The following is a 144,179-nucleotide window of genomic DNA, read 5'->3' on the forward strand; positions in this document are numbered from 1 at the left end:
ATTTTGAACTTGGGAGGGCCCTCTTCTAAAATGGCTCTAGCTTCTGAGCCCCCAAACCCACTGCACTCATCTCTTCATCAAGCAAGCAGACAGAATTTGATCCCAGAGCATGGTCTGAAGGCACATGAGGCAGTCACCTTGCTGACGCTAAGCAGGTTTGGGTCTGGTCAGTTCTTGGAGGGGAGACCACCTGGGAATCACATGTAGCCACCTTGAGTTCCATGATGGAAAATGGTGGATAGAAATGTAATGAATGAATGAATGAATGAATGAATACAGTAGACATCTGCATGCACCCTGCTTCATTGTATCGATAAGGAGCTGTGACTAGGCTGGAGGCTTTCATACTACACTGCAGTGCCATTAGAAAAGAACTAAAATGGCCCATCTCTCCTAAGCCCAGCCAGACAGGGCACAAACCAGGAGCAGGGAAGTTGCTGTGGCTGCCAGGGTTGTAGCTGAGCCCACAGAGTCCCAAAGCAGCTCTGATTCTGAGGAGGAGATACAATTTATGGTTGAGGAACTCTCTCAGACTTCAGAGGAGCAGCTGGAAGGGGAGCCCCCCCCCACTCACATCCCTGGGAGCAACAGTGAACCAGGTGCGGAAAGAGAGGTACAACCTGAGCTTTTAGACGCGAGGCAAAGACGCAGGCACAAGCAAGAGATTGCAAGGGCTGAGCTTCGGCGCTCAGCCTGATTGGCTCGATGTCAACAGCTGGGCCCAGAAGCATCATGGGAGAGGGGGAGACCTTCCCCTCCCACCCCTTAAGTTCAGAAAGTTGCCGCGTTTTCCCCTAACGGAGATCAACTGACGTCCTAACCCTTAGAAACCCCTAGATGGCTGTTCCTTTGTAGTTCCTCTGAGTCTCAAGCAATTAGCATCTGTATGCCTCATTAGGATAAATGGAATCAAAGCAGCCCTTTTGTCTGAGTGTTGATTCTGGCTATTGGAGAAGTCAGTGGGCAACAGGGGCATCCTGACAGTGGCTTAGGGACGGGTGAGAGTTTAGTTTCAGTTCAGTTTTGATCAGCCTTTACCAAAATAAATGAAGTTCTTCATATTTGGGATAAAAAGAACTTGAGATTTTAAAAAACTGAGCATTGGACTGACAGATTCATTCTTCCAAGGCTTTGGGTGCTTTGCTCTCAGCAGTCTGGATTTTAATCCCTGTGTATTCAAGCATGTCAGCACCTAATTTAGGCTGCCACCCTTTTTGTCTGACAGGTTTCCCATATTTAGCAGCAGGTACATCATGGTCCTCTCTAGGGATGGTGCAGGAACCCAAAGACGGAGTGGAGTCCAATGGACTCCCCTTTGTCCAGCCTCCTGGGTAGGGATGGCGGAGAATTTTGCCACAGATTCCAGGGAGGCCGAATGCCAGTGCATTTGCCCCCCCCCGAATCCGTGGCGGAGCGAAACCCCCCACCCCCACCCCGCGAAATGGCGTTTGCCAGTGCTTTGTGAATGGCGGTTGCATCTGTGGCCGCCATTCGCCTCCCCACGAATGCCATGATAGGCTACGCAAGTATTTACGTAGCCTATCACGGCTAACGCAGGGATGCCATTTGCATCCCTGCAGAGGCCGTGATAGGCTACGCAAATACTTACGTAGCCTTAGGGATGTACGGAAGTCACTTACCTTTTCGAAGGGGGTGATTCGCGGAGGGGAGGAGGCACTCCATCTCTCCCCCCGAAATTCTGGCCGGGGGGGAGGCACTCTGTCCCTCCCCCCAAAAATTCTGGCCGGGGGGGAGGCACTCCATCCCCCCCCCCAATTCTGGCCAGGGGGGGAGGCACTCCATCCCTTCCCCCCTGAATCCTGGCCGGCCGGGTCTGCAAATGGCGGCGGCCGTAGCCACCGCCGTTTGCGTCCCTGCAGTCAGCCATGATAGGCTACGTAAATGTTTACGTAGCCTATCACGGCTGATTTAAAAGAAAAAAACAACAACGCGCGTACACAAATGGCGGCGCCCACGGGCGCCGCCATTTGTGTTCCTTATTTTGACACATCTTAGTCTACGTAAACATTTACGTAGACTAAGACGGCGAAAATAAGGGGAACGCAAAAGCGTAGATGCTATGCTATTTGCGTTCCCCTTATTTTCGCCGTTTCAGTCTACGTAAATGTTTACGTAGACTAAGAGGTGTCAAAATAAGGAATGCAAATGGTGGCGCCCATGGGCACCGCCATTTGCGTACGCACAGTGTTGTTTTTTTCTTTTAAATCAGCCGTGATAGGCTACGTAAACATTTACGTAGCCTATCACGGTATTTTTTAAAAATCTAGCTGTGATAGGTTACGTAAATCTTTACGTAGCCTATCACTTTTTTTTTTTTTTACTGGAAATGGCGGTGGCGGCGGCTGGTCGGAAGACTGGCCGCCGCCACCGCACGGCCGCCGCACGGCCGCCGCACGGCCGCCGCACGGCCGCCGCACGGCCGCCGCACGGCCGCCGCACGGCCGCCGCACGGCCGCCGCCAGGAAGATTCGCCCAAGGTAAGTCCCGTCCCTGAGGGTGCAGGGGGGCAGACCGTTTCGCCACCGATTTTGGTGGGCTGAATGCGCTGGCATTCGGCCTCCCCGAGATTCGTGGCGAAATTCTCTGACATCCCTACGTAGCCTTTCACAGCAAAAGGCAGGAACGCAAATGGCGGCCGCTATGCCATTTGCATCCCTGCCTTTTGCCGTGATAGGCTACTGCCTTTTGCCGTGATAGGCTACGTAAGTATTTATGTAGCCTATCATGGCAAAAGGCAGGGACACGAATGGCAGCAGCTACGGCGGCCGCCATTTGCATCCCTGCGCAGCCCAGCAGCGGCTGGATGTTGCTGCGGGTGGCCCTAGCCGGCAGCTCTGTGGAGTCGCCGCGAGCAGAGCTGGCCAGTGAGGATTTCGTTGGGAGGGACGAAGCACCTCCCCCCCACCGTGGATGCCATGAAACGAAACAGTAAGTGACATTCATACATCCCTACTCCTGGGCCCAGCTCACTGAGCCATGGGGCACTGACGGACCCAGCTGCCGACTGAGCTGGAGCTCCGTGAGAGGCTGGGAGCACTGCTGAGGAGGATTTGTCCTGCCTCTGCCAGCTGTCAAGGAAGTCCTTGAAAATTGGCACAGGCAGGAAGGGCCTCAGCGGCACCCCAGCGCTCTCACCCTGGTCTCCTCCCAAGGAGGCCAGGGCTAGAGTGCTGGGGGGGGTGTGCACTGTGCTGGGGACTCTGTCAGTCAAACCCTTGTGCGCATAAAGCACAAGGGCTTGACTGCTGGAGTCCATGGTGCGAGCGGGAGGGGTGGCTTGTGCAGCTTGGTGGGTGGGGTGAGCAGGGAGGCTCGCTGAGTGGGTCTGGGCCATATGAGCAGGAGGGCAGCTCATCGAGCACCCCTTTTGGTCAGAATTTACAAAATCTATCTATCTATCTATCTATCTATCTATCTATCATCTATCTATCTATCGCAAAGTTCTTCATATACGGCAGAGAAATAACTTGAGATGTTTTTAAAAAAAACAAAACGACTGTGGGAAAAAGCAGAACTGAGAGATTTGCCCATTACTGCTCTAGCTAGAAGCTCCTGAATGTTTCCTGCTGCCTGGAAGCTTCCGTCGTTACCAGAGCAGCTTTGGAGGCTGCAACATGAAACTTCTGCATCAACAAAATCTCTGGCTTTGTCTGCTGCAGGATTCTCTCCCATCCTGGAACTTTGTGCCACCACATCCAGGGTTGCTTGGGCCAGAGTTCAAGACTCACTGTCCCAACTGTGCCACTTCAGAAAGCATGTACATTTCTAGATAAAGAGGGCGAATTATTCTGTGATGTCTCATCACCCTGCCCCCCCATTTAATGTGAATTCTTCATTTTTCATTCATTGTGGTCAGTAAGAACTCAATGAAAGTTAATAGGGGCAAATAACACACTATTGTTTTATTTATTTATTTTTAGCATTTTTACCCCACTTTTGGGCCAAAGAAAGGCTCTCAGAGCATCTTGCAAGGATTAACATTAGGGCAGTTCCTGCCTTCAGGCATACAATCCAAAAGACACAGCACAAAAGGGAAAGGGATTGGGAGGGAGGAGGAAAAAAGCAAATACATCTCTGGCTGATGTTTAAGGTAGGGATGTAGGAAGCCCCTACCTGCCAGTGTGTGTGTGGGGGTCTGCCGGGGGTGAGGCAATCCGTTCCTGCCCCCGGAATCCTCTTTGGCTGGCTCCACTCCACGGCGATTCCGCAGCACCATCGGCCAGCTCCGAAGTGCCAGCGATACGGCTGCCATGATGTATCACTGGCTGAAGGGGACTACAGACGTGATACTGAAGGGGACGTCCCTGCTTTTACATGATAGACTACGCAAATATTTGCATAGCCTATTGCGTTAATGAAAAGCACGGACACAAATGACATCCAGGACGCCATTTGCAGCCATAAAGGCCTTAGTTTAAGGTAAATGCAGCCATTCACGACTGCATTTACCTTAAACTAAGGCCTTTACAGCCACAAATGGCATCCCGGATGCCATTTGCATCCGCAGTCAGTCCCCTTCAGCCAGCGATATGGCATGGCGGCCATATCGCTGGCAATCTGGAGCCAGAGGATCCAGCCAAAGAGGATTCCGCGCGGAGGCAGGGGTAAGTCTTCCGTTCTGCCACGGACTCGGGAGGGGGGCGGATTCTTTAGAATCCAGCCTCATTGGGGTCCGTGGCAGAATTCTCCCCCATCCCTAGTTTAAGGTACTGGTGTGTGGGCGTGTATCTAAACATGGTCATTCAACAATACAATAGCTGCTGTGTTAATGCCACAGTTAAAATAAGGTGTTCACCACTCAGTATTGTTTTTTTAATTCTTACTGCCAGGAGGCTTTGAATCGAAGGAAAAACAAGTACCATCAGAGTTAACTTAGCAGGAGCAGTCGCTACAGACCCCAGATCCCATCCCTATACAAGTGTGCCCCATTAGTACAAGCAATGATCCTCAAGACATTTTTAAATTGCAGTCATAACATTAACCCCTTTGATCTTTTTTTGTTCGTTAAAATCCTATGCCTTAATTCGCCTCTATCTGACCCCAATGCCAGATTATGAATGCATTTTCAAGGGTATTAAGCCCTTGAAAATGGGCTTAATGCCCTTGAACATGAATCCCACTGAATTCAATGGATGTAACTGGCTTATGAAGTCTGTATGGTGGCCTAAGCTTAGAGACAGGCAACCGTTTTTAAGAGAACTGGAAGCAATACACACTTACAAACATTTATTTTCTCCCAGGGTCACCTCTGTTGGTAAGTTTCTCTTGTTTCTGCTGATGACTCAATATCTTTTGTGATTTGTGTTGACAAGTGAGACCAGTAGGAAAATGTTGCAGTGTGAAGTGCAACATCCTGTGCATTGGTCCAGCCAACCAGCCGTGCCTTTTTTCAGAATACTCCATTTGAATCCCTCTTCTCACCTCATTTTTCCATTTCTCTGCCCCCCCCCCCAAAGAGGTACTCAACATTCTGTGGTCTCAGTGAGCTGTTTTGGGTTGTTGTTTGTTTTTGTCCCCTTAGGTTGTTGTCCTAAACATTTTTTTCTACTCTTGCTAACTGTCAGGGTTTCCTGAACACACTAATACCTCCTTCCTGTTTTCAGTAGCCCGTTTTGGCTACATAGCCATTACATCTCAACACCTGAGTTAGCTTTTTGGTATAGACAATTGGATTTTGATAATTTTACCCTGACCATAGTTTAATTTTTGAATCTTTTAAAATTCAACATATGGATCTTCTGCTTAAATAGATATAACACCAGCTGCACTGATTTAATAACATTCATTGTTCAATAATAATTTACTGCAGATATTCATGTGTGAAATATATGTAGTGTGGGCTGAAGGATTCCAATGTGCCCTCCGTGGGTTTTGAAAGATGAGCATGCCACTTCACAATGAGATCTGATACGACGGCTGTAGCATTTGGCATCGGATGTTCCCCTCTGTCACATGTTTCTCGCAGTGCCGCACTGAAGAATTGCTATGATGTCATGCAATATCTCTCATTTAGGAAGTATTGGAGAGTGTAACACAACTCCTGCACCACTTGTGTGACCCACCAGGCCAAACACAGCCCACCAGCCATGAGTGGTGCCCAAACAGGGGCTTGATAAACCTCCGGTGTTTGCCAGGAACTGTAAAAACAGGATGATGACGATGATTAATTACATTTCTATACTGCCCAATAGCCGGAGCTGTCTGGGCGGTTTACAAAGATTAAAAACATTAAAAATACAATATACAGAGATTAAAAACCATTTACATAAAAAACACACGAACAGACAATATACAGAAAAGAAACGTATATCTAAAACAACTTCAAACAAACAATCTCAAAAACAACCATAACCATAAGACATTCGAGGATCGATTAAACACTTATTGTATACTGCTGAATGCCTGGGAGAAGAGAAAGGTCTTAACCTGGCACCAAAAAGATAACAACGTAGGCCCAGGCAGGCCTCGTAGGGGAGATCAATCCAGAATTTGGGGGCCACCACCGAAAATGCCTTCTCCCTTGTTGCCATCTTCTGAGCTTCCCTCGGTGTAGGCAGCAGGAGGAGGGCCTTAGATATTGAGTGTAGTATACGGGTAGGTTCGTGTTGGGAGAGGTGCTCTGTCAGGTATTGTGGTCCCAAGCCGTGTAAGGCTTTATAGGTTAAAACCAGCACCTTGAATCAGGCTCAGAAACATACAGACAGCAGGGCAAGCGGGCCAGAGTTGGTCTTATATGTTCGGACCTTCTGGTCCCTGTTAGCAATCTGGCCGCTGCATTTTGCACAAGCTGCAGTTTCCGAAACCAGCTTGTTTCAGCCTGTTGGCAGGTCACAATGTATAGCCAGTGGGATGCAGTCAGCTTGATGGGCCACAAGACTTGCAGGTGTTATCAAAGGTTGATGCCATCTTAAAGCACAGTAATAACTTAATGCCTGTCCACCTCCTTCATGCCTAATATTTGTTCCCTATCATAAAGGAGGGGGACTATGGAGGATGCAGTGGTGCAGCTCAGTAATTTTGGACCCTGGACTTCATGATCTTATGGGAACTCCCTTTAGATGGCTATGTCCATTGCATCAGTTGTGAAGCACACAGCTAACATTTCTTTTTGCTCCAACCGCTGATCTATGCTTCACAGCTGCTTCTACATTCCCAATATGTTCGAGCAACAGCAGCAGCGGCAAAACTGTTTGCCTGCCAACCCTGATATCAAAATATATATGCTTTGAGCATGTGCAGTTTTGCATTTCATACTCACTTAAGTCATAGCACCCTCACGACTACAGGAATAAATGTTTCTGCTGCCCTTCTGCCTTTGTCACTTGCCACTCTCTGGGTGGTCATTTCTGTGTGCATGTCGTAAGGATGCTGGAGAAATTCAAGACAAATCAAAATGAGCTTGGATTTCTAAGAATTTGACCAGCAGAATCCACTGTGGAGTGACCCCATCAGGCTGTGCAGAGTCTGTGGACTTTCGGATGATTTTTTAAACTTTCCCGAAATTTACGCATATAAATTTGTAGGAAAATATGTAAGTTTTTGCTGAGGAAACGTTGAATGGAATGGGGGACAATACGCTAAATGTTACGTACTAAGGTAAATTATGTAAATACTTAGGTAAATACTTGCATAATTATTTGTGTATTTTTCTGCGTGACAAAAAAAAAATATTCGCATCCACCTGTGGGCGGACAATGGAACAAAAGGCACCTGACAATCTGTGAAACACAGATGGAGTGGATTTTACACAGTTCTTACATCTCTAGTGAGTGTGTGTGTGTGTGGGGGGGGGGGCTGGGCTGTGGGCCCCTGGATGTTAGCTCCAAAGTCCAGCCCCAGATGCAGCACTGGGAGAATGTAGGGTGGTTTATCTCAATCTTCAAATTTCCAGTGTACTCCAAGTTCTAAAGTTTCAAGGCTATAAGTCTTTGTTTTGATCAGTCCCAAAATTAAACCAACAAAAGCATTATTTTCTAGCAATTACGATCCCTTAGGGTGGGGTTGCCCTAGAGAAGATCTACATAGCATAAGGCCATATCTCCTACCTTGACTATTTATAACTCCCTGGAGAATTTTAAACATCTATTGTTTGTGGCTGGTTTCCATCTCTTTGGAAAACGATTCAAGCCCCACACAGGCCCGTCAACAGTGGGAGATGGGAAAATGTCTGCTTTATGTTCAGAGCTGCTGTTTCTCTCCCTGAATTCAGAGGCACGTGGTAGAGTTGGCACTAGTTTTTCTGGCCTGTTGCAGTCACCTAGACATGAATCTGTAGCCTGCCTCTGAGACTCCCTCAAGGTGAATGTACATGTCACTTGATGAATTTCCCACCAACAGTAGTTCCATCCTAACAGGACTGAGCTTCAAAGGGTGGGGGGTAGGAGAAAATGACCTAAAATTAGAACACCGAGTTAAAAATGTGAAAAAAAATGCTTTTCCTCAGTTGACATGGCAGTGCAGTCCTCTTGAGTCAATACACATATAAAAGTGGCCATCGAGGTGATACATGTTGTTCACTCTTGCCCCAGAAGTAGCGAAGAGACTGATCTGGAACATTCATTCCAGTTGCTCAAAAACCAGTCTAGATTGTTCTAGACTGTATCTAGAACAATCCCCAATACTCTTCTGCTCATGAACTGGAGAGCAGTGCTTGTCACAATAGTGCAGCGGGGTGTGTGTGTGTGTGTTGCAAATTGGGGAGATAAGCAGAAGGCAGAGGAGCACCAGTTCCTAACAATTCAGGTTTCCATCATACTCAGAGTGTGACAGCCCTGAGCATGACCAAATCCTGGAATATTGAGAGCTGGCTGTATTGTATACAGAAAGAAGTGGGACCTATGACAAAATCTTGCATTCTATCCCCATCTCCTAGAAAGAGTGCTGTTGTCCATCTAGGCAACCAGCCATGCCCTCTTCTAGGATACTATAACGCTGGAATGTCAAACCTCTTTCAGCCCAAGGGTTAAATTCAATATTGGGGAAGCTCTCAGGGGCCACGTTACAGGGGCTGAAGGCATAAGAACATATGAAAAACCATGCTGGATCAGACCAAGGGTCCATCCTGTTCACACAGTGGCCAACCAGCTGGGGACCCACAAGCAGCAAGCACAACAGCGCCCTCCCACCCATGTTTCCCACTAGTGTACATAGGCATACTGCCTCTGATACTGGAGGTAGCACATAGCTATCAGGACTAAGGCTTCTCCTCCAGGAATTCATCTAACCCCCTTTTAAAGCCATCCAAATTGGTGGCCATCACTATGCCTTGTGGTAGCACATGCCATAGTTTAACGATGTGCTGTGTGAAGAAGTCCTTCCTTGTATCTGTCCTGAATCTCCCACCAATCAGCTTCATGGCTGAACCCAGAACCCCGGGTTCTTGTATTTTGAGAGAGGGAGAAAAATGTCTCCCTATCCACATTCTCTACACCATGCATAATTTTGTAGACCTCTATCATGTCTCCCCTTACCCTCCTTTTTTCCAAACTAAACAATCCCAGCTGTTGTAACCTTCTCTCATAGGGGAGATGCTCCAGCCCCGTGATCATTTTAGTTTCCCCTTTCTGCACTTTTTCCAGCTCTACAATATTGTTTGAGGTGTGGTGACCAGAACTGTACACAGTATTCCAAGTGTGGTCACACCATAGTTTTGTATAGGGGCAGTATGATATTGGCATTGACCTTGCAGCTCAGTGGAGAGGCACCAGACCCTATAAAACCCTCCCTTCTTTAGATGGCCAGCCCAGTAGCAACCCAGACCCTCTCACCTTGCCTTGCCTCACACCACCAGCCCTGCTTCAACTCCTCTATCCAGTCCAGTATTTGACTTGCAGCCTGTCTATAACTACATCTCTAACCCTCAGTTAATTTTGGCACGATCCAGTATCTGACCCCCGCCCCCGCCCATTCACAGCCACATTTCTTGGTTCTGCCCATGGGCTCAGCACCCCGGGTCACAAACTATGCCCCAGGCCTGACACAAACCCTACTGCAGCCGTTTTACATAATGAACCCTTGCATCAGAGGGAGGGGCTGTCCCTGCTGAGTGCATTCAGCCACTATTGCCAGCAACAGAAAAGGGACCACCCTTTATTTTGAATTATTTATCACATTACCATCCATCTTCATCTTCATATGATGTGTGATTGCACCATAGATTTGTATAAGGACAGTATGAAATTGGCAGTTTTATTCTCAATTCCCTTCCTAATTATGCCTAACATGGAGTTTGCCTTGTGGCCGCACACTGGGTCAAAATTTTCATCAAGCTGTCCACCACCTCAAGATCTCTTTCCTGTTCGGTCACCAGTAGCTCAGATCCCTTCAGGTTATTCTTAAAGTTGGGAATTTCCCCCCCCCCCAATGTGCATCACTTTACACTTGCTTACATTGAACTGCACTTGCCATTTCGATGCCCATTCGCCCAGCTTAGAGAGATCCTTTTGGAGCGCCTCACAATCCATTTTTGTTTTCACAACCCTAAATAATTTGGTGACATCGGCAAACTGGGTGACTTCACTACTCACTCCTAATTCCAGATCATTTATGAACAAGTTAAAAAGCATTGGTCTTAATACAGATCACTGTGGGACCCCAATGTTGACATCTCTCCATTCGGAGAATTTACCATCTATTCCTACTCCCTGCTTTCTGTTCTTTAACCAAAAAGGGGTGGGGCCCACAATTCCTCAAATGCCAGAAAACTTTAGCTTAAAGCTCTTTCTGCCTCTAACTACACTGTAGGAGAGGCATCTCGATATTTTGGAATAGGGAAAACAGCAAAAGCTGTGAAACCATCAAACAATCAGCAGTCATGGGGAGAGGCCAGGGGAAGGGGACGTGACTATCGGGGGAACCCTGGAGGGCCAAATTTGTCCCCCAGGTGGGCCAGATTTGGCCCACAGGCCTGAGGTTTAACAACGCTGTTGTAAGCTGTAAGGATCTCAAGCTGGCTGTTCCACACTTCCACCTTTTCTCATGTTCTTTTCCAATGGACACCCAAAATTCTGTGGCTACTGAGCATGCTCATTGAGCTGTTTTGGGGGGTTGTTTTGCTCCCTTAGAAAGTATTTTTGTATTTCTGCAAACTCCACAATTTCCAGGGGAATGCTGATAATTGTGGTCTTGTTTCTCTGAGGCCCTGGTTTCATTTGTCGGCCCTCACCACCTTACCGTTGACTCAAATGAGCAATTGCTGAGCCCATTTGGGAATCCTTTTTGCAATTTTCTCCCCTCCCCTCCCCCCACATTTACACCAACTAGGAAATCCCACCGACATGACACAAACTGGCACACTCATTACCAATGAAATGCAAAGACTCTGGCCTAGTTTTCAGTGAAGTGGTTAACTGCATCTGGGCTATAGCACATCAGGTGGGATTTCACATGACTGAATGCTCCTCGAAGGGCTTCTCACTATCATACTAGTATGCTATCTGTAGATAATTTTTCTTGTTTGGGAGCAGCATTCAATTATGTGAGCTTACATGCAATTCGAAGTGATCCATCCCAGTTACAGGTGAACCACCTCAGTGACAACTCAATCTCTCTGGATATATGCATTGCACTGCAGCCTTTCATTAGCAATATTGTTTGATATTCTTTCATTTTCCTCCTTAAAATCTTCCGTACAACTTAAACATGTCTTGTGTTCTGCACGTAACATATGCATATATATTGCAGTAAACAGCCCACTAAGGCAGTTCCTTTTATCAAGCCACAAGGTGAACTGTGGTTGCAAGCAACAAGATACTGATAACCTTATCAGCACATTATTTAAAGATGTATGGAAGCATTCAAGTACATTTACTTGTACTGATGGCAAAAACAGAGCTGAGGAAAAATTGGCACCCATCTATTCAAATGGAAGAACTTAAAGTAAATTCCTTCCACACCATTATTTACATGTTGAAGAGCTATTTTAGGGGCACCAAGGGGGTTGGGCATGTCCTGTGGGATTTGGGGCATTTTCCCTTTGAATGGCAGTCTCACCCCCCTGTCCCCCATTGCCATATTAGAAAAAGTTGCTCTATTTTCAAAAGTGTCTTACCATGTGGCATGGAAGGCTATTGTTTGAGAAATAAAAGCCCAGATCCCCCTTGGATCCATGGAATGAGTTGTCCTGTTCCTTGGATGCTTGCCATGGCTTTCTTTTTCAGAGATACCATGGACCCATTCATGCCATTGTGAGATCAATCACAGCAGTTCGGACTCACCACCTCTGAAACTGGACATCTACTCTGGTGCCTAAATATGGCTCAAGGTGTTTATCTGTGGATTGACGCACACTTAACCCCAAGATCAGTCTCGTAACAGATCTATTTCCCAGCATCAGAAGGTTCCATTCATTCAGAGATTTCCCCTATCAAGGTTTCTGTAAAGAAGGAAGCATTTTGCTTCCAAGAAGAAGCTTGGAATGTGTGGGACACATAGCGATGGGTGATCGCCCATTGACAGGAGCAGTGAATGACAAAGATGTTGGAGTAGTCAAACGTGCCAGTGATCAAAAGCAGAACACCATTTCTCCTAAAAAGGAAATAAAATAAAATAAAATAATCTACACTACTAAGAAGGAGGCAAAGAAGATTCCTAACCCTCTGATAATACCAGGCAAAGAGGAAACCCAACCTCTGACCATTTTCACATGTCATTAGTTGTTGTTTTTGTTTTTTCTAGGGCTGAGCAAAAATTCTCCACATCCTATTTGTGTGTGTGAAAATTGGGAGAGGGGAATGTCACCAAATATTTTGGGGTGAAATTCAACAGTTTTGGAGGATGGGTGAAAAGATAATACCTGAAACGCTTTTCTAAGAAATTTTGGCTCAGTTAATACTGAAATAACCATACTGTTAACTGGTTTACCATATTGTTAGTACATACTGGTGTTGGGGGCAAAATGTTGGACTTAGAATGGACTTACTTAAGCCATGGTGGGTTGCAGTGCATGGTGGTGGCTATTTTGAACACTCAAGCTGCAGCAGGCGGGCGCTGTGGCTTATCATGTTGTGCGCACCCGGAGAAGGTGTCTTATGCAAGGGTTAAACAACCCTCTCATAACCCTAAAAGAGCCCATGACGATAGATAGATAGATAGATAGATAGATAGATAGATAAGCTGCAGTGCATAACTGCATAAATAAGCCACAGTGGGCTGTGGTGATTGTGCAAACCCGATCGCTCTCAGCCTAGCCTTCTTCCCATCCAACTACTGACCAGGGCCAACCCCACTTAACTTCCGAGATCAGACAAGCGCGCACAGGAAAACAGCAGGAAAATAGCACAGCGCTTGAGTGTGAACTGCATAGTGTGAAAGGCGGGTGGTGAAACCTCATTGGAAGCAAAAAAAGGTGGTAAGTGTAGATCCAGCTGGAGTTGTGAGGCCACCACACATTCCAGCACCTTGCCCCAGAATGGCAAGTTTGACACAGGGCAGTAGCTATCCCAAACCATAGGATCTAAATTGGGTTTCTTCAACAAGGGCATCACCACAGCTTCTTTCAAAGTTGCAGAGACCTCACCGTCCCTCAAGGAGGCAGTGACCACCTTGGTGGTCCAGCTACCCAGCCCATCTCTGGCACATTTCACTAGCCAGGATGCTCAAGGATCTAAGAGCAAGTTGTAGGCCTCAGTCCTCCAAGCAGTTTGTCTAGGGATGTACGAAACTCACTTACCTTTTCGCAGATGTGATTTGTGGGGGGGGGGAGGCGCTCCATCCCTCCCCCCAGAATCCTCCCTGGCCGGCTCCGCTCCGCGGCAGCTCCACGGAGCCGCCAGCCAGGGCCATCCACAGCCAGAGTTCCGGCCACAGACAGGCTGCTGCGGCCGCCATTTGTGTCCTGCGAAGCTGCTGTGATAGGCTACGTAAGTATTTACGTAGCCTATCATGGCAAGCCAAAAAACCCCAACAGCGTACGCAAATGGCAGCAGCTACGGCGGCTGCCATTTGCGTTCCCTATTTTTAGCCGTTTTAGCCTACGTAAATATTTACGTAGGCTATTCCGGTAAAAAAAAAGGGGAACGCAAATAGCATAGTGGGCGTCATTTGTGTGACCCCCCCCCCCGTTTTAGCCTATGTAAATATTTATGTAGGCTATTATGGCAAAAAAAAAAAAGGAACGCAAATAGCACCCACTACGCTATTTGCGTTCCCCTTTTTTTCGCTGTAATAGCCTACATAAATATTTATGTAGGCTAAAACGGCTAAAAATAGGGAACGCAAATGGTGGCCGCCGTAGCTGCCACCATTTGCGTACGCTGTTTTTTTTGGCTTGCCGTGATAGGCTACGTAAATACTTACGTAGCCTATCACGGCTATGATGAGGAAGCAAATGGCGGCCGCAGATGCGGCCGCCATTCACAAAGCAGCGTGAACAGCACCAGGTAAGTGCTCTGTTTCGCATGCCTTTCATGGGTTGGGGGGCGGGGGCTTCATTCCGCCACAGATTTCGGGGGGCTGAATGCACTGGCATTCAGCCTGACTGAGATCCGTGGCGGAATTCTCTGACATCCCTAGTTTGTCCACATCCTCAGGTTGCACAAGCTGAAAGATATCCATAACATGACTAGATGTTTCACTAGCCCCATCCATCTCAGACTCTGTCATAAGAATGGCATCCACGTCGGCACGAATACGAGCAACTTTTTCTTCAAAATGTCTAGCAAATTGCTTACAGAAGGCTTTTGAGGGCTTGAGCTGTTGTATTCTAGAACCTACATCCAGGAGGCTTTTAATCACCTGAAATAGCTCCGCTGGACAACACTGAGCAGATGCAATGGTGTCAGACAAGTAAGATTTGTTTGCCGCTGCCACCGTCACAGAGTCGGATCATAAATGAATTCTTACATGTGTTCGATCATATTCATTATGAGTCTTTTGCCATTTGTGCTGTAATCATTAGGGGTGTATGAAATACTTACCTTCAGGTTCTGGGGGGCGTCCGTGGTGGTGGGGAGGTGATCCCTCCCTCCCCCTGGGATCCTCCCCAGCCGGATCTGCTCCGTGGTGAGTCCATGGAGCCGCTGGCTGGGCCTGTCCGCAGCCGGACTTCCGTCTGCTGCCAGGATGCAGCCACAAGTGGCATCCAGCTTAGGGGATGCCATTTGCATCCCTGCTTTAGCTGTGATAGTCTACGTAAACATTTACGTAGCCTATCATGAAAAGAGTAGCGACGCAAATGGCATGGTGGACGCCATTTGCGTCTCTCCTCTTTGCTGTGATATTTATGTAGTGTATCACGGCTAAAGCAGGGACGCAAATGACGTTCACTACGCTGGACGCCATTTGCGGCCGCAGAGTGGAGCAGCAGATGGCAGTGGACAGACCGGACTGGCCGGCGGCGGGTAGGGTCCATCCAGGGGGGATTTTGGGGGTGGCGGGGGGGTAGTCCGTTCTGTCATGGACTCTGGGGGGCCAGATTCTAAAGAATCCGGCCTCATTGGAGTCCGTGGCGGATTTCTTCGCCATCCCTAGTAATCATCTACACAGTCTTTTTATTCCCCTCAGCTCCTCAGAATACCAAGGAGCTGACACAGTTCTATGATTTAAATCTAGGACTCTCTAGCACAGGGACTCTCAAGCCCTAATTTCAGGTAGACCTCAGTCTAATTTCAAAACCCCTCTGCAAGTAATCAGTTCAGACCTGTTGCAAGAGTGATCTAGTGTCCCTCCCCCAGCAGCCTGTTGAGTAGGAAGAGAGAGGAAGAGGGTGTCAGAGAGTGAGAGAGACAGAGAGAGAGACAGAGAGAGAGAGAGAGAGAGAGAGAGAGAAGTGGGTGGCAGAAAGCGACAGAGGAACAGGGTGGCTGCACCACCTTTTGCCTTTGGTTTCAAGCCCTCTCAACAATAGCATGTGGTCCCCAACAGATACCTCCTGAGAGAATGTGTCCATCGACAGAAAAAAAGGTTCCCACCACTGCTCTAGCCATTAAATCATGATGGCTCTTAGTGTAGTTTGTTCTGTTTATGTGGCTCAGAGGAGTTGTTTATTTTATGGTAGAATAGAATAGGGAAGTACACTGAAGATAGGCTAGGGGTTCTCTGAGTGTGGTAATTGTTGCATTTCCATTGATTGGTTGTGCTTCACATGTGCTATTTGTGTCACATGTGAACTTGGTTATGATAGGTGATACAATGCAGAAGAAAAAGCAAAGGTGTGTTTTACAACTTAATTACAGATCCATTTTAAATACAGAACAGTTCAAGCTTCTCATGTGAGGATGCCCTATGCATTTCAGCTTTGTACAGTAGGCAGTACACTCACCATAAAAATATAGTGGCTCATTTCAAGGGTTGTGCACTCATGCAAAATATTGCTGCTTATGCCGGTCTAACTTAACGTCTTTTGCTAATTTCATGCTCTTCAGTGTGGTGCTAATTTCATGCTCTTCAGCGTGGTGCCAGAAATATCATTTGTCGGAGCTTGCCCTGATGTCATTAAATTACGTAAGTTTGTACAGCACTTGGACTCTGTCCACTCTACTATGAACCATGTATCAATTCAGGACACTGTTTCCACATTCTCCAGGTTGTGACTGGGTAGCGACCCAAGGTCAGGTCTGCAAGAGCCTCTGAGTTTATGGCTGAATATGAGGTGCTTGATCCTAAAGTGTGTGTGTGTGTGTGCGTGTGTGTTGACGTGCTTAGATTCCTTTAAGGCTGGGAAGCAAGAAACCTTCACTCCTTTGCTTTTGCTATCAAATGATAAGATGACGCACTTAACATGGAAAGCCACCCACCTACACAAGGGTATTCTTGGCTGCATGGCATATTTGGCAGTCATTTGACAATATTTGACCGGCTAATTGACTGGCATCCCGAGCTTAGTATAGACATGTGCTGCATTAAGAAACATCTCCCATGTGGGTGATGTCTGACTTGCATTTTCATAAATGGACCTGTTTGCGCACCCAGCTTCTATAGATAATGATGGCATTCCAGTGCATATCACTTCTGATTCTGTTACAGCTCTGGGTTTTTTTTTTTTTAAGGGATTGGCTTGCAGTTATTAGGGAACCAAGATAAGGAACTGAACAGGACATGTTGTTTCAAATGCTGTGTTTAAAATAAAAAATGGCAATACAGCAGATCACAATAGTCAGCTAAATATAGTCATGGATTAGAAAGCTATTGTTTCCAATCCTGCTATATAAAACTTAGACTCTCCAAATGGAATGCCACTTGACCTTTCATGTTCCATCAGCCAAGGCTTGTACTATTTAACTGAAGCCGGGACAACAGATTGCCCCTTGGAGGTGTCCAGTGTTGACATGACAGGCCCTCGTTTTTTGTCCCGGCCATGTTCAGGAGACATAAGCCCAGCACTTCGGACCACAAGAGAGACCTTGCCGTCCATGGATCTGCATTGTCGGCGCCCCATAATGACATAAGAACTTTCTTCAACTTGTCCCAGCTTGTACTCTCCGCAGGCCATCTGAGACCACCGCCAGTCTTAAGACATTCAAAAATCACTTACTTTGAAGTGGAGATTCTTGATGCCCAAAGCAAAAAGCAGATCTGTGTAGTGGACAAGGTATGTGTCTGTGTGTCTGTGATTATTTTTGTAGCACCCTGTCGAACATAGGATCTAACTGCATGGCTCAGAACCTAGCTTTGTTGTCTGTAAATATATAACTTTAACGAAAAGATCTGCAGTATCTTTTTTTCATGCAATGTATTTGCAGTGGTTTAATGCATTGCCCCCCCCCCCCCATTGTAAATACTTCTGACTAATCCTGCTGGTTGATGGGCAGAATCAAATTGTGCCACTGCATGTGTTTGGGTGTATGAGTATACAGTGTATGTTTAATTTTGTTAGATAAGGCAGATTAACATGGCATTGATGAAAAGTCCACTTTACTGTGGCACTGTGACTTTTAGATAGAGCTGAGTCTCAAACAGACCTGAGCACACAACTGTGCTTTTGCAGATGGAATGTATTTTTGCTGTATGTACCCCATTCCACCTAACCCTCAGAAGGAAGGCTCTTATATTAATGTGGATTATGCACTAGATTTTCACAGCATCTGGCTTCCGCTTACTGACAGTTATAGGATCATTTGCAGAACTGTATCTCTTGGTGCTTAAAGGAGGTGGAACAAACTTGCACCCCATTAAGTCGTCCACTGCCAACATTGATGTTAAATCTCTGCTGAATATTCCAGGCAAATGTTTGAGATCTGATGCTTAACATCTGATATTAAGGTAGCAATTGATATTTGAAAGACGAAAGCATTTTATATTTGACTTGCAGGATGTGACCGACTATCAGTACAATACAATCCTAGGTATGTTTATGCAGACGGGAAGTCATTGTGTTCTATGGGACTTCCTCTGCTTTAATTATTGCTAGTTGGGCATTCACTTTCCATAATTGGTAGTCTGTACTTGTCATTGTTTAAAACCAGTGCTATATGGATGTGCTCACCACATTCCCTGAACGATGGCCTGCAAATCTTGAGGTAGAAGGTTAATATGACATTTGCATTGCACTTTAGAATGTTCCAAAAGGCTTCACATACACCTGTAAAGCAGCTCGGAATTATTAGCCCCATGTAGCAGGCGTTGTCACAATGGCTTGCCTGAGGTTACCTTGTGAATTCATGAAAGAAGTGAAACTTGAACTTCCCAATTCATAGCTTAAGGCACAACCCTATGCATGTTTTGACAGAAAAAAAAGTCCTACAACTCCCAGCATACCCCAGCCAGCATAGCTATGCTGGGGTATGCTGGGAGTTGTAGGACTTTTTTTCTGTCTAAATATACATAGTGTTGCATCCTCAGTCTCTCAGCCACTCTAAGACACTGGCTCATAGGATCACAGGGATTGGGTTTAAGCACACACACATGTACATGGGTATGTTTACATCATATAAATGGACCTGCCCCTCTGTCGTGTGTATTCTGTTTTTAGATGGGTGAGTATATCATAGAATCATAGAATAGTAGGGTTGGAAGGGGCCTATAAGACCATCGAGTCCAACCCCCTGTCAGTAAAGACCAATATGAATTGGTCTTCATTGACAGGGCTGTGTGTATGCCCCAATTCCACAGGAATGCAGAATTAAAATGTCCTTAGGGAACAATCCTATCGTCGCTCGTCAGCAGCTAGATGGCCAAAGGATACGTCGGTTTCTGGGAACCGATCTTGGAGCCCTCACCCTGATGTCAGTTCCCTGAGAACCAACCTTCTCCGCTCCAGCGGTGCCTCATAGGCAGCGTGGAATGGCCCTGCGCTCCATGCTTGGAAGAGGAGCACAGAGCAGCAAAAGCGGGGCATTCTGGGGAGTGTTCTGGGGCAGGGAAGGCGGAAATGCCAGTACGGCACATCCAATGTGTTGTCCAGCCGCTGCTTCCCCCACTCCGCCTTCCTCCAGCTAGACAGCCGAAATTGGCTGTCTAGCCACAAATGCAGGGCAGCTGAAGCGCGGCGGGGACGATCCCGGGTGGTTGCCTCCGAGTTTGGATGCAGCCTCCGATCCTGGTAGGATTGCTCCCTTAGAATCTCAGTTTTCATTTAAAATAAAAAGCAAGGCTGCATCCTTTAATGATTGCAGTGACATGCCTGAAAGGTTGTGGGCAAGGCCTGCTGACATTTAAAAAGCTAGAGAGATGATAGTTGAGATGATGAGAAACATTGTATATTGCTTTTACGTGTTCAGAGCCCTTCACACGTCTTATCTAGTTGTAACCATTACAAGGTAAGTCAGTATGATTATCCCCCATTTTGCAGAGGTGAAATTAGAACCAGGGACTTCTTGATTCATCATCACTGAGATGCTTAGGCACTATACTGTATCAGCAACCTCAATCAGATTTCTGGTAGGTGTTCTCCGTGTCTCTCTGTGTGTGTGTGTATTATTCAATATTATTGTGTTGTGTGTGTGTGTGTGTGTGTGTGGTATTATTCAGTATTCCGTGTATCTCATGAGTTCAGGGCTCCACCCATTTGTATGGGGGTGAGCAAAAGATGTTGCAGGGGAAACTGCATGGGGGGGGGGGAGGCTATGCCCTGCCCTTGCACTACCTTTTACCTGACCCCATACAACTTAGTGAGCAGCTCCCCTCCATTAATTTATGTAGAGGCAAATAGAAAGAGGCTCCTCCTCCCTCAGAGATGGGGACAGAGGTTTGTAATTTTCTGGGACTTCTGATTGACTCAGGAAAATTACCCAAGTTCTTCTGGTGCGTGTGCCATGTGTGTGTGTGTGTAAACTGGTGGGAGGGGCAAAGCACCATAATAATCAGGGACAGTGTGTGTGAAGTCATCTATTTATTTGTTTATTTACAATCCTTATATACCGCTCCACATCAAAAGATTTTGGAGTAGTGAGCAGAAAAGATAAAAGAATAAAACACCGTGTTAAAACAATTTAAACATTTTTTTTTAAAAAACAAGTTCTGAAACAAGCTAATTATTTCCATGTTAATCTGAGGGGAGCTTTGTAAAGCTCACCCAACTCTATAGCTAAGAAACCTCCATATTCAGAAGCAGTGTACCTTAGAATACCAGTTACTGGGGGGGGGGAACGGTGAAGGAAGGTGTGGCCTTCCTAGAGGCATCTGGTTGGCTACTGTGGGAAACAGAAAGCTGGACTAGAAGCACCCTTGATCTGATCCAAAATGCCTTACTCATATTCTGAACAACTTCTGCTGGTGTAGACATTTCAAATCTCTTGAGTTTGTTTTTGACATGCTGAATGAACTTGCAGAAATATAGAGAGCAGACTTGGTTAAAAATGTAAACATATCCAGATAGCTAAACACAAAAGGTAATTTTATATTGAACACACAAACTTTGGTTTGGGGGGATTGTGTTTTTATATTTCGCCATTGTGAATGGCAGGAATAAAAGTTAGAAACATGTAACATGTCCATGGAGTTTTCCACTTTTCTGCCCTATCAGCTCCAATATCCATGGAAACTTGGGGTCTAACGACATGTGATGCTAACAATGTGCCAACAATCTTAAAAAAAAAAAAAAATTAAATGCCAGGCCATTACCCAGGGGGCAGGCGGGCACCATAGCTGGGGGCGGAGGGGAGAAGGAGGTTTAAGCATTCCCTCCCCAGTTGTGATCTTGGTAAATATGGCATCTACCCTGTGCGATAACATTAGGGAAAAACTTCCTGTTGGTGTGGAAGTTTATTCTAATACTGAGTGGCATGCAGGGGTGATTTTACTGAGATTGTGGCTGGAAAGCGAACGCTTAGACCTCCCCTTCCTGTGTGCTGCCATGTAAATAACTATCAGCCCTCCCCTGGCACTGTTATTTAATTTTCAAAAACCACCATGACTGTGAATCACATCGTTAGCATCACATACGTTAGGCTCTCTTTTTACTCTCTTGAGTATCCCTGCTGTTTGGAACTCCAGGCATAAAATTAGACATGCGTTCAAATGTGAATGCTGCCCATTGCTTTCAAAGGGATGTGCCTCCTCATTCTTCATGAGTGTATGCACGGGTCTGCACATTTAATCCTTGGCAATTCCACCCACCACCGCATGGAAAATAAATGGGATAGATATAAGGAGATTTTTGGAATAATTGTCCATACCATCAGAGCTACAATAAATGTGTCAGAAATCAAACTTGCCAGATTTTTGCAGCATCCTTAATTAAAAAATAATAATAAAATAAAATAACAACAACAACAATAATAATGAATAAAAATTAAAAAGGGGAAGGGTTCAATTAAAATTGAATCTAGATATACATTGTATAGTGCTGTTTAATTTATCATTAATTGATGGATGCATTGAGCCTCAGTATATATCAGTGCATAAGAATGTGCCTGCTGTTAATAATAATAATAATAATAATAATAATAATAATAATAATAAATCAAGGGCACAATCTTATGCACGTTTAGACAGAAAAAAAAGTCCTACAACACCCAGCATTCTTCAGCCAGCTACGCTTGTAGGAGTTTTTCTGACCAAACATACATAGGATTGTGCTCTAAATCAAATAATTATTCTTTGTGATTGAAAACATTTATTAAAATCTGCTCATCCTGCTTTATATAACAAAAAGGAATGTGTAAGTACAGTCTAATGGTATTTTTTATACCATTCATCTTGCATTGCCAATCTATGCATCAATCTTAGGGACAAGATATAAGTTAGAAAGTCCATGTTAAGAACATCAGAAGAGCAGTGCTGGATCAGGCCAAAGGCCTTTCTAATGTCCAGCATTCTGTTCCACAATGGCCAAACAGATACCCCTGGGAAACCCATAAGTAGGACATGAGGGCAGCAGCATCCCCTCCCCCCAACACACGTGTTGGCCTGGCAACTGGTGTTCATATATTGGAGGTAGTCTGTAGCCACCATGACTAGTAGCCTTATCCTCCATGTTCCTTAGGAAGACTTGAGTGTCCCCCATGCTCCAAATTCCCTTTTTGTCCTTGTGAGAACTGCATTTCAGTTTTTATATTTTCACTCTTGGGGCTATATAGCTGTGCATCCAAACCACTATATACATACCCGAGTACTCTGGAGTATAAGAGCGACCTAGAAAACTCAACTTCTGTGAATAAACGTAGAAACGGCAAGGATCTATGACTTTCGTTTCTCCTGGAGGGGCATGATATCAGCATACATGTGTTGAACTCCACCTAAGCTTGTAAAAACACACTTTATTAATCAGATCTTAGGGTCACATTGTACGAGTTTATTCATAGCTGAAAAACAAGATGAGTTTGAGAAAGCCTCCGACTTAATGTAACAAAGATTTAAGTATTAAGGCTTATTGTTTATGGTAGAAGATTCAATTAAACAGGGATGTTACTTGGGTCCCGCAGGACCCTGAGTGTTAGTACTCATGGGATCTCACAGACTGCACCACCTTGATCATACATTTTCCCCTTCAACTCAAAATCTTCTGGAAGTACAAACAAATTATTGAAGGTAAATACCTCTTAATCTTAACTGCCTCATCAACATAAAATAGGCATTGTGGTGTCAAATAAAAGTTTTCACCAGGTTGGCGTTGTTTGGATTCCCTAATACCTTGGCCATGATGTTGTTCTATTTCACCCCATTCCCTATAATTGGAGCCTTGACTGCCATTCTAATGAAACTGTGAAAGTGATTCAACATATACAAGTGCAGTGGAGTGAGTTGGAGGTTGAAATACTACGAAATAACAGACCTCTTCATTCTAAACTAATACATGGGGTCAATCCAACCAAGTTTATGTGCATTTAATTCTACTGATTATAATTTAAATGTTTTATTCTTAAGTATCTCCCACTGAAAGGAATGGGACTACAAAGTGCTAAACTTTGTCTCAATTGTGCCTAGGCTCAGGTTGAGAGGGAAAAGTTTTTCAATTTTTTATACTCCTTTGAGGACAGAAAAAACCTCACAAGCACAGCAGAGCTGAACGGGTGCAAATTGCTTTTCTTTCTTCCCCTCCCCTTTTCAGATACCACCGTCATCAACGCTTCTCGATGTAAAGCATAAGTTTCACAAAGTATGTAAGTATCTGGCAGCTTTTAGTGGGGGGCGGGGGAGGGGGGGAGCTAGCTCCAGTCATCCGAAGTGCAAAACAAGCTGTGTGGAAGGAATACTGGCATATTGTGTGAGTGCTTTAGACATAGGGTGTAAATATCAGGACATAAGGCCATATTATTGATCCGTTCTTACAACACTCATCAGTGGTGATGAGCTTGCATCAACATAATCCAATGATGACATTTTATTAAGAAGCTAAAAAGCGGGTTAATCAGCAATATGCAATGTTGAAAATAAAGGGCCTTCTTTAATATTGACTTTCTCATTCGCTTTTGCAGTAAGACACCAAAGTCAAAATAGCCTCAATACATAAACAGGTGTGTCTTTGAGTCTCAGCCCCAACAAGTAAAATTGGCCCCTGCCAATTAATCAGCTACAACTTTAGTTGATTAATCTACCAATTAAAACAGTTTAAGTTTGCAGCCTCAGCTGTTTTGCCACTTAATACTAATATACCTCAATGAATCTATAGTTTTCCATGCAGTGTTGCCTGATCATTCCCCAAAAGGGAAAGAAGGTGTGATTTTGCACTCATGGTCAAAACAGACATTACTTTAAATGTGTGTCTAGTAGCAGCTATGCCTTTTTTATTTTTATGCAGGCCCCTGATCAGGATTGGAACCCTAGTGTGGCAGGTAGGGGGTCTTTAAGATCTGGATCAGGCCCTCCACACCTACTCCAGAGAAAAAAATGAAAAAAGGAGACAGCTGCTAGACAGTAGACACACATTTAAAGTAATGCCTGTTTTGGTCCTCACGTGTGAGCATATGAACTCACTGGTCTCATGCTCATGTAAGCTATTTCCTCTTCTTTTATCATCTTTTGTGAATGACTCTCAGTCTGTTTTACTTCTATGAGAGTGTCTGAGCAAAACAAATCTGAATGGGCCCAATCCAGCCAAAGTGAAGTACATCTTTCTCCCACTGATTTCAATGGGAGATTAGGTGCATGTAGAACTCCCCCCATGGAAATCAATGGGACTTAAAACATGAATCATTTTGGTTGGGTCATGCTTTCTCTATTTTTTTTTCTTTTCTGAAGAAAAAACATGCAGATGGTGTGTAGGTCTTTTTCAGGAACATCTTCCAATCTGTGGGGCAATGAAATGCAGGGTTGTCAAAATGATATCATTATCTCGCTTGCAGTTACTCAGAAGTGTTCTTGAGAATCCTCAGACACTCGATTCCCATCCACCTTAAATGACATGTGTAATGACCTTTGCTATTTAAGGGCTTCATAACCGAGACATGAAACTTCTTGATGTAGTGCACTCTCACAGAACGTGTCTGCCGTGTTTGATAGGAAAGACAAAAAATAGGTGATTTCTGATCTTTTTTCTCTTTAAGCCAGCTTCTGTTCTGGGGGTTCTGCTGAGGTTTCTACATCTCTCCATCTTTACACTGTGCTCTCTCTCTCTCCCTCTTTTTTTTTTTTTTGAGATGGTGCAAAATAGAAGTTCCTTCTGGAACAACGTTCTTTGGGTAAATCATATTCTTAAACAGCACAATTCTAGCCATAACCATCCATCCCTCCATTGAAAAGTTGTCTCCCATAGTGGCTCACAACAATTACAGCAAAATACAAGTCACAATTAAAATGCAATACACCGTGCTGCTGTGGGGCAGGGGGCTGCAAACAAATCAAAATAAGATGCTTGCCCAGTCCTCAGGCTTTACAATCTTAAAAGCAACGTTTAGAGGAGATGAGCCAGACTGACAATGCTCTGACAAAGAAGCATCCACCAGCATTTTTACATCCATTGGGGAACAGGCTGATCCTCCCTTGAATGTGTTCTTCTTGCTGGCATGGAAGTGGCGCAGCTCCTCAACAGCCCTTGATTCTCTGGATCGGCCTTCCCCAACCTGGTGCCCTCCAGTTGTTTTGGACTACACCTGCCAGCATTCCTGACCATGGGCCACGCTGGCTGGCCTGATGGGCAAAAAAAGGTGTCCCCAACCAGTCGTGTCTGACTCTAGAGTGCGGTGCTCATCCCCGTTTCTAAGCCGAAGAGCCAGCGCTGTCCGAAGACACTTCCGTGGTCATGTGGCCGGCATGACTGAACACCGAGGTGCACGGAACACTGTTACCTTTCCCGCCGAGGCGGTACCTATTTATCTACTTGCAATTTCTTGCTTTCGAACTGCTAGGTTGGCAGAAGCTGGGACTGAAGACGGGAGCTCACTCCGTCACGCAGCACTCGGGTCTCAAACTGCTGACCTGCCGACCTTCCAGTCTGCAGTTCAGCGTCTTAACCACTAAGCCACCGCGGCCCCTGGCCTGATGGGCACTGAGGTTCAAAACATCTGGGGAAGGCTGTCCTGGATAATGGCCCTACCGCTCCCCTCTGCAATCACAGGACGACTGGCAGTTCCAGGGGTGTTCTTGTCGAAAGGGGCGGGGGCAAGCTCTCTGCAGCTGATCAGCCTGCTTTGTTGCTGGGGCCAGTGTTCATTCTAGGGAGGGAGGACATGCAGACCCGCAGTGGCCCTTGGTTACCTGGCCAGTGACAGATGCCAGAGTGACTCTCCCTCACTGGATTACAGTTGAACCAAACTTCTTTTTCATTCCAGAATTTGAATTCCAGACATTTGAATTCCAGAATTCGAGACTGGAATTCAAGTTTGGTACAAAATCCGGGAGAATTCTTTGAGTCAGCATGTTTTGACACAAGATGTTTGGACTGACCTCTTCAGGCATTTCTGTGGAGATGCAATTACTTTGATTAAGGAAACTGGCTAAATGTGGGGGGTGAGAAGTTTGGTCATCAGCTCCACAGGTCATCAGTGTTTTCCTAAAGCAAATAACAGTGTAAATGTGGTATTAGATCAAAAGATTTAGAACTATTAAATACATTGGCTCATTTCAGATAATTTACAGTACAACGATTGTGGTCTCTCATGTATGACTTACACCTCTGTTTCTTGTTTAGCACTAATGACTGTTTGCCATGACATCCACATCTGTAAATTTAACTTGCTCTCCAAACCAGAACCCAATGCAAAATATGTATTCATAATTTACTGAATCTTCAAATGTTATGCCAAAGTATAGTTAGCACTAATTGGGAAGGGAAGCTATAGTGTGAGGAGGGAGCCCATAAGCCCATGACTCATTTCCGATTCACCAGATGATGATTTGGGGTTTGGTCTGAATTAAGCCAAGGTAAGTTGTATGTTTGGGTAAGTCCTGAGCTGCTCAGTCTTGGATACTAATGGCAAAATTAAAAACGCTTGTTTGGATCCAGTCATACTTAGCGTAGACCCATTGACATCAGTGGAATTTGTATTAGTCCCAATGATTTTAATGGGCCTACTGTAAGTATGACTAGGCTAGATCTATAGTACTGCTTTATAGCAGTATTGAAGTGCACTGATAATATTTGGGGTACATTACTCATTCTATATAGTGCTGTGCCGAATATTTTTCTCCCCCATTTTTTTCAGCCATTCTCATTCCATTTGATAGAAAATAATGCTTTTGAAAAGAAATTCAAAGGAGGAGATATTTTAGAGAAATTCTCATGGGTTGGGTTTGGGTTTCTTGTGCTTATCTTACTTGTGAGGAGTGTGCATGAGTGTCCTATTGGTCATTGTACAGTAATCTCTGTGACAGCCTGTAGCCTTCTCAGCTTTCCACACTTCAATAAAAGCCATCATGGGGAAGATGTCATGAGGCAATTCCTCCCATGGAGCTTTTTCAGTTCAGGAAGTGCAGGTGGCCTGGGAGGCTGCAGAGCAATGGAAATATGGGCAATAGAGAGAGGAAACGCACACAGCACCCTCAGCCACCTCGCAGTGATTGGGTAAGCTCAAAAACCAAAAGAAATTCAAAATTCTTCCTCAGAAAAGGGGAAGCCTCAACATAGTTGATGCTCTTGCGACTTACAGAAGCAGTGCAATAAACCAAAAATGCTTAGGAAAAACAAAAGAACCTGTGCTACAACCCCTGCCAACAGTGAGCCCTATCTGTGAGAAACTGTTGGAGAACTTCTCCTCCCCTAGGGAGAAATTTAGTGAAATTGTCCCCCCAATTTCTCTGCCCACAAATAGGCTGGAGAATTTTGAGAGGCCATTTGCGCACAGCTCTAATTCTATATACCACTATTGTAGCATTATTTCCTGCTTTTTATTCCACGTTATTGCAACAAATGACATTGTGTGTCCTATGAGGTATAAATGTGCAAGAGGGATATAGCGTCACCATGATGGGATCATAATGATATGACATAAGGTGTAGATCTGGACTAAGCCTGGATCTGATCCTGTATTTTTAATTTAGCCATCAGTATCCAAGAGCATCTCTAAACCAGCCTAAAATCCTGCATTTAAAACAGGGCTTTCTGCTTCCATTTTAAATGCAGGATCACGATGGACTTCCTTGACATGTGCTTCCTTCCCCAACTTTCCCCCCTCCTTTTCCCCCTTATCTGAGCCTTCCATATGTTTCATTATACAGCTGCTAGATGGTGGTGTGATCTAGCTTCTCTTATTGTGCGTTTCCTCTTTTCATGGAGGGAACTCAAGTGCGGTGATTTGATAGCTCATTATCTCAGATCTATTTAAAAATGGAATAAAGGTCATTTAGCGTGGGAGACGCCCTGGAGGTTGACGACATCATCTAAAGGACCCACAAACTTCCAGAAGTAACCAATCTCAATAGCAGGATAAAAGCTCCTTGTGAAGAAGCTCCAGGATTCAACAGCCCAGGACTTACCCACCATGCTACAACTTACCTTGTAAGTCTGGATCAAACCCAGTGACCTGGTTCACACAATCACTGCAGCCCACCACAATGAGCTGTGGTGCCCATGGGCACCAGGTTTCCTATTCAAGCTCGAACTGCCAATTTGTCATGTTGTCTGAACCCAGGTGGCAGGGGTTGTTTGTGGGTTAAACCCTCAAATAAACTACGCTCAAATAAAGGGTTGCTTGGGTTTGGACAACACTACAAACCATGGTAATTCCCGCCAGGAGCTGAATATTCAAAATGACCGCCAGCACACACAGCAACCCAATATGGCTTAAATAAGCCACGGTGGGCTGCAGGGGTTGTGCGAACTGGCCCACTGTTTCCTGTATGATGATTAATCCTCAGGCAGGACTTTGTAATATATAAAGCAGACTTCAGACTGACATGGCATACTGTGCTAAAATAAGAGGGTGTTATGCTGTTTCCCCTTTAAAAATGCCTGGGAGTAAAATGTATATATTTTTCAATTATTTGGGAGCAGGTCCCCAGTGGTATCCGTCTCGAGTAGGACTGCGACTAGAACGCCGTAAGTATTCATTTTCCTGCCATTATATTCTAAAGTTTAGTTCTTTGAAAGGAAAGAATGGATTCCCACATGAGAGTCAAATTTCCATAGACTCCTGTGCATGTATTTTCTATATAAGCCTCTAAATTCATACATACATAGTTTCCAGTATTGACCATGCCAGTGTATATCCCCCCCTTGCAATATTTTCATCAAGAAGCAAAGGTGAGAATCACCTTTCTCATATGCATTTTGCCCTGATCAATAATTAGTTTGCCAGAACATTGCTGAAATGTGAAGGGGTGTGATAGCAAAGCACCAACATCCATATGTCAAAATGGCTTCCTGAGAAGACCTATTCCCATGGTTGCTGTTCATTCAGAGCCTTAATTTGCCTGCATGGTTGACAAGTGCAAGGCCAGATGGCCAAGTCTGAGGTCTAGGTTTGGCTCAGAGGCCCCCTGTTGCCAACCCTCCAGTGTGCTATGTTCTCTTATAAAAAGGTAGTGAAGGAAGTGGGCTTTATTCATCAATATCATTTATTCAACATCAAGGCCAACAGTAAATAATTCTTTAAATATATCAGAAGCAGGGAACCAGCTATGGAGGCAGTTGGACTATTGGATGACAAAGGAGTTAAAGGAGTACTAAAGGAGGATAAGGAAATTGCAGAGAAACTAAATGATTTCTTTTCATCTGTCTTCACTGAAGAAGATATAGGACAGATACCTGTGCCTGAACCGATGTATTCAGGAGGGGAGTCTGAGGAACTGGGGCAAATAGTGGTGACAAAAGATTAAATTCTTGAACTTATTGACAAACTGAAAACCAAGAAATTACCGGGCCCACATGGTATCCATCCTAGAGTTTGTAAAGAACTCAAATGTGAAAATGCTGATATTCTAACAAAAATATGTAATATCCCTAAGACCAGCCTTTGTACCAGAGGACTGGAGAATGGCCAATGTAATGCCATTTTTTTAAAAAGGGATCCAGGAAAATTACAGGCTGGTTAGGTTAACATCTGTTCCATGTAAATTGGTTGAACGTATTAAACATAAAATTAGTAAGCATATAGAAAGACAAGCCCTGCTGAAAAAGAATTTACACAGCTTCCACAACAGTAATTCCTGTCTCACTATCCTCTTAGAGTTCTTTCAGAGTGTCAATAAACATATGGGAAACGTGTGATCCAGTTGACAGGGGTGTTCCAGTAGACATTGTTTACTTGGACTTCCAAAAGTCCCTCACCTGAGCAAACTTAGCAGTCATGTAAAAAAAGGAGAGGTCCTCTTATGGATCAGTAACTGGTTAAAGAACAGAAAGCAGAGAGGAGGAATAAACGGTAAATTCTCCCAATGGAAGGATGTAAACAGTGGGGTCCCACAGGGGTCTGTAATGGGACCAATGCTTTTCAACTTGTTCATAAATTATCTGGAACTAGGAGTGAGCAGAGAGGTGGTGAAATTTGCTGATGACACCAAATTATTTATGGCGGTGAAAACAAAACAGGATTGCAAAGTGCTCCAAAAGGATCTCTCCAAACTGGGGGAATGAGCAACAGAGTAGCAAATGCGGTTCAATGCAAGCAAGTGTAAAGTGATACACGTTGGGGCAAAAAATCTAGGGATGTATGAAAGTGACTTACCTTTCTGTGGATTATGTTGATGCTGGGGGGGAGGCGTTCCGTCCCTCCCCCCGGAATCCTGGCTGGGGGGGGAGGTGCTCCGTTCCTCCCCCCCGGAATCCTGGCCGGCCGGCTCCGCTCCGCAGGGATTCTGCGGAGCTGCTGGCCGGCTCCGCCAGCAGCCGGACATCCGGCCGCTGGCTAGCAGGGACGCAAATGGCAGCAGCTGTAGCCACCGCCGTTTGCGTCCCTGCAGTTAGCCGTGATAGGCTACGTAAATGTTTACGTAGCCTATCACGGCTGATTAAAAAACAAAAACAATAACGCGCGTTTGCAAATGGCGGCGGCCATGGGCGCCGCCATTTGCGTTCTTTATTTTGGCACATCTTAGTCTACGTAAACATTTACGTAGACTAAGACGGCGAAAATAAGGGGAATGCAAATAGTGTAGCGTCTACGCTATTTGCGTTCCCCTTATTTTCGCCGTCTTAGTCTACGTAAATGTTTACGTAGACTAAGACGTGCCAAAATAAGGAATACAAATGGCGACGGCCATGGCCGCCGCCATTTGCATACGCGCGTTGTTGTTGTTGTTGTTGTTTTAAGTCAGCCATGATAGGCTACATAAACATTTACGTAGCCTATCACGGTGTTTTTTTAAAATCTAGCCGTGATAGGCTACGTAAATCTTTACGTAGCCTATCACGTTTTTTTTTTTAACTGGAAATGGTGGCGGCGGCAGCCGGTCGGAATACCGGCTGCCACTGCCGCACCACTGCCGGAGCCGCCGCCGGAGCCGCCGCTGCCAGGAAGATCCGCCCAAGGTAAGTCCCGTCCCAGGGGGCAGTGGCGGGGGGGGTGGCGGGCTGTTCCGCCACCGATTTCGGGGGGCCGAATGCGCTGGCATTCGGCCTCCCCTAGATCCGTGGCAGAACTTCCGTACATCCCTAAAAAAATCCCAACTTCACATGTAAGCTAATGGGATCCGAGCTAGTGGTTTTCTGACCATGAAAAAGATCTTGGGGTTGTGATGGTGGACAGTTTGATGTAGATGTTGACCTAGTGTGCTGCTGCTGTGAAAAAGGCAAATTCCATCCTAGGCATAATTAGGAAAAGAATAAAAAATAAAACTGCCAATATTATACTGCCTTTATAAAAATCTATGGTGCAACCACACTTAGAATACTGTATACCGTTCTGGTCACTGCGCCTAAAAAAAAGATATTGTCGAGTTGGAAAAAGTGCAGAAAAGAACTGCTACAATGATCAAGGGGCTGGAGCAACTCCCCTATGAGGAAAAGTTCCAACATGTGGGATTGTTTAGGTTGGAAAAAAGGAGGGTAAGGGGAGACATGATAGAGGTGTACAAAATTATGCATGGTGTGGAGAATGTAGATAGGGGGACATTTTTCTCCCTCTCTCAAAATACTAGAACCCGGTATCATCCCATGAAGCTGATAGGTGGGAGATTCAGGAGAGATAAAAGGGAAGTTCTTTACATAGTGCATAGTTAAACTATGAAATTCACCATCACAAGATGTAGTGATGGCCACCAATTTGGATGGCTTTAAAAGGGAATTGGACAAATTCATGGAGGAGAAGGCTATCAATGCCTACTAGTCCTGATGGCTGTAGGTTACTTCCAGTATCAGAGGCAGTATGCCTATGTACACCAGTTGCTGGGGAACATGGACGGGAGGGTGCTGTTACACTCATGTCCTACTTGTGGGTTTCCTGTGGGCAGCTGATTGGCCACTGTGGGAACAGATTGCTGGATCAGATGGACCTTGGTCTGATCCAGCAAGTCTATGTTCTTATGTTATGTTCATAAGAGCTGGTTCCCAGAGATCCAAACACATGTACAACTTAATGCCCAGTGGCATAGCTTTACATGTGTGCTCTGCCCATGCAATCTGTCAAGTGCATCTCAGAGTGGATAGATTGCATGTATTAGCTGTGTCATATGTGAAGTTGTGTTTCTGATGGTAGTGATGGGTGGTGTGTGAGCCTGAGATTTGCTTCTGCAGTTTATTCGGTGTAGAGCCCATGTACTGCCCTAGTCCTTTAGAAACATTGGCGAGAAGCTGCTTTTGAGTGACAGAACCATGCAAAGTCAGAATCAGTTAAAATGAGTTAAACGTAGCGATGGACAGACAAATCTAAGTCTGTTGGGCCCATTTCTGCATGTGCTCGAAAGAGACTCTGTCCTGTCCCTTTCTGTGCAGATTTTTTAAAGGCAAAATTGTTAAAAAGTTGCACCACTTCATCAAAATTGGGGGGAAAATAGTAAAGGTTTTTTTTTTTAATGAAGTATTTACAAAATGGTCCAAAGGCTGGCATTTTGCTTGCTTGCTTGCTTGCTTGCTTGCTTTCTTTCTTTCTTCTCAAGTTAAAGCCGCATGGGTTGGAAATGCTGGTAAAAATGCTTCAGGAGCAGTTGTGCATATTACATGTTGTCCCTTCCTGGATTATTGTAAAGAAAAAAGATATGGCTCACCCCATATACCCAGTTGTTTGTTTTGTTTAGTTATTAACATTATGGGAATTCCTTATTAATGTAACATCTGTTTTAATGTTCATTTCTTCCCTAATTGTTGACAAGGGCTCATATAACACCAAATAACTGCCTCTGCATCTTTTACCCTGCACTTAGCAGGGGGTTGGACTCGATGGCCTTGTAGGCCCCTTCCAACCCTACTATTATGATTCTATGATTCTATACCCGAGTGTAGGGAGGGATGGTGCATCAGAAGGCTGCTTAACTCGAAAAAAAATTGAGCCTGTGCAATTAGTATAAGAATACTTTATAATAATAATACTTGGCATTCTACTGGAGCCTCAACATCCCTTTTTGAAAGAACACTTGAAGGGGCCCAGTTTTGTTAATGCTGCCCAGTGAGGAGGAGAAACACCTATTTTCCTCACTGACCAGAATGAACACAGAGTGTGTGGATAGCACCATCTGTTCATTCTCAGCGTGCTCCATTCATGCTGGCTACAAGGAGGGTGATCATTAAGTGGTGTGTTGAAAATTTCGATTCTTCCATTTTCGGGATTTCATGGTGGTCATGGGGGAAATGAAAACTCTGGCCAAAGAGGCTTGGAGAGGTGAGTATTTTGGAGAGTTTTCTCCTTGGGAAGCGGGATTGGGTTTCTACATACCTTTAAAGCGTAGGCGATTCTTGAGGGGTCTTCTTTTTATTTTTCATTTTGTTTAAAACACTCCCTGCACTTGCAGGAGCACAGGACTCTTCTCCAGCCCAGCAGTTCTTTCTGAACTCCCAGGAGACCATGTGACTTTGCCCTCTCCAATAGGCATTCAGGAAGAACTCCTGGCTGGAGAAGAGTTCCGAGCGGCTGCAAGTGCTGGGATGTTTAAAAAACAAAACAAAACAGAAAGAAGACCCCTCAAGAATCGCCTGCACTTAAAAAAAAAAGTATGTGGAAACCCTGTACCCCTCCCCAAGGAGAAAAGTCTCAAATTCTCCCCCTCCTTGTGAAAGAGGCAGAAAAAACAATGCCTCCTTTGCAGGCAGAGAAAACGTTCCCCCAGATAGGGGGCAGGATTCAGCACAGCATTAGTGCTTATCCTTTTTATTGGCTAGAATGATCCCTGTTTATGCTGACTGGTCTGAAATGTGCTTTTGCTTCTAGCCAGGCAACATAAACATGGAGTACTGTGGCTAAGAAAGTACAGTCCTATCCCTGTCAGCAAGCTCCATGGTTGTGCTGGCTGGCCAACAGAGAAACAGAGAATGAAGTGGTAGTGGTGGCGAAGTGCAGTCAGTATCGGGATAGGCAGGTCTGCGCTTCTCACTTCAGTTCTCCTCTAGGTGTTTGTTAATACAAGAGTCCTACACGATTTCTCGTGGCATCCCTAATTGAAACTCTGCCTGTGCCAGGGCATGAGAATGGAACCATTGACCTAGGGAGGTGGTGGGCTCTCCCACACTGGAGGCCTTCAAGACGAGGTTGGACGGCCATCTGTTGGGGATGCTCTGAGTCTGACTTGGATTCCTGCACTGAGCAGGGGGTTGGACTCGATGGCCTTGTAGGCCCCTTCCAACCCTACTATTCTATGATTCTATGACCCTTACACACTCAGTGAATATGTGAACTGGCCTTCTGAGGTACAGTATGTGTAACACTAAAAAGCATGTTGTGGACACGCTCACACTAGGAAAACATTGAGGTAGCATGCAGCAGGGAGCATGGGACCACCTGGAGCTGATATAACTCATAATGGATGAGATCTGCACGGAAGACTGAATCAGAAAGGTAAACCACTCACACTTCTGCTGGTCCCCTATTTGGCCAATATACAGTACTGTGCAAAAGTCTTAGGCCACCATTAGATTTGTTGTTTTAGCAATGGTATAATGACCATATATAATTATTTATCAGTCTCTTCATTAGAATACAACCAGAAAATACAGGAAATTTGTATGCTGTATTCAACAATAGAAAAAAAATCAGAAAAAACAGCTTCCATAGGCTAAAGTGGCAAGTATTAATGTGACCTCCCCTTACACTAGAGTAACAGCAGGCGCCTGGCCAGGAATGGTCTTCATGGAAAGGTAGCAGCCAAGAAACCACTTTTGCAGAAGGGAAACAGGGTGAAAATGTATACGCTAAAGCTCACAAAGATTGGAATGAGGATCAGTGGAAAAGAGTATTATGGAGTGATGAATCCAAATTTGAAATTTTGGGGTCCAGTTGTCGACAATATGTGAGAAGAAGAGTTGGAGAGAGATGGATGAATGAGTGCTTGCGGCCTTCAGTGAAACATGGTGGAGGGTCTGTCCTGGTTTGGGGCTGCATTTCTGCCAGTGGTGTTGGCGATCTTGTCTGTATTGATGGGATCATGAATGCTGAAAAGTACAGACAGGTTTTAATTCATCATGCCATTCCTTCTGGAAAGTGCCTGATTGGGAATGATTTCATTTTTCAGCATGATAACGATCCCAAGCACACTGCTAATGCAGTGAAATCATATTTAGTGAGGAAAACAGCTGATAAAACACTGACAGTCATGGACTGGCTTCCACAGAGTCCAGACCTGAATATTGTAGAGGTAGTATGGGATCACCTGGACAGAGAAAGAAATAAAAGACAATCTACACCTAAAGACTTCAGCAAAGGAGATCGTTACCTTGTCATGGTGCTGGAGCTTGAGCACCTCAATGACGTCATGAGCTAAACTGTGAAGGGACACCCAAGACGGGAAGGTCATGGCAGAGAGGTCAGACTAAATACGATCCCTGGGGAAGGAAATGGCAACCCACCACAGTATTCTTGCCGTGAAAACTAAATGGATCAGTACAACCAGAGATATGTTGGTATACCATCGGAAGATGGGACTCCCAGGTCAGAAGATGGTCAAAATGCTACTGGGGAGGAACAGAGGATAAGTCCAACTAGCCCCAGATGTGATGACGCAGCTAGCTCAAAGCCGAAAGGATGGCTAGCAGCCGATGGTGCTGGTGGTGAATGACGAATCCGATGTTCTAAAGATCAACGCACCATAGGAACCTGGAATGTAAGATCTATGAGCCAGGGTAATTTGGATGTGGTTATTGGGGAGATGTCAAGATTAAATATAGACATTTTGGGTGTCAGTGAACTGAAATGGACTGGAACGGGCCACTTCACATCAGATGGCCACCAGATCTACTACTGTGGACAAGAGGACCACAGAAGAAATGGAGTAGCCTTCATAATTAATAATAAAGTGGCTAAAACAGTGCTTGGATACAATCCAAAAACTGACAGAATGATCTCAATTCGAATTCAGAGTAAGCCATTTAACATCACAGTGATCCAAATATACACCCCAACCACAGATGCTGAAGAAGCAGAAGTAGATCAGTTCTATGATCAGTTCTGGATAGCACACCAAAAAAAGATGTTATTTTCATTACAGCAGACTGGAATGCTAAGGTGGGTAGTCAAACGACACGTGGAATTACAGGCAAGCATGGTCTGGGAGAACAAAATGAAGCAGGACATAGGCTGATAGAATTTTGCTAAGACAACTCACTGTGCATAACAAACACTCTCTTCCAACAACCTAAGAGACGACTTTATACATGGACTCCACCAGACGGTCGACACCGAAATCAGATTGACTACATCCTTTGTAGCCAAAGGTGGTGGACATCTATGCAGTTTAGGGATGTACGAAAGTCACTTACCTTTTCGCTGATTCTGTTCATGGGGGGGGAGGCGCTCCATCCCTCCCCCCGGAATCCTGGACGGGGGGGGAGGCGCTCCGTTCCTCCCCCCCTGGAATCCTCGACGGCCGGCTGTGCTCTGCAGGGATTCTGCGGAGCCGCTGGCCGGCTCAGCCAGCAGCCGGAAATCTGGCCGCTAGCTAGCAGGGACGCAAATGGCGGTGGCCGTAGCCGCTGCCGTTTGCATCCCTGCAGTCAGCCGTGATAGGCTACGTAAATGTTTACGTAGCCTATCACGGCTGACTTAAAACAACAACAACAACAACGCACATATGCAAATGGTGGTGGCCATGGCCGCCGGCATTTACGTACCTTATTTTGGCACGTCTTAGTCTACATCAAGATTTACGTAGACTAAGACGGCGAAAATAAGGGGAACACAAATAGCGTAGCGTCCGCTACGCTATTAGCGTTCCCCTTATTTTCGCCGTCTTAGTCTACGTAAATCTTGACATAGACTAAGACGTGCCAAAATAAGGAACGCAAATGGCGGCGGCCATGGCCGCTGCCATTTGTGTACGCGCGTTGTTGTTGTTGTTTTTTAAGTTAGCCGTGATAGGCTACGTAAACATTTACGTAGCCTATCACGTTTTTTTTTTTAAACCTAGCCGTGATAGGCTACGTAAATCTTTACGTAGCCTATCACGTCTTTTTCTTTTTTTTTTAAACTGGAAATAGTGGCAGCGGCAGCCGGTCGGATGTCCGGCTGCTGCCGCCGCTGAACCGCCGCCAGAGCTGCCGCCGGAGCCGCCGCTGGAGCCGCCGCTGCTGCTGGAGCTGCCGCCGCCACCAGGAAGATCCGCCCCAGGTAAGTCTCGTCCTGGGGGGGGCAGACTGTTCCGCCACCGATTTCGGGGGGCCGAATGCACTGGCATTTGGCCTCCCCGAGATCCGTGGTGGAATTCTCTGACATCCCTAATGCAGTTGGTAAAAACAAGACCTGGAGCTGATTGTAGTTCAGATCACGAACCTCTTATTGCACAATTTAGAATCAGACTAAAGAGAATAGGGAAGACCAACAGATCACTTAGATATGAGCTCACTAATATTCCTCATGAATATGCAGTGGAGGTGAAGAATAGATTTAAGGGACTAGATTTAGTAGATAGAGTCCCGGAAGAACTATGGGCAGAAGTTCGCAACATTGTTCAGGAGGCAGCAACAAAAAACGTCCCAAAGAAAAAGAAAACCAAGAAGGCAAGATGGCTGTCTGCTGAGACACTGGAAGCAGCCCAAGAAAGAAGGAAAGCAAAAGGCAACAGTGATAGGGGGAGATATGCCCAATTAAATGCAAAATTCCAGAGGTTAGCCAGAAGGGATAAGGGATTATTTTTAAGCAAGCAATGCGTGGAAGTGGAAGAAGATAATAGAATAGGAAGGACAAGAGACCTCTTCCAGAAAATTAGAAACATTGGAGATAAATTCCAGGCAAAAATGGGTATGATCAAAAACAAAGATGGCAAGGACCTAACAGAAGCAGAAGAGAACAATAAAAGGTGGCAAGAATATACAGAAGATCTGTGTAGGAAGGATAATAATATCGGGGATAGATTTGATGGTGTGGTCAGTGAGCTAGAGCCAGACATCCTGAAGAGTGAGGTTGAATGGGCCTTAAGAAGCATTGCTAATAACAAGGCAGCAGGAGATGACGGTATCCCAGCTGAACTGTTTAAAATCTTGCAAGATGACGCCGTCAAGGTGATGCATGCCATATGCCAGCAAATTTGGAAAACACAAGAATGGCCAACAGATTGGAAAAGATCAACCTATATCCCCATCCCAAAAAGGGAAGCACCAAAGAATGTTGAAACTATCGAACAGTGGCACTTATTTCACATGCCACTAAGGTAATGCTCAAGATCTTGCAAGGTAGACTCCAGCAATTCATGGAATGAGAATTGCCAGGTGTACAAGCTGTGTTTAGAAAAGGCAGAGGAACTAGAGACCAAATTGCCAATATCCGCTGGATAATGGAGAAAGCCAGGGAGTTTCAGAAAAACATCTATTTCTGTTTTATTGACTATTCTAAAGCCTTTGACTGTGTGGATCATCACAAATTGTGGCAAGTTCTTGGTGGGATGGGGATACCAAGTCATCTTGTCTGCCTCCTGAGGAATCTGTATAATTACCAAGTAGCAATGGTAAGAACAGACCATGGAACAACGGACTGGTTTAAGATTGGGAAAGGAGTACGGCAAGGTTGTATACTCTCACCCTACCTATTCAACCTGTACGCAGAACACATCATGCGACGTGCTGGGCTTGATGAAGCCGAGGCTGGAGTTAAAATCGCTGGAAGAAACATTAACAATCTCCGATATGCAGATGATACCACTTTGATGGCTGAAAGCGAGGAGGAGCTGAGGAACCTCATGACAAAGGTGAAAGAAGAAAGTGCAAAAGCTGGGTTGCAGTTAAACCTCAAAAAAACCAAGATTATGGCAACCAGCTTGATTGATAACTGGCAAATAGAGGGAGGAAACGTGGAGGCAGTGACAGACTTTATCTTTCTAGGCGCAAAGATTACTGCAGACGCTGACTGCAGCCAGGAAATCAGAAGACGTTTACTTCTTGGGAAGACAGCAATGACAAATCTTGATAAAATAGTTAAGAGCAGAGACATCACACTGACAACAAAGGTCCACATAGTTAAAGCAATTGTATTCCCCATAGTAACCTATGGCTGCGCGAGCTGGACCATAAGGAAGGCTGAGCGAAGGAAGATAGATGCTTTTGAACTGTGGTGCTGGAGGAAAATTCTGAGAGTGCCTTGGACTGAAAGAAGATCAAACCAGTCCATACTCCAGGAAATAAAGCCAGACTGCTCACTTGAGGGAAGGATATTAAAGGCAAAACTGAAGTACTTTGGCCACATAATGAGAAGGCAGGATACCCTGGAGAAGATGCTGATTCTAGGGAAAGTGGAAGGCAAAAGGAAGAGGGGCCAACCAAGGGCAAGATGGATGGATGATATTCTGGAGGTGACAGACTCGACCTTGGGGGAGCTGGGGGTGGCGATGGCCGACAGGAAGCTCTGGTGTGGGCTGGTCCATGAAGTCACGAAGAGTTGGAAGCGACTGACCGAATAAACAACAAACACACCTAAAGAAGAACTCTGGGAAGTGCTGAAACAAGACTGGTATAATAACATACCAGAAGATTACTTCAGAAAACTTCAGGACAGTCTCCCCAAAAGAGTTCAAGATGTGCTTAGAGCCAAGGGAGGTCACACTAAATACTGACTTTTGCCTGTACGTATTTCCTATATTTTCTGTTTGTATCTTAATACAGAGACCGAAAAATAATTATGGATGGTCATTAAAACTTTGCTAAAACAACAAAGCTGGTGGTGGCCTAAGACTTTTGCACAGTACTGTGTATTTATTTATTACATTTCTCTATCACTCAATAGCCAAAGCTCTCTGGGTGGTTCACAAAAATTGTGTGTGTGTGTGTGTGAGAGAGAGATGCACACACACTGACATACACATACACACATCACATCACCTCAACACACACACACACACACATGACCTGGACCAATATTCACAGGTTGTACCCCTGGACCAATACCAAGTGAGTTCTCCATGAAGGAGAGTAGCTTTTTATTTAGACCAAACACCATCCATTAAGGTGTGGCCATTATGGTGCACACACTGTGGTGCTCCCAGGTCAGTAGCCCATGCTCCTTCCAGGCTTGCTATATATCCTTGTGCTTACATTTAGGGGAAGTTTGTGAACTCCTTGCAGAGATGTAATGTAAAACACAACTGTTTTAATAGTATCATATATTTGGAATAGTAAATTTGGCATTTTAGTGGCTATGTGATAGGGCAAGGAATTAATAGCTGCTTTCTCTCTGCCAAGCATGTAACAGAAGTACTGTTTGAGCTGAGATTACATGTCAGCTGTTTTTGCATCTTTGTTATTTCAGATGGGCCCTATTTGAAAGACTCTGTCAACATAAAGAGCCTCGCAGCTTCTTCTATCATTACACTATATTTCACAGACATGGGTCAGCAGGTCACTTGGACAACAGTAAGTATGATGTTTGTAGAACACACACACAGAGTAGAGTTACAGAGTAGCTTGGGGTGGTTCTTGTTTCATTGGTCTTTCTTTCTCCATCCTTTTCTACTTAAATTTCCATGCACAAGAGAGATTCTGGTTTAGAAGAAAGTCTGAACTAGTCCAGCATTCTCTTCCCACAGTGGTCAACTAGATGCCTATGGGAAGCCCACAAGCAGGACATGAGTGCAACAGAACCCTCCTGCTCATGTTTCCAAACAATGGGTATTCAGAGGCATACTGCCTCTGATACTGGAGGTAATATACAACCATTGTGTCCAGTACCATTGACAGTAGTATCCTGCATGCTAGGCCTCCTTGTACTTGCTGGAGCTCATACGGACTGAACTGAAAATCCATTCCAGATTTTGCAGCCTACAATTGCCATGGAGATTTCCCAAGTTTTGAGGCTGTGGTGGGAAAGTTGTTAGCTTGAATGTTTTTTGGGAAATGTTTCTGACCTGCTGAGTCGAAATCTGACCGTACCTAAGTGATACACTTTAGCTTCAGCTCTAAAATAAAGTGTGGCAGCCAAGATGGCTGATGCAAATCCCATACCACATAAACCTGCCTTAGTTTGGAGCCACACTAAGTAATTTTGTTAAAATGTTGAGGGCAAGCTAATATTAGGATGAGGGTGGCTACTTATGTATCACCCAAAAAGAGGACAAAAGAGGGCAGAGGCTTGCATAAAATTTGCATATGTTACAAATGTAGAAATCAGTATTATCATTTCAATAAAAATACAATACATCCCAACATAGTGGGGGAAGACTGACACCAGGTGACCTGTGTGTCTGCTTAGACTGCTCTCCTGGTGCAAGTTGTTGATTTTATTTATTTATTTCATTTCTATACTGCCCAATGGCCAAAGCTCTCTTGGTGGTTCACAAAAATTAAAACCAAAAAGCGCAGGATAAAACAATATAAAATATGAAAGCATTAAAACCACAATATAACATGACAACCAGAATAAAACCTAACAGTAATGCAGAGATTTAAAACACATATTTAAAACACCAAAGCTAAAAGTCCAGGAAGCTAAAATGCTAACATACTGGGAGAATAAAAAAGTCTTCACCTGGAGTTGAAGGAGTACAATGTAGGTGCCAGGCGAACCTCTCTAGGGAGCTCATTCCACAGCTGGGGTGCCACAGCAGAAAAGGCCCTCTCCTGGTAGTCATCCGCTTCACTTCCTTTGGCAGAGGCTCACAGAGAAGGATCACTGAGGGTAATCTTGGGGTCCAGGCAGGCACATATGGGAGGAGGCAATCCTACCTTCCTGATGGTAACTTCAAGACCTTTACTCTCTCTTATTATGGTCTTGATCTTTAACCTGGATTAGGACTGGGCAGCCCTTCAAACAGAGGACTGTCCTCTGTAAAGTAGGATACAAGACCACTCTAATTAGGCTTAATATTTATCCCAAAGGATTTTAGAAGCCTAAGCTGAAAAATTACAAAATGGTGGTAAGGAGCACCCTCAAGCTATGTACCCAGTCCTTCAAGGGGAAGGCAACTCCAGGATTGGTTTCGCTCCTCAGTCCAGATCAGCCAACTGCCCAACCCACAAAATCTCTGTGTTATCTGGATTAAGTTTCAGCTTGTTCCCCCTTATCCATCCCAATATTGCATCCAGGCACCTGTTCCAGGGTTCCACAGCTTCCTGGGGATTTATAGATGGAAAATAGAGGCTTACTATTTCTACTGAAGGTATAATAGAGGCCATGGGGGTTGCCATCTTTTTTCCATGAATCCTCTGTGGGTACTGGTAGCCTTATTTTGGAAGGGTGTGGCGGCTGGGCTGCAGAGGAACTTCACATGTAAAAACATTAAAACAGCCCTTGGACCTCTTTGTCTATTGTAAGTAAACAACCTCCCACCCAAAAGTCATTTCACATTTGTTCCCCTCCCCTTAAAGTCCCCCTAACCTCTGCAGGGGATAACCTAACCTCTGCAGAAGCTCTGGGTAAGGTAGGAGCGGGAGCATTTAAATCAGCTCTAATTTGTCTCAACATCTTGAAATCTTGCTCAGGGAGGCTCCATGATGAGAGCTATGAGATGGCCAAATTTTTAAAAGTTTGGCTAAGCAATGACTGAAATACAGTATTTACATTTTTTTCCTCTTGAAATGTAGTTTTTATTAGTTATGTTCATATTTTGCACACTATCAACATATACCTCTGGTTTTTCCTTTTGCCGGTTTAGACTGTATCAGAATGTTAGGAAAATAAAACCATTGTTTGACATCTCTAAAATAGTCAAGGTGTCCTATTTTCTGATGTGTATTTTTTCAAATAGAAAGGTAAGGGAACTTTTTCAAAGCGTTTTCAGGAATCTATTGCTGACGTTAGCTCTTACCCTTGATTTTACAGGTTCCAATACAGCAGGGGTGGGCGACTTGTGGCCCTCCAGATGTTTTGGCCTACAACTAGGGATGGTGCGGGAAAAGGGATTCCCCGATTCTGACTGGGAATCTGGCAGAACTCCCCTGCCCGTGCCCCCAAGCCATGCAAGGTGAACCCCTGCCCCCCTTGCCTGTGCTTGGTAAGCTGTCCACACTCACCCCGGTGGCCTTGGTGAGCTTCGTGGTCACCATTTTTTGAAAAATGAAATGGCAATTGCAAAAATGTGCATATTTGTGTATGTGAAAATGCACATTTTGGCAAATGCACATACATGTGAAAATGCTCAGTTTGCGCATATGCAAATATGCGCATTTGCAAAATGCACATTATCATGCATACGCAAATATGCGCATTTTGTGATCGCCATTTTATTTTTCAAAAAATGGTGACCGTAGAGCTCGCTGAGGTCACAGGGTTGAGTGTGGGCAGCTCGCCAAGCGCAGGAGGGGCTCAAGCGTGGTCTAGGGCCTGGTAAGCAGGGGCAAGGGCTGGGTGGGCACCTGGAGACCCCGGATGGGCGTGGATTTGCACATCCCTAGCTACAACTCCCATCATCCCTCACCATCGCTGGCTATGCTGGCTTGAGCTGATGAGAGCTGAAGGCCAAAACATCTGGAGGGTCACCAGTTGCCCAGCCCTGTGGTACAGCATTCTGTCCACTAGTGACTTCAGACAATGTGCTAGAGTGCTGGTGTATGACTATGCAATGCTGATATCATCTTAGGTTCAGTAGTGCTGCCCTCACATGGAAGGTGCTCAAAAAATATTTCCACATGGTAATGCTTCAAGTGGTAGGTGACTTGGAATTCTCCATACTGACATGTCAACACAGTGCTAGCCACTGCCCGGGATGTATGGGGGAGTTACTGTACACAATTGTTGCATGCCACAGACACAGTAAGTGGCTTTCAAACCATGCTGAAAAGTGCATTTTCTTGATCTGCATCCACAGCTGTCATTTTTCAATTGAGCAATAAAGAAAGCTGCCATTAGCCTTGCTAATGTTCATGGAAATTAGCCCATGAAAATTTCTACAAGACTGTCTGTCTCACATGCCTATGTGGTATGACAGCCTAGAAGAAAATGAAGTCAAAAATCAACTTTTCCAGTTTACATAGGTTTCCTACTCACCTGGAGGTGATTTTTACTCATCACACTTAATCAAGTTTAACGTTAGGTTGTCATCACCAACAGTAGCATCAAGTAACATTGTGGTAGCCCAAGAGAACAAAATTAATGAGAGATGAAGAATGGGCCATTATGAATGACTTAACCAGAACCCTTCTGACAACTCACAACTCAAGGATATGTCTTTAATATAACCAGAAATGCTGAGTCACTACCATCAATGTAAGGTGAGTCCTTCAAACTACTAATGATCTAGGCAGATGATACTTGTAGTCTGAAGATTATCTCTGGTATTCATGGAATTGGGAATGAAGAGAAACATTCACCCCTTCTCTCTTTCTGCCATATATAAATAGATGACATACAGAAGCATACTAGGCATTCAGTACATTTTGTATCAGTTAGGACTGGACTCCTTTGTGAATACCCATCATGCTCCAATTTTATCGGTCAGGAAACTAAATCCAGAGCTTTAGATAATATATGCTGCAGCTGTTTTTCTCATTGTTGGTACTCATTTTTTTCAGCGTATTCCTTCCCTCCCCTAACAAATGTCAGGAAGCAATTTTTTTTCTTCTGCTCTTGCCACCATAGTAACTTGGTTGTAGCTAACTGTTGTTGTTGTTGTTGTTGTTATAATATTACATTTCTACACCACCCCATAGTCAAAGCTGTCTAAGCCGTTTACAGAGGTTAAAACATTAAAATACAATATACAAAGTTTAAAAGCCATTTACATAAAACACACAGACAATATACACAAAGACAACATATAATTAAAAACAACAGTTAGTCATAACCAAAGACAGATCCAGGACCGATTAAAAACTCATCATTTGCTGCCAAATACCTGAGAGAAGAGGAAGGTCTTAACCTGGTGCCGAAAAGAGAACAATGTGGGCGCCAAGTGGGCCTCATTGGGGAGATCATTTCACAGGTGTGTGTGTGTGTGGGGGGGCACCACTGAGAAGGCCCTCTCCCTCATTGCTGCCTTCTGAGCTTCCCTCGGAGGAGACATCTGGAGGACTGCAGATTTTGAACTTAATGCCAAAGTTTCCCAGTGTCTTTGCTAAATTTTGCTATGTATTTCACTCCAAAATGAATATTAATGTGCCTAAACTAACCTGTTAACTTCACAGCTTTGTTTGCAGCCCCCACAATGGCCAAGAAGCTCACCCATTGTGCTCTCTGTCCAAAATTGTCCTCCCCAATTTACTTTCAGATGAAGTATTCTGTGGTTGTTCTCAGCCATGATGATCACCATCATATTTCATATTGTTCTTCCAGTGCCGTACTGAATATTGTGAGAGTGGCCTGGTGACCTAAGAAACATGGGGATGCTTCCCTTTCTTCTGGCGCTGCGCGCTCATTCCTGCATTGCCTTTGCAACTTAGCATCTCTCCTGATCTTCTTGCAAAATGGTTGTGAGCAGCCACAGGAGAAATTAATCTGATGGAAGCTTGAGGGAGAGGATTTTGCATACCACAACTCCACCTCCAATTTGCCCCCCAATTTTCTTCTGGGTCTTCCTCTCAGCCCTAATAAAACAAAAGCACAAAGGGCAGAGTCCTCGCAGTGGTGATGCTGTTGCTCTGGAAACTCCTTCCCCAGTGAAGGCCACCTCTTTTAAGGAAATGGCAAAACTGTTGCTTTCTTTTTTTTTTCTAATTGTTTTGACAAGTGTTTGGAGGAAGGACGAGGGAGACAGACCTGGACATCTCCCTCCTGTCAGCCATTCAAAGTAGTTCTTGGCCAAAACTGGTTGCCGACTGGGGCTCTAATATAGAGTTTAATAATGCTTAGCATCATTCATTCATTCATTCATTATAGAATTTATAAATGGCCCCACATCAAAAGATATCTGAGTGGTGTACAACACATTAAAATGCAAAATAACAAGAACAGCAAAAACAGTGGCTGGAATTTAGCCATTAGTCAGGAAATGCTTGCGTCAAAAGAAAGGTTTTCAGCAAACACCAAAAACAAAGTAACATAGATGCATGCCTGATTTCACTTGGAAGGGCATTCTATAGCATTTATTTAGCACAATCTGTTTGACATATATTATCAGTAAGCCTTAGAACAGTAGGTTTCATTTATTGTACATATATATTCGTACAATCTTTACACCATAAGTCTCTGTTATTTGAGTATTGGTTTATTGCACTTCATTCTAGCTTGTGATGAAAGGACTCCGACAATTTTAAGGTTGCCCAGGAATGTAACTATTACTCTCGTGATCCCAAATCTGGGGGGTGGGGGAGCCAGAATCCACAGTTTGGTAATTTGTTTATTAGAACCAACCAAAATGCCACAAAAGATTTTGTACGCTCTGGCTTACATTTTGAACTTTTCTGTTTCTTCCCCCATCGCCTGCCTTTTACATCACTAGTCTGATAAAGAGTTCTTGAGAATTTGAAAGCTCGCTCAATCTTTTATGGCATTTTGATTGGTCCTAATAAAGGTATTACCTAACTGTGGACTTTGGATCCCCTGCCCCTGCCCTCACTTCTGGATTTTTGATTTTTTAAAAACTCATGGACAAAGGTGGCTCTCTTTGTTTTTTTAATCCATTGATCCAATTATAGATACTTTTTTCTTCTTCTTCCAGGTTTTCTTAACCGAATATACTGGCCCTCTTCTAATCTATCTGCTCTTTTACCTTCGTCTATCAAGTATTTATGATGCAAAGGAGAGCGCAAGAAATTTACGCCATCCTGTAGTTCAGTGAGTAAGAATACTAGTCTGCACTCAAGGATAATGCTAGATGATGCTCTCTTAGAGAGAAGCCAGAGATAAATTAATTTTATGTTTAATGTAGGTGGTCTGAACATATCTTCACTGCCCTGAAAACACAGCCTGCATTCTTCTGTCCTGAAGTGAGCTCTTATTAAAAACCCAGGTTCTTTCCATGGTTGGCACCTATTGGCTATTGCCTGTGATATCACCAATATACTTCCCCAACCAAATGTAGTTTTGCAACTATTAAAAGCATGGTGTGTGTGTGTGTGTGTGTGTAATGAATGATGGGCATCTAAACATACATGTGTCACTTCATTTAAAAAAAAAGGTCAGAGAGGCCACCAGAAGCATGAGGAGAGGGGCAAGATTGGGTGTTTGACTTGCAAGACTTTTGTACATGAAAGGCAAGTTGTAAAGTTGGGATCTTCACAACAGAGGTAAAAAACCTGTGGTGACCTGTTATCTTTATTAAGAATGTCAACCTTTTCACCTGGTATTTCTCATTTGCCTTAACCCCTAAAGAAGAAAGTTCTCTGCAGAGAGTAAAATAATAATAATTGTAAAACATTGACAGCTCCATTATCACTTCAATCACTTGCTAAAGCAAGGAGCATCAGTCAATTTATCCTGGTGCTCTGGTAGATTATGTCATCACTGCAGCTCTGAGAAAGTCCTGGAGCTGTACTATCCTTCCTTTCCGCTCCATTACACCACTGAGAAAGCAAGGGGTTAAGAAGACATATAAATACCTTGCTGCTCTTCCAGTCCAGTTTGCCTCTCCAAAGTGCCTTTTCCTGCATAAAGAGCACCATCATTATTACATGTTTGAGATGTCACTGAATTGAAAATTAGTTTCCTGCTTCCCCAAACATCTCTGGAATTTTGAGCTTCGATAAGACCAGCAACGTTTCTCAAGTGACTTGCATGCTCTCTTTGTGAGTCCTGATCTGAGTTCATGCTGGATCAACTGGGCACAATGCTGAATGCTTACTACTTGCCCACATATATTCGTGTCTCACTACATGGATTTAATGGTGGCCCATTAAGCAGTGCATGGAGTTGCTAGGCTTGTTGCCATTCTGCCATGCTATTTGTAAGAACCAGCACCTTTATAGAGGTCCTACACCAGGGGTATTGAATCGCTTTCAGCCTGAGGGCCAAATTGTGTTTTGGAGAAGCTCTCAGGGGCCACATTCCAGTGGTGGGATGAGCCAAGGGCAAAAGGAGCAGGGCCAAGAAATGCAGCAAATTTTAGTGTGACGCTCTTACTGACAGTAAGTAACTGAGCCTTGGGAGGGGCATTTCAACCTTTTAGAATGGGGGGAAAAACTGCACAAAAGCCAGGAAACCACCAAACAAGTGGCTGGGGGGGCATGGAAAGGAGGCGTGGCCATCTGGGGAACCCTGGAGGGGTGGATTGGGACCCCAGGTGGGCTGGATTTGACCCCCCCATATCACAGGGTCTCAGTGAAGTCCACAGTGCTGAGTAAAGTTGTGACGTTCTGTATTCTAGCTGCTAAAATTGTGCAAATCTCAACAGCTGCGTGAACTAGCACATTTTTGACCTATTTTTGAACATTCGTTGGGTGGAGGGGCGAAAAGAAACTGAGAGAATTCTCAGGGTGCAGGGCTCCAGTGCTTCCCTTACTGTAAAGAGGTGGCAGAGGGGAGTGGGGGTGCTCTTTCTTTTACCACCCCCACACCCCGCTGAAAAGCCCCCTCCAGGAACTTTTCTTGGAAAGCTCCTGGAGGATTTAGCCAGGACTCCCTCCCTTGATGCTTCCCAGTGCTGCTGCCTGCTGAGTGCCTGAAAGCTGAGAGAGGACTCCTTCTTCTTCTTCTTCTTCTTCTTCTTCTTCTTCTTCTTCTTCTTCTTCTTCTTCTTCTCCTTCTTGTTGTTGAAAGGAATTTTAATAACAATAAAGCAAAATTTAAAAATGCCCCCTTGGCTTTCAGGCACTTAGTAGGCGGCAGCAGCGCAGGGCAGGTGGGGTTTCGGCACAGCACTCTTGTGAACAGGCCTCATATGGAGATGATCATTCTTGCATGTGCTCCCAGTCCAGAGGCAAAGGTGTCCGTGGGCCACGAGAAACCCTGGACTTGGTCGTAATGTTGTGTGAAGGATGTAAATGGGCATGTTAGTGGTAAGAGTTGTGCCTTTTGCATCCAGGTGTATGCTAGTTTTACTTAAAATATTTTCCTATTTTAAATTTCTCAGAGCAAGAACCAAGCAAGAACCTCTAAATCACAGTAGCTATGTAAACAAGTGTAACACAGAGGCACCATCAGTCAGGGGCCTTGCCAGGCCTGGGCGCATAGGGTCCTGGTCCCAAATCTATTTCACAGTGCCTCAAATCTCTTCCAGAGTCCCGAGTATCCACTGGTGCCAGTGGAAAGGGTTTTTTTTCTTTGCTTAATTGTCAGATATGTCTCTCTCTCCCCCCCCCCCACATGCTGCAGTACCCCTTTAAAAAATCTTCCCTTGCATGGCACTTAAAAGAATTTTCCTGTTGGTTTGGGATGATCTGGGACAGGATTTATTTTATTTATTTATAATATAATAGAATGCAAATTAAATGAAGAATTTATTTTATTTGAGATTATTTGGATAAGAAATTAATTGGCTGGCTTTGACGCCTGTGAAATTTAAATAAATCCTCAGTATTTCTAAATTTGTATATATAGATATAAGTTAGCATATGCAGATTTTATGCAGATTTGTGTCCTTTGGGCCTGGGGCCCAAATCTGTTATGTGCCTAGCAACACTTCTGCCACCAGTTCTCATATATGGTATCTCACGCAAATGCTGCTGTTACATCTGAATTGGGCCAAAGATTCTTGTGCACTCTGATCCTGCAAGATGGGGTCAAGATCAAATTTGGTCAGCAGATACTTTAGGAATTATGGGAGATGCCATTTTTTCCTAGTGATCTCATGTCTTTTGAAGCCTATTTTCCTATTTTTCTAGTGATCTGTTTATGTCATTTTGGCAACTCAGTGGTTTAGGGCACAATGCTGTGCATGTTTAGACAGAGAAAAGCCTAGAACTTCCAGCATGCCTCAGCCAGCCATGCTGGCTGGGGCATGATGGGAGTTGTAGGCCTTTTCTCTGTCTAAACATGCATAGATTGTGCCATTAATATATCTTCCCCACATTTTTACTGAGAGGGGAAATGAATTTGGCTGTCTATTATTGATTAATTAATTAAATTACCTAATTTCTAGTGCTTGCATTGCTTGAAAATTGTTTCATCTTGAAGTTGTATATCTTGTATGTGGGCCAAAGCATTGACTGAAATGCAACACAGAATAATTTTTTTTCATTCAGGTCTTATAATCAGCCTCTAGTGAGACAAAGCATAGCTGGTAAATATAGTCACAATAAAAGGCCATCATGACTCATGCTTGACATTTCTTTTTAATTCAGCCTTCATGAGCTAAAAGCCTACAGAGCCAATCATAAGAGATAGCTCTCAAAACTCTCCAGAGCCATGCCCCAATGTACTTTTCTGCATTTATCTATGCTGCCTATAGTCCTGCCTATATAACCTAAGCTGCCCACAGATCTTTTGCTCTCTTAATCAACTCTGCCCATTTTTCAGCCTTAGTTAGTATGCAAAGGGTGGGGGGGTTACAGGTACATATGAGTAGGGATGTACGAAAGGGACTTACCTTGTCCCGCAGCTTGCTTCACGGTGGGGGGGAGGCGCTTCACTTCTCCCCCTGAAGTTCAGGCGAGGGGGGGAGGCGCCCCGCCTTGCCTGGCCGAAATTCAGGCCGGGGAGAAGCGCCCCGTCTCCCCGGCCGTGAAAGAAAAAGTGAAAAAAAACAAAACCCCCATGATAGGCTACGTAACGATTAACATAGCCTATCATGGCTAGATTTCCAAAGTCAGCCATGATAGGCTACGTTAATCGTCACGTAGCCTATCACGGGTGACTTTGGGAAAAAAAAAAGCGCGTACGCAAATGGTGGCAGCCCATGGGCGCCGCCATTTACGTTCCTTATTTTGGCACGTCTAGTCTACGTAAAGATTTACGTAGACTACGGCGAAAATAAGGGAACGCTATTTGCGTTGCCCTTATTTTCGCCGTAGTCTATGTAAATCTTTACGTAGACTAGACGTGCCAAAATAAGGAATGCAAATGGCGGCGCCCATGGGCCGCCGCCATTTGCGTAGGCGCTTTTTTTTTTCAAAGTCACCCGTGATAAGCTACATGACGATTTACGTAGCCTATCACAGCTGACTTTGGAAATCTAGCCGTGATAGGCTACATAAATCGTCATGTAGCCTATCACGGGTGTGTGTGTGTGTTTTTTACTTTTTTATTTTGTAATGGTGGTGGCGGCAGCCGGTCAGGAGACCGGCCGCCACCCCCGCCCCCACCGAACTGCCGCCAAACCGCCGCTGGGACCCGCAGCCGAGAGGGACATTCGCTGAAGGTAAGTCCCATCTCGGGGGGGGCGGGGGGCCGGAGAATTTCCCCAACACTTTCGGGGGGCCGAATGCCTCGGCGCTCGGCCTCCCGAAGATTCGTGGAGAAATTCTCCGCCACGAGTGCGGTAAAGTGCATGACATCAAACTAAAGGGAATGAGCAGTGAATAGCTGTAGGAGGTACATCAGCTTCATAGAGGCAGTCTGGGAAGAACTTGGGTTGTGTTAGATGTGTGTTGTTGAAGATACCTTACTGCAGTTAGAGCCTCTAGACCACAATTGTATTTCGAGTTATTCTTTAGACCAGCCTTCCCCAGCTTGGTTCCCTCCAGTTGTTTTGGATTTCAACTCCCATCAGCCCCAACCAGCATGGTGAATGGTTAGGAATGTTGGGGCTGATACATCTGGAGGGCACCAGGTTGGGAAAGGCTGCCTTAGACACTGTGTTTATTATTAGAGGAGTCTCCATTACAACGGTGAGAGATGTGGTATGTCATGGACACTGATGGTGCTTTATAAATAAGAAATAATGGCTCTTATCCAAAGGAAATTAGTCCAATGCATTCCATGGCAGGGCCCCCAAATGTTTTTGGGCTGATGGTGGGCACATTTGGGAGTTTGAGAAACTGTTATGGGCAGCATCACAAAATGGTTCCCACAGAGGATGTGGCTAGTCACATAATGGCTGCCACGGGGGTCTGGCTAGTAAAAAAAAATGAGCTAAAGAGGTGGTATCGGGAGTGGGGGAGAAAAATAGTGAGGTAAGAGACTGGGAGTGGGGGAGAAACAGCAAGGTAAAGAGGTGGGGAGAGAAATAGTGAAGCTAGAGGCTGGGAGGCAGGGGGAAAGCAAAGCATAGGGGGAGAGAAAGAGCAAGCCTAGAGGCTAAGAGGAGGAGAAACAGTGAATGAAAGAGGCGGAGAGTAACGGTGAGGCTAGAGGCTGGGAGAGAGGGGGAAATCGTAAGGCAGAGGAGTAGAGAAAGAGCAAGGCTAGAGGCTAAGAGCATTTCTACAAGAGGCTTTTATTGCATGCTGCTGATTGGTCACTCACAGAAGTTTGCAGGTACTTTTCATGACATCATCAACCTCCAGGGCGTCTCCTGTAAGGATGGACGAAAGTCCCTTACCTGGTCCCACAGCTTGCTTTGCGGTGGGGGGGGGGCGCTCTGGTTCTCCCCCCGAAATTCAGGCCGGGGGGGAGGCACCCCGCCCCTCCTGGCCGAAATTCAGGCCGGAGGGGAGGCGCCCCATCCCTCGCCGCCGAAATTCAGGCCGGGGAGGAGCGCCCCGTCTCCCCGGCCACGAAATAAAAAAGTAAATTTAAAACACACACACACACACACGTGATAGGCTACATAACTATTTACGTAGCCTATCACGGCTAGATTTTCAGTCAGCCGTGATAGGCTACGTAAATCTTTACGTAGCCTATCACGGCTGACTTTGAAAAAAAAAAAGTGTGTACACAAATGGCGGCGCCCATGGGCGCCGCCATTTGTGTTCCTTGTTTGGGCACGGGTAGTCTATGTAAAGATTTATGTAGACTATGGCGAAAATAAGGGCAACGCAAATAGCGTTGCCCTTATTTTCGCCATAGTCTACGTAAATCTTTACGTAGACTACCCCTGCCCAAACAAGGAACGCAAATGGCGGCGCCCATGGGTGCCACCATTTGCGTATGCGCTTTTTTTTTTCCTTTTCAAAGTCAGCCGTGATAGGCTACATAAAGATTCACGTAGCCTATCATGGCTGACTTTGAAAATCTAGCCGTGATAGGCTCCATAAATCGTTACGTAGCCTATCACGTGTGTGTGTGTGTGTGTGTGTGTTTTTACTTTACTTTGTAATGGTGGTGGTGGCAGCCAGTCAGAAGACCGGCTGCCGCCCCCGCCGAAACGCTGCCGAAACGCCGCCGGGACACGCCGCCGGGACACGCCGCCGAGAGGGACATTCGAAGGAGGTAAGTCCCATCCCGGGGGGAGTGGCGGGGGGGGTGGCGGAGAATTTCACCACCAATTTTGGGGGGCTGAATGCGTTGGCATTCAGCCTCCCGGAGTTTCGTGGAGAAATTCTCCGCCATCCCTAGTCTCCTGCGCTTTCTGACCTTTATCCTGCTTTTTAAAAGATCAGAGATAGTCTGATAAGGAACGTTAATCCAATACATCAGCTGTGTATAATTACGAAGTTCTGCTATAACCACAATGCCATCTAGCGGCTGTAAAAGGAAACATATAGAACTTGCTGAGAAAAGAATTCCCTGATTCAAAGGCCATGTCTGCCCATGTAAAGGAGCTGATCTTAATCCCGCAAAGAATCTGGAAGCAGAAGCCCCAGTAAGGATGCGGGATGTTAGCCTCGTGTGGTGAAATTCTAAGAGGAGGAGAAACAGCGAGCTAAATTAGTGGTGGTGGGATTGAAAGGGAGAGAAAGAAGACTGCCCGAACATTTTCCAAGGTTTTTATTAAAAAACACTTTTTTGAAGGGTGCAGGGAGAGGAAAGCTTGGTGGGCACCCTTGGAGGTGTTCGCGGGCACGATAGCGTTGCAGACCCCTGTTCTTCAGCATCTTAGTGTAAATTGGAAGAAAAGAGCCATAGCCCTCAGAGCAAGGTTGATTGTTTACTAGTCATCCCACCCCCCAAGCACTGTGGTTGCGTGAGGGAGTCCCAGGGATCACAACAGAGTTCTCAGCATCCTCTTCTCAGTACAGCTTTTGGGATTTGGGGAGTGGGAAACCATGACAGCTAAAATGGCATAAACAGTCTGTTGCTGGTGGGCATATAGTTCCTCAGTGTTCCCAAGCTATATTCTGCCTTTTGTGAAATTCTCATACACCTTCGCTTCACAGCTTACACAAAAAGTGGCCTTTCAATTATAACTGCATTATCATTCTGCAATGTAAGCACAAGGAGTGGATTGTTCCCTTTGGCAGCAGGGCAGCCTCACTCTCCTTTCCCTGACATATTTTCATCTGCTACATCTATATGCCCTTGCATGAGTTAATGTCCTCACATTTTTCTCATAATTTCAATTCCATTTGTATTCCAAATACAGCATAGAGTTCATAAATAAATCTGGAGGTGTGGGAGGTGATGTCTGAGGCCATTAAACACTTCAACACACGTTAATGGCCACTGTGCTCTTTTTCCTTGTCCCATGAAAAAAAGAAAAGAGTCTTTAATAATTAAAATAAATCGGTGGCAAGACATGTATCACCCCATTCCAGACCCTTTAGGGAAGTTATGGAAAATACTTCCCTCGACAGTTTTCTACCTGCACTCATGAAAACAGTCATCTTTCATAACTAGGGCTATTGTGTGTAAGTTTTGGTTACAACTGTGGCCATACCTATGATCACACATTAAAAACACACGCATTTAACATACCCTGCTGTGGTAAGGTGATGTCTCATCCTGGCTTACTATGCTAATAAGAAGTGATCAGTGTGACAGTACATCAGTGGGGCGGTTGTTACACCTCATGTTAAGCATGTATGTGCTGGCCCACTGAGTTTTGGGACTGTTGCTGAATCTACACATAGCGGTTATACCATTATCATACTGCAGTGATAACTATTGGTGCCCATTGGTGGGTGTCATGTGTGACAATAGTTATCATTGCAGTATGATAATGTTAAAACTGTGATGTGTAGATTCAGCCTAGTACTAGTAGCTCTCCTTGTCAAATAGAAGGATCTTAAGATGAACCCTGGCCGAATTATTCCATTTGGCTTTGGATAAAGTTGCTTCATTTAGTACTTAGCATTTACATATTGCTTTAGAGTGTTCAAAGTATTTCATATACATTATCTTAGTCATTCTTACAACAATCCTAGCAGTATTATAGTAATCCCCAGGGCCAGTCCATGACATTTTGCTGTGTGAGTCGACGGACAAGATGGCGCCCCTTCCCATTCCATGTACAGAAGCCAGCTGGACTAGCAGCTGAATCTTACTTCAGTATTGGTTATGGATAGGGATGGGTGAATCTGTTGGTTTACCTTCTCCCACATTTGAATTTTTTACATCTCAAGTTATTTCCCAAATATGAAGAACTTTGAGAATGTTGTTAAATGTTTATCAAAAATGAACGGAAACAAATCTTTCACCCATCCCTAGCTATGGGATAGTATCCTCCACTACACCTGAGGCAGCAGGCTAGTTGGGGTGGGTGGGTGGGCAGGACAGCTCTGTCCTCCAACAGAAGGGAACAGCCAGGGAGTCCAGGACGAACAGCCAGGAAACTGCCATTGCTGCCACCCAGCATCTGCCGCCTGAAGCAGTCGCCTCACTCTGCCTAAAGGTAGGGCTGGTCCTGATAATATCCACATTGCAGACTGAGGATGGCTTGTGTAAGGCCAACTGAGTTCATGGGTGAGGGAAGCCCTTAGCAACTATGCTTAGGGATGTTGGAGAAATTCGAGATGGACTAAAATGAGCTCAGATTTCTAAGAATCTGACCTGTGGAATCTGCTGTGGAGCGACCCCCTCAGGCTGCGCTGAGTCCATGGACTTTCAGATTTTTTTTTTTTTACTTTCCTGAAATGTACACATGTAGGAAAATACGTAAGTTTTTGCTGAGGAAATGTTAAATGGAATGGGGACAATATGCTAAATGTTCTTAGGTAAATTATGTAAATACTTATGTAATTATTTGTGTATTTTTCTGCATGACAAAAAAAAAATTTGCATCCATCTGTGAGTGGACGATGGAACAAAAGGCACCTGACAGTCTGTGAAACACAGACCGAGAGGATCTTACACAGTCCATACATCCCTAACTATGTTACAGTAGCTGAGATTTAAACATGGCTGCATCAAAAGCTGCAGTGTTGTTGTCATCTTCTTTATTTCCTTTTCTTTGTCATTTCTACAGTTTGGCCTGCATCTGTCATTGTTTGCACTATATCAGACATCTTCTGGAGACACTGTTTGTGCATAAGATTTCGGCAGGGCATACACCCCTGAAAAATATGATCAAGGTGATTTTCATATGTGAATATTACACTGCAGAACTGAATGAGCAAAAAAGAAGGAATATATTATTTGTGTATATATTGCTTTTACACCCTGACCTTCCAAGTTGCTTAGTCCGCTCATTTTATCCTCACAACAACCCTGTGAGGCAGGTTAGACTGAGAGAGAGTGACTGGCCCAAAGTAATCCACTGAGCTTCATGATTAGGTGGGACTATATCATGAGTTACCCTAAGAACTTTGTTATAGAATGGCTTACAAATACGGCACTGGATCTGGGATCTGCCTTTGGTGAATGGAAGGGCTCTGCTCACAGAAGATGTCTCTGCCCACCTTTCCCCTCCACCACAGCTCACCCCATTCACCAGGGTTCCCTAACTGTCTGTGTAGCATTTTTAGGAGGCTAATGGGGGGTGCTATGGTGAGGAGGGGGAGCAGAAGTCTGCTTCTGCCACCCCAGCTGCACACATCTAAATTTGGATCCAACCCACTCTAAATCAATACATGCGAATCTGGGTCTCCTTAATCCTAGTCTAACCTCCTAACCACTGCACCATACTTTCTTGGTTTTTTGAAGACTCCTCGGTTCAAAACGTCATACAGCATGCTGAAGGCACATAATGCTTCAGTCTCAGGGGAGGTAAATAAATACAGTTCCAACTGCTTGACAGAACTACTATACAGGTTACTCTTGCCGATGATTTGACATAGAAGTACAGCCTCTTCTAAAAGTCAGTGTGAGTGGCCTCCATTACATGGCTAGCAAGTGATGTTAAATAACAAGTGAAGCAAATGTCATGAGTATAGCTGATGAATCTTCGTTGTATTAGGTTAAGCTGAAGCCACCAGATATATCGCATTTGTTTTTTGGTTTTAGCAGTGACCTTTAAAACCAAGGAAAGGCTAGAAGGTTGAGGAGGGAAGCAGGGGAGTCAGGGACAGTGATGCTATTGGGCAGCCTTGGACAGCTGCCCAGAGCAATGTAGGGATGTACGAAACAGCCTTACCTTCAGTCCGTTGGGGGTCAGCAGGGGGGGAGGCAATCCGTCCCTCCCCCCCCGGAATCCTTGCTGGCCAGCTCCACTCCGCGGCGAGTCCGCAGAGCTGTCAGCCAGCTCCGGCCACTGGCGGACTTCCGGCCGCTGGGATGCAAATGGCATCTGCTACGCCATTTGCGTCCCTGCTCTTTGCCATGATAGGCTATGTAAACATTTACGTAAACATTTACATAGCCTATTACTGCAAAAACAGGGACACAAATGGCGTAGTGGATGCCTTTTACGTCCCTATGGATGTACGAAACACCTACCTGGCTCCACGCCAGGCAATCTGCGGTGGGGGGAAGGCGCTCCGTCCCTCCCCCCGGAATCCTGCCCAGCCAGCTCCGCTCCGCAGCCAAGCCGCAGAGCCGCCAGCCAGCTCCGGCTGCCAGCAGCCGGACATCTGGCCGCTGGGCAGCCCTCCGGGGACGCAAATGGCGGCTGTCGTAGCTGCCGCCATTTGCGTCCTTGTATTGAGCCATGATAGGCTACGTAAATTTTTACGTAGCCTATCATGGCAGGGGGAAAACCCCCAGCGTATGCAAATGGCGGTAGCTGCCGCCATTTGCGTATGCTGGGTTTTTCCCCCCCCTGCTGTGATAGGCTACGTAAATACTTACGTAGCCTATCACGGCAGGGGGAAAAAACCCCAGCGTACGCAAATGGTAGTAGATGCCGCCATTTGTGTACGCTGGGTTCCCCCCCCCCCCCGCCGTGATAGGCTACATAAATACTTATGTAGCCTATCACGGCCTCCGCAGGGATGCAAATGGCGTCCCTGCATTAGCCGTGATAGGCTACGTAAGTATTTACGTAGCCTATCACAGCTATGAAGAGGAGGAAGTGAATGGCAGCCACAGGACGGCCGCCATTCGCAAAGCAGCATGGACGGGAGCAGGTAAGTGCTCCGTTTCGCGTGCCTTTCGTGGGTTGGGGGGGCGGGGGCTTCGTTCTGCGATGATTTTGGGGGGCTGAATGCACTGGCATTCGGCCTCACTGAGATCTGTCACGGAATTCTCTGACATCCCTATGCGTCCCTGCTCTTTGCCATGATAGGCTACATAAATATTTATGTAGGCTATCACAGCTAAAGCAGTGACGCAAATGGCATCCGCTATGCTGGACACCATTTGCAGCGGAGCAGCGGATGGTGGCAGAGGATGGACCCCACCAGCCGGTGGCAGGTAGGTTCTGTCCCAGGGGGATTTCAGGGGGGTGGCGGGGGGGTAGTCCCTTCCGCCATGGACTCCGGGGGGAATCCGACCTCATTGGAGTCCGTGGCGGACTAAAGAATCCGGCCTCATTGGAGTCCGTGGCAGATTTCTCCGCCATCCCTAGAGCAATGTTCTGTATAAGCTAGTGCTGTGCCGAAAATTTCTCCCACATCTTTTTTGTCCATTCTCATTCCATTTGATAGAAATGAAATTGCTTTCTAAAAGAAATTCAATGGTGAAGAAATTTCGGAGAAATTCTCATGAGTTGGATTTGGGTTTCTTGGGCTTACCTGACTTAGAAGGTTGCTGAGGGGTGAGTGCAAATGTCCTGTTTTACATTGTACCATCATCTCTTTGGCAACCTTGTAGCCTCCTCAGCTTCCTGCACTTCCATGAAAGCCCAGGGGAAGACATCATAAGGTAATTCCTCCCACAGGGCCTTTCCAAATCAGGAGGTGCAGGAGGCCTGGGAGGCTAGCTGTGATTAGGGAAGCTCAAAAACACCACCAAAAGATATTCAACATAAATTATAGACTGTCCTGAGAATGACGCAGAAGAATGGAAGCCCCTTTCATGGAGGAAGAAAACTTTCTGGAAATTGGAGGACAGATTTTGGCAAAGCACTAACTCCACCTCATCCCTGGAACTGGACACAACACTGCTCCCCCCCACACACCTGCATTTTGGTGGATGCAAAATGGAAGCCAGCCTGCCAACACAGTTGGTGCTGTTGCAGCACGAAAAACCCAAACCCCCTTCTGAAAAAAGAACGAAACTGTGCTACAATCCCTGCCAATGGACAGCCCTCCCTGTGAGAAACTGTGGATAATTTCTCCTCCCCCTGGAGAAATTCATTGAAATTGTCTCTCAGATTTCTCTGCCCACAAATAAGGTAGAGAATTTTGAGAGACCATTTGCACACAGCTCTAGTATAAGCAGACTATGGTGTTTAGAATAATCATAGCTAAACGTTAATAGCTAATCGACAATCATCATTGTTGTTATTTGCCAACCATCCGTTATTTTTACTACTCTGACTGGTGAAACCACATTCTGGCCCAAAACATCAAAGTCAGCCCAACAAATATGTATGTATGTATGTATGTATTATTAATTTATATCCCACCTTTGCTACACGGAGTTCAAGGCATTGTACTTAGGAAGCTGGCAATCCTAGCAGTAGATGCTGTGGAAGGCAATATGTTTTGATAAAGATAAGTGACTTCCAGTTGCTATTATCATCATCTTAATGTACACAATGTTTTGTTCTATTTAGGAAGAACAGTGTATGAAACGATGGGAGGTGGGGCTGATGCCCTAGGGGAGAGGTAATTAAGACCAATGAGCTTGGGGGCCAAAATACCCACCAAAGAGATGCCCATGGGCTGCAACCATGATTTTTCACCCAAAATGTTTCAATTCTACTTCCATTTGATGGTCATCATTCCCGCAAACGCCTCTTCCCACTGTCCACCATGCACTTCTCAGAATATTGTAAATCTCAAGCAGGGAAACAGTATAAGGGTAAGGAAGAAAGATTGTTTTGAAAGTAGATGCGCTGTCAGCCCACTGCCTGACTCACCTACCCAACGTGAGAAACGCTGGCTTGATGCAAGCTTGCCTCAAATATATAAAGTGATTAAAATTACAAACTGGAGCCATTTCACCCGTGGATCTACTTGTGCATAAGTACATTATTGCAGAAGAACCAAGCTGCAAGTGCCCTCCTATTCAAACAGCAAGGGCCAAATGAATGTTGAGTGCTGCTCTTCTTCAGGGGCATATCTGATATAATTTTTTAATATTCTAGGCGCCTGGTTACATGTCACATGAAAAGCGGCTCTGAATTCTGGAGTTTTTTTAGAGATTGGCACGTGCAGAGCTGCTGATCACCTCTTTCCATTCATCTTACCTCTCCTTGGCAAGTAATTTCCCAGGCTCCTCCCCCTCCCAATCCTTATGGGGAAATTAACTACTAAAGGAGAGGCAAGGATGAAAAAGAATGGATCAGAGAAACATTGCCAGTGGTTCTACCATACCTACCCTCTTTCTCTGCTGGACTCTGAGGAAGCCCTCAGAATTCTCAGCAGTCAGAGCCTGGCTGACATGTGGCTGCTTTTCATATGGTGAGTGTAATGTGTAGCCAGGCTCTAACTGTGGCAGTGTCCTGGATCAAATCTTGGAGTGGCTTCTCCCAAATGCATTTTATATATATATATATATATATATATATATATATATATATATATGTGTGTGTGTGTGTGTGTGTGTGTGTGTATACACACACACACATGCACGCACACACGCACACACACACACACACGCGCTTTCCTAGCTAAAAGTTATGGAGCTAGCTCAATGGTATGGGGCACTTGCAGGTGCCAGCAAGGTGCCCGCCTTCATACGTCTCCCTGATCCTGTTTGATAAAGGAAAGATGTGATGTCATGCTTAGCGTTCCCTTGCGCCCTGTAAGACACAGTCAAAAACTGGAACGAGGGCAAGGCAATGCTGAACATGGTGACATTGCTACTCATTTCTTTTACCAAATGTTACCACAGAGACATGAGGCAAGGGAAGGGAGGAGGATTGTAGCTCAGTGGCAGCCATTCGTCCCCCATAACATGTAGTTAGACACTGGGACTATTGGGCTCTGAGGGCTTTATGAGCAGGAAGGGCTTATGTAGTGCGTGCTAACAGTCTGCATGTGTTTCAAGCAGAGGGGGTTGTGGAGGGTTAGGCCCTTCTCACTCTTAGCTTCAGCGTTGAGAAGCCCAGCTCACCACTGTGGCTTTATGGGGTGGGGAGAATCTCCTTCGGGGAGATCTTCAGTAGCCCTCGGAGCTTCCTCATCAAGGGACAGCAGTGCAGTGTTGTTGTTTTTTTAAATCTAATTTTATTTTTACAAATAAAATAAACACTACCAACAATATAATCAAAATCTTCAGTCTCCAACATTACAGTGTTCTAAAAAGAAGAAGAAAGGGAGGATAGCAAAAGAAGGAAGAGGGAAAAAAAAGAAAAAAAACAGAATTATATTAAACTTCAATAAGAACAAACCAAATAGAAGCAAACAATCCATTTCCGTTAGCCATAAATTACTATTCAGTTAACACATATTAATAAATATTAAAGGTTTAGCCAGCAAGGAACAGCAACAACAATAATCCTATAGTGATATTAATAGTAATAATAATATAGTGATATTAATAGTAATAATATTTATTATTAATACTAATAAAAAGGGGAAAAAAGAGAAGTTTAAGAGAAAGACAAAAACAGGAACACATCATTTGTATATTTTAAGTAATATCATATCTAAAAATAGATTTATATGTGTACTCACACATACACAGACAAATATGTACTTTATTACATTATAACATAAAAAAGAGGAGATAGAAGAAAAAAAATGCAAACATTTATCTTTGGCCTACTGCCTGACCACTTATCAGCTAAAACCCAAACAACATTCCAAAAGAACAGTAAAAATGGCCAAGTTCCAACTCCAGAAGCTGAGAGAGTTGGTTCCCTGAATTTAATTTTAATACCAATTAAAAAAATTTCTGCAGCGTCACGATCCAAGAATCTCTTCATCTGATCTTCAAAAAGAACACAAAATGTAACCGTGTATTTAATATGATATTGCAGGTTAATTTGCTTTGCCAAACTTCTTGCCTTGGCAAATTGCCTTCTTCTGTCAGCAATTTCTTTAGTATAATCTAGGGATGGCAGAGAATTCCGCCACGGATTCCAGTGAGGCCGGATTCTAAAGAATCCGTGGCAGAATGGCCTCCTGTCCCCCACCCCCCCTGCGGAATCCCCCGGGATAGAACTTACCTGGGGCGGATGCGGCGGATTTGGGGGTGGCAGTTCCGGCGGCGGATTCGGTGGCGGCGGCAGCTGGTCTCCTGGCTGGCTGCGGCCGGGCTGCTGGGGCTACTATTGCCGTCCTTGCAGCTGTGATAGCCTACGTAAGAATTTACGTAGCCTATCACAGCATGCCCCCCCCAAAAACGCCGTACGCAAATGGCGGCAGCTACGGCGGCTGCCATTTGCATTCCCTATTTTTCGCCGTTCTAGCCTACATAAATATTTACGTAGACAATTACGGGGAAAAAAGGGGAACCGCAAATAGCGCCCACTACGCTATTTGCGGTTCCCTTTTTTTTGGCCGTAATTTCCTACGTAAATATTTACGTAGGCTAGAATGGCGAAAAATAGGGAATGCAAATGGCGGCCGCCGTAGCCGCTGCCATTTGCGTACACCGTTTTTTGGGAGGGGGGCATGCCGTGATAGGCTACATAAATTCTTATGTAGCCTATCACGGCAGCGTGGAAGGACACAAATGGCAGCTGCTATGGTGGCCGCCATTTGCATCTGCAGCAGCCCGTCCGTGGCCGGAAGTCTGGCTGCAGACGGCCCTGGCCGGCTGCTCCGCGTAGCCGCAGCGGAGCAGAGCCGGCAGGGCAGGATTCTGGGAAGGGAGGACCGGATCGCCTCCCCCCCCATTGAGGATTCTGGGGGGAGGGATGTAGCACCTCCCTCCCACCAGCGGATGCCCCGACCGGAACAGGTAAGGAATTCGTACATCCCTAGTATAATCATGAAAGAGCATAATCTTGTCATTTGCTGGTCCCCACCAGAGCTCACCCCTTTCTCTTGCCAGACGCATAAGGTAATTTTTTTGTGGAGACTCATGAAAATTGAACAATAACAGTCCCAGAAGCCCCTTTAGTGCCAAGCCTTGAACCAGGAACATCATAAGCATGCTCAATATCAAGTAAGAAATCAGATGGTAAAGCAAATAGCTCATGCAAAAATTTATCCATAAATTCCGCCAAGCCTATATCAGTAGCCATGTCTTTAATACCAAGGATACATAGATTCGCTCTGCATGTGAAGGCATCCAGTTGAGAGATTTGAGCAGACAAAACATTATAAGACACTTTCATGGCCATTTCCTGCGCAACAATCCGATCTTCAAGATCATTAACCTTCACTTCCATGGCACTTGTGAGCCATGGGGACGAGCAGGCATACCCCAATTCCCCTCCCCCTGGGTTCCTGTGGTGCCCTCCCTATACCACGCAGCCAGGGAGAAAGAACTGGAGGACCTGCAGAGGGGAGAGCTTGATTCAGGATGTGGGGAGTCTCTCAGCGGAACTCCACATGCCTGATGCTTGAGAAGCTGGCTGAGCAACAGAGAGCCTTGCATGAGGTAGCCAAGGTCAGGGACTGTGGTGTCAGCCACCCACTGAACAGGTAACAGTTAGACCCCATCTTCCAGTTAGCTGTGGTTCTCAAGCCATTCTTGGAAGCCACAGAGACCCTGAGCACCTCTACTAACACAGTCAACAAGGAGAAAAGAAATCAGTGAACTTACTGAAACACTTTCTGATATGTCTTTCTACTCCCTCATCCCTCCCAAAACCACTGTGATTGGAAGTAAAAAACAGAGCCTGGTGAAGCCCTTCCCTGATTGGAAGCTAAAGTCATCTGTTAGAACACTACAACCACTTCTCTGCCTACCCTCTTTTCCTGACATTGTGCATTTATAAAGAGCTTGCAGAGCTTAGGGGAGGCTCAAAAAATAATCATATTGGGACACAAAAAAGCCCTCTGAACTGGGTGTGAAGTCTCAGGACCAGTCCACTTCACTTCAGGCTGTTTTGGACCCATGTCATCTGAGATTCAGAGGTGTTCTAAATATCTCAGAAATGGAGATATTTGGTTCGGATTTGTGCCTCATCCAAGGCATTTGCATATCCGTAGTATTTTAGAAAAAATATTTTTCCTGTTGTGCCAAATACTATGGAGGCAGTAATTTATTTTGTTATTATATCCAGTCTATGTGTATTTTCATTATAGGGTTGTACTTTTTATTGGGGATTCACTTCTTGGATCGCTTACTACATCAATCACCCACAGTACACTCCTCCATGTAAGTAGAACATCCGTCTGTGCTGAAATTTCAGATGAAAACGTTTTGGCACATGAACAGTGGTGGTGATGGGTACAAAAAGGGAGGGGGAAAAGAAGCCTACAAACCTAGGTGGGCTGGCAACATTTTAAAACTTTCAGGGTTTTGTAGAAATATGCAGCAGAGTTGTCTTTTTTCCCCATTTTAAAACAGTTTTGTTTTATTTTTTTGGCTGCTGTGCAAAAGCAGCATCTGTGCTTCTATGATCCGGAGCCATGTCACCCTGCAATTTATCTGAAGAAGGATGCTATGGCACAATGTAACATTCTTCCAGATGCATTGCTGGGGGGAAAAACATGGCTGCCCCCACTGACCTGATCCAATTTGGATTGTAATTAATTTTCTGGGTGTCCACCAGACTTCTAATAAATTAATCTGGTTACTCCGGATTAGTATTTCTGAAATGGGCTTGTAGAATCTGCTTTGGGAAACTTGTGGCAATATGCTAACCCTGTCTGTAAGCATTCTTAGTAATGGAGTTCTCCTGTGTTGAAATTTTGTGAAGTTAAACATGTAGAAATGAACTAGCTTCATGTCTGTTTGAGGCCCAGCTCTTCATAGCTCCTGAGGTAGAGACCCATATAGAAAGCTCCAAAGCTGTCTGAGGCTTCCAACCAGAACAAGGCCCATGCATTATATAACCAAAAGAAAGACCCAAGCAGATTTCAGATCATACATAACACTAATGTATGATTTCATTGTGTTTTCTAGCATTTGGGAACAAGCAAGTTTCTTTTGCTGCCCTTGTGTTTCTGGTATGTATGGACAGGGAGGTGGGAGAATAATAAATATGATTATGGAAATATATGGTGCATATAATTTTGCATATACTCTACCAAGAGGGTAAGTAAAAGTATACCTGAATGATGGACATCTTGGGAGAGGTTGTGCAAAATTCTAGGCTCTTGTAAGAAGTCATGAGGTGGATGGAACAGTCAAATTCTCCCAGTGTGGTGTAGTAGTGAGAGTGTCGGACTGGGAGCCGGGAGATCCGGGTTCTAGTCCCCACTCGGCCATGGAAGCTCACTGGGTGACTCTGGGCCAGTCACAGACTGTCAGCCTAACCTACCTCACAGGGCTGTTGTTGTGAGGATAAAATGAAGAGGAGGAGGATTATGTCTGCCACTTTGGGTTCCTTATGGAGGAGAAAAGGTGGGATATAAATGCAATACATACATACATACATAAAATTCTCCATAGAGCGTGAACATTGCAAGGCCTGGTGGTGACTTCTGTGTGTTGTATATTGAGCCTAATAAACACGCCTCTTCAGTTGGGGCGGTTTTTGTAAGCATCCCGTCTGAATTTCTCCTGGAGTTCAGTTTCTACGTCACTGGAACTTGTTTTGGGATTGGGATTGACACTGATACATTAGCAATAAGCTGCATTTTGCTATGATAACGGTGACACCAAAAACTATACTTGTTAATCACATAACCTGCAATCATACCAAAAACATTCCTCTGCATTGCAAAGCCTTCATGTTAAATTAAAATGCAATGTTTTGACGTTGAGCTTCCCTACACTTGGACAGCTAAACTCGGGGACTGCAGAGCTGCTTTGACCCTCAGGCCTGGGTGTTTCTCTGAGCTTAACCGTGGTTCCCTGGAGCCTTAAAAACCCATTGTTGAGTGCTTTTACAAAGCACCGTCTGAGCTGTGATTGGTGCCCAGGACTTGGACAAACAATAGAGGAGCTAACAAAGGAGGGCACTTTCTATTTCTGTGCACTATGCTTAGATGTTCAAATGAAAGATTCTCCTTCACTGAACATACTTTTGCACTTGCATCTACAAAGCTGGCCGGACACAGCCATGTAAATGGCACACATACAGAATCTCCTTTTGCATTCTGGCCCCGAGAAGAACTTTTGGGGGAAGTAATGCCTGATTCGGAACACATCCAAGCATATCTAACAACAAAGCAAAAAACAAGTGGCAAGCCTGTTTGTACCTTCACTCTTAAAATATAACTTCCATAATTTCATCCCTATACCCTAGAGCAGGCTTATACAACCTATGACCTACACATTCATTCATTCATTTATTTATTGCATTTATATCCCACCTTTTTTCCTCTTGCAAGGAACCCAAGGTAGCTTACATTATCCTCCTCCTCTCCCTTTTATCATCATAACAACAACCCTGCGAGGTGAGTTGGTATGAGAGTCTGTGACTGGCCCAAAGTCACCCAGTGAGCTTCCATGGCCGAGTGGGGACTAGAACCCGGATCTCCCTGCTCCCAGTCCGACACTCTCACCACTACACCACACTGGCTCCACAAAGCCAAACAGAGCCCAGCAGATAGAGGTGGTAGCACTGCAGGGGCTTCATAAATCTCTTGGCTTTGCTGTGTGTCTGGGGCTGTAAAGATTCATGTGGTGTGTGTGCGTGTGTGTCTCAAGCATGTGGCCAGGAATTATACTTGGCTTGTATTTGCCTTGGTGAGTCACCGGTTGTGTAGTCCTAAACTTTGTAGGCCCAGTCTTAATTTTTGAATCCTAAACACACTTACTGGAAATCAGTGCTACTGAAATCAAAGGCAGTGGTGTCAAACCTCAGGCCGGCGGGCCAAATATGGCCTGCTTGATGTCTCAGTCTAGCTCTTCAGGGTTCCCCAGCTGGCCATGCTCCCTTCAAAGGCCCCACGTTCTCCCAACTGCTGTTCATTTGGTGATCTCCTGGCTTTTGCACAGCTTTGTTTTCCATTCCAAACGCTTGAAATGCCTCTCCTAAGGCTTCCTCAGTGGCATTAAGAGCTTTAAACTAAAATGTGCTGGCATTTTTGGCATTTTGGCCCCTGTTTTTGTCCCTACTCCCTTTGCCTTGGGCCCCGCCTGCCATTAGAATGCAACCCCCAAGAATCCAGCTGAAATTGGGGTGAAAGAGGTTCAACAGCCCTGATCTAAAGGATATGCTTTGAAGTACATATTCTGAACATTGAGACATAGATTCAAGAAATAGACCAGGTAATTTGCATACATCATTCTCGTTGATATGAGCAGGGAGAGCAATATCTTTTCCATTCTTCAGATCCATGTTTTTGTACAGTGTGAATACTTGGTTGGGGATGCCCTGTCCTTATCTATGGGTGTGGATAGCAAATTTGCTGTGATTTTCCTTGGCTTCTCCACCACACTGGGGCCCACCAGCTAAATATATAATTGTATTATTATATCCTGAAAATCTAAGAAAAAATATTTGAAATGTTTTGCAGGTGTGTGAAGCTGGGAATCATTTTATCAATGTGGCTTTAGTCCATCAAAATCAATCAGGTTTGTAGTTCATTTTTCACCTATCGCATTTTTCTTAACATTTTGCCTGGCACAATTTGTGACATTGCACAACATGATCACTAATCCAAGGGCACATCTGTTAAGACATTACTTAGCCTTCAGTTTCCTGGCTTTGTGGAGCTTGAGCCAATGTGAGATAGCCGTAACTAGGGATGTTGCAGGTGTCTGGCTGGGGCTCAAGACCCAGCGAAAACCCACTGGCTTGGCCACCCCGGGCACCAGTCCACAGATCCCCGCGCTTGCCTGACTCAGCACGCACCAAGTCAGGTAAGCGCAGGGATCCCCGATCACTTGCTGAGCTGCAAAATGGTGGCTCAGCCTGTAATCTTGTGTAAATGGCTGCTTTATGGCTGCCATTTGCTTAAAATTGGCCTTTACAAAAAAGGCCAAGCCGCTTTTTTTTTTTTTTTTTTGCGAAATGGCAGCTCAGCGAGGGATCGGGCAGCCAGACACTGGGTTCTTGCAGACCACTTGGTGACTCACTGCACCTGGTGAGCAGGGGCAGGCAGCAGTGGGGGTCTGGCGAGCAGCATGCGACCTGGACTGTGGAGAGTTCGCCTATCCCTACCCTTAACTCTGGTCTGAAACTGGCAGGTTTTTTGATCACTGAAATTTCTTGGTTCCATTATATAAAGTGGGGAATGTTGGGTTGGTGGGCCTTTTGTTCATCTTGGGCACCCAGCAAATGCCCAAACTCACCTCTCCCTAGAATAGGGGCGGGAGAACCATTTTTGGTCCTGGGGCTGAATTGGCCCTGGGCCGGGACATTGGGGCCACATGCCAGCAGTAGGTGGGGCCATGACCCAATATAGGTGGAGCCATCCCGGCATGCTCCCACCACATTTTCTCTCTCCCACATAGATACATTCACACACACAGACACACCCCATTCTCTCTCTCTCTCTCTCTCTCTCTCACACACACACACACACACACACAGACACTCACTCCATTCATACACACACAGAGACATGCACACTGCCCTTGCAAATCAGCTGAGGGGAGCATTTTCCCTGCGCAGTACTGAGAGAGGCTCTCTTTCTCAATGCTGAGAATGGAAAAAGGCAGATTGGAGTATAAGCCCCTCTCTCAGTGTTGGAGCCTGGCAGAAGGAGTGGGGCCTGGGGAAGACTGGCGGGCCAAATGTGAAACCCATGTGGGCCGTCTTTGGCCTGTGGCCCAGGTCTCCTCTGGAGCCATACCTTGATACAAGGGCAGACTGCAGAACAACTGTGTGTTCTAAAGCTCTATGATTCCATGTGCGGTCAGGCCTAGAGCATGCTGAGAATGTGTCCCAGTACTGGGAAAAAGGTGAGGTATAAGTAAATATAATAATAATAATAATAATGCCACAACCCCTTCCCTTCTAAACCCAGTAAGGCAGGGTAATGATTCAGGAAGGGTTCTGACTGAAGTGGAACCCTGAAATCCTGACTGGAGGTGGTACCTTGTCTTTAGACTGATGTCCAACTCCAGCATTTCTGTGTGCTGGATTAAGTAAGGTCTCCCAACAGTTCCACTTTGTCCTCTCTGGAAAATAAGATAAGCCACCAATGCTAGAATTATTTCTCTGCCAGTTTCCAATGGTGGTGTTAGTATGCACTGTAGTGTTACTTCACATCCACACTACACAAATTAAAGCACTTTGCAACTGGTTTAACATTTTTTCTCCCATAGAATCCTGATAACTGTAGCACTGGGAAAGTGAGGAGAATCCTTTGTTAGTCCCTCCATAGAACCTGTTCCTAGAAATTCTTGGTTGGGAACCATGACAGTTAAAATGAATTTGAAGCTGGTTTTACATTTGTAGTGTGAACACTTCCTGACCACACATGGTTTTATACAGGGGATAGTTTCTGCAATAATGATAACAAAAATTCATAGGATGGAATAAACCTCTTCTAATTCCGGAACCTGTTATAATGAAATGTTGGCTTTTTCTCTTTTCTTGAAGGAAATAAAACCTCTTTTCCAAGTCCATCAATCAACCCTTTCACATGGCTGTTTACATTGGTTTCCTGCCCAAATTACACATATGAGGTATTCTTTTTTCTTCTCACCCTATCAGCAAACTAAGCAAATGATGCCAAGGTGCTATATTCTTGCAAAGTCTTGTTAGATCTGAGCTCTCTAGAACTTCCAATTTTAGTATTACAGAGATTTTGCAAGGAGCTTTGCTTTGATCTAGGATCTCACTCCTGGCTTCCAGCATTTGAAAAGGTATTTGAATGAGTTTATACAAAAGGGGGCTTAGCTTAGTGGTAATACACATTTTGCTCGTGTGAGGCCTTGGTTAATTCATGATCCTCAGCGAAAAATGCCAAATGGAACCACAGTCTGGCTTCTTGGGTGAAGCATTGAGCCTTCCCTTTTCATATATCAGATGCTTTAACTTCCTAGCACTAACCCCTTTAACACTTGGTTTCAGAGGTTTCTGCTTCAGCTCTTTTCTGAGTCTCCTTCCATTTCTGTATTCAGGTGAGCAGTTTGGCCTAGTCACCTGCTACTGCATTGCTGCTTTGGGAAGTGAATGCTTATGCACACTGAATGGTAGGTCTGTCACTGCTAGGAGAAGCATCTGATGTGACCTCCTGGAGAGGACTATTGCTTTGGAGTCCAGCTACCAGTCGCAGCTTGATCAGTCTAAACGGGGTAGTCTAAAGCAGCTAAGTATTTATATTTAAGTGTGATGATTGGGTTTTTTCTTTCTTTGCAACAGATTGGCTCTTGGGTGAGTTTTACAGTGATGACGCAAACTCTGCCAGGTAAGAGCAAGCCATTAAATAGGTATGCAAATTATTGCTATAGCTGAGAACTTTGAATAAGCTGGCTCCATCTCTCTTCCCCCCTCCCCCCAAAACCCCCCCTGCTTGAGGAATATGGTCAGCATGGTTTAGAATTAACTTCTGCCAGTTTCTGAAAGCAATAAGATTATTCAAATATTTTAGTGGCTCAATTGCTAATTGCCAGTTAATCAGTTGACTGAGTTAAGCTATGTTTGCATATTACCAAAACATCCATCTAGGGTAAAGACAGACAGACTTTTTAAATGTGATGGAAATGTTGTGAGCATACATTGGCTGCATTCCAAGACGTTTGTTTCCAGGGCAGGGGATATACAGAGCCACCAGCTTCCATTGCTTAAGCCATCAATTAGCTCATGACAACCACAGAAGGCAACTGCTACAAACATTTTGAAGTCAGTTCAAAATGTAGGAACTTCTAGTGTGTTTATTCTACATCAACCTGGACACAATTTATACATGCGATAATTTCTAGAGCAGGTCTGCAACCCACCGAAAAGCAGCAGGTCCTCAGCCAACTCCAAAAAACACTGTTGCACCCCTTTGGAAGCTGAAGTTCACATACAGATTCTGGTCTGGGGCAAAACTCCGTCCCAACCCCAAAATAAATATGTTATGCTGTGTTTCATGTTGTCTTAATTACATAGGGCAGGGGTGGGGAATGTCCAGCTGTTCAGATGTTGTTGGACTCCAGCTTCCATCAGCCTCCATGGCCATTAGTCAGGGATGATGGAAGTTGTTGTCCAGGAACATCAGGAGGGCCACAGTTTCCTCCCCCCTATTGCAGAGGGTGTGGGGAGAATAGCTGTTGTGGCATGTTGCAGTACAGTTGATACCCAGAGACCAGCAATCTTTTCCCCCCTCTCCAGCTGGCGTTTTTGCATTACTGATGGCAATCCAGATGGCACAGTGGGCCCGAAAGAAGCACCAACTCTACCTGAAGAGGTGTACTACATATAGGTGGAGAAAAGCAGCTATGATTCCACTTGTAGTATAAATGCAAACAGAGGTCTGCTGGCGGCTATCATAGTTGAAAGCTGGAAGCAAGGTGATTGGAGGCATTCCCTGTGTGTGAGAGAGAGAACAGAACAGGCCATTGCTTTCAAACACACCCACATTTAGGCAGGCGCTTTTATTTTTAATGGGAATACCATGATCCAAAGAACTACTGCAGGTAAGCTGTAGCTGAGAGGCTATAGCTGAGTGGGAGACCACATCTTTACACACACATGGCCATAGTTTCAATCCTTGGCATTTCCAGCTCAAAAGAGTCTTTTGTAGCAGGGGCTGGGAAATACTATTTACTGCCTGGCACCTTGGAGAGAAACTACAAGTCAAAGTGTACAATACTGGCAAAGCTCCATGTCACATTGCTAACTGCTACTTTCAGGTTGAATTAACCAACAAAGGCTGGAATCTGACACACACTTACTTGACCCCACTGAAGTCAAGGGAATTTATTCCTGATTTGTGCATTGGGTCAGGCTGCATGTAGCTTTAACTCACATTAAATAGTAATTACTGAGCTTCAGAACTGCAAAGACATAAATTGCCATGTCCTAAAAATTACAAGGGGTTCATACAATTATTTTGTTTACTGTCCACCAGAAACAAGCTATGGTTGTTTACTGTAATGAAACATTTGAAGTAAAGGTCTTCCTTGAATGGATTATGGATTTCGTATTATTTTTTTTGGGTGGAATTAATTGCCTCTTCTGATTAGATAACCTTTCAATTAATGAGTAGGTACAAAGATTATTGTCTGAATTAGTAATGAAATGTTAATTAAGATTGAATACGCTTTTGTTGCTAAGTTATTGTATAATTATATACTTACTGTATATGAATTCAGTCCATAGATTTCCTATGGTCTAAGTAAATCTTTTTATTATCAAAATTGTTTTGAGGATTGATTTAACATAGAGCAACCAATAACATTCAGCCATATTCATCACTTTCTTTCTTATAACAGCTATTATTTGAATCGTATGGATGTTGTTTTAAATAAAAATACTATTTTTGGAGAACAGCATGCATTGCACATTCTTAAACATACGGTGTTTTCTTTATTGCGAGTTTGCCTGATAACATACAGAGGTGCACCAATTCATCAAGGGAGATATGTGCGTGTGTGTAAGCAGCCTTCTTCATATGCCCATAGCCAATGCACAGGCAAGTGAATAACTGGATGCACATCTGTATCTACACTGCAATGTTCACTCAGGTCTCATTGATGTGCATGGTGGTGCACATCCCTCTCCATACCCCCTCCCCCAGCTGTTTAAGTATTACCAGTTGTTAAAGTGATTTCGTCTGGGTTGAGGTCAAGGAGTTCACTTGTGGAAAAACGTTGATCCCTGGTTATTCAGTCAAAGGGTGGCCCCTCGACTGGATAACGGAGGAACCAGCTGTAGTTATGGAAAGATGCATCTGGAAAGCAGCGGCCAATGGTTCTTGGTGAACAGAACAATAGATTGTTTGTCTCTTAGATTAATTTGCTGAAGGTGGCCAAGAAATCACACCCATTTCCTGAAAGTCTGGCCTGAACGCTTCAATTTTTATGGAAACTTAGGAAACATCCGTACTATATACTTGAGATGATAACAGTCATTCCACGACTTGGGGGCTAGGATTCCGAGGGAGGAAGATAGGAATATGTGACAGACATGGCTAGCAGACTGATGCTGAGTAGACAATGTTGGTGGAAAGGATTGCTGCCATCACTGCCCTGTAATAGGCTCTAAAACAGCAGTTACAAACCTCAGGGCTCGGGGCCAAATTCAGCCTGCCTGGGGACCCAGCCTGGCCCCTCAGGGTTCCTCGGAAACTCACACCCCTTTCTCTGACCCCTCCCTCTTTCTCTCAACAACCAATAATTTGGTGGTTTCCCAGCTGTTGTGCAGTTTGTTTCCCCATTCTAAAAAGGCTGAAGTGCCTCTCCTAAGGCTGAGTTACTGGCAGTTTTACACCAAAGCGTGATGGTAGTTTGACCCCTCCCTTTTTTTGCTTTTTCTCCCCTCCCCACCCCTTTGCCTTCAGTGGCACCATCCACTGGGATATGACCCTCAAGAGCTTCTCTAAAATGGAATTTGCCCTCAGGCTGAAAGAGGTTCTGCAGCCTTGCTCTGAAATAGCCTCTAGCCTGTGTTTGGCCAAATTTTTCACACATTTGCTTTGACTATTGGTCACCTGTGATTTCGTTGCCCCCAGCTCCCAGAAACCCAGGGTGCCGACGCAGCTCTAACTAGTAGAACTGACTGTTTAGGAGTGATTGGGTTGACCCCCATAGGCCATTTCTCCATTCCATAGATTGGTGAAGGGTCCAGTAGAATTGCCAGTCCTAGTGACAGGACAATCACGTGGAGCTTGTCAGGAATGTATCAGTTTCCAAAGGTGCTCCATCCTCCTAGGTCATAAGAACATAAGAAGAGCCATGCTGGATCAGACCAAGGGTCCATCTACTCCAGCATTCTGTTCACACAGTGGCCAACGAGCTGCCCACAGGAAACCCACAAGCAGAACATGAGTGCAACAGCACCCTCCCATCCATGTTCCCCAGCAACCGGTGTACATAGGCTCACTACCTCTGGTACTGGAGGTAGCACATTGCCATCAGGACTAGTAGCCGTTGATAGCCTTTTCCTCTAGGAATTTGTCTAACCCGCTTTTAAAACCATCCAAATTGGTGGGCAGCACTACATCTTGTTGTAGTGAATTCCACAGTTTAACTATGTGCTGTGAGAAGAAGCACTTCCTTTTATCTGTCCTGAATCTCCCACCAAGCAGCTTCATGGGATGACTCTGGGTTCTAGTATTTTGAGAGAGGGAGAAAAATGTCCCCGACATCTGACCTTTTATTTTCCCAGGCCTTCTTAGAATTAGAAATTATGCTACTGTCTAATGTTAATCTTCTGCTATTTTAGTATAGTTTGCTTTTTTTTTTAAAGGAAAGGCAGGACAAGATATTTATTTATTTTAGGTTTTCAAATAACTTCAGTAGTTGGTGAAACCGTGAAACAAAAGTAAGTCAACAGTACCCTCTAGTGTCTGAAATATACCAAATCCTACAATGGGTATATACTTCTATTTGATTTTATATCAATATCTAGAAAATACACACACATAAAAGGCTGTTAAAAATAAATTTCTTCACAATCCTGTGTGCAATGTGTATTCCAGTGTAAAAGGGCCAATTTTTCTACAACATTCAAACACATCCAGTTCTCTGGTGTAGTTTATTAGTTACTTTCCACAATGGATACAAGATTTGAATAACCATGCTTTGCCCTCAGAAAGAGTAGAGTTTTTCTATTAGTGGGTCCAAACACTCTTTCTGTTAATAAGTTCTTTAGAAGTTTTACTAAGGATGGATATTGTCTATTACATCAAACTCCACAGCAATATAGGAGTGAAATTCAAGAAGGGCTGGCAAAAGTATATAGACTTTATAAAAAAAGATTTGAATAGAACAACCTTGGTAGAAGCTTATAGAGATCTGTGGGACTCATGAAAAGAAGACAATAATAAAGGAATGAAACAGGATGAATTCATATATTATAGAAATAGAATAGAAATAGAAAATAAAGGAGGGAAGGAGAAGAATCCCTGAACTGTTCGAGCTGGAGGAGGGATTGGAGAGGGATTTTGAATCATTATTAATGTGCTTTTGAAATTTCTTTTGAATAATAATAATAATAGGAGTGAAATTCAAATTATGACTGATTAGTACAGAAATTGTTCTTACTGCTTGAGTAGCTTCACCACACAAGTGGATGGGCGGAGGCGGCAGCAGCAGAAGACATCTGAGTTAATCTCACTGGGGTCAAGTACTGGCAAAGCAGAATCTTTCTTTGTGGTCCTTTTAAATCCAGACTCAAGGAGGAATTCTTAACAAATAATAACCTTTTATTCCATTTTTACTCCAACAACATTTCAAGAGACTTTTCAAGATTCCTTTCTTGCAAACTCCTAAATGCTTGCCTGCTACTGCTCAAATTTATTAACAATGCATATCCAAGGTACTTATTTCTGGTTTTATTCAGTGCAAAAGATTCCCCGTGATGATATTTCCTAAGCCTTGTGGGCCAAGCTTAAAGGCCCTTTGCTCAAGGCACCGGAACCATGGTGGGATCCACTGTGCAGACTGCTGTTACATCTGCTGTCCAGCTATGAACTTTCCTTCTGAGACAACTTCAGTAAACTTAGAGAAGTCAGGAGATTCTCAGCTTGAATAATCACTTAACTGCCATGCAGAGTATTTCTATTTGTGGTAGTGATGGCAGCTGTGTGTGTGTGTGTGTGTGTGTGTGTGAGAGAGAGAGAGAGAGAGAGAGAGAGCTCTGACACTGGAGGATCTGAAAAATCCAACACCCTGCAAGGGTCATGCCAGCAGCTCAAAAGGGAAAGAGAAGCAGCAGATGTTGGGGGTTTCTTACTTTTCCCTCCTGCTGGACTGTGTAGGCCAGCTGCAGGACTGGTGTGCATCCCCTCGCCCATGTTGGGACATCTGTAGATGGGGAGGGCTCCTGGTCCATCCATGGCATTTCCCAAGTCTGTCTTCCTTTTGCCTCTACTGATTTCAGAGCTCTGATCTCTCTCTCCACACTTGGAGTGGGGATGTACATCCCCCCCCCCCAATCTTGGGACATGTCTAGGGACTAAGGATGTACAGAATTTGTTTAATCCATTCCATGTGTGTTTCATGGATTGTCAGGTGTCTTTCATTCCATCATCTGCTCATAGACATGATCAGATTCCCCCCCCCTTTGGAAAAGTACACAAAAACGTCTGACACAAGTTACGTAACTTTGGCTGGTGCGCAATATTTTGCTGAAAACAGATCAGGGATGTATAAAACGTTGTTGCTGTTTAAATAGCATATAAATTCACATATTTTCCAGTAACTTCCATACTTTCGTACAACTAAATTTCTGTACCATTCCAAGCAGTAAAAAAAGTGGTCTGCAAGTTTGCAGAATCTGTTCAACCTGGAAAATGCCAGTCTGCTGCGGAATCCATGGGTCAAATTCATAGAAATCTAAAGTAATTTGAATTCATTTGGGATTTCAGCAACATCCCTAGTGGGGACTGGGAGGGCTCAGGACATGTCCCAAATTTGCCCTTCCACCCCCTTTTGGCTCTACTAATGTCAGAGCTCTGATCTCTCTTTCTGCACCCAGAGGGCGGGGGTGGGGGATCTTAACTAGGCTATGGCCCCTGGGATGCTCTCCCAGGGACCATAGAATTTAATTTCACATGTCTTATTATAAGAGGCCAAGGGAGATAACTTACCCAAAAACTTCAACAGTTATATTTTCTTTATATTTTTAATTCATGATGAGATTCAATTGTTAGAGCTTATATGTGCCTTTTCTAAAAACAAGCAAACAACCCCCCTCCCGTAACCCCTACATCAAGCCATGGGTTGCGGGGTAATTTGGAAACCACCCCTTGCCACACACCTCACCGGGTCCGGATGATATGGCAACCCACACCATGGCAAAGGTAATTAGGGAAATATTGGCCATGTGAATGGCATGGGCAGGGCGAGGAAAATAAACCATGGTGGCTTCTTTTCCCTATGGATAGTCTGAACCTGGCCATGTTTCCCTGGGAATGTAACCACCTGGATTTTATTTATTTTCATTTATTCTTCAGTACAAAGTTTCTAGTAGTGGCAGGTGGATATTCCAAGAGTCCTGAGGCATTTTGCTTGCTCACCCACAACTTCCATGAGCACCATACAAGTTCTGAACACTTTTTGTTTGAACAGCGTTACCTATACAAGTTGTAATGGACAATGGCCCTCCATATAGAGATAACAAAACATCATGAAACAAAATAAGATCAAGCATATGACATCTGCACCACATTTATTCATATATTTAAAGCATTTTTCTCTTCAGCTAAAAAGATTCCTAGAGTTGCTTACAGGGATCGATAATAAAGCTGATCCTGCCCTCAGGCTTTCAATCTAAAGACATAACACAAAAAGAAAAGGGATGGGCAAGGAGGAAGAAAAGAAGCAAATTCAGGAACTAGTTCTTAGTTACCGATTTGGTTAGCTCTCAACAGTGGAAACATCTTCTCAGAAGTTGCAGCAATATGGCCAGATGTTGACCTTATGGGTTGAGGCCTCAGTCCTCTTGGGCCTAGCAGAAATATGCTGCCATTTTAGTCCCTCCATGGAATGAAAGGCTGAGGAGGGGGCCAGAAGACCATCCCGCCAGAGCAGATAGACCTGCTGCTGCGCGTTGTTCACAGTTTAGGGATGTACGAAACTCACTTACCTTTGCTCCGTCCTTCCCCATGGAATCCTCGACGGGGGGGAAGTGATCTGGTCCACCCCCCCGGAATCCTCAACGGCCGGCTCCGCTCCGTGGCCAGGCTGCGGAGCAGCCAGTCAGCACCATCCGCAGCCGGATTTCCGGCCGCAGATGGCCTGGTGCGGACGCAAATGGTGGCCACCATAGCGGCCGCCATTTGCGTCCAGCCAGACAACCGTGATAGGCTACGTAAGAATTTACATAGCCTATCACAGCTAACCTTAAAAAACAAAACAAAAACGCAGCGTACGCAAATGGCGGTGGCTACGGCGGCCGCCATTTGCATTCCCTATTTTTCGCCGATTTATCTTACGTAAATATTTACATAAGATAAAACGGCAAAATAAAAGGGAAATGCAAATAGCGTCCGCTACGCTATTTGCGTTCCCCCTTTTTTTCACTGTTCTAGCCTCCGTAAATATTTACGTAGGCTAGTACGGCGAAAAATAAAGGAACGCAAATAGCATCCGCTACGCTATTTGCGGTCCCCCTTTTTTTCGCCGTTTTATCTTACGTAAATATTTACGTAAGATAAATGGGCGAAAAATAGGGAACGCAAATGGCGGCCGCCGTAGCTGCCATTTGCATACGCTGCGTTTTTTTGGTTTTTTTTTAGGTTAGCCGTGATAGGCTACGTAAATTCTTACATAGCCTATCATGATCGAAGGATGGCAATGGTGGCGGCAGCAGCCCTGCCGGGGCCGGCCAGGAGACCAGCTGCCGCCACCAGAGCCGCCACCACCGCCGAATCTGCCCAAGGTAAGTGCTGTCCTGGGGGGATTCCACGGGGGGGGGGCAGGAGGCTGTTTCGCCATGGATTCCGGGGGGCCAGATTCTAAAGATTCTAAAGAATCTGGCCTCACTGGAATCCGTGGCGGAATTCTCAGCCATCCCTATCACAGTTCAAATACAGAACTTGGGATGCTGAGCTAAGTAATAGCTCAGCATTCCAAGCATCCTGGAACTGGTGGTAATGCAGCTAGAAGGTGTTGGCCTTATAAGGTGGCGAGCATCTCATCTCTCCTGCCAATGCAAGGAGTGTTCATATCGCAAACAGCTTCATTGAGTTATTTATCTGAAGCATGAAACATACTCTGAGACCAGCAGAAGAGTCGTCAGGATCATTATCCATTTAACTTGCAAGCTTTCTGTTGACATATAGAAATGCTAAACATGCGGCAACCAACCAAAAGCACTTGTTCTTGGAGCACAACCTCAGGTCTTGATTAGGTTGGCTAAAACCTTCACCAGCATATGCAAGTTGTTAATAAGTACAAGTAAAGCATTGTGACCACTTTGCACTGAAGGAAAAAGAACGAGCAGCCATTTGAGTGCCAAATGGCACTTGATGAGGGAGTGGACATCCGTGTGCTTGCCCAGCTCGGTGCACAACAAGGTGGGCAGGTACTGGAGGCTGTGGACTGGTGTTTAGGGGGGCCGAGCTGGCAATTTCTCACCAGGCTTCAAGCCCCAACTGGGTGCCCATGCCATCACTACCAACAGGACAAGTTGGTCTTGTTTCAACATAAAGAGGAAACAAAAAATGGATTCCACTTCTAGTAAAGCCTCAAAGGGAACACATTCTTATAAACGTTCACCCTTCGTGTAGCCTGACATTGCCACATTGAGCAGATACATAAAACACCCTCCTTGCAAAATTATTCAAAATTATTTCTGACTGGCAGATTTGAGCGGTGTGAACTGGTGGATCTGGGAACAGCATGCTCATTCCAGTATGCCCACTTCAGCTGAGGGAGAGGCAGATATTTTAATGGACTTGGGAGGTCCTTAGATGTTCCCACAAAAATGTAGGAAAAGGTAGGGATGTACGGACTGTATAAAATCCACTCTGTCTGTATTTCGTGGATTGCAGATGCCTTTTGTTCTGTCATCAACCCACAGACATATGTGATTGTTTTCATCATGCAGAAAAATACGCAAATAATTACGTAAGTATTTATTTAAGTATTTACATAATTCACCTTAGTATGCAATATTTAGTGTATTGTCCCTCATTCCATTCAATGTTTCCTCAGCAGAAACGTAGGTATTTTCCTACGAATTTATATGTGTAAATTTCAGGAAAGTAAAAAAAAAATCTGAAAGACTCTGCACGGCCTGAGGGGTTCGCTCCACAGTGGATTCTGCAGGTCAGATTCTTGGAAATCCGAGCTCATTTTAGGTCATCTCGAATTTCTCCAGCATCCCTAGGAAAGGTCACCGTAATAGGCATTTGGAATTCCCAGGCAAACAGAAGAAACCAGGTGATAGGAAAGGAGCTGCAATCAGCCCGCAGGCCTTATGTTGTGGAGGCCTAGAATAGAACATGGAGTTTAGAGCCAAAGATAAACAATGGATCCTCTTTGCATCCATCTCAATCTGGTTCCATTTCAATCTCAGTTTAGGCCTGCTTTTGGCATAGGAACCACCTTGATGACCAGACAATGACCCATGCTGGCAGAAGGAGAGAGGGGAGTGCGACCTTGATAACTCTCCTGGAATTCTTGGAAGCTTTTGGATACCATCAACCATGATATCCTTCTGGATAGGCTTTCTGGGTTGAAGACTGGGGGAAGATACAGTGTTTCAGTGGTTCATTCCTACAGAAGGTCATGCTATAGAGGGCTGCAGGGTCCATCTCATCCCATATGATTTTTAACATCTACATGAAACTGCTGAGTAAAATAATCGAGTGAGTGGTTGGTAGTACACTGAACTCCCCCCCCCCCCGCCCCACATCTCCCTTACATCTGATTCAGGTGAGCTGGTGGAAGTTTTAACTCCGTGTCTGGAATCAGCAATGGACTGGATAACGGCCAATAAACTGAAGTGCATTCCTGACAAGATGGAGTCACTGTCTGCTCAGGGAGGTGGTGTTCAATGTGTTCTGGATGGGAGGGTCATTCATAGACCCAGCTTCGGAGTCCCTCCTCTGGATGCCCCCACCATCTGTTGCGAGATAGCGGCAACGGGAATTCCTTGGCTATGAAGCCCCATTTATGGAATACTTTCCCCAGGGGGGCTTCCCTGGCACCCACGCATGCCCTTTCAGAACCAGGTGTAGGCCTTTTTATTTCCCTAGGCTTTTTGTTCCTTTAACACCTCTAATGTTATCTGCTGTTTTGTATTGTTTAACGTTTGCTTTTTTATTCTAATTCTTTTTAATTGCTCTGGAAAAAAAGATGCATTGACCAGTGGGGAATAAATGTTAAAATGCCCTGTAAAGGTAAAATTAAATAAAGCTGCACTCCTACACACCAGACCTGTCCCACCTGGTGCCCTTCAGATGTTCCGGGCTTGAGCTCCCATCTGCCCTCGTCAGCATGGCTAATGGTCAGGAGTCCTGGAAGTTGTCATCCAAAACATCTGGAGGGCACCAGATTGGGGAAAGCTGCTCTACACATTCACCTGGAAAGAAAATTGACTGAAGTCAATGGAATTTCTTCAGAGTAGATAAGCACAGGATTACACCAGGGTGGGCAATTTGTGGCTCTCCAGTTGTTTTGGTTGAGAACTCCCATCAGCCTTAGCCAGCAAAACCAATGGTGAGGGATGATGGGAGTTGTAGGCCAAAACATCTGGAGGGCCACAAGTTGCCCACTGTCAGATTACAGTGGAAAGGGGAGGATCAAGGTGCTATCTCTCTGGTGAGTCCAAAGGAACTCTGCCTGTTTTCAGGGGATGTATAATATTAATGATAACACACACTTGGTAGGTTAGTTTAAAAGGCAAAATGAAGAATTAACATGGACACAATCCTATGCATTAGGGTTGTGCAGGGATCTCCCGATCTGACTTGGAAGCTGCTTTGTGGCTTCAGAGGTGGGCCCGATTCCGCTTGGGCTGATTCCCCCCCCCCCCCCCCGCGACCTGACTCGGTCCTGAAGCCAAAGTGGGATTCGGATGGCCAAACCCTGCTTGGGGTCCCCCCGATGCTCCCGCGCAACCCCCTCAGCTCCTTACCTTGCCGCCTCCTCCTCCTCCTCCATCGCCGCCTCCTCCTCCTCTGCTGCTGCCTTCTCCTCCTCCCCCTTCTCCACCGCCACTTCCACTGCTGCTGCTGCCTTCTCCTCGCCACTGCCCCCTTCGCCACTGCTACTGCCTTCTCTGCCGCTGCCTTCTCTGCCGCTGCCTTCTCTGCTGCTGCCACCTTCTCCCCCCTCCTCCTCCTCCTCCACCGCCATCATCACTGCTGCCAACTTCCAAGGTCCCATTTTAAAAATGGCGGCTCCCTGAAGTAAGAGACGGTGCGTGTCCAGACCTCAGGAGCTGGCGGTGGCGATGACGGTGGTGGAGGAGGAGAAGGTGGTGGAAAAGGCGGCGGCAGGGCCATAGGTGGCAGCGACAGTGATGACAGTGGTGGAGGTGGCAGCGACAGCGAAGCAATGGCAGTGGAGGTGGTGGCGAAGGCAGTAGAGTTGGGCTGCTCGGGTAAGGACCTGGAGATGCTGGCATGGATGGGCCGGGGGTGCCGAAGCTCCGAAGTGCATTGAGTGCTTCGGAGAGCTCCCGGCCTGCTCTGGGTCACTTAGTCCCCCTCTGCTTCACCTCGGAAGGGGCTCAAAGTGACCCGGAGCAGCCTGCTTCGACTCGGGCTTTGGGCTGAAGCAGTGCATAGCCCTACTATGCATATTTAGACAGAAAAACTATAACTCCCAGTTAGGGATGTACAGACTGTGTAAAGTCCACTCTGTCTGTGTTTTGTGGATTGTCAGGCACTGTTCGTTCCATCGTCCACTCACAGACGGATGCAAATTATTATTTTTTTGTAATGCAGAAAAATACGCAAATAATTCCGTAAGAGGATTCCTAACACTTCACATAATTTACCTCAGTATGTAACATTTAGCGTATTGTCCCCCATTCCATTCAACATTTCCTCAGTGGAAACTTGCATATTTTCCTACGAATAAATATGTGTAAAATATGGAGAAGTAAAAAAAAAATCCCGAAGTCCATGGACTCCACACAAACTGAGAGGGTCACTCTGCAATGGATTCCACAGGTTGGATACATAGAAATCTGAGCTCATTTTAGGCCATCTTGAATTTCTCCAGCATCCCTACTCCCATTATTCCCCAGCCAGCATGGGGGATTTTTCTGTCTAAACATGCATGGGATTGCACCCTATGGGACTCAATAAATAAGATCTGTCTTCAGTCTTATAGAAACTAGTAGCCACCGGGTGTCACTGTTTGAACATAAATTGCTTCAGTGCATAGAATACTAGAAAATTTAGCTAGTGGGGGTGGGGGGGAGAACCTGATTACATTCTTGGAAAAGTTTTCCCCTGGAAATACTGAACTGTAGATCAATAAGATGCTTTGCATTAACATAATAAGTATGAATTCAAAATGTTTTGGGGGCAGGGCAGATTGATAACACATATATTATTAGAAGCAGATAACATCTTCTGGAATGTATTTAAGTTGCAGGCAGGTTTTAAGAGGCCATGGGTCTCTTAAACCTTTGTCTGAATTTTCTGGAAAATTAATTTTGTATTTATGGTATATTGGGACCTTCCTGGATTTTTCCTTGCACTACTGTAACCCGTGCTTCTGTTGTTGCTCCCAACATTGTTAAAAGAATGGTAAATCTAGCAGGCCTGTGTTTGCTGGCACTAGGTGGGGTTATTACCCTGCCTGCCTTCTTTCTAGTAGAACCAGCTATTGGAGCATACTCAGTAAGTACTCTTCTGGTTGGGCTGGCTTCTTTGAGAAGATTCCAGCAGTCCAGGCTTGCTCAAGAAGAGAAAGCTGCTCCAGAGGGAAGGCCCTTCGACTCTTACGTTATTCACAGGCCTGCTTTGCTTGTTTTTAGGATACAAGCAACTAAGAATGAAGATTTAGATTTCTGCACAAGAAAACTGCAACAACTATAAAAGGACTGTGAGCTCATTGTGTCTTCTCCTCCTCCTCCTCCTCCTCCTCCTCCTCCTCCTCCTCCTCCTCCTCCTCCTTCTTCTTCTTCTTCTTCTTCTTCTTCTTCTTCTTCTTCTTCTGTGCACCCTGTTAATAGCTGGAGGAAACTTGTGACTTCTTTGCTGCTATGGAGCAATAGCAACCAGACTGTCAATAATATCAAGATATTACTGTCATTTGACTGTGTATTGCTGTTCTGTGTACCAATGAGAATTATTTCTTTTATTTCAATATACATTTAAATTTGATATCTGATGTTCTTTTCTTTGTTATTGCAAATATGGATGGGAATCACACCGCCAGAAAAGACTGAACCTGCCCACTTCTCCTATCTAATGCAGAGATATTGTGGGTTACACTACAACAAGGTGAAATCAGTTTATTAATAATATTGAACCTCAGAGCTCTATAACATCTACCATGAAGGTTTGCTCTCCATGCATGGACTGAAAAGGGGTCTGGAGTAGAGATGTATATGTTTGCAAATTCCCCGATTTGTGATGGTGTTTGCAAAATGCATTAAAAAAATCATAGTTTTTTAAAAAAATGCATTTTCACAATTTAGTCAATGGGGAGAAAGTGCAGACTTTTGAAAAATCACACATAAATGTTCACTTTTCCCATTGGAAATGAACATTTCCTCCATTCAAACAAGCTGAAAAACAAGTTATCTAGTTATCTCTCCATCTATTTCCCATTAACAATTTCTTTACCAAGCCAAAACTACACCACATATTTCAAAGTCCAAGGGAAATTGGATTGAACAACATGATGACAGCAGTAAACCTTCAAGATATGTTGTACAAGTGAGATGTCTGGTTAAGTTGGTGAAGGAACCAGACATGTCTTTGTGAGCTCCCTACCCTACCCGCATTTCAAGCAGCATTTTAGATACAAATTTTGATTTCAATTTCGATTTGAGGTATAGATTTGGCTTGGCAAAGAAATCGTTCCTGGAAAATAGATGGACAGATAGGTGGGTAAACATATCTGTTTTAAGGGAAATGCAGTATTTGTTGAAATTGCAGAACTGCCATTCTTTTAAAGTCCTATTCTTCTTCCTGGATTAGTTATGTATTTATGTAGCCAATTAGAAGTTATGAACGGATAAACAGTGGTGTAGTGGGAAATGTTGAAGTGCAGGAACTCATCGTGACAGTTTCCATGGCCCTCAGGGAGAGTCCAAAGATGGAGGCAGCTACGGTGATCCCTATCAACAAACCAGTTCGAGTATTTTATATCTCCATGAAGAGTAGGTCCTTTGTAAAGCGAATGAGTCTTAATTGGGGCCATGCACCACTTCAGCTCCGGATCCAAATTCCAAGCTGAAGCAGGCAGATTCAGACCACCTCGGTCCAAATCTGGAGCAGGTTGGGATCAGTCCATAGTGGGTAGGATCGATCCAAAGCGCTTCAGAGAGCTTCGGGCCAATCCGGACAGCCTCCCGCCCAGCTATGAGAGCCCCCTGCTCCTTATCTGGACCCATGGGGAGCACCTGCATCTGTCGCCCTCTTCAAGGGGGTTGCCATTTTCTTTTAAAACAGCGGCTCACCTTTTCCAGAAATCAAATCGTATGCAAATGATGGCCCAGAAATGGGCCATTTATGGGGCTCATGCAGTGTGTGTGTGTGGGGGGAGGAATTTGGGCATCCAAACCTCACTTTGGATCCAGAGTCTGAAGCAGTTTGGACCGGGTCTGAGTGGGGCCGAGGTGGGTCAGGGCCGGTTCGGAATCTCCAAAACGGGTTGGGGGATCCCTGCACAGCCCTAGTCTTAATTGTCCATTCGAGACCAAGTCACCCCAAGATACTTTGCATTTCAACAGGGAACATATATTGTTGCTGGGAAAATTCTCCCCCCACCCCTAGCTACTGTGAGAGCTGCAGCTATGCTTAGAGTGAACAGGGAAACCTGAGGGGAGTAGCAGGTGATCTTAAGAGTCCCTGCTAATAAAGAAGTGCTGGTCTTGCATCCCTGTGAGCCCTTGTTAAGCTTGTTAAGAGCAACAGCAAGAGAGAGCTCTTCATGAAAATGAAGAAGTGAAGGTTTTTGCAGGTTTGCCAAACAATCATTGAAATAGTGGGCTTTTTTTAAAGGCAGCCCCAAAGGTTCTTGCACCATAGTGAGGACACCCAGCTTAGCTTTAGCTCCTTTTCTCTGGTCTTATACAACTTTGTTGGCATAATCCCTCCCATTGCCATGTCTGATCTTCCTTTTAAATCTATTTGTTGATTTCCAGAACTGCAGCCCCAGACGTTGCATCCTGAAGAGCAGAAGTTTGAATTTGAATCCTATATGCTACCTGCTGCGCTTAGCACATCTCCAGACTTAATGATGGCTATTTTTGCTCAATTGCTTTTTGCTTGTGTACTTTGTGGAAATAGTTGCAAAGTGATTTTTAAATATTTAAAGAATCAGAATAACAGCATGTTCCTCTCAACAAAATTACTGTGTCTGCTGGAACAGCTACAATTTCATTACACAGGAAACTCTGCAGATATTGGAGAATCCCATGTTCATTCTTTATTTTTTTTATTCTTTAAAAAAAAAAACAGCATCTGGGAAACTTACATTTTCAATATCATTAATGATTTTTCTTTTTAAAACCCCCAGAAGATTAGAAGCAATATATTACTGGAAGTTGCTGTAGGCTGTGAGAATTTTTTAAAGGTTAGTTTAAAAACTTGAAGCCCTAAATGGTTTGGGATGAAGCTATCTGAAGGACCTGCTGCTTTTCCCCACAACCCACAAACTACAGTCACCAGGATCCCTGCTATGTGCATTGTGAGATGCAGAAGACAGAGACGTGGGATGGAGCCTTCTTTGTAGCACACCTAGCCTGTGGAAGGATTGTTGCAACAAGCAGGGATTGTTTAGCTTGGAAAAAAGGAGGGTAAGGGGAGACGTGATAGAGGTCTCCAAAATCATGCATGGTGTGGAGAATGTGGATAGGGAGACATTTTTCTCCCTCTCTCAAAATACTAGAACCCGGGGTCATCCCATGAAGCTGATGGGTGGGAGATTCAAGACAGATAAAAGGAAGGACTTCTTGACACAGCGCATTGGTTAAACTATGGAATTCTCTACCACAAGATGTAGTGGCGCCCACCAACTTGGAAGGCTTTAAAAGGGGGTTGGACAAATTCCTGGAGGAAATGGCTATCAATGGTGACTAGTCTTGATGGCTATGTGCTACCTCCAGAATCAGAGGCAGTGAGCCTGTGCACACCAGTTGCTGGGGAACATGGATGGGAAGGTGCTATTGCCCTCATGTCTTGCTTGTGGTTCCCGGTTGACAGCTGGTTGGCCACTGTGTGAACAGAATGCTGGACGAGATGGACCCTTGGTCTGATCCAGCAGGGTCTTCTTATGTTCTGATGTTCTTAAGGAACTGCCACAGTCCAGAAAGCTCCCTCACTACACATTTGGATAGCAAGTTAAAATGGTTTTCCTTAGGCACACTTTCTCGAGTATTGTTTTTGGCCTCTTTATATTCTTTGCTTTTCGTGGTTTTGCTATTTTAAGATTTCTGTGTGGCATTGGTCCTGGGCTCAGAAGCAAATAGGAACCAATGCAGCTGATATACGTGTTATATCTTGGGGGGCGGGCCTCCATGATCCAGGGGCAAATTCCCCACCCACCCACCGGGGGCTGGTCCCCTCCCTGTTGCCAACATTGCTGCTGCACGGCCAAATTTGCTACAAATTCAGCAATGATGCAGTGGCAAAAAGGGGACAATTTCTCATTAAAACATCGCATGTGGGGAGGCTTCTGGGGGTGTGATTTTGCCTTAAAACAAAGCACCTACTCTCCTTGCACCTTGTTTTAAAGAAAAATTGCAGCTGTTTTACTTCTGCACCCCTAAATTGGTGGCAAATCTGGCGGCACAGCCGTGGGGGCTGCAAAAAAACACCAGGGGTGTATATGGCACGTAGGGGGTGTATATGGCATGTATATGGCATGTGTATATGGCATGTAGGCCACAAGTTTCCCACCTGGTGTAATAGTTTCAAAAGGTCAGGCTCCTATCAACTGAGGGTGAAACTTCACATTCTACTAATTATGTTGGTGGAGTTTAGCCTGTTGTTTTTCTTTAGTGGTCCCAATGCCCATTCCCCCTCCCCCGACAAAAAATTCCACCCCCTATGGTGGCAGTGGTGGTGGTTAAAAAAGGCTTCTTTGAAACCAATGCAGTGTCTTCCCCTCCTTTTTACCCCTCCCCCCCCCACTGCAGCTGTTGCGCCAGGGCACGTGTGGAATTTTTTTGGGGAGGCGGGGAAATGGGTTGGAGGGGAAAAATTAAACCCTGCTCTCCCACAGACCCATGGTGATCCCAATCCAGACTGGGTCCACATGCGCTTACACAAAACTAAAGAGAAATAGCATGCTCAGCTACCCCAACACAATTAGTAGAGCATGTAGTTTGGCCCTGAAGCTTCTATGCACTGTTCAAGGGCAGCCCTACATAGAGAGCATTACAGTAATCTAATCTACATGTGACCAAGATGTGTAACTGTGTTGAGATTTAGCTTTCTATAGAAAAGGCCGTACCTGATGCATCAGATGAAAGTGGGCAAAAGCACCCTTGGCCACAGCTGTCACTGTCTATCCAGGAACAGCTGTCTTGTCTATTCAGGAAGCAAGCTGGGTTGTGGTTAGGGATGTATGGACTGTGTGAAATCTGCTCTGTCTGTGTTTCATGGATTGTCAGGTGCCTTTTGTTCCATTGTCCGCCCACAGATGGATGTGAATATTTTTTTTTTTGTCATGCAGAAAAATACGCAAATAATTGCATAAATATTGACGTATTTACATACGTTACCTTAGTACGTAATATTTACCGTATTGTCCTCCATTCCATTCAGTGTTTCCTCTGCAGAAACGTACATATTTTCCTACGAATTTATATGTGTAAATTTTGGGAAAATAAAAAAATCATCCGGAAGTCCACAGACTCCACGCTGCCTGAGGGGTTCACTCTGCAGCGGATACCACAGGATTCTTAGAAATCTGAGCTCATTTTAGTCCATCTCGAATTTATCCAGCATCCCTAGTTGTGGTACACTCCCAAACTGTGTACCTGTTCCTTCACGGGGAATACAAGCCTGTCCAGAACAGGTTGGACATGTCTTTTGAGGTCTGCTTTCCCTCTTACCATCAGTAATTCAGTCTTGTCTAGATTAACCTTCATTTTGTCCTCACCAGACAGATTGATAAATCTGGACTGGCTTGGATTATGTACATCAGAAGCATTTCTTACAGGGTTTTTAAAGACAGCTTTTTAACATTTGAGGTTATAACAAAGTCACACCCAATGTCCGTAGTGTTGCTGCATCATACATTATCTGTCCCAACATGCAATGGCTGGAGAGCTGGGCCTCTCCTTTATTATATCTTACTAACTTCCAGAAGTCAACTTGAGTTGCCAATTGCCATTTGACAATGACAGCAATGTGCATGGGAAGGAATTCTGGTCTCTTATCTGTGGTGAGGCAGAAAAAAACTTGACAGGTTTTAGTGCCAAAGAGATCTGTGTCAATATGAACAATATAAATATAGGAATCTATACTGCACTCCTGGTATTGCCTGGAGAAGAGACATTTCTGGAAAGAAATCAAGGCCTATTCCAAAAATAACCCAAAGCCTCCAGCATAATGAGAGGTGTTGTCATCTTTTCTGTGGCAGGTGAGATGAGAACTAAGCAAGGACTGGATGTGTTCTTTTGCTTTTTACACATCAGAATTTTTTTTTTACTGTATTGCAGAACACATAACATCATAATACCTAATCATACCAGATACTGTTCACAATAATCAAATTCTAACAAGAATAATCACAAATTAGAAAGCAATATTAACTATTGCAACACACATTTTCAATACCTGTCCCGCTGATGTTAAATCATCCCCAGTACAGGAAATAGGTTTTAATGTTTCCTGAGTGTTTTCATTCCAATAAGTAATAAAAAGACCCCACTTTACTATAAATCAATCTTCTGTTGCTCTCCCATCTCAAACTGTTATCACATTAGTCAGCTTAACCATAAGGGCCACATCCCAGACCCTGAGGGACCAGTCATTGATTGAAGGTGGGTTAACCTTCCAACTAAAACTGATTGCCATTTGGGTCCCTGCTAAGAGGTGGATTACCATTTCAATATCCTCACATGCAACGATACCCCCCAAGATATCCAAAAAGAACTACTAATGGGTCATTAGGGAATACACATCCCAAAATTAAACTAAGCTCATCCAACACTGAAGACCAAAATGAGGCAGAATGGAGAAATTCATTAGTCACCTAGGATGTTCTCATCTAGGTCTCCGGCATGGTGTTTGCATTAGTGCTGGTTTCAGGCTTCTTTTGGTATTTGTGGGAGGGGGTGGGAAATAGCCCCTGAAGATTATAATTATCTACTGCAGGGGTAGGCAACCATTTTCGGCAGTGGGCATGCTTGGCAATTTGAAAAACTGTCCTGGGCACCACCACAACATGGCTGCCATGGTAGGCATGGTAAAGGACAAGTAACCTGTCCCAAAGGCTGAATTCAAGACAGAGGTGGGGTCTGAGTCTCAACACACTAAATAACAGCACCAACAAAAACTTATTTCACAGCAATCTCAGCTGCTGGTAAGAAAGTGTGTGTGTTTGAAGTGGGATGGGTAGGGCACCTTGAGGGTGCCAGGAAAGGAGTCTGGGGGAACATGTTGCCTACCCTTGATTTATTATAATAATCTATTGTAATAATCATTGCGGGTGGGGCAAATTCTTGCCATTTTTGAGGGGGTGTGTGGTTTACCATTCCAAATGTGGTAGTTGAGGAATTCTCTCTTTCTCTCTCTCTCCTGGCACTGGCATTCCATTCTAGGTCCAAAATACCTGAATGGGAATGACACTATATGATGATATAGTGTTGTTCTCAGAAGCATTGTTTGGCATCACCACCACCACCACCACCACCACCATCTGACCTCCCCCTTTGTGGCTGGTGGTAGATTGGTCAACAGAACAGTAAGTATTTTATGCTTACTGCACTTCCTGCAGGGATGGTGTCAGGAAGGCTAAAGCTGAGAACGAGCTGAGGTTAGCGAGGGATGCTTAAAACAACAAAAGCTTTCTTCAGCTACGTGCATAGTAAAAGGCAGAGGAAAGAAATGGTTGTTCACCTATTAAATAAGGAAGGCAAAATGATAACAGATGACAAAGAAAAGGCAGAGGTGCTCAATTCCTCCTTTGGCTCAGGCTTCTCCCAAAAGAGGGTTTATGACCCCCCTGGCAAAGGCGAAGTACAGGCTGAAGGGGGAGGATTGCACCTTGAGATCGATAGGCATATGGTCAAGGAACACCTAATTACTTTGAATGAGTTCAAATCTCCAGGGCCAGATGGACTGCATCCTAGAGTAATACAGGAACTGGCAGAAGAACTCTCAGAACCGCTGTCTATTCTCTTTGAGAAATCATGGCAGACGGGGGAAGTGCCAGATGACTGGAGGAAGGCGAATGTTGTCCCTATCTTCAAAAAGGGTAAAAAGGAGGAACCTGGGAACTACAGACCCGTCAGTCTGACATCAATCCCTGGGAAAATTCTAGGGATGAATGAAAGTCACTTACCTTTTCACAGCTTGGATTCGCAGTGGGGGGGATGCACTCTGTCCCTCCCCCCGGAATCCTCCCTGGGCCGGCTCTGCTCTGTGGCAGCTCTGTGGAGCCGCTGGCCAGGGCCGTCCGCAGCCGGAGTTCCGGCCACGGCTGGCTGCTGCGGATGCAAATGGCGGCCACTGTAGCGGCCGCCATTTGTGTCCAGCCAGGCTGCCGTAATAGGCTACGTAAGTATTTACGTAGCCTATCACGGCAAAGAGCAGGGGCGCAAACGGCCGCTACGCCATTTGCGCCGGTGCTCTTTCCATGATAGGCTATGTAAGTATTTACGTACCCTATCACGGCAAAGGCAGCTATGCAAATGGCGTGGTCGCTGCCATTTGCATGGCTGCCTTTGCCATGATAGGCTACATAAATACTTACGTAGCCAATCACAGAAAGAGCAGCGGCGCAAATGGCGTAGCGTAAGATAAATACTTATGTAGCCTATCATGGCAGCCTGGCCGGAGCAGCTGGCTGAGAGACCAGCTGCTGCCGCCGGAGCTGCCGCTGCTGGAACATCCACCCCAGGTAAGCTTTGTTCCAGGGGGGATTCCGCAGGGGGCGGGGGGTGGGAGGCCGTTCTGCCACAGGTTTCGGGGGGCCGAACGCCAGTGCATTTGGCCTCACTGAAATCCGTGGCGGAATTCTCTGCCATCCCTAGAAAATTCTGGAGCAGATGATAAAGCAATCCATCTGTAAGCACCTTGAAAACAATGCAGTGATTACTTGAAGCCAACATGGATTTGTCAAGAACAAGTCCTGCCAGATGAATCTGATCTCATTTTTTGATCAAGTAACCTCCCTTGTGGACCGTCGGAATGGTGTAGACATCTTAGGGATGGCAGAGAATTTCTCCCCGAACAAGTTTCGGGGAGAAATTCTCCCCCCCCGCCCCCCGCACCCCCCTGGGACGGGACTTACCTTTGGCGAATGTCCCTCCCGGCGGCGGGTCCGGCCGGCGGTTCGGCGGGTGTTCGTCCGGGGCGGGAGCGGCAACCGGTCTTTCGACCAGCTGCCGCCGCCGCCATTCCAATAAAAGAAAAAAAAACAAAAACGCCCCCGTGATAGGCTACGTGACGATTAACGTAGCCTATCACGGCTAGATTTGCAAAGTCAGCCGTGATAGGCTACGTAAATCGTCACGTAGCCTATCACGGGTGACTTAAAAAACAAAACAAAAACACGTACGGATAATGGCGGCCCCCATAGGGAGCCGCCATTCGCATTCCTTATTTGGTTGCTGTAGTCTACGTAAAGATTTACGTAGACTACAGCGACCAAATAAGGAACGCGAATGGCGGCTCCCTATGGGGGCCGCCATTTACGTACGCGCTTTTTTTTTTTTAAGTCACCCGTGATAGGCTATGTGACGATTAACGTAGCCTATGACGGCTGACTTTGCAGATCTAGCCGTGATAGGCTATGTTAATCGTCACGTAGCCTATCATGGGGGCGTTTTTTTTTTTTTTAACTTTTTAGTTCGCGGCCGGGCGAGGCGAGGCGCCTCCTCCCCGGCCTGAATTTCGGCCGGGCGAGCCGGGAAGCCTCCCCCCTGGCCTGAATTTCAGCCAGGCGAGGCGGGAAGCCTCCCCCCCCGGCCTGAACTTTGCGGGGGGAGCAGCGACGCGCCTCCCCCGCACCGCGAAAAGCTTTGAGGACAGGTAAGTGACTTTCGTCCACCCCTAGACATCATATACCTCGACTTCAGCAAAGCTTTCGACAAAGTGCCCCATGATATCCTGATGAGCAAACTAGCTCAAAGTGGGCTAGATGAAACAACGATCCGGTGGATCCACAGTTGGCTACAGAATTGGACTTGGAGAGTGCTTATCAATGGGACCTTCTCAAACTGGGGACAGGTAACGAGTGGGGTACTGCAGGGCTCAGTCCTGGGCCAAGTGCTCTTCAACATTTTTATTAATGACTTGGAGGAGGAGGTGCAGGGAATGCCAATCAGATTTGCAGATGACACAAAATTGGGCAGGATAGCGAATACTTTGGAAGACAGAAACAAAATTCATAGTGATCTTGATAGACTGGAGCGCTGGGGAGAAACAACAGAAGTACTCTCACCCCACGTCCAGCTTGCCTGGCCATGGGGGGGAGGATGTTGCAGGTGGGGGGGAAGGGCGGGACGAGGTCAAAGGCCATTGGCCCTCGCTCTTGACATCCCGGTGGGGCTGGGGGTGAGCTGGCTGATATTTAGGCTGCACCGCCCCCTCTCCTCTTTCATTCCGGCTTTTCTGGCATTCCGGCTTTTCTGGCTCGTTTGGCGGCACAGCAGCGGCATCTTCTGTGAGGCGGTGCCCTTGGCGATGGCGGTTTGCCCCCCTCGTGGCATGAGCTTGCTCCTTCTCCCCTGGGCCTTGGGTAGAGGTGGATGAGGTGGTGGCACCTCAAAAGGTGTACTCCTTCTCCTGCAGGCCTCGGCATTCATGAGGGGGGGGAGCGGGCAAGGCAGCGGCGCCGTGAAGGGCGCGTCCCTTTTCCACAGGCCTCGGCCTTTGCGGGGGAGAGGTGGACGAGGCACCGTCACCGTAAACGGCGCACTCCTTCTCCCACAGGCCTCGGCATTCGTGTGTGGGGGGGAGCGGGCAAAGTGGCGGCGCCATGAAAGGTGCGTCCCTTCTCCCCCGGGCCACGGCCTAAGCGGCGGATGAGGCGGCTATGGCCAGCCTGCTGAGATGCAGGTAGGCTGCCATCTTTGCCTGGCAGTGTGCAGCCCCTTGAGGAAGGGATTCCGGCAGAGCGGCGGCGGGAACGGCGCCTTTCTTCTCCCTCGGGCCTCGGCCCTCGCGGGAGAGGAGTGGAGGAGGCCGCGGTGGCCGGCCTGCTGTTTTTGGCTAGGCCGCCTGCCCTGTCCAGCAGGGCACGTGTCGGCTGCCAGCAGGGACACAATTGTGTCTCCCGCGCCTTGTTTTTTCTTCAGGGCAGGGGATGGCCTGAGTGTTTGCCATGCCCGCAGCAACATATTTAGCCGGCCCAGTGGCCAAGCAGCTTGAAGGAATTGCCGCAGACATGGCAACATGCATCTTTGACCCTTCTTGGGCCATCTGGCCCAAGGTTTGGCTGAAAGGGCCCTGTGGGAGCGGTGCAATCCTGGGTGGTAGTCTCTCGGGGGGGGGGGGCTGTCCGGCCCTTCAGGGCCCTGCATTCCCTAGGTGTATCGCAGGAAGAAGAGGTGCTTTTGCGTCAAGGGGTGAGACTGTCTGCTTCCCGGACTCGGGACACCCCCTTTCTTACCTAGCGTTCTGTGGAAACCCCCCCTCCTGCTTAAATTACAGACAAGGAGCCTTTGAGCACTTCATAGAGCCCCTGTTTTGTTAAAGAATGTCTGTGGCTCAATCCCCAGCTTACCCGGGTAGGGCGTGACAAGAATCTGGTGGGACACCCTGGTAGAGCCATTGCTGGCCCCTGTGCAGTAGCCCTGTGGGTTTGAGACTCTATTGTTTACCTATCTCCGGGCACCTTCAAGTGCCAGCTTGTTGCAGTTGTTAGAGCACGGTGTTGTGACTGAGAGGTATGGGTTCTAGTCCCCAATAGGCCATGGAGTTCACTGGGTGACTTTGGGCCAATCCCTCGCCCCTCTCCCTAACCTTCCTCACTGGGTTGTTGTAAGGGGTTGTTCCTCATTCATTTTGTGGGGCAGCAGCTTTAACATTTGCTCTAAGGGCATGGTCTGGAGGAGCATGAGTCTTCCACTCTGCCGAAGCTAAGGAGGGTCAGGCCTGGTCTGTAATTGTATGGGAGAATCACATACATATATACACATACTTAATTATTTTCTGCTTGAATTTGTAATGGTTTCAGGTCACTAGGCCTGCACTGAGACTCCCCCCCCCCCGTTTGTTTCTTCCCAGCTGACTTACCTTAAATTGGGTTAGATTAAGGCGGTGTAAAAGACTAAGGGATTGTATTTGCCCCCCCCCTTTGTCCATGGCGAATGCGGTAGGGGGCCAATGAGAAGAAAAGAACTGAAAAAGTGGAGGGGGAAAGGGGGGAAGGCCCCACACCTTGCTTAAGTTTCAGACTCTGGCCTCTGAGCATCTTGCAGAGCCCCCTTGTTGTTAAACATGGTCTGAGGCTCGATACCCAGCTTCCCGGGGTAGGGCGCGACGAGAATCTTGACTCATGCCCCGGTAGAGCCGTTGCCAACCCTGTGTGGGGAGACTGGTAGCTACGTGGGTTTGGGGTTCTGACTTGGAGATATGTGTTCTAGTCCCCACTCGGCTGTAAAACTCACTGTGTGACTTTAGGCCAATCCCTGGCCCTTGCCTAACCCGCCTTGCTGGATTTATTGTAAGGGTTGTTCTTCGTTCATATTGTGGGGCAGCGGCTTTAGCATTCGCTCCAAGGACATGAGGAATAGGCGGCATCTGCTTTGTAATCCACACAGTCAGTGGCAGGAGTTTTGCCAGTTCAGCCAAATGGTTAAATTGATTAAGGTTACAACTGTGCAGTAACAAGGGAGGTAAGAAACACTACCCTGTTAGGGTCAACGTATAGGGTCATCTGATGCATAGTGCCATGCCCAAGGGCTGCCCTATGATCTCTTGAGTTCCTGTTGTTTGAAATTATCTTATACACAGCATTGCCTATGCAGGCTGATTCAAGGCATTATGTCCATTCTTAAATTCCTTTTGGGTGAAGGGCAGGCCTCCATTCAGGTCAGTAAAACACAGTCCTCCCGCAATCTGATCCTTACGGATTGGGTAGTATTATTGAATTTGCAACCCCCCCTGCGCAACACCTGTTTTCTCATGAGGCATACAAACAGCAGGTTGAACGCCAGTGCCAACATTTCCTCTGATACCCGGACGTCGGATATTCCAGAGACCATGCTAAGAGGCTCTCATTGAGTGTTGTGTATCTGAGTAGTGTAAGCCACACTGCATTTCATGTCTCCCATGACAAGGGCCTTCCGGACCTGGGTTGATAGGGAGCCCTGGCGTGTTGCTGTCTCATTCAGCTGCAGCAGTTGTAGCCCTCCCGGTAGTTTACAGTTATGGTCTTGTTTCCATTCCTAAAGTGTGGACTCTACTGCTCGGCATCTCTTGTCTTTACAGTTATTTCTTCCTTTACACCAATGTATTGGACATCAACCCGTGTGCACGCGTGCTCATATCCGGACACAGCATGGTGTTACGAGCTGGTTGTAGCGCATATAGGTCAGGTGGCAGCTCCCAGAACAGCCTGTTCCAGTGTGCATGTGTTCGCAGATTGACAGGCGCAGCTTGTAGTGAGAGCACCTCCTTCCCACTCCATTCCTTTATGGGTTGGTGCGTGTTCCCCCGCAGGTTCTGGTGCTGCATCTAGGAAGGAACAACCTGTGGGCGGCAAAGGCAAGGACCTAGGGATGGCAGAGAATTCTGCCATGGATTCCAGTGAGGCCGGATTGTTTAGAATCCGCCCCCCCGGAATCTGTGGCGGAATGGCCTCCTGCCCCCTCGCCTCCCCGCGGAATCCCCTGGGATGGAACTTACCAGTGGTGGATGTGGCGGATTCGGCGGTGGCGGTTCCGGTGGCGGTGGTGGCGGTGGCTGGTCTCCTGGCCGGCCGCAGCCAGGCTGCTGCGGCCACCATTGCCGTCCTTGCAGCTGTGATAGGCTACGTAAGAATTTACGTAGCCTATCACGGCTAACCCCCCCCCCCCAAAACGGCATACACAAATGGTGGCTACGGTGGCCACCATTTGTGTTCCCTATTTTTCGCCGTTCTAGCCTACGTAAATATTTATATACGCAATTACGGCCAAAAAAAAGGGGAACTGCAAATTGCGTAGTGGGTGCTATTTGCAGTTCCCTTTTTTTCACCGTAATTGCCTACGTAAATATTTACGTAGGCTAGAACAGCGAAAAATAGGGAACGCAAATGGCGGCTGATGTAGCTGCCGCCATTTGCATACGCTGTTTTTTTTTGGTTTTTTTTGGGCATGCCATGATAGGCTCCATAAATACTTACATAGCCTATCATGGCAGCCTGGAAGGATGCAAATGTCGGCCGCCATGGTGGCCGCCATTTGTATCCGCAGCAGCCCGTCCGCGGCCGGAAGTCCGGGTGCGGACGGCCCTGGCCGGCTGCTCCGCGGAGCTGCAGTGGAGCAGAGCTGGCCGGGCAGGATTCCGGGGGGGGGGGAGGACTGGATCGCCTCCCCCCCGTCGAGGATTCCAGGGGGAGGGATGGAGTGCCTCCCCCCACCAGCGGATGCCCTGACCGGAACCAGGTAAGGGATTCATACATCCCTACAAGGTCCTTTCTCAGGTCATGTGCTGATAACAACCAGCAGTCCAGCTTGCTTCCTCAACTTAACGGGAGGAATGTGCTTTGTTAGATGGCTGGAGTGTGTGTGAACCAGTGCAGGTGTTTGTCTGTGGGTGCAGCATGGTTTTCGGCGCTGGTCGGAGTGCCTCCTCAAGCCGTGGATCCCAGCTCGGGCTTAGCTAGTATGCCACCATTCAGTGGTTGGTGGACACGGCATGCATCTGGAGCATCTCCTAGAAGGTAACGGGCTGCTAACCCAACTTATATCATTGCCAGCTTTGGAGGGTGATGCTAGCAGAGTTTTCACCAGTTGCCAGCCAGGGGCAATGGGTTGGAAAAATCACAGGCCCCTCAGTCCACCTTCATGGTGGACAGGCAAGAGAAAGCTCAGACCACCAACTTAGTGTGCCAGTGTTTGAAGCCAGGGTGGCATCACCTGGAGGGTGGCAAAAGCTGAAGTCTTCCAGTTTTAACTGTACTCAACAGCTAATTCCTGTTGTTAATTTTCTCCCCTGACCTTCAAATTTGATATTTTATAAGCCTGTGTGTTAAACAGAAAATAAAAATCAACCAGCTTCCTTGTTAAAACTTGGAGGTTTGCTGTGCTGTGCTTCAGCATTAAGTAGCAGAATGGCTAACAAACATTTAGAATGCTACTCACAGGTCCAAATGTTCATTCTGTGTTTCATTGTGTGGCTTCTAACTTATCTCGCGTTTCTCCCCTGGTGACTTTTGAATGGAGACAGTCTTTGGAAGTAGATGACAAATTGTTAAGATTTTATCTGTGACAGTTGAGGGGCGCTGTCTGGGCCTATACGTATAGCAGGAGTTTTCCTATTATTCAGCTTCCTTTACTATGCCCAGCACTATCGCAGTGCAGGAGATGAGTCCAATCCTGGCCTTTAAGTAAGATCTAGTGTAGGCTCCTTTGATTTTCTCTCACCCTATCCATAGGGTATCCTGCTAGAGTAACCATAATTTTGGTTCCAGTTTCTTCCCAAGCAAAGGCCTCAGCATACTGTTCAGCCGGAATCAATTTAGGACTACGATCAATTGCAAAAGCCCATGAAAGGAACTATGGCTCTCTGCCCGGACTATTGGGGGGCAGACTCGCTGCACTGGCCTTCTGGGCTAAGATGAAGGGTGGGGCCGACAACACTGCCGACTTCTGGGTCAGGCAGGTGCCCTGGGGTTGGTCTTGGGGGTCCCTGATGCCTCTAGAGCCCTTCTACCGCCAGACATATTGGTGGGTTTATGGGGTCTGTGGCCCGCTTTTGTTAACTCACCACACGAGGATTTGCAGTTTGGTGATGTGCAATTTCCCCAGCGGGTGGTCTTTATTCAGCTGAGGAAGTACAGAACCGACTGGGTCAGGAGTGGGGTCAGTGCATCGCTCTTCCCAGCCCTGGTGCTGGACCTTCGTCCGGTTGCCGCCCTGGGGGCTTTTTGTCGAGGTCTGGGGGAGTCTCCCCAGCCCCTTCTTCAGCCTTAGTGACTCCTCTCCCCTGTTGTTGTTCAGTCATTAAGTCGTGTCCGACTCTTCGTGACCCCATGGACCATAGCACGCCAGGCGTTCCTGTCCTCCACTCTCTCCCGGCGTGTGCTCAAGTCCATATTCATTGCATCGGTGATGCTATCTAGCCATCTCACCCTCTACTGTCCCCTTCTCCTTTTGCCTTCAATCTTTCCCAGCATCAGGGTCCTTTCCAGTGACTTTTCTCTTCGCATTAGTTGGCCAAAATATTTAAGCTTCAGCTTCAGTATCTGTCCTTCCAATGAGCAGTCAGGGTTGATTTCCATTAAGATTGACTGATTTGACCTCCTTGCAGTCCAGGGGAGTCGTAAGAGCCTTCTCCAGCACCACAGTTCGAAAGCATGAATTCTTTGTAGGGGTGGACGAAAGTCCCTTACCTGTCGTCGAAGGACGTTCGTGGTGGGGGGGAGGTGCTTCGCTGCTCCCCCCGCGAAGTTCAGGCCGGGGGGGAGGCTTCCCGCCTCGCCCTGGCCGAAATTCAGGCCGGGGGGAGGCTTCCTGCCTCGCCCGGCCGCGAACGCGAAAGTTTTTTTTTTAAAAAAACAAACGCCCCCTGATAGGCTACGTGACGATTCACGTAGCCTATCACGGCTAGATCTGCAAAGTCAGCCGTGATAGGCTACGTCAATCGTCACGTAGCCTATCACAGGTGACTTAAAAAAAGAAAAGAAAAGCGCGTACGCTAATGGCGGCCCCCATAGGGAGCCGCCATTCTCGTTCCTTATTTAGTCGCTGTAGTCTACGTAAATGTTTACGTAGACTACGGCAAAAATAAGGGCAACGCAAATAGCGTTGCCCTTATTTTCGCCGTAGTCTACGTAAACATTTACGTAGACTACAGTGACCAAATAAGGAACGAGAATGGCGGCTCCCTATGGGGGCCGCCATTATCTGTACGCGCTTATTTTTTTAAAGTCACCCGTGATAGGCTACGTGACGATTGACGTAGCCTATCATGGCTGACTTTGCAAATCTAGCCGTGATAGGCTACGTGAATCGTCACGTAGCCTATCAGGGGGCGTTTTTTTTTTCTTTGATTGCAATGGTGGCGGCGGCAGCCGGTCGAAAGACCGGCTGCCGCTCCCGCCCCGCTCGAACACCCGCCGAACCGCCGGCCGGACCCGCCACTGGGAGGGACATTCGGTGAAGGTAAGTCCCGTCCCGGGGGGGGTGCGGGGGGTGGGGTGGGGTTCGGAGGATTTCTCCCCGAAACTTGTTCGGGGGGCCGAACACATTGGCGCTCGGCCCCCCGAAGTTTCGGGGAGAAATTCTCCGCCATCCCTAATTCTTTGGCGCTCAGCCTTCCTTATAGTCCAGCTCTCACAGCCATACATTACTACTGGGAAAACCATAGCTTTGATTATGCAGACCTTTGTCAGCAAGGTGATGTCTCTGTTTCTTACTATGCTGTCTAGGTTTGCCATAGCTTTCCTCCCAAGGAGCAAGCATCTTTTAATTTCATGGCTACAGTCACCATCTGTGGTGATCTTAGAGCTCAAGAAAATAAAATCTGTCACTGCTTCCATTTATTCCCCTTCTATATTCCAGGAAGTGATGGGGCCAGATGCCATGATCTTCATTTTTTTTAATGTTGACTTTCAAACCAGCTTTTGCACTCTCCACTTTCACCCTCAACAAGAAGCTCTTTAGATCCTCTTCGCTTTCTGCCATTAGGGTGGTATCGTCTGCGTATCTGAGGTTGTTGATAATTCTCCCGGCAATCTTAATTCCGACCTGTGATTCATCCAGCCCGGTGTTTCTCATGATGTACTCTGCATATAAGTTAAATAAGCAGGGCGACAATATGCAGCCTTGTCATACTCCATTCCCAATTTTGAACCAATCGGTTGTTCCATGTCCGGTTCTTACTGTTGCTTCTTGACCCTCGTACAGGTTTCTCAGGAGACAGGTAAGGTGGTCTGGTACTCCCATCTCCTTAAGAATTTGCCACAGTTTATTGTGATCCACACAATCAAAGGCTTTAGCATAGCCAATGAAGCAGAAATAGACGTTTTTCTGGAATTCTCTTGCTTTCTCCATGATCCAGCGAATGTTGGCGATTTGATCTCTAGTTCCTCTGCCTCTTCGAAAGCCAGCTTGTACTTCCGGTAGTTCTCGGTTCACATACTGCTGAAGCTAGGGATGGCGGAGAATTTCTCCCCGAAACTTTGGGGGCCGAGCGCCAACGTGTTCGGCCCCCCGAACAAGTTTCGGGGAGAAATCCTCCGCCCCCCCCGCCCCCCGCCCCCCCCGGGACGGGACTTACCTTCCCTGAATGTCCCTCCCGGCGGCGGGTCCGGCCGGCGGTTCGTCCGGTGTTCGAGCGGGGCGGGAGCGGCAGCCGGTCTTTCGACCGGCTGCCGCCCCCGCCATTGCAATGAAAGAAAAAAAAAAACACGTCCCCTGATAGGCTACGTGACGATTCACGTAGCCTATCATGGCAAGATTTGCAAAGTCAGCCGTGATAGGCTACGTGAATCGTCACGTAGCCTATCACGGGTGACTTAAAAAAAAAAAAAAGTGTGTACGGATAATGGCGGCCCCCATAGGGAGCCGCCATTCCCCTTCCTTATTTGGTCGCTGTAGTCTACGTCAATGTTTACGTAGACTACGGCGAAAATAAGGGCAACGCTATTTGCGTTGCCCTTATTTTCGCCGTAGTCTACGTAAACATTGACGTAGACTACAGCGACCAAATAAGGAAGGGGAATGGCGGCTCCCTATGGGGGCCGCCATTATCCGTACACACTTTTTTTTTTTTTTTTAAGTCACCCGTGATAGGCTACGTGACGATTCATGTAGCCTATCACGGCTGACTTTCCAGATCTAGCCGTGATAGGCTACGTGAATCATCATGTAGCCTATCAGGGGACGTGTTTTTGTTTTTGTTTTTACTTTCGAGTTCGCGGCCGGGTGAGGCGGGAAGCCTCCCCCCCCAGCCTGAATTTCGGCCGGGCGAGGCGGGAAGCCTCCCCCCCCGGCCTGAACTTCGTGGGGGGAGCAGCGAAGCGCTCCCCCCCACCGCGAAAAAGCTTCGGCGAAAGGTAAGGGACTTTCGTCCACCCCTAGCTGAAGCCTATCTTGTAGGATTTTGAGCATCACCTTGCAGGCATGTGAAATGAGTGCAGTTGTACGGTAGTTTGAACACTCTTTGGCATTGCCCTTCTTTGGAATTGGAATGTAAAGTGACCTTTTCCAGGCTTGTGGCCACTGTTGAGTGTTCCAAATTTGTTGGCATATTGAGTGCAGCACTTCAACAGCATCATCTTTTAGGATTTTAAATAGCTCAGCTGGAATACTGTCATCTCCGCTAGCGTTGTTGTTAGTAATGCTTCCTTAGGCCCACTTGACTTCACTCTCGAGGATGTCCGGCTCAAGTTCAGTGACCGCACTATCATGGCTATCAGGGACATTCAGATCTTTCCTGTATAGTTCTTGTGTGTATTCTTTCCACCTCTTCTTAATCTCATCTGCTTCTGTTAGGTCCCTGCCTTCTTTGTCCTTTATCATGCCCGTCTTTGCACAAAACGTTCCCTTGAGATCTCCAATTTTCTTGAAAAGATCTCTAGTCTTTCCCATTCTATTGTTTTCCTTGATTTCTTTGCATTGTTCATTTAAGAAGGCCTTCTTGTCTCTCCTTGCTATTCTCTGGAACTCTGCATCCAGTTGGCTATATCTTCCCCTTTCTCCCTTGCTTTTCGCTTCCCTTCTTTCCTCAGCTACTTGTAAAGCCTCCTCAGACAGACACTTTGCTTTCTTGCATTTCTTTTTCTTTGGGATGGATTGAGTTGTTGCCTCCTGAACAATGTTACGGACCTCCATCCATAGTTCCTCAGGCACTCTGTCTATCAGGTCTAATCCCTGAAATCTATTCCTCACCTCCACTGTATATTCATAAGGGATATGATTTAAGTCATACCTGAATGGTTTAGTGGTTTTCCTACGTTCTTCAATTTAAGCCAGAATTTTACAACAAGAAGCTCATGATCTGAGCCACAGTCAGCTCCAGGTCTTGTTTTTACTGACTGTATAGAGCTTCTCCACCTTTGGCTGCAAAGGGCATAATCAATCTGATTTCGATATTGACCATCTGGTGATGTCCATGTGTAGAGTCACCTCTTGTGCTGTTGGAAAAGACTGCTATGATCAGCGTGTTCTCTTGATAGAACTCTATTAGCCTTTGTCCTGCTTCCTTTTGTACACCAAGGCCATGCTTGCCTGTTATCCCGGTGATTTCTTGACTTCCTACTTTAGCATTCCAATCCCCTATGATGAAAAGGACATCTTTTTTTGGTGTTAGTTCTAGAAGGTGCTGTAGGTCTTCATAGAACTGATCAACCTCAGCTTCTTCGGCCTCAGTGGTTGGGGCATAGACTTGAATTACTGTGATGTTGAATGGTTTGCCTTGGATTCGTACAGAGATCATTCTGTCGTTTTTGAGATTGTACCCCAGTACTGCTTTTTCCACCCTTTTATTGACTATAAGTGCTACTCCATTTCTTCTAAGGGATTTTTGCCAACAATAGTAGATATAATGGTCACCTGAATTAAATTCGCCCATGCTTGTCCATTTTAGTTCGCTGATTCCCATGATGTCGATGTTCAATCTTGCCATCTCATGTTTGACCAACTTACCTTGATTCATTGATCTTACATTCCAGGTTCCTAAACAATATTGTTCTTTACAGCATCAGATTTTCTTTTCACCACCAGACACATCCACAGCTGAGTAGGGGTGCACGAAAGTCACTTACCTGGTCTCGCAGCTTTTCGCGGTGGGGGGGAGGCGCTTCGCTGCTCTCCCCGCGAAGTTCAGGCCGGGGGGGGAGGCTTCCCACCTCGCCCCGCCGAAATTCAGGCCGGGGGGGAGGCTTCCCGCCTCGCCCAGCCGAAATTCAGGCCGGGGAGGAGGCGCCTCGCCTCGCCCAGCCGCGAAATAAAAAGTTTAAAAAAAACAAACAAACGCCCCCGTGATAGGCTACGTGACGATTAACATAGCCTATCACGGCTAGATCTGCAAAGTCAGCCATGATAGGCTACGTAAATCATCACGTAGCCTATCACGGGTGACTTTAAAAAAACAAAAGCACGTACGCAAATGGCGGCCCCCATAGGGAGCCGCCATTCGCGTTCCTTATTTGGTCGCTGTAGTCTACGTAAATCTTTACGTAGACTACGGCGAAAATAAGGGCAACGCAAATAGGCCCCCTATGGGGGCCGCCATTAGCCGTACGTGCTTTTTTTTTTTTAAAGTCACCCGTGATAGGCTACGTGACGATTTACGTAGCCTATCACGGCTGACTTTGCAAATCTAGCCGTGATAAGTTATGTTAATCGTCACATAGCCTATCACGGGGGCATTTTTTTTTTCCTTTTATTGGAATGGTGGCGGCGGCAGCCGGTCGAAAGACCGGCTGCCGCTCCCGCCCCTGACGAAGACCCGATGAACCACTGGCCGGACCCGCCGCCGGGAGGGACATTCGGGAAAGGTAAGTCCTGTCCCGGGGGGGGGGCGGGGGGGGTTGTAGAGAATTTCTCCCTGAAACTTCTTCGGGGGGCCGAACACGTTGGCGCTCGGCCCCCCGAAGTTTCGGGGAGAAATTCTCCGCCATCCCTACAGCTGAGTGTCCTTTCGGCTTTGGCCCAGCCGCTTCACTCTTTCTGGCGCTACTTGGAAATACCCTCTGCTCTTCCCCAGTAGTATATTGGACACCTTCCAACCTGAGGGGCTCATCTTCCAGCGTCATCTCTTTTAGCCTTGTGGTACGTTCCATGGGGTTTTCTTGGCAAGAATACTGGAGTGGGTTGCCATTTCCTTCTCCAGTGGACCACATTTTGTCAGAACTCTCTGCCATGACCTGTCTGTCTTGGGTGGCCCAGCATGGCACAGCTTATGGCTTCACTGAGTTACGCAAGCCCCTTCGCCACAACAAGGTGAACAACAACAAGCCCATGAAGGGATCCTCTCCCCTGACCAAGCATCAATTCTGGGTAGTCACTCTGCGGCCTTTTAAACATTGGGTTTGCCCCCCATCTCTGGGTCTCACATCGGACAAAGTGCAGTCCATCAACCGGTGGCGCTCCAAAGCATACTGGGCCTTCACAATACCACCGCTGGGCCTTTTCGAATATGAGGACGTTGGTGTTCACATGCTTGTCTCTTGTTCTTTCCGATGTCCGGAGTGTGAGGGAACCGGTACAGGTGCTCATCTGGGGGTACAGCTTGGTTCTCTGGGTGGGTCGGAGTGCCTCCTCAAGTGGCTGAGCCTGGCTGGGGCTCAGCCGGTTTGCCACCATTCAGTGGTTGGGCAGATGCGGCACGCGTTGGGAGTGCCTCCTGCCCACGTTCTTTCAGCAAGGGCTGGTGAAGGTTCCCCTGCAGATTCTGGTTCTGCACATGGGGGGAACGATTTATGCCTGCTGAAGGGCAAGGCCCTGATTCTTCAAGCCTGAGATTTATGGCTGATTCAGTGTCGCTGACCTGGAATTGCCACCATTGGGTCCAACCTGCTCCCGAGGGTGGCATGGAATGATGGTTGGGATCCCTGAAGATGGTGGTCATCTTTGACCTAGGCAAGGTTTTCTTTTTAGCGGATCTGCGAAGGGGCATCCTGGAGTGTTTTGCTGCATAGGTAGGGGGGAGGCTGACTAAGCAGAGGCTTGTCGCCCTCCTGTGGTGGTTCTGGGTGGGCACTTCACTGGGGGAGAGGACAGGTAAGCATTCGTGGGCAACGTTTCAGGTGATTGGTAAGGCCCAAGGCTTTCGGCTCCAGCTTTTGTGGCCCTGAGTTGGAAGATACGGCTTACCTCTGAGGCCGACCCTCCTCACCCACTCGGGTTCCATGGCTAGGGATGTACGAAAGTCACTTACCTTTTTGCGGATTCTGTTCATGGTGGGGGGGGGGAGGCATTCCGTCCTTCCCCACGGAAACCTCAATGGGGGGGGAGGCGATCCGGTCCTCCCCCCCGGAATCCTCGATGGCCGGCTGTGCTCCACAGCAGCTCTGCGGAGCAGCCGGCCAGGCCCAGGCCAGGGCTGTCCACAGCCGGATTTCCGGCCACGGAGGGCTCTGGGTAAATTAAAAAAAAACCCATACGCAAATGGCGGCGGCTACGGCCGCCGCCATTTGCGTTCCTTATTTATCGCCATCTTAGTCTACGTAAATATTTACGTAGACTAAGATGAAGAAAAAGAAAGGGGAACGCAAATAGCATACTGGGCGCTATTTGCATTCCCCTTTCTTGTCTTCGTCTTAGTCTGTGTGAATATTGATGTAGACTAAGATGGCGAAAAATGAGGAGTGCAAATGGCGGCGGCTGTAGCTGCTGCCATTTGCGTATGCTTTTTTTTTTTTTAACCCTGCCATGATAGGCTACGTAAGTCTTTACGTAACCTATCACTGATGTAAAAAAAAAAAAAAAAAAGACGAGACTGCAAATGGCAGTGGTAGCAGCCGGTCGGAAGACCAGCCGCTGCTGAAGCCGCCGCTGGAGCTGCCGCCGTCTGGAACATCCGCTCCAGGTAAGTCTCATCCCGGGGGGGATCTGCGGGGGGTGGGGGGGTGGCAGGCCGTTCCGCCATGGATTTCGGGGGGCCGAATGCACTGGCATTCGGGCTCACCGAGATCCATGGTGGAATTCTCTGACATCCCTAAATACCTCCCTTTCCTTATACTGGAGTCTTCTCCAGTGCTGTGTGGAAAATTTCTCCCACATTTTTTTACCATTCTCATTCAATTTGATAGAGGAGAAATTGCTTCCGAAAAGAAATTCAGTGGTGAAGAAATTTTGGAGAAATTCTCATGGGTTGGGTTTAGGTTTCTTGGGTTACCTTACTTATGAGGTTGTTGAGGAATTAGTGCAAATGTCCTGTTTTTCCTTGTACAATCCTCTCTTTGGCAGCCTGTAGCCTCCTCAGCTTTCTGCACTTCATATAAGCCCTGGGAAGACATCATGAGGTAATTCCTCCCATAGGGCTTTTTCAGATCAGAACATGCAGGCAACCTGGGAGGCTAGTTGTGATCAGGTAAGCTCAAAAACACTACAAAAATAAATGATAAAACATCCTGAATGAGACAGAACAATGGAAGCCCCTTTCATGTGGGGAGAAAACTTTCAAGAAATTGGAGGACAGATTTTGGCAGAGCATTAACTCCACCTCATCCCTAGAGCTGGACACAACACTGCCTCCACCTGCATTGTGGTGGATACAAATTGGGGGCCAGCCTGCCTTTTGTGCTGTGATAGCTGATGCTGTTGCAGCACCCCCCCAAAAAAAAACCCTTAGGAAAAAAGAAAGAAGCTGTCCTACAAGCCCTGCCAATGGGGAACCCTCCCTATGAGAAATGGTTGAGAATTTATCCTTCCCCTGGAGAAATTTGGTAAAATTCTCTCTCAAATTTCTCTACCCACAAGTAAGGTGGATAATTTCAAGAGGAAGGAAGGAAGGAAGGGGAGGAGCAGGAAACCACACTGTAGGCTATAGAGATCCTAAGGCTAGCTATGCCCCAAATTCCCATGCATTAACCAGCTAACTGCAACACTGCCCCCTTCCTGTAACTTGCAGTTGAGGTTGCAATATTCCCAGCGGAGGGCGACTTTCTGAAGTGGAACGCCTCCTCTCCACAGGGGTTCTCCACATGACTTGGAATTGGTACCTTGGAAATTCTGGGTCCCAAACTTTGTGGAGAGCCTGCACAGATAGAGAAGGTTCTCCACTTCAGAAAGTGGCCCTCCAAGCACGCTCCCACTCTTTGTGTGTTTACTGTCCTCCAGTTTTGAATGCCTAGGCAGTGTCTGATGTAGCCTCTTCCTTGTATATGAACATAGATCTGTGTTCAACAGTACTTTAAAAAACCCACTTTCCATTTCAGGAGACGATGCAGAAGGTGACAACTCAGCAGCTGGATTGATCTAACTCCAGAGGCACCTAAGGCGATTATCATAGTGAAGGTTGTGCTGTAATTAATATAGATATTGTTAACTTGGGGAAATAATAACTTTGTCCAACTGGAAAAACAATGTAGAAGAAAAATGGTCTCTTCTCCTGTCTATGGATAACAAGGTTAAGGAGATGTTTTATTAAAAAAATTAAACTTTGGTTGACTAATATAGTTGGAAAGATAAATAACCTGGCTGAGTGCAAAATATGGATTTAATAAATTGTACTTAAAGGATGTATGCAATAGTTGTACATCACTGTCAAGCACAGAAGGCCTACAGTGATTAAGTGAATGCAGCTCTACTGTGTAGCTGTGTAATAATTAGATCGTCATGTATTTTATAGATTTATTTTTTTACAAAAAGTTTTCCCCCCTTCAGAGATGCGGAGCCAGAGCTGCACATTCCAGAAATCAGAACACAGTGTCTCACTTTCTCTGCCACTTCCCTACATTATAGCAGACAGATAAAGCAGTCTTCTATGTGAAAAGGGGTGCGATTGAGAATGATTAATAATGTGTAACTTGCACTGAGACTTAGAGCTTCACCACACCAGGCTAAAATCCCACATCGTTACCGGGCCTTCTGCTTCCGGATTCTTTGCAGGTTTAACATTGGCTGCTTCACACAGGGAGGACATGTGCTTTCTCGGGGGGGGGGGATCAGGAGGAGTGGCAGGAGGTCTCTCCACCACCGGGAGAGGGGTGCCCACCTCACAGTATGAAGGACTGATTGGCACGATGGCCGCCCCATGCGGGATGCGTTGCGGCACAGAGGAATCTCAAGAAGGCGGCACCCCGGAGTGGGCAGGGGACAGGAGAGGCGTGTTCTCTATATGTGTTATTATACAGCACTGGCGATATATTGGATTATCTCCATACCTTTTCAAAGCAGGATAAATGAGAAAAAGCACACGAGGCACCCTGGAGGTTGACATCATTGAAAGGACCTGCAAACTTCCGCGAGTAGCCAGTCACGAGCATGCAATAAATCGCTCGCATAAAGAAACTCATACTGTCACGTCACGGCCAGGACTTTGGGCAGCCATGCCTGAATCTAAACCTGGAGGGATTCTCCAGTTCCAGCTTCCAGAAGGCAGTGGCTTAAACAGTAGCACCAGTAGGCATGGACTTTGGGACTCAAGTCTGGGCCCTGCAGCTCCCGCTCTCAGGTTGGGCCTGAACCAAGTGCCCTGGCTTTCTTCTCCCCTTCCCCACTCTGAATTGAGTGGAGGGTGTCATCCGGGCCGCTACCAATCTCTGAGAAAAAACACTGCTTGGCAGGTTTGCTGATATATCTCAGCAGCAGCAGCCGTAGTGGCTAGCTGCTGCCCATTTTGCAGATGGAGTTGTGCCATTTTGAAATGCCAGTGAAACTGCCAGTGCCATTTTCAAATTAGCAGTGGGCTACCTATGCTGTTGATGCTGGGGTTGCTATTGCAGAGGAGAGCGTATCTGGCTGCTGCCAATCGGGCAATCAGGTAGAACGGGGTGGCGGGAGAGGAACCACGGTGCTAGTGGGAGGGGGGAGTTATAATGGTGACCTGGGCCCTCTCCCCAGGGAGCAGCTTTCCCAGGGTGCCTTCAAAGCTGGCAGTGCTCCTGGGCTTAACTTGGAAAGGCTTGGCTCTGAGTACGTATACTAGGCCTGAGCAATCCAGAGGAACCTAAATGCCTGCCAATCACAGGGGCGGATGTTGCTCCTGTGATTCCCTTCTGCGCCTGAAGAAAACTCTGGTGCCTGAGCGCATACAGTCCATGGTAGCTGTGGTGGGGCTGAAGGTAGATCTCATTGGTGATTTGCAGTGGATTGGCAAGGATTTGTGACTTCCAGTTGTTGAATAAGAGCAGCAACAAAGCTACTCTATTCCCACTAAATTGTATAGTCAAAATGAAGAAAACTTGGGGTAAGTAGGCATGGATTGTTGTGTGGAAGGACTGTGAATGCCATTCAGTTCTGGCACTCGAGACAAATTCCTGGGCTCAGAATTCATTAACTTTCCAGCCCTATTCAGGCATTCAAAAAGGGTTAAAATCAACATGTGAGGAGAAGGAGCACTCCATCCTCACTGCTCTCCCTTGTTGTGTTTCTTGCCCTCAACTCATGGCAGGCGACCGTCTGGAGAGGAAAACTCACCATTTTGGCTTGTGCAGAGAGCCCTCATGGATATAGGAAGCTCTGCTCTTCAGACAGTCACCCTCCACAAGTTGAGGGCAAGGAACACAGCAAGGGAGAGGAGTGGGGCTGGAGTGCTCCGTCTCCTCATGCACAGATTTTAGCCTCTTTTTGAGTGCCTGAACAGGGCTTCCATGTATGTCTTTTGTACTAGGTTCATTGGGGTTCTAGTAAAAAGCAAAGTAAATCCTGCAAACCTGAAGCCTGCCTAACCCTGCACTAGAGGACATCCAACCCTCAGCGCTTGTGGTTCAACTCTCAGAGTTGGTGATGGATACCCATGAACATAGACTTCTGCACCAGCTTTGCTTTGGGATAGATGGCACTGATGTTAAGATTTTTGATGGATGTGAGTTTTACTATGTCCACAGGAATGCCTGCTTTTAGGTGAGATGTCCTTGAGTTACAGCATTGTGCAGGCCACTTAGTCTTCTGCTAAACCAGCTCCATCCTCTGCGGAAGGTCATATTCTCATCTGGTTTTTAAGACCTCCCTATTCATTGGCAGGGTTGTTACGATGTATTAGAAGTTTGGAGGAAATAGAAATGAACCCTTCCTGGTCATGGGCTGAGCAGCTGCGGTGTTCTGGAATTCTCATCAACTTAATTTTCAGCTTAACTCCCAGGTCACAGGGGCTATGTAAGAGGCTGAGAAGAGGTACAAAGAAGCAAGACAGAAGTCCTATGATAGCGGCCATCACCTGTTAGCTTGAGTATGGGCATAAAATGTACGAACTGTATGTAAGTGACAGATGGGAGTAGTGTGATTAGTCTGCGTGCGCATGTGTGTGCGTGAATCGAATCTCTGGGTGTGTGTGTGTGGATGGGGTGAATGATTTGCCTGTGAACATGGTGTGGGAGATGACTACGTATGTCTTGAATGGGTAATATGTACATCTAACACAGCTAGATAGGCACAGCTGTAAAACAACCCTCGAAGTTAATCTTGATGTAATCACATGTATCGCATGAATCAGTATTGCTTTTTGCAGTGCTTTTTCTATGTAGAAACGAGAAAAAGATGCAAATGAACTGAAGGAACATCAAGCTGCGTCAAATTGCGCACACATAGCATTCTGTCCAAAATTTCAAGATAAAAAGTTGAACGATGTAGGATCAGTTCTACTTCAGAGACAAGACCAGGTAACTAAAAAGCCCCAAATCCAGATAAGAATAATTTTGGGAAGCATCAGTAATAGCAGGGCTTTGCATAGTTGTGAAGCTAGTGTCATAGAGTATTTATGTAGTCTTAAAAGAAAATGACAATGAAGGAAACAGCGAGGGATAATTCATTGTGATTCTATCCCACTCTATACTATAATATTTTTCACATATTGCCTTAGCTCTCAGCTATTTATTAAGATGGATTAAAAATGACATTATTCACAGGTCATTTTCTGTTGCAGGGTGGGTAAATTTCATTCCCTAATCTTATTTCAATAGAATGGAAAGCAAAGAGTATGTTGGGTTTCTTTTTGTTCTTCATTTGTCAGGCTTCTGCTAGATAATTGTTAGACAAATTGTTCTAGGAGGTGCAAAGAAGATTGATTGAACCAAGTAAAAATATTCAATGTTCCAAAGCATTTTGGGCTGTAAAGCCTTTCTTTAGGGGAAAAAAGATAAAACCCTTGACGAAGTTATTACAAAAGACTAACACTATACAGATTTCAAAGAAACAGTTTATAAGAAGTATGTACTCATGCTTAATCTGATATATTGTTATATCAATTTTGTCTCCTAAAACTTCAACTTCTAAAAGTTTTGATACAAACAACTTAAAGGATATTTATATTGGTAAATGTTTCCAAATGTGCCACTCAACAAACAGAAATAAACATCATCTCTATGAAGGGCGTTCAGTTCCTCAAGAATAATCATAAATGTCCTTTATAAAGACATATGTGTACTATTGAAAAATCTGCTAATTCTGCTTAAAGAAATATAGTGAATGTGGTGACTGGTGTGTCCTTTGCAGCCCTCCCAGATAATGCCATTTTTACTAGAATGGGGCTAGAAATTTACCAGGGTAGCCAAGTGAAAAAATTGGGGCACAGTCTTTGCACATAATATTGCCTCCTGGTGAATTAGAATGTTCACGTCCTGGTGGAATTTCTGAAGAGCCTCATGTCATAGGTTAAGATGATGAAGATGTCATCAGCAACTATCATAGTATTATTAACTGGAGCCTAGACCAGCCCACACAGTAGATTCACTTTCTGGACTCTTCTGTGCAACTACATGATGGACATGCAAGCACCACCTTATATTGGGAATCTTATATCGACCACTATACATATTTCTGTGCTTCAAGCTTTCACCCAGAACACATCACAATATCCGTGGTCTACCATCGAGCTCTACAATAGAACTACATCTGGTCCAGCTTGTTGGACAGCGACTCACAACTTAAGGACTCACAGCGACTCACAACATCAGGCATTCCTTAGAATACAATACCCACCCAATGAAGAGAAAAAGCAGATCCACAAGACTAGACTGGTATCCATGTATAGTTTACTACAGGATAATCTCAGAAGAGAAAGTGACAGAACATCACTTGTTGTCATCTACAACTCCCATCTAAAGCCATCTAGCATATCATCAATGATCTTCAGCCCATCCTGGACAATGATACTTTCCACTCACAAGTGTTGGGTGGTAGGTCTGACCTTGCTTATACACAGGACCCCTAATATAAAACAGCTACTCACCAACAAGAACAGGTCATTTAACAGAAACATGAACCCAGGGACCAGACCTTGCAACAAACCCAGACGCCACCTCTGTCTCCATATCTAGTCAGGCAACACTGTTGCAGGGCCTCATAATGTCAGCTAGCCTACAGTGTCAATGGTTAATTCACCTGCTCATCTGATATTAGGGGCATATGAACCCCACTCACCATTCTGGGTGGCAGTGTCCCTCCCTCCGGAATCCTGCCCAGCCGGCTCCGCTCCGCAGTGAGTCTGCAGAGCTGCCGGCTGGGCCCATCCACAGCTGGACTGCTGTCCGCTGCTGGGCTGCTGCGGCCGCAAATGGCAGCTGGCGTAGTGGCCGCCATTTGCGTCCCTACATTAGGCCGTGATAGGCTACGTATATATTTACCTAGTCTATCACAGCAAAGAGCAGGGACACAAATGGCGGCCACTACACCAGCCGCGATTTCATTCCCCAGCCCGGCAGTGGATGGAGACAATGACCCGGAGCAGCCGCCGCCAGGTAGGGTCCATCCCGGGGGGATTTTGGGGGGTGGTGGGGGGTGTAGTCCATTCTGCCACTGACTCTTATTGGCATCCGTGGCAGATTTCTCCACCATCCCTATCTGATATACCTACCGGCTGTGGCCTTCTGCATTCTACAGGGGACAAACGGGTCAGTTAGAAACCAGTGGGAGAACATATCAACCTCCCAGGACACTCTTCCGCTGACCTGAAAGTCACCATCCTTGAGCAAAGGAACTTTAACGGAAGAATCCACCATGGAACTACTGAATTACAACTTATCAAGAAGTTCAGTTTTATAACCCATGGCTTGAATTGTGATAATGATTTCCTGTCCCACTACAGGTGTTAATTAATATAGCAATCCTAGGATATTTGTGTTATCACCAGTTACTGCTGTTGTGAATGGCTACTGTGCTTATTTTGCATATATTTAAGCTTCAGCATAATGTATAAACCTGCAAACCGAGGATGACACTTCATGCACCTGATGAACTGGACTCTAGTCCATGACATTATAACATTCTTTGGCATTCTGATATCACTGAACCCATGTTCATAACAAAACAGATGCTTCCTTTTTCATACCATAACTGATGCATAACTTTGCTGAGTGACACAAGTTGTCTTGCCCCCTCTATATTCCCCCATGGACCATTAATCCACCCATGTAAACAGACATACACATAAATATAACTCTTTATGAATTTTTAAAAAACCCTGGATCCATTATAGTTTCTGCATTTTGATCATGTTCAAAATTAGTACTGAATAGACTGAGCTACATTGAGTAAGAGGGAAAAAGTCACAGGTAACTAATGTTTCCAAGGTGGTAATACTTGACACCTTATTTAATAAGGTTGCAATCCTACACATACCTTTTCTTGGAAGGAATTGCATTGAACTCCATGGGACTTACTTCTGAGTAGGATTGCATAGGATCGCAGTGTAGATGTAGCAGAACTTGTAGTGAATGCTGGACTTAATTTAGAAGAATTACTTTGCTCTAGGTAGGAGTCATTGTTCCAAAATACTTAAGCAGAGAAAAAGTGAGAGCTGAGCCAAATTTGTGCAGATTCTAATTTTGGTTCCCAAGAAGCTATTTCAAAGGTTCAGACTACACACCACATTAAGTGCAATATTAAAAATGAAATTATTACTTGCCCCTTCTCTTTCTTAACAGAACATAGTCACCCCACCCCCAAGTTTGGATCAGGATCGGGGGGGGGGGGTAAGGGGTTAACCCTTTCCCATGTGCTATTTTCTTGCAGCAGATCACCCGCATATAAATCTTCAAAGCACTACTTGGCCTGGGATCAACATACTTAGACACCAACTTTCTGCATACGAATCTCTATCCAGTTGAGAGTGAGACTTGGACAGTTCCTGCTCCATTTATCCTCATTACATGCAGCATCAGCGCATAGAGATCGATGAATCTGTCTGTTTTGGTTTCTCTCAGTTTCTCATTTTTCCAGTCTTGAGTTTGGTTCATCCAAAACTTTGAGGTTTTTTTTTTTTTCCCAAGGCTTCCTTTTTGTGTGCGTTTCTCCTAATCTGTGCATATTTGTACACAATTTTAACTAATTTGCACATTTTTGCAAGCAGATTTTATAATATATGTATTGTGAACATTATTTTCACTAATATATACATTTGTGTGCATGCTTTTCACTAATATGCACATTTTTGTATGCATATGTTGGAGAATTCTATTTCAAAATTCGGAAAAGTGCAAATTTTGAAGGATAATTGAATTTCAGTTTACATATTGGTTAGGGTTAGGGTTAGAGAATGAGAAATTTGGCAAGTTTGTGTTAAAATGAAGACTGGATAAACTTCTCCTGTATTGCTACACTGGAACAGGACATAGGAACAAAGGAACATGGGAAGCCGCCTTATACTGAGTCAGACCGTTGGTTCATCTAGCCCAGTATTGTCGACAGTGACTGGCGGTGGCTCTCCAGGGATTTGGGCAGGACTGTTTCCTCACCCTACCTGGAGAAGCTGGGGATTTTCTGTACAGGACCTTTCTGGTAATTGCCCCAAGGCTCTGAAATGATCTCCTAAGGGAAGACATCATTAGTTCCTCTCTTAGGACCTTCTGATGAGGTTACTGAAATTGCCACATGTGTTGTTTTCTTACCGTTTTATTTGTTGCAGTATTTTTTATTGTTTTTCTCTACTTCTGTAGTTATTGTTTTAAGTATAGTTTGACATTTATATTGCATTGTATGTAACCTTCCTGAAGCCTGGGCTAGGTGGAATATAATATTCAAACCCTTTCAATTTAACATGTTGTATTAAGGGCTTTCCACATCCAGTCAAGCTCCAAAATGCCAGGAAATGGTGGCTATGTGACATGCTCTTAATAGATGCATTAACTGGGCAATATGCATATGGTGTGGTATCCTATACTGTTGTTAGTTCCAGCGTGGAGCTGGATGTCTGTCAGTGGCAGAGTGGTGCTCCTAAGTCCCAGATTTGTCTGTTTGTTGGAACTAGGGATGGCAGAGAATTCCGCCACGGGTTCCAGAATCCATGGCGGAACATCTTCCTGCCCCCCCCCACAGAATCCCCCCAGGATGGCACTTACCTGGGGCGGATGCAGCGGATGCGGCAGCAGCGGTGGTGGTGGCAGCGGCGGTGGCTGGTCTCCTGGCTGGTTTGTGGCCGGGCTGCTGCCGCCTCCATTGCCATCCTTGCAGCCATGATAGGCTACGTAGGAATTTATGTAGCCTATCACAGCTAACCCCCCCAAAAACCCAGCATACGCAAATGGCGGCGGCTATGGCGGCCGCCATTTGCGTTCCCTATTTTTCGCTGATTTATCTTACGTAAATATTTACATAAGATAAAACGGTGAAAAAAAGGGGAATGCAAATAGTGTAGTGGGTGCTATTTGCATTCATTTATTTTTCGCCGTTCTAGCTTACATAAATATTTACGGAAATCCGGCTGCGGACGGCCCTGGCCGGCTGCTTTGCAGCCTGGCCACGGAGTGGAGCCGGCCGTCGAGGATTCAGGGAGGGGAGGACCGGATCACCTCCCCCCCGTTGAGGATTCCGGGGGGAGGGACAGAGCACCTCCCCCCCACCACGAAAGATTCCGCTAAAAGGTAAGTGAGTTTCGTACATCCCTAGTTAGGGATGTCAGAGAATTTCTCCACAAATCTCGGGGAGGCCGAATGCCAGAGCATTCAGCCCCCCGAAATTGGTGGAGAAACGGTCTGCCCCCCCACCCCCCCGGGACGGGACTTACCTTGTGCGAATGTCCCTGGTGGTGGCGGCTCCGGCGGTGGTGCGGCGGTGGTGCGGCGGCAGCAGCGGCCGGTCTTCCGACAGGCTGCCGCTGCCGCCATTTCCAAGTTTAAAAAAAAAACACGTGATAGGCTACGTAAAGATTTACGTAGCCTATCATGGCTAGATTTTTTAAAAACACCATGATAGGCTACGTAAATGTTTACGTAGCCTATCACAGCTAGGTGGAAAAAAAACAAAAAACCCGCATGTATGCAAATGGCGGCGCCCATGGGCGCCGCCATTTGCATACGCACTTTTTTTTCTTTCTTCCACTCAGCCATGATAGGCTATGTAAACATTTACCTAGCCTATCACGGCTGACTGCAGGGATGGAAACGGCGGCTATGGCCGCCGCCATTTGCGTCCCGGCAGGACAGGATTCGCGGCGGGAGGGACGGGGTGCCTCCACCCCGGCCAGAATTTGGGGGGGGAGGGATGGGGTGCCTCCCCCCTGGCCAGAATTTTGGGGGGAGGGACGGAGCACCTCCCCCCCCACCGCGAATCAACTTTCGGGTTCAGGTAAGTGACTTTCGTACATCCCTAGCTCTGATGAGCATTGTGACACAGATAGGGCTGTCAACCCAGATACACAGCAGCATCCACACCAACATGAGTGAAGACAACAGATTCCACAGATTGATATTTATTTATTTATTTATTAATTACATCTATATCCCACCTTTCTTCCATCATGGAACTCAAGGTGGCTACATGTGGTTCCCAGGCGGTCTCCCCTCCAAGACCGACCAGACCCAAACCTGCTTAGATTCAGCAAGGTGGCTGCCCCACTTGCCTTCAGACTATGCCCATTTCTGATTTACTGTTGTCTTACTGATCTTGTCTAGACTTTTTATAGTTCTACATTAGAATGTATAGAACAGACTCTGAATCCCCAACAAGCTTTAACACAGGGACATTGAATCTCAGGCCTGCAGGCCAAATATGGCTCCCTGGGGTTCCCCAGACAGCCATGCCCCCTTCCCCTGGCTCCACCTCTTTCACCTGACTGCTGATAGTTCGGTAGTTTCCCAGTTTTTCCAAAGGTTTTTTTGTCTAAAACATTGGAATGCCACTCCAATGGCATTGTGTTCTGTTGCCCCTGCAGTTAGGGATCTACGAAACACTTACCTTGCTCCATTCTGGGGCATCCGTCCCTCCACCGGGAATCATCCCTGGCCAGCTCCGCTAGATGGCAACTCTGCAGAGCTGCTGGCCGGGGCTGGCCGCAGCTGGAATTCTGGCTGCCACTGGGCTGCTGTGGTCACAAATGGCAGCCGCTAGGCTGGCCGCTGTTTGCGTGGCTGCTGCCAAGCTGTGATAGGCTACGTAAGTATTTACATAGCCTATCACGAAGAAAGGCAGCCATGCAAATGGCGGCTGCTACGACGGCCGCCATTTGCAGCCACAGCAGCCTGGCAGCGGCCAGGAGACCACCTGGAGCTGCCGCTGCCACCACCGCTGCATCTGCTGCCACATCCGCCACTGCTGGGGCTGCCGCATCCACCGCCAGGTATGCTCCATCCTGGGGGGATTCCACAGGGTGGTGGTGGGGGGAGGCCATTCCATCACGGATTCTGGGGCAGGATTCTTTAGAATCCGGCCTCACTGGAGTCCGTGGCGGAATTCTCTGACATCCCTACCTGCAGTGGGCATTGAACTCTTAGGTTAGAGGTGCCAAGACAGTGATAAATCAGACTCAAAGTTTACTGACAAGAAGTACTTTATTGGGTAACTTACAGCACACAGGCATACCCGATGGTTGCCTCAGACAGCTTCTCTGAACCCCGAGCCATTGGGCACAATGGGTCTTGTACTCTACATGTCAGCAATGAGGCAGCATGACACTAGCAAGCGCCCCTCGCGTTTATTCCCAGCATAACCTAACAACACTTGGTTCTCAAGCACAGCCACCTGCAGCTTTAAGGTGAACAAACTCTGCTTCTCAGGCACATCAGTGATGAGACATTCTCCTCATTAGCAAGGAGTGTTCTGAGAAGTCTGTTATCAGCCTCTTGACTCATCTGCCCCTGCTTTTTGCCGTAATAGGCTACGTAAGTGTTTACGTAACCTATCGGCAAAAGTCAGCCACACAAATGGCGTAGTGGCCGCCATTTGTGGCTGCAGCAGCCCGGCAGCGGCCGGAATTCCGGCTGTGGCTGGCCCCGGCCGGTGGCTCTGCGGAGTCGCCGCAAAGTGGAGCCGGCCGGGAAGGATTCCAGGGGAAGGGACGGAGCGCCTCCCCCCCACGCGGATGCCCGGACCGGACGGGTGAGTGGGATTTGTACATCGCTAGTGGGGAACGCTGGGAATTGTAGGACTTATCTCTTTCTAAACAAACATAGGATTGTGCCCCGAGTGGCACAGCTCACATCTAAACAATCCCAAGACAGCCTTAGCCATTTTCAGACATTCTAACGGAATGAATGCATACAGGGAGAGAGGTCATCACAGCAGCTTCTGGCCTATACGCTTAGCCATGTACACTCACTTGAGATGTTGAAGTGAACATACATCAGTTGAATTGTTTATGGCTGTCCCTGATATTTTTGTGGCTTTATGGCAGGGGTATTGCAGGCCTTTCAGCTGAAGGGCCGAATTCCATTTCAGAAAAGCTCTCTGGGGCTGTATTCCACTGGTGGCCAAGCTGAAGGCAAAAGTGGTGAAGCCACAATCAAAAGTAAAATAAAATAAAATTGGTTGGGGGAAAGGGGGTGGGGCAAAGGAAAGGCGTGGCTATCTGGGGACTCCAGGAGAGTCAGATTTGGTCCCTGTGCCTCAGTTTCTGCACCTGTGTTTTACAGGGTGGTTGCATTTTTATAGGGTGGTTGCATTTTAGTAGAGATGTACGAAAGTCACTTACCTTTTCGACGGGGTGATTCGTGGTGGGGGGGAGGCACTTTGCACCTCCCCCCAAAATCCTAACCCAGCCGGCTCTGCTCTGCGGAGATTTTGCGGAGCCGCTGGGCAGCCTGCAGGCAAAATAAAAACAAAATAGTGTATGCAAATGGCAGCGGCTACGGCGGCCACCATTTGCATTCCCGTTTTTTCTGCTGTTTTAGCCTATGTAAATATTTACGTAAGCTATTACGGTGAAAAAAAAGGGGAACGCAAATAGCGTAGTGGGTGCCATTTGCGTTCCCCTTTTTCTCGCCATAATATAATAGCTTACGTAAATATTTACCTAGGCTAAAACAGTGGGGAAAAAACGCAAATGGTGGCCGCCGCAGCTGCTGCCATTTCCGTACGCTGTTTTTTTTTTTTAGCTTGCTGTGATAGGCTACGTAAATACTTACAAATACTACGCAAATGGCATCCCTACGTTAGCTGTGATAGGCTACGTAATTATTTATGTAGCCTATCACAGCTATGATGAGGAAGTGAACTTGCAAGTCAGCGCGGACAGCAGCAGGTAAGTGCTCCATTTTGCATGCCTTTTGTGGGGTGGGGGAGATGGGGCTTCGTTCCACCTCGGATTTCAGTGCATTCGGCCTCACTGAGATCCGTGGCGGAATTCTCTGGCATCCCTACATTTTAGTAGGTAATTGTTTTAGCTGTTTTAAGTTTTGTATGATTTGATTTTGTTGTAAGTTGCCTTCATTTGTCTTCTTCTTCTTCTTCTTCCTCTCCTCCTCCTCCTCCTCCTTCTCCTCCTCCACCCCCCCAGAGAAAAGCACCTAAGAATTCAAAATCATAATAATTATGATGCTGATGTACAGGTCAGGGGTGAAATGTATTGCCACAGTATCACCCTTCCACATGCGTTCATTCTACCTGGCGAGAATGTCTAAAAGGGGCTATTCTCCCTGCTTACTCAGATGTTTCTGTGACTGAGATACGTTGCAAATGTTTTTTAGCCCACCTGTTCAAATGTGGCTGAATCAGAGATGTGCTTCCAAATTTATTTGTTGTGTATACTGCTGCTTTCCATATGTTGGGAAAAATTCAGCAAATAGAAAACCCAATCAGATGATATAGACACACAGATTCTGGTTGAATGCCGGGATAAGAAATGTATGCTGTGCCTTTTCCCCCAAGAAGTGACTTCTTTGCCTTTTCTAGCCACAGCAGTACCGATGCTGTAATTTATTAACTATAAGAGCCCAATGGATCAAAATTATATTGTCTCTGTTTTGACAAGGGAAGAAGTTGCAATGAACTGGAAATCCTAAACAGCCCTCTCTTGCATGCAATACTTTTATATTCACAGGATGAGAGCTGCTGGCAAACAGGTTGGCTTTCGATAGAAGTCATTGAGTTGAAGCAAAAGCAGATGGATAATCACTATAGCAACTTAATAACACCAGGAAAAAAAGGCATTCAAACAGATGCCGTGTTCGGGATTCATTTCCTAAAGACCTTGCTGTCAATAGCTTAAGGATTTTCCTTCCTTTCTAGTAAAAATCCATTGTGTATCTATAATGCTAATTCCAAGAAATATGCATTTTGGTGTGTGGGAGGGAAGAAAATGTTCAGACCAACCACTTATAGTTAATTGTATTCTGCTGATTACGGCTGTGAGTGCCTTGTCTTGCATTTCAATTGTTTGTATTTGGGCAATTACATGTTGTGATATGACCGTAACAAAAGGTGTTGATGTCAATCCCTCCCTCCCCAATTAAGTACCACATCCATTTTTTGTCTTGTGGTCTGCACTTTGAACACAACCATTCACTTTTCTGCCAAACAGTGCAGGCTTATAAACAAAACAGGAGGGGCATATGAAGCAGCAAGTGATATCCTGGAGACTATATTGCTATCATGCACGTGACCAGATCTGTAGGATTGTTTTACCAGCCACCATTATTTATTTATTTATTCATATCAGAATCAGTCTTCACAAAGTCTTCATAGAATCAGTCTTCACACAGAAGCGGGTCCAAATAATTACAGTACCACAGAGGCCCTAGTGGAACTAGGCTCTACACCAGGGGTGGGGAACCTCAGGCCTGGTGGCCACATCCAGCCTTCCTAGGCTCCCAATCTGGCCCAACATGATTCCCTGGACAACCATGCCCCCTTTCCCCAACCACCAATCACTTGGTGATTCCCAGCTTTGTGCAATTTTTTCCTCATTCTAAAAGGTTCAGATGCTTCCCCTATGGCTTAGTTACTGACAGTAAGAGACTTGAATAACAACAACTTCTTCTTCTTCTTCCTATTATTATTATTAATAATAATTTATATATTGCCATTTTTCCTCTTGCAAGGAACCCAAAGTAGCTTACATAGTCCTCCCCTTTCTCTCTGGGTTTTCTTTTAGTTTTTTTGCCCCCACCCCCTTTGCCTCTGGCTCTGCCCCTTTCAAGCCCTCACCACTGGAATATGGCCCCCGAGACTTTCTCCAAAACTGAATTCAGCCAGAAAGAAGTTTCCTGCTTTAAACTGTAGCATACTCACCATACTGGCTATATCTGACTTTCTAAATGATTGACCTTCCTATCCTCAAAATATCCTAAAATATTTATTCAGAATGTTGAGTGAATTTTTGATAGTGGCATTTATTAATCTTTAAGGGTGTAATCTTATACTTGAGATCTGCCAGTTCGGCCATAGTGTTTGGTGGAAGCCCTGCTGTGCTGGTGGAGATACCCCAGTAGTCCAGACTGCAATCTTATACACATTTACCTAGGAGTAAGTGCTGTTGCCCCTTCATGGCTCACTGCCTTGTTGTGGCAAAGGGGCTTGTGTAACTCAGTGAAGCCATAAGCTATGCCGTGCAGGGCCACCCAAGATGGACAGGTCATGGCAGAGAGTTCTGACAAAATGTGGTCCACTGGAGAAGGAAATGGCAACCCACTCCGGTATTCTTGCCAAGAAAACCCCATGGAACGTATCACAAGGCTAAAAGATATGACACCGGAAGATGAGCCCCTCAGGTTGGAAGGTGTCCAATATACTACTGGGGAAGAGCAGAGGGAATTTCCAAGTAGTGCCAGAAAGAGTGAAGCGGCTGGGCCAAAGCCGAAAGGACACTCAGCTGTGGATGTGTCTGGTGGTGAAAAGAAAGTCCGATGATGTAAAGAACAATATTGTTTAGGAACCTGGAATGTAAGGTCAATGAATCAAGGTAAGCTGGAGGTGGTCAAACATGAGATGGCAAGATTGAACATCGACATCTTGGGCATCAGTGAACTAAAATGGACAGGCATGGGCGAATTTAATTCAGGTGACCATTATATCTACTACTGTGGGCAAGAATCCCTTAGAAGAAATGGAGTAGCACTCATAGTCAACAAAAGGGTGGGAAAAGCAGTGCTGGGGTACAATCTCAAAAATGATAGAATGATCTCAGTACAAATCCAAGGCAAACCATTCAGCATCACAGTAATTCAAGTCTATGCCCCAACCACTGAGGCTGAAGAAGCTGAGGTTGATCAGTTCTATGAAGACCTACAACACCTTCTAGAACTAACACCAAAAAAAGATGTCCTTTTCATCATAGGGGATTGGAATGCTAAAGTAGGATAACTCATCAGGATAACAGGCAAGCATGGCCTTGGTGTACAAAATGAAGCAGAACATAAGCTAATGGAGTTTTTCCAAGAGAACACGCTGATCATAGCAAACACTCCTTTCCAAAAGCACAAGAGGCGAATCTACACATGGACATCACCAGATGGTCAATATCGAAATCAGATTGATTATGTCCTTTGTAGCCAAAGATGGAGAAGCTCTATACAGTCAGTAAAAACACGACCTAGAGCTGACTGTGGCTCAGATCATGAACTTCTTATTGCAAAATTTCAGCTTCAATTGAAGAACGTAGGGAAAACCAGTAAACCATTCAGGTATGACCTAAATCATATCCCTTATGAATATACAGTGGAGGTGAAGAATAGATTTAAGGGATTAGACCTGATAGACAGAGTGCCTGAGGAACTATGGATGAAGGTCCGTAACATTGTTCAGGGGGCAGCAACTCAATCCATCCCAAAGAAAAAGAAATGCAAGAAAGCAAAGTGTCTGTCTGAGGAGGCTTTACAAGTAGCTGAGGAAAGAAGGGAAGCGAAAAGCAAGGGAGAAAGGGGAAGATATAGCCAGCTGAATGCAGAGTTCCAGAGAATAGCAAGGAGAGACAAGAAGGCCTTCTTAAATGAACAATGCAAAGAAATCGAGGAAAACAACAGAATGGGAAAGACTAGAGATCTCTTCAAGAAAATCGGAGATCTCAAGGGAACGTTTTGTGCAAAGACGGGCATGATAAAGGACAAAGAAGGCAGGGACCTAAGAGAAGCAGATGAGATTAAGAAGAGGTGGAAAGAATACACAGAAGAACTATACAGGAAAGATCGTAATGTCCCTGATAGCCATGATAGTGTGGTCACTGAACTTGAGCTGGACATCCTAGAGAGTGAAGTCAAGTGGGCCTTAGGAAGCATTACTAACAACAAATCTAGCGGAGACGACAGTATTCCAGCTGAGCTATTTAAAATCCTAAAAGATGGTGCTGTTGAAGTGCTGCACTCAATATGCCAACAAATTTGGAACACTCAACAGTGGCCACAAGGCTTGAAAAGGTCAGTTTACATTCCAATTCCAAAGAAGGGCAACGCCAAAGAGTGTTAAAATTTTGGCACGTCTAGTCCACGTAAAGATTTAAGTAGACTACAGCAAAAATAAGGGCAATGCAAATAGCGTTCCCTTATTTTCGCTGTAGTCTACGTAAATCTTTACGTAGACTAGACGTGCCAAAATAAGGAACGCAAATGGCGGCGCCCATGGGCCGCCACCATTTGCGTACGCGCTTTTTTTTTTTTCCAAAGTCACCTGTGATAGGCTACGTGACGATTAACGTAGCCTATCACGGCTGACTGTGGAAATCATAGTTTTTTTCCCCCACTTTTTCTTTTGCGGCCGGGGAGACGGGGCGCTTCTCCTCGGCCTGAATTTCGGCCGGGCGAGGCGGGGCGCCTCCCCCCCGGCCTGAATTTCGGCCAGGCGAGGCGGGGCGCCTCCCCCCCTTGCCTGAACTTCAGGGGGAGAAGCAAAGCGCCTCCCCCCCACCGCGAAGCAAGCTGCGGGACAAGGTAAGTCCCTTTCGTACATCCCTAGCGCTGAAGAACTGATGCTTTCGAACAGTGGTGCTGGATAGGGATGTCAGAGAACTCTGCAACGGATCTCGGTGAGGCCGAATGTCAGTACATTTGGCCCCCCGAAATCCATCGCGCAAGGAAGCCCCCCCCCCACGAAAGGCGCATGAAACGGAGCACTTACCTGCTCCTGTCAGTGCTGCTTTGCGAATGGCGGCTGTCCTGCGGCCGCCATTCACTTCCTCCTCTTCAAGCCGTGATAGGCTATGTAAATACTTACATAGCCTATCACAGCTAACGCAGGGATGCCATTTGTGTCCCTGCGGAGGCCGTGATAGGCTATGTAGGTATTTACGTAGCCTATCACGGCAGGGGGGGGAGAAACCCCAGCATACACAAATGGCGGTAGCTGCCGCCATTTGCGTATGCTGGGGTTTCCCCCCCACCGCTGTGATAGGCTACGTAAATACTTACATAGCCTGTCACGGCCTTCGCAGGGATGCAAATGGCGGCTATGACAGCCGCCATTTGCGTCCCTGCAAGGCTGCCCAGCGGCTGGATGTCCGGCTGCGGGCAGCCGGAGCCGGCCGGTGGTTCCGCAGCTTGGCCGCGGAGTGGAGCCGGCTGGTCAGGATTCCGGGGGGAGGGACGGAGCACCTCCCCCCCACCGCGGATGCCCCTCAGCGGAGCAAGGTAAGGGATTTGTACATCCCTAGTGCTGGAGAAGACTTTTACGAGTCCCCTGGACTGCAAGGAGGTCAAATCAGTCAATCCTAAAGGAAATCAACCATGAGTGCTCATTGGAAGGACAGATGCTGAAGCTCAAATATTTTGGCTACCTAATGCAAAGAGAAAAGTCACTGGAAAAGACCCTGATGCTGGGAAAGATTGAAAGCAAAAGGAGAAGGGGACAGCAGAGGATGAGATGGCTAGATAGCATCACTGATGCAATGAATATGGACTTGAGCACGCTCTGGGAGAGAGCGGAGGACAGGAAGGCCTGGCGTGCTATGGCCCATGGGGTCACGAAGAGTCGGACACGACATAATGACTGAACAACAACAACAACAAGTGTTGTTGAACTCAATGGGACTTACTTCTGAGTAGACACACATGGGATTTCTTTCTAAAGTACATGTTACCTGTTTATTATTTTGTGGCAAATTTTCTGTTGGCACTCTTGCCTTTTTATCAAATCCTTCCAAGTGTTTGCAAACTGTCTCATGATTACAGAAACCAATTATTTTCCACAGGAAGAGTCACCATCTGTGAGACTCAGTTGCTAGGTAGGGATTTCTTGCTTGTAGCAACTCTGCTAAAACCTTCGTCAACGTCATTAAGCATAAAGGGAACAATAGGTAAATCAGTTCTAAGCCATGGGTTAATGGACTGAAATTGTGTAGTACAATTGGAGGGAGGTGGGGGGCTATAGATAAACTGAAATGCGTCACTTTTATGAAATGAATGTTGGCTGTAAAAGCAAAATAATGAGATAGCTACAGTGCGCTCTGACGAATCCACTGTAAAATGTTTTGTATACCAATTTTCTTACTGTTGTAATATCTGTGCATGTTCAATTAATTCATTAAATAAATACACTTTAAAGGCCCCCACCATGTTACAGTAAGGTGTGCAACCTGGGAAAAATCTTGCTTTTAAAAATTAGCCACTCAGTCTAGCCTGTTGGTTAATCATAAAGGTTTTTAACCTTAAATGTCAAACATTAAAAACAAACAACAGGGCAACATACGGTACACAACAGTAGCAAATCTTAGTACATATAATCACCATGACAATCAGCCACTTCAAGCCCCATAAATTCCTTCCTTGGTTTCTGAGCTTAAACAGTAAAATTGAAATTTGAAGATGAATATAACAACAACAACAACAACAACAACAACAACAACAACAACAACAACAAATTCATTTCAATTATTTAATGTATTGCTATTATATTACTCTTCAAAAAGAATCACGCTGCATATATTTTTTAAATGGAATCTGGTTAATGTTCTGCTTTTCTCAATTTCATGTCAAAGGGGAAAAGAAGCAGTTGGGTGTATCCAAGCAACCAAAATGTGGTGCTCCTAGACTTGGAAATTATTGGAGGCTGCACGTAGTGGTTGACAAGCAATTGCTGAATGCTTCCTGCCCTCTCCACCCCAATTTAGAATAAGCAAAAATTAAGGCTGTCTGGGAACAATGGCAAAACTGGATCTGCATTAGTCCCCATTGGATACGGCAGCTGTATCCTGCAATCAAGGTTGGCCCAAGATACCTTGCTGCCTAAGGTGAAGAACAAGATGGCACGGCACCTTCCCTCCATTCCACCTACAGAAGTTGACCATACTGGCAGTTCAATCTTACTTCAGCACTGCCAGCATCCTCGACTGCTTCGGAGGGAAGCGGGCTAGCTTAGGGGGCACAGGGCAGGCTGGATGGCCCTTAGTGCCTTGCCACTGCTCTACCTGATGCCTGCTTGTTGTCTTCTCAAACAAATGTTGTGGTGCAGATGCAACACTAGGGACTTTGGGATATTTGGGGGGTGGAGTTGGATGAGTTTTCCTAGGCTCGGCCCTCCGGACTTCATTTCATTTCCTGCTGTGGTGCCCGACTTGACCTGCAGCAAAGTCGGGCCAGTTTGTGGATTTTCTGGGGATTTTGAGTATTTGGGCAGGAAGTTCCCACAATTTGCACACATTTCTGAGCAATTTGTGCAAATTGTGGGTGAATTTGCATAATTTGTAATCAGATCAATAACACATCAGCATTAAAATAAATAAAACACAATAATAAGCAGGAGACAATGGATTGGATCTAGATTTAGGCGCAAGCAAGAGGGCTGGCAGAAGTGGACTTCCCTTTCCTCCTCCCTCCCACCCCTCAGCCTCCTGAAAATGCTGAAAATGGGTTGGTGGAGGTTGCTGAATGGGGTGAGATGTGGTACAGTGGGGAGGGACTTGGGATCCCAGAAAATCAAATGGAGAAAGCTTCTGTGACTGGAGCCCTTTGGTCCACAAAAGGTAGGGATGTACGAAAGTCACTTACCTTTTCGAAGGGTGACATTCGTGGTGGGGGGGAGGCACTCTGTCCTTCCCCCCCAAATTCTGGCCGGGGGGGGAGGTGCTCTGTCCCTCCCCCCCAAATCCTAGCCGGCCGGCTCCGCTCCGCAGGGATTCTGCAGAGCCGCCAGCCGGCTCCGCCAGCAGCCGGACATCTGGCCGCTGGCTAGCAGGGACGCAAATGGTGGCAGCCGTAGCTGCCGCCATTTGTGTCCCTGCAGTCAGCCGTGATAGGCTACGTAAATGTTTACGTAGCCTATCACGGTGTTTTTTTTTAAAATCTAGCCGTGATAGGCTACGTAAATCTTTACGTAGCCTATCACGTGTTTGTTTTTTTTTAACTGGAAATGGAGGTGGCAGCAGCCGGTTGGAAGACTGGCTGCCACTGCTACCACTGCCGGAGCTGCCGCCGGAGCCGCCACCGCAAGGGAGATCCACCCAAGGTAAGTCCCATCCCGGGGGTGGCGGGGGGGGGGTGGCGGGGTGTGTGTGGCAGACTGTTCCACCACTGATTTTGGGGGGCCGAAAGAATCCAGCCTCACTGGAATCTGTGGTGGAATTCTCCGCCATCCCTAACCACCACACCAAATTGGCTTTCAGACAAATGAAAGAATGCAAGGAATTAATTAATGGAAGCAGGTCAGGTTCAGAACTGATGTCTGAGGCCATCCAAGCTTTAGAGAAAATTTCATTCCTAAAAGCAGATGCAAAGACCTCCAGAACTCTACAGAATAAATCGAATGGGTTGGAGCAATGAATTTTGATTATTCAGAAACCTTTTTACTAAGTCGAGCTAGAGCCACGGCAAGTGGGTGAGTCCTATGATATGAATCTTAGGGATGGTGTGGGCATCCAATTGGGGATCAAAGCTTGGCAATTTCTTGCCGGCTTGACCCCTGGATGCCAGTCCATGGATCCCCTCACTTGCCCGACTCAGCGTGCATCGAGTCGGGCAAGTGCGTAGCTGCCTGCTCCCTCGCCGAGCTGCCATTTTGCGTAAAAATAGCAGCTTGGGCTTTTCTGTAAATAACCATTTATGCAAATGGTGGCTGTAGAGGGGCCATTTACACAGCATTACAGTGTGCAGCAACCAGGGTTTGGCGGCTGGCAGGGGTCCGGCGAGCAGCGCGTGGGGTGAGAAATGGTGAGTTCACCCATCCCTAATGAATAGTCTCTATTCCTATTCCAATATCCCTTCTTCTGCTTTAGCACTACATCAGAAGTATAACCTCCTATTCACCAATCCACTGATGCACCAATTTACCCCCCCATCCAGAAGATGCCATATATGGCACAGAAGAACTGTATTCCTTTTCTATTCTTCCTTTCTTTTTTCTGCACTCACCTTGGTTATGTCCCTGTATGTTTTGCAGAAGAATAACAAAACAGCACTGCTTAGGGTTGGTGCTTATTAAAAACACACACGCACACGCAAAACTGCTGTATGAGCACATTCAAGTGGATATTTTGGGTACATTCTGCCTTTTGCAGAAGAACCTGCTCAAAAGAGAAATACACTTGAGTCCAACCATCATGAGAATGTTGGCTGTTGTTCAGATTCAGAAAATTCTCTTTAATGGGTGTTTCTTTTGCTTTGCTTGCTGTTTTCTTACACCATGTCTGTCTTTTTCTTCTTGATTCTGAGAACTGAAGTACCCTCTTCCCCTATCCCTGTCCCCCAAGAATCTGAGAACAGCAGTTTGCTTGTATTCATTTTTCACACAATACCTCCTGTTTACTTGGAAGTCCTTTCCTGCAAACTGAATACTGGGGGGTGTTGCAAATCCAGCTGAAGCATTGCTGAAAACTGCATCCCTTTTAAAAAGAGATTTGTGCCACTGGCTTGCGGGGGTGGTGTGTGGGACTGAGCTAAGGGAAATGCATAACCTCAGTATCCCAGTTTTATAATGAGAGTCCTGGACTCCTTTAGTGGTAACAAGTGGGATGTCAGTGTTTGCCTTCCCAGGGTAGGATTAATCCATGAATTTGGGTAGCAGATCTCCAAAAGAACTGGGCACCCAAGCTTTGCCGGTGGTGGGAACATTGGAATATGCTCAGCTCGGGATGTCAGAGAAATCTGCAATGGAATCAAATAGGTTTGGATTTCTACAAATCTGACCTGTGGATTCCACAGCGGACTGGCTTTTCCCAAGTCACACAGATTCCATGGACTTGCAGACGTTTTTTTTTTTTTTAGTTTCTGGAATTGTATGCAAATTTAGTTGTAGAAAAATATGTATGATAAAAAAACCCAGCTGAAAATGTGCATTTCCTTCATAGACTAAAGCATGAAAATGGACATGGGGGGGGATTTGTGTATTGGGGGGGATTTGTGCATTTTTGCAAGTGCAAATTTGCACAAATACAGATTTGTGCAAGTGCAAATTTGCACAAATTTGGGAAATTGGAGAAAATTTGATTCCACCAATGAGCGGACAATGGGATGAAAGGCACCTGACAATGTGTGAAACGCAGACAGAATGGATTTTACTAAATTTATACATCCCTATGTTTGACACTACCATGGCTTAGCATCACTCAAAGCTGGCACGTTTTGCTACTGAAAACATTACATTTTGTAGCCTTTAGCAAAAAAGGCGAGACATCTCACAAGGCTAGATCTGCACTAGTGCTTTTTACCAATACTGATGTGCGCTGATAACTGTTGGGGCACACGGTGTGTTCCGTATACTGCTTTTCTAGTGTTAGTTCCCATTTTTTATTCTGTATTATCCAAAATACCACAACGGATGCCATTGTGTGCGCTACGAGGTATAAACATGCAAAAAGGATACAGTGTCACCATGATGGGATCGTATTGATACGACATGAGGTGTAGATCTGGCCCTTGTAGGGCAAAACCAAGCCTCGCAAACTGAGCTGCTTCCTTGCAGTGGACTAATGGCAGAAAGAGGTGGGGTCAAGCAGCACCCTCCTCGGTCGCCCGAAAAGTCCGCTGCTCCCAGTTTCAGCCTCTCACAGCTGCAAGTCAGAGGGAAGAATCACCAAACCGGCTGGCCCGCATCATTTGGCACACAGCGCTGCCTTCTGCTGAGAACACAGGAGGCTTGAGAATGCAAAGAAGCACATGCTATCTGACAAGCGTTACACCTTGTTTTGAGACAATGTCTTCCCAGGGTTGAAATTTTCACGCTCCGCTGCCACTTGCTTTAACAGGCCATTGTTTCACTTTCCCAGGAGAGGCACAAACATTACAGCTCGAGAGATGGAGCTAGAGGTTCTTTGCCAAGTTAACAGACTTCGCTAGGTTGATTAAAAAACCTTGCTGATTAAAACCTTTGATTTCTCCCCATCTTAAAAAACAACCACAACAATAAAAAAGCCCAACCCTAATAAAGAAGCCCTGCATTTCTGATGTTGGCTCATAGAGTCCAACATCTGTAACTCATTAGTTGCCTACGCTGTCATTCAAAACAATTAATTGAAGGAATTAGGTCTATACTGAAAGGAATGCAGGACAAAAAAAGTACATTTGCTTTTCTCAATTTCCTTTTAAATGTCTCCATGGTATTGTTGTTGTGCTAAGCCAAACTACAGAGAAAAGTGTTCTGTTTGCAATCTTTTGTTATCTTACCCTCTCCTTCCCCCACTTTATATTTTATTCATTAACTATGAGGGTTTTGTCATTCTTTAAAAATATGCCACTCTTTTGTTTGTATCTAGAGAACAGGAATATATAACGTGGCATACATTTTAAAAAGACCTTTCAGAGTGACTTTCCACTAGGATACCATATCAGGATTTTACGTTATGTCATTAAGAACGTTCTTATGACTACCAGTCACAAAAGTGTTATCATATTTCTGAAACTGTTGGAGTAGTTCAGATCCTAGCTTGTAAAATGTTGAACTGAGTATATTTGTCTTCTTGCTTGAATAGGGAGCTCTAAAAAGCATGCTGAAATTGTTTTCTAGTAATTCCTTGAATAATGAGGACTAGAAGCTCCATAAATAGAAGAAGAGTATGTATGTCATAAAATGGAATTTATGTATGTCATAAAATGGAAATTGAATACTGTCACAAAGAATTGGGATGCAAAGGGTTAAAAGTTAGAAGGAATTTAAAATTAGGGATGGGTGAATTCACCCCGTCCTGCACCATGTACCTGACCCCTGCCAGCCGCCTGACCTGCTCTCCGGATCCCCGCTGTGGCTCGGCGAGGGAGTGGCCAACCTTCCCCCGCAAGAGACTGCTCCCTTGTTGAGCCACCATTCTGCGTAAAAATGGAGGCTTGGCCTTTTTCGTAAATAACAATTTACGCAAATGGTGGCTGTAAAGGGGCCATTTATGCACCATTACAGGTGTAAATGGTCTATTCAAGCCTGTAACGTTGCCTAAATGGCCCATTTACAGCTGCCGTTTGCATAAATGGTTCTTTATGAAGAAGTCCGAGATGCCATTTTTATGCAAAATGGCAGCTTGATGAGGGAGCAGGCGGCTGCACACTTGCCCAGCTTGGTGCTCGCTGAGTTGGGCAAGCATGGGGAACTGTGGACTGGCGTCCAGGGGGGCTGAGCCAGGAAGAAATCACTGAGCTTCAAGCCCCAACTGGATGCCCATGCCATCCCTATGTACAATATTTATTAAGTCACACCATGACCCCATTGTTCCTTCCTGTTGCCTGCCTTCCTGAGTGGCCAACAGTCACGATGCAGTCAGAGTTGACATTTGTTTCTGTCCTGCCCAGCATCTTAAAGTGGATCAGGTCACTGCATTAGTTTCACAGGGAAGATGTATAAATGTTCCAAGTCCAATGCTGGGGTTAGCATGAAATCCATGCTGTCCATCTGCCAGGAGAATAGAAATAGAGACTGGCTGAGTTCCCGGCTCACCAACTGCTGTCAGAAAGGGACTGTCTCCAGAACGTAAGAGAAGCTACCAGCCTTTTTTAGACATCAGGGGAAGTTAAGAAGTTAGAACAAACTTTCCTTAATTAGATTGACTGCAAAACAAAATGCCATATTCTGTATGTTCTGTTAATAAATCTGATTGCTTGGTTAAAGCACAGCTCCTGTGTCCTGATCCAAGGGGATTCTGAATAACTTTCTGTCTCTCACCCCACACAACTGCTTTGGGGTTCTTAATGAAAGTACTTGAAAAAAAGGATGCTGCTGGCCCTCATGGGGAAACTGTATGGTAGGGATGTATGAAAGTCACTTACCTTTTTGAAGGGTGATATTCGCGGTGGGGGGGAGGCGCTCCGTCCCTCCCCCCAAAATTCTCTCCGGCCAGCTCCGCTCTGCGGAGATTCCATGGAGCCGCTGGCTGGGGCCACCTGCAGCTGGACATCCGGACGCTGGGCAGCCTGCAGGGACGCAAATGGCGGCTGCCATAGCCACCACCATTTGCATCCCTGAATTTTGTTGTGATAGGCTACATAAATATTTACGTAGCCTATCACAGCAAAAAACACACAAAACCAGCGGATGCAAATGGCGGCGGCTATGGTGGCCGACATTTGTGTTCCCTTTTTTTTTGCCGTTTTAGCCTATGTAAATATTTACGTAGGCTATTACGGCAAAACAAAAAAACAAAAAAAAAGGAATTCAAATGGCATAGTGGCCACCATTTGCGTTCCTTTTTTTTTTTTTTGCTGTAATAGCCTACGTAAATATTTATGTAGGCTAAAACGGCAAAAAAAAGGAATGCAAATGGTGGCCGCCGTAGCCGCCACCATTTGCGTTCCCTTAGTTAAGCCGTGATAGGCTACGTAAATACTTACGTAGCCTATCATGGCTTCCGCAGGGATGCAAATGGCATCCCTGCGTTAGCTGTGATAGGCTACGTAAGTATTTACGTAGCTTATCACAGCTATGATGAGGAAGCGAATGGTGGCCACAGACGTGGCTGCCATTTGAAAGTCAGTGCGGACGGCAGCAGATAGGTGCTTGGTTCCGGGCCCATTTCACGGGGTGGGGGGGCTTCGGTCTGCCACGGATTTCGGGGGGCCGAATGCCCCCGAGATCCGTGGTGGAATTCTCTGACATTCCTACTGTATGGGCAGAGAATAGGAGCCTGCAGAGTCATGACTTTCTACCCAAGACAGACCTGATAGACAAAACATCTAAGGAAGGCTGAGGAAATAAAAAGAGTTTGATGAGACTGGGGGTGGTGTTTTCACACCCCCAGGCCTTGCTCCTGAGTTCTCAGTCATCCTTGCAGCAGCCCTGTAAGGCAGGTTGGTATTATTATCTCCATATTGCAGAAGTGGAACGTAGGCAGAGAGATAACAAGTTGTTGAAGGTCACCTAGTGAGGATGTCACTGAGACGAGGTTTGAATAGGGGAGTCATGGCTCATACATTTAACTAGGGCTTTGCAAGGACCCCCCAATCTGCCTCAGAGGCCGCTTCAGGGCTTCCAAGGCAGGCCCGATTAGCTTCGGGCTGATTTGGCTGCCCCAACCTGCTTCACACTCTGGAGCTGAAGTGGGATTCAAATGGCTGAATCCTGCTTTGCCCCCCCCCCCGATACCCCTGCTGTGCCGCACAACCCCCTAGCCTCTTACCTGGGCCCTTGGAATGTGTGCCAGCAGCCATCTTCCTGTCCCAAGGGGGAATCCTTGTCATCATTGCTGCTGCCACCGCCATTGCCAGCTCCTGCCCCCTCGGGACACACTCCAGCAGCCATCTTCTTGTTCCAGGGAGTCGCCATTTTTAAAATGGCCATTTGCACAGGATCTACTTCTGGAAATAGAGGTAGCTGCCATTTAAAAAATGGCGACTCCCTGGAACAAGAAGATGGCTGCCGGCATGTGCCCCGAGGACCTGGGCAAGGAGCTTGGGGCTGGGCAGTGCAGGCAGTGCTGCTGGGCTTCTGGATTGCTCCGAAGCACTGCCAAAGCTATTCAGAATGACCCAACCCACTTCATGCCACTTCGTGCCCCCACCACCTTGCCTTGGAAGTGGTCTGAAGCAGACTGAAGTGCCCCTCTGAGGCTCAGAGTTTGGACTTTGGGCTGAAGCGGTGCACAGCCCTACTTTTAGCTGCTATGGCCTCCTAGCTCTCAGAAGGCTAGAGCAAGAAGGTTAGAACAGCTGGGATTGTTTAGCCTGGAAAAAAAGAGGGCAAGGGCAGACATGAGGTTTACAAAATTATGCATGATGTGGAGAATGTGGGTAGGGAAAAATTTGTCTCCCTCTCTCATAATACTAGAACCATGAATATGGATAACCATAATCTAGACTTAGTCATACTTAGAGTAGGCCTATTGAAATAATTTGGACTTAACTTAGTCATGACTTAAGCCTAGGCTGACCATATTTCCTTGAGACAAAAATGGGATTTTGGGATGACAAAAACGGGATGGGGTTATGTAATATTCCATATTCATGAAAAACCACAATATAACAAAACAACTGCAGCTCCCTTTGTGGTCTCTCAGGCTATAAGAGACCTAAAAAACAACCTAAACTCACTGCAAAAGAACATGGAAAGGGGCGCAAATGAATAACGCTAATTTATTTTATATACACAAAAAACCCGCTCATAAATATACATATATACAATACTTATAAAATATCACATGAGCAGTAAACAAATCTGTATGGCATACCACACTGAACACTCTAACGCAGGACTGCAGTGGCCAGACTGCAAAAAGTCATAAACATACACCAAAAAGAAAAAAAAAAGGAATGAACACCCCGACTGCTATCACAAGCCGGTATATGCTAATGTCCCATTGGAGAGTTCCGCTGTAATAAAAAAATAGCTAACAGCCTGTTGAAACGAAATATGAGTCTGAAAAGTCAGAATCAAACTGAATGTAGGGCAGAAAGAATCTCTATGGGCAGAATGATGGTAGAAATAACAGTAAGACTCACCCGTCTGGCTCCCACACGCTGAATGGGGCTTAGCGGCCACCTCTTGAATTTCCCGCCACTGCAGGCAAGCCAGGGGGTGGCGTCTGATCGTCGCTAGCTCAAGAAGCCTGGCCCTGACTGGATAAAGCAAATGGAGCTTCCTCTTTCATCACATTAGTAGTTTTACTGCACGCATTGATTAGCATAGAGCCTTATGATAAACACGTTCAGTTTTTTACAAAAAAATAAAAACGGGACAAAATTGACATTTCCATTAAAATGATGGGATGGTCGGGAAATATGAAAAAAACTGGTACTGTCCCATTTAAAACAGTACGTATGGTCAGCCTACCTAAGCCCCATGTATTTCAATGTGTATACTGTAAGTAGGACTAGATCTGGATCCAACCCACTATGTACAACAGGACATTTGATGGTAGGCTGATTGAAGATGACAAGATAAGGGACCATGAATCTGAAATGTGTCAGTCATTGTAGAAATGCACCATTGAACAATGGAAATATAGTATTGTGGCCAGCAAGTTGTAAATGATCTTGGCTTTGGTGAATTTCATCTTTTAGAACAGATGGGAAACAGCTTGACAACATGTGATCCTTATGTGAAAGTCAGTCCTCCTGTCTGCTGCCCAAATTTGATTCTAAATTACATGCTGTCACCTTTAACAACCAAGTCTGGAAAACCTGCAGGTTATGTTCTTTTGTCAAGGTTCCCTTTATGACCTGGGCCCCCTGAGCAACTCCCACCTTCCTTCTTTTAATTAGCCCCCTTCTCAGTAATGTGGGGTTTAAGTTGTAGATATGGGGTGACTGACATTCTAGACGCTTGGAGTTTAACCACAACAGTTTACTGGTAAATTTAAAGAAAATAATCACAACTAAAGGCATTTAATCAATAGAACTGAGTGATACAAAAGGCATTACATGAAACTGGAACTTGCGTTTTGCAACTTTTTTGTTTTACCCTAGCTGTCCTTAAACTTTTCTAGGCTGCTTCTTCTTGCTGACTCTTCAGACTCTGCTCTCACTGCAGGCTCTGGCTGTCTCTGCTCTTACTGGCTCTCTCGCTCTCTTTATCAACCCTCCTCCCTCAAAACCAGAAGTACTGCTTCAAACCCAAAGAAATGAAACTTAAGTGGATAAATGAAACTGACACTTAACCAGAGAAATGAAACTAGTCCTCTCAGGGTTATCCCCTCCCAACAGAAAACTCCAGGCCTCTAAGCCTGACCCTTTTTCTCTTTGCTTCTGTAGGCCTCAAACCTTCACACCTTTAAATCTGTAAAAACAGGCCTGCACAACTTGTAAGTCACCACGCTGAACATAGCTCAACAACAATGTATGAGAGTTCACCAGAAGCTTAAGAACTTCCTGGTTTTGCTGCCTTCCTGGGACTGCAAAAATGGAGTTGTAAGGACCTCTGAGGCTACAGTCCATGACTGGAGGGCTGCAGTATGCTTGGTGGCTGGCTTATAAGCAGGGCAGGCCTGCTGTAAACGCATTTTGCTAGATTGCCTTTTTGAGGTGCTATAACTGATTGGTGCCACTAAATGACCTTGGGTTTGGTCATAGCTCAGTGGCAGAGCACCTGCTTTGCAGGCAGAAGACCCCAAGTTCAGTCCTCAGTATCTCCAGGTAGGGCTGGAAAAACTCCTGCCTGAAAAACCTTGGAGGGAACATAGGAAGCTGCCTTATACTGAGTTAGGCCATAGGTCCATCTAGCCCAGTATTGTTGACACTGACTGGCTGGCAGCAGCAGCTCTCCAGGATGTCAGGCAGGAGTTTTTCCAGTCCTACCTGGAGACACCAGGGATTGAACTTGGGACATTCCACATACAAAGCATGCGCTCTACCACTGAGCTACAGCTCCTCCCCAAGAGCCACTGCCAGTCAGTGTCGATAATACTGGGCTAGATGGACCAGTGTTCTGACTCAGTAGGGCAACTTTAAAGCCCTCTTTAATGAGCATCTGCCACGCATTAAAAATATAGTTGTTCAGGCGGGCATTTGGGGTGGGTTAGGGTATTTTTAAATACTATGTTTTAATGTGAAATTTTATTGTTTTAAACTGTTGTATTATTGTACATCGCCCAGAGTGGCCGGGTGCCCGGCCAGATGGGCAATTAAGAAATCTAAATAAATACATAAATAATTAAATAAATAAATTTCTATGCTGGATCCAGACTTAAGTCATGCTTAGAGTAGACCCACTGAAATCAATTCTGCATGTATAACTAAGTCAAGCACCACTGCTTTTTCTGACTTAGAAAGTGCAGCTTGGGTATCAGGCCTGCACTGTATGTGACCTTTCAAGCCAAATGCAGCCTGTCGGCCATGTACTGTGGCCTGCTGGTTGCTCGCCAGCCCTCACAATTTGGGCAGTCCTAGGAAAAGTGGATGATGCATTGCACCCTAGCTGAACTGCTGTACCTGGTTCATGGGCAATGTCTGGCTTGGTGGCTCCCAAGTCCTTTGGGCCTGCATATGCACAGGATGTGTTTTTTAGGGCTGTGCAGAAACCACACCTGCCCATTTGCAACCTCTTCATTTCCCTGTGAAAGAGGCAGTTATTTTTCTGCCTGTTTCACAGGATGTTGAAAATGTTGGAGAAATTTCTCAGTGTGCAGGGCTTTAGCGCTTGCCTTGCTATAAGGAGGTGGCTGAGGGGTTCGTGTGTGTTCTTTCTTTTACCATTTTTATCCCATCCTGTCCATGCATCCTCTCAAGGGTGCTTGAGCGTTCAGACCCCCATCCCTCCGAGAACTGAACAATGGGTTTTTCTATATGAGGCATTTATCATTCCCTACCCATGGTTGTTTCCAAGTTCTTTAGATGATGACATGACCCTCTAGTTTCGCTCCTGTGTCTAACCTACACTTTGGGGAGTTTTTTTAGAGCAGGGAAAATGTGGCATTTAATTGTGAAAGTGAAAGAAAGTGCAATTTCTTGTTTATTTGCACTATTTCATTATACCACAGTGCCCCCTAGAAGTTACATAGTGGAAAAGCAGGAAAGGAAACGCTCCTTGTGTAGTGCTTGGATTTCAGTTCTGTGACAAAACTGAAAGTAGATACAGTGGATTAACAGCAGATTAACAGCCTCGTTTAGAAAACCTCTAGGACTTCCTTCCACCCTTGGGGCCTTCCAGTCCCGCTGTCTGCTGAGTTCCTGAAAGCTAACCGAGGCATTTTTGGTTTTGTTTTGTTGTTAGAAGTGCTTTTAACCAGAAGAAGAAACTCCCTCACTTTTCAGGAAGCCCTGGTTAAGTCCTGGGGCAACTTTTCAGAAAGCTCAAGTAGCCTTGAGAGGCTGGAAGGACAGAATGGGATAAACATGAGAAAATAAAGCGCACAGACGACCCCCTCAGCCATTTCCTTATAGAAAGGTAAGGACTACTGAAGCCTTGAACACTGAGAAATTTCTCCAAAATTATCACCCCTTCCCAAAATTTTTGGGTTCATTTTCTTTTCACCCCTCCCACCCACAAATAGTTGAAAATAAATGGATTGAAAAAAGCATCACAATGCTAATGTTTTCCTTTGTAGCATGTTGGAACTTCCATAAGAATGCACAATTTCATTCGCAGCGCCCAACATGTGCAGCAGAAACATCCGGAGAGCAGGAGAAGAGACTAAACAGCCCCACCAGCCTTGTCTCTGTTGGAGCCTTGAGAACTGCACCAGAACGAGAAAGTGGAGACATGGGACAGATCAGCTGCTGCAGACTATAAGGAATCTGCTTGCTATTTCATGCACTTGGTACTTTGGGGGTAGCTGTTTACAGGTTGGGTTGTTTGTCCATGCCTCAATGCATTGGAAAGATTTGGTTTCTTTGGCTCTGGCTTACACTTTACTGATGAATAAGAACTGATATTGTATCACAATTGTTGATATTGCCTTTTCTAATTAAGTTGAAAGGTGATAGTATTAGCGAAATGAATTGTTTGGGTTATTTATTATGCTAATGATGTACTATTCTAGTTGATGTATCGGTATGCATTCTCGTTTTTGTGTTGCTCTTATGTTGTGAGCCGCTTTGGACACATTTCTGGAAAATGTAGCACACAAATAGGGATGTTGCAAGAGTCCGAGAAGGGGGTGGAGTCTGATGGACTCCCCTCAGCTTGGCCTCCCAAACCTCGTTTGCCAAGCTGCCACGGTTGGTCCATGAGCACCTGACAGCTGCCTGCCCCCTTAGCAAGCCACCATTTTGTGTAAAAATGGCAGCTTGCGGTTTCTGGATATGTAATGTTACATAAATGGAGGTCATGAAGGAGCCATTCATGCAACATTACAGGTGTGAATGGTCCATTTACACCTGCAGTGTTGCAGTAATGGCCCCTTTAGGCCATCATTCACGTAACATTACATATCTGGGGATGGCGGCGAAATCCTCCATGGACTTCAATGAGGCCAGATTCTTTGGAATCTGGCCCCCCAGAGTCTGTGGCGGAACAGACTACCCCCTGCCACCCCCCGAAATCCCCCCCAGGATGGAACCTATCTGATGGTGGCTGGTCCAGGTCGCCATCTTCGTTCTGGTGCCGGGCTGTGGAACAAAATGGCATCCGGCATAGGGGACATCATTTGAGTCCCTGCCATTGGCTGTGATTGGCTACATAAATATTTACGTAGCCTATCACAGCAAAGAGCAGGGATGCAAATGGCGTAGCGGACGTCATTTGAGTCCCTGCCGTTGGCCGTGATTGGCTACGTAAATATTTACGTAGCCTATCCCAGCAAAGAGCAATGATGCAAATGGAATAGCAGATGCCATTTGAGTCCATGCCATTGGCCTTGATTGGCTATGTAAATATTTACGTAGCCTATCATGGCAAAGAGCAGGGACGCAAATGGCATAGCAGACGCCATTTGCGTCCTTGCCGATGGCTGTGATTGGCTATGTAAATATTTACGTAGCCAATCACGGCCAATGGCAGGGATGCAAATGGCATCCCCTACGCTGGACGCCATTTGCGTCCACAGACCGGCTGTGGCCAGAAGTCCGGCAGCAGCCGGAGCTGGCCGGCAGCTCTGCGGACTCCCCAAGGAGTGGAGCCGGCCAGGGAGGATTCCAGGGGGAGGACCGGATCACCTCCCCCTGCCTGCGGATTCCCTGGGCCAGAATGGGATAAGTACTTCGTACACCTCTATACATATCTGGAAAATCCCGAGCCATCTTTTTAAGCAAAATGGTGGCTCGCTAAGAGGACGGGTGGCCCCACAGCACTTGCTGGGCACTCAGTGGCAGAAAGCCCAGCAAAACTGGATGGAGGTGTGTCCGTCCTTTCCTACATACAAATGGAATGAGCAGGAGGAAGACAGAGTGCATCGGGAGCCCTGCCCAACCTCCCAGGCGTAATCATGATCTGGGTGGTCCCATGATTAGGCACTTGCCTCAGGTGGTAGGCGATAGGGATGGAGCTACAACTGCCCCCTCCTCCCTGCCTGCTCCTTTCTGAAGTATGTCGCTCCCTGTTCTCCTAGGAAAATCCCATATATTCCTTCTGCTGGTTCAAGAGGAGCCTGGCTAGAGAAAGCATGGAGGCTTTTGCACCCCCCCCCCCAATTGGTCCTTGCCTGCAGGCTTCTCAGCTTCATTGGACTGGGCAGAGAGTGCAGAGTTCTTCATTCAAACCAATTTCCCAAGCTGCATGAATCAGATCTGGTGGTGAGTGAGAGCAGCTGCCAGAGAACAGGAGAAGACAACAGAAAAAGCCACTGGGGAACCGATCTGGTCTTCTGTAGCCAAGAGCTTCTGAGTGCTCCAGCTCTTTGCTGTCTGCCTTGTCAGCCATAACTGCCCTTCCCCATAATCTAGCACAGATGTTTTGCTGATGTCTTTTCAAAGCATACATATGTACTAATTAAATATGCAGTTGCTTGCAAATCTCTTCCCCACCATCCAATTGCTTGTGTTCTAAAAATGAAATGAGAACTAAATAGAGAGAGAGAGAGAGAGAGAGAGAGAGAGTGCACAGCAATAATAGATGTGAAGAGCTACTTTTATGGTGCTTTCTCCGGTCTACTCAGTGATTGTGCTACTCACCTTGAAAAGTTCAAATGCATTTTAACAGCCTCAGGGTGGTGGACCATTAGCATTTCTCAACCAACAGTAATTAAACTGGGAATTAAACAATGAACATTATACCTGCCTCTTGAAGAAGATGCCATGGTCACTCAGGGCCAAAACAGACATTCCTTTAAATGTGTATCTAGCAGGGATACCCCCCCATCTTTACATTAGAGTAGGCCCAGAGGGCCCAGTCTGGACCTTAAAAACCTTCCTATCTCCAAGCTAGGGTCCTGATCTGGACTGGGTCCCCTGTGCCTACCCTACAATAAAAATGGGGTGAGGGGAGAGAGACATAGCAGCTAGATACAGATGTAAAGGAATATATGTTTGGGGCCTCACTCTCTTGGAAGCAGGAAGAGCGGTGCATCAGACTTGGACAAATCCTGAATCCCAAGCCAAATTGGGCTGAATGATTAGGAGCATGAGTGCAAATCATAGTAATGGCTCATTCTTCTAGATCACCCTTAAATAACCCTACCATGGATATCTTTTCTTATACCCCTAACTCCCATATTGACCCAGGTTCCATTATTCTTGCCACTCCTCCAGTTTTAGCATTGGCTCTACATACATTGCCCAACTTCATTCCCTTCAGATGGACTGTATCTCGTCCGTTTATGTGAGTTTCTTGTAAAAAGAACCGATTCTCTTCTTTTAAAGTTTGTGCCACAGTTCCCTCCATTTTCTAGTCATTTAAAGCCATTAACGTTCAGGGAAATAAACTTAATAGTATTCATTTTGTTTAAACAGCACAATCTTTTATTTAAGTCTCAACAAATAATATGCTTCAGAATTAATACTTGAATTCTAATTTAAAATATTCACACTTCACTGTGCCCCTATTCTGTTTCACTTGTGATGAGTTCAATACTGGCAGAGCCAGGGCCTGCAGGAGAAGCCACCACCACCACCACCGGGGAAGAGGCGTGTTTGCCGCCGCTGGGCCTGCTGCCGCCGCCGCTGCCACCACCACCAGGCCTTCCCTGTGGACTTCTGCCTGGCAGACCGCCAGTCCCTGCAGGACCAGGCCCCCAGGTACCGAGCCAGCTGTGCTGCTCCACCTGCCCCTCCCTGGAGGGGCTACATAAGCTTGCTGGCTGAGGTGGCCTGGGAGAGCCAGGGCCTGCAGGAGAAGCCACCACCACCACCACCACTGGGGAAGAGGCGTGCTTGCCGCCGCTGGGCCTGCTGCCGCCGCCGCCGGGCCTGCTGCTGCCGCCGCTGCCACCACCACCACCACCAGGCCTTCCCTGTGGACTTCTGCCTGGCAGACCGCCAGTCCCTGCAGGACCAGGCCCCCAGGTACCGAGCCAGCTGTGCTGCTCCACCTGCCCCTCCCTGGAGGGGCTACATAAGCTGGCTGGCTGAGGTGGCCTGGGAGAGCCAGGGCCTGCAGGAGAAGCCACCACCACCACCACCGGGGAAGAGGTGTGCTTGCTGCTGCTGGGCCTGCTACCGCCGCCACCGCCACTGCCACCAGGCCTTCCCTGTGGACTCCTGCCTGGCATTTTTAAGGGGATTTTAATTGTTTTGTTTGTTTTATTTTGTTGGGGGGGATTTTGTTGTGTTTTTAGGGGTGGGTAGCCTGCCTGATAGGCGGGAGCGAGGGGGCATGTGTCCACCTGATGGAGGCAGTGGGGGGAATGTTGGTGGCCAGAACATACCGAGGCTGGGCGGCAGGCGCTGGCAGAGCGCTAGGGGCAGGCCATGCCAGGTAAGGGGAACAAGGGAGAGATGTGTAGTATCTGTCCCCTGCTCCGGGCCTGTCCAGAGCCAAAGGATGGCTGGGGGAGGCGTGACCCCATCTTCTGGCCTTCGTTTGCTGCTCTGCAATGCCAGGTCTGTTACCCAGAAAATCTCCCTCATCCATGACATGATCCTGGATGAGGGTGCAGACCTGGCATGTATTATGGAGACCTGGCTGGCCGAGGCTGCTGCTCCAACCCTTGCAGCCATGTGTCCAGCTGGATTTTCGTATGCACAGCAGCCGAGGGCTGGGGATCGGGGAGGGGGAGTGGCTGTTATCTACCGAGAGTCCTTCGTCTTCACCAGACCCCCTCTCCGGGAGACCAAGGTTGCTGAGTGCATGTACTGGAGGTTGGGCCTGAA

At 46.1% G+C, this 144,179-nt stretch overlaps 1 protein-coding gene across 2 annotated transcripts; it reads left to right on the forward strand.

Annotated features, from left to right (window-relative positions):
- Positions 1 to 17,314: 17,314 nt before the first annotated feature.
- On the forward strand, positions 17,315 to 72,771 carry TECRL (trans-2,3-enoyl-CoA reductase like). Of its 2 annotated transcripts, none has more exons than XM_084860387.1 (12): positions 17,315 to 17,548; positions 23,447 to 23,498; positions 28,763 to 28,810; positions 40,584 to 40,687; positions 46,864 to 46,979; positions 56,308 to 56,413; positions 64,532 to 64,604; positions 65,355 to 65,398; positions 67,859 to 67,916; positions 69,892 to 69,977; positions 70,657 to 70,702; positions 71,611 to 72,771. In XM_084860387.1, exons 1-12 carry the CDS (start codon positions 17,315 to 17,317, stop codon positions 71,736 to 71,738), a joined length of 1,095 nt encoding a protein of 364 aa, XP_084716513.1. In that variant the 3' UTR covers positions 71,739 to 72,771. The 2 variants fall into 2 exon arrangements, with proteins under 2 accessions (XP_084716513.1, XP_084716514.1); XM_084860388.1 differs by having other exon boundaries at positions 28,766 to 28,810.
- The last annotated feature ends 71,408 nt before the right edge of the window (positions 72,772 to 144,179 follow it).

The sequence above is a fragment of the Heloderma suspectum genome, chromosome 5 (genome assembly GCF_057233095.1).
Source record: "Heloderma suspectum isolate Gila_16-S chromosome 5, 16-S_ref, whole genome shotgun sequence".
NCBI lineage: Eukaryota > Metazoa > Chordata > Lepidosauria > Squamata > Helodermatidae > Heloderma > Heloderma suspectum.

Excerpts from the sequence above, each read along its gene's own strand:
- TECRL (XM_084860387.1), top strand. The coding sequence starts at position 17,315 with ATGTTCAGGAGACATAAGCCCAGCACTTCGGACCACAAGAGAGACCTT. Across the intron at positions 23,499-28,762 it reads GCATAAGTTTCACAAAGTAT|CAGGTCCCCAGTGGTATCCG; the intron begins GTAAGTATCTGG and ends ATTATTTGGGAG. Across the intron at positions 46,980-56,307 it reads TTACGCCATCCTGTAGTTCA|TTTGGCCTGCATCTGTCATT; the intron begins GTGAGTAAGAAT and ends TCATTTCTACAG.